Source organism: Megalobrama amblycephala, linkage group LG12 (assembly GCF_018812025.1).
Source record: "Megalobrama amblycephala isolate DHTTF-2021 linkage group LG12, ASM1881202v1, whole genome shotgun sequence".
NCBI lineage: Eukaryota > Metazoa > Chordata > Actinopteri > Cypriniformes > Xenocyprididae > Megalobrama > Megalobrama amblycephala.
In genome coordinates this window covers 28,950,383-29,094,561 of record NC_063055.1, presented here as the reverse complement: position 1 = coordinate 29,094,561, position 144,179 = coordinate 28,950,383, and the positions used below count along the sequence as shown (strand labels likewise).

Sequence of the window (144,179 nt, the reverse complement as noted above, 5' to 3'; positions counted from 1 at the left end):
CAGCTAATATAACCCCCAAAATGGATCTTTACAAAGTGTTCGTCATGCAGCATGTCTAATCGGGTAAGTATGGTATTTATTTGGATGTTTACATTTGATTCTGAATGAGTTTGAGGCTATGCTCTGTGGCTAACGGCTAATGCTACACTGTTGGAGAGATTTATAAAGAATGAAGATTTTTAAGCAATATACAGACTGCAAGTGTTTAAAAAATGAAAATGACGACAGTCTTGTCTCCGTGAATACAGTAAGAAACGATGGTAACTGTAACCACGTTTAACAGTACATTAGCAACATGCAAACGAAACATTTAGAAAGACAATTTACAAATATCACTAAAAATATCATGATATCATGGATCATGTCAGTTATTATTGCTCCATCTGCCATTTTTCGCTATTGTCCTTGCTTGCTTACCTAGTCTGATGATTCAGCTGTGCACATCCAAATGTCCTGCCCTTGTGTAATGCCTTGAACATGAGCTGGCATATGTAAATTTTGGAGGCGTACATATTAATGATCCCGACTGTTACGTAACAGTTGGTATGTTGAGATTCGCCTGTTCTTCGGAGGTCTTTTAAACAAATGAGATTTATATAAGAAGGAGGAAAAAATGGTGTTTGAGACTCACTGTATGTCATTTCCATGTACTGAACTCTTGTTATTTAACTATGCCAAGGTAAATTCAATTTTTAATTCTAGGGCACCTTTAAAGGGTAGATTTTTATGAATATTTTAAATGAAAGACTAATGGAAGTTTCAAAGTCAGTTTTGCTAATATTTACCAAGGATGGCAATATTTATGGCAAATTTATTCCTGTGTTGACAAAGCAATCATTATTCCTGTCTTCAGTGTCACATGATCCCTCAGAAATCATTCTAATATGCTAATTTGCTGCTAAAAAAACACTTATCAAAAACGTTGCTGCTTAACACTCTTGTGAAAACTGTGGAACATTTCTTTTCAGAACTCTTTTCAGAAGCCCTGAATAAATTATGTATCTCTTAGTCACAGGCAACATTATATGATGAGGCCTTTCATACTTGAGTATTATCGCAAGTTTATGATTTTCCTTTGAATGTTCATATTGAGACACTCCAAACTCATCAGTCTTTTGGGTATGTATAGTCATTTATTCATGTATCTCTTTGGATCGCATCCCTCATTCTGTCACAGTCACCAGCTCAATGTTTTCTCCATCCTCCCCCTCTCCTTCTCTCCTGCTGTCTCTCTCCTCCTTCTGGCGCTTCATGGTCACTCTGTCAGAGGGACACAAAGCAAGATGACAGAATGGTTGAAAACAAAGTGTGCTTCCTTCCTAATGTTGTCTCTCTGAACAAAATCAGCAGGATGCTGTGACAGATCACCCACTGTTATTCTTTCTTCCTCCCCATTCTCTCTCTCCCTGCATGTGCCAACCCTCGTACAGTTCAGCTCATCCATGTCCCTTGCAGAATCTGCAAGATTTTTATCAGTTTTTTTTTTTTTTTACACTACCATTCAAAAGTTTGGGGTCAGTAGGTTTTTATTATTATTATTATTATTATTATTATTATTATTATTATTATTCAGCAAGGATGCTTTAAATTTATCAGTGACAATAAAAATACATTTGAAAATATATTACAATTTTTGATCACATAAATGCAGTCTTGGTGAGCATGAGAGAATTTAATCAAAAACATTAACAAATCTTAGAGAACCCAAAGTTTTGAATGGTAGTATATTTTATATATCTTATATTTAAAAAAAAAAATGTTCTACAGCAATATCTTACAGATTCTGCAAGGGTGAGCAAAGCTTGGATGTCATATACACTAAAAACAGGAATTCAAAGAATCAAAATCAAAAAAATCTAATCAAAGAGGAAATAGTAAAAATATGTTTTATAGGAAATTTGATGAAAAACCTGTGGAATTCTGCAGAATGTGTTTAAATGTCAAAATAAGTACATACAACACTATCATTGATAGCAGAAAACATAATCAAATCCACAATCATATATATATATATATACACACACACACACACACACACACACACACTATTATTAATATAGTATTTATTCATATTTTGAATTAGCATTTATTTTTATATTTTCAGTTTTAGCTATTTTAAGTGCTTTTGTCATTTATATTAGTTTTTAAATATTTCTTTTGAGCTTTTACTAATATTTTAGTTTAAGTTTTAGTAGTTTTAGTAGCCTACTTCAACTTAAACTTATTTCATTTCAGCTATTTGCCAAGGCAACATTTGTAATTTTCATTAGTTTTTCCACCTTTTCTTTATTTCATATTTTAATTCAGCTTTATTTAAATAATTTGTAATAGTTTTAGTTAGGTTTTAGTTAACAGTAACAACACTGCCCACAATATTTTATAAACAAACAATGACAGGAAATCTTCTGATTTGTGTGGGTGCAGATTCCATGTGGGCCTGATTATATCTAACTTACGTTTTCCAAAATACGAAAGTTTAATGCAAACATAAACTAATATCACTTAATCTAAGCATATATGAAATGAAATTTGACTGCTTCTATAGTCAAATACTGCTTAATACTGCTACTATATATACAGTAATAGCAACATACATAAAGAAATATGCAAAGCAAGTAGACACTTATTATTAACAATCTGTGAGGTCATCCAAATGTGTTTTGTAACCATCCTGTTATGACATACCTGAGGTACACTATGATGACAAGGCTGCCTGTGATGCTGAGTACCATCAGTAAAATCAGTATAATGATGAAACTGCTCTTATGAGGGCGAGGTGTGGCATCATAACCCGGGGGCAGTGACGGCAACATCGCAATCAGTCTAGGGGTTGTGGATGGTGGTTGGTTGACTGAGGGAAAGAGATGAGAGGAGGGTAAAACTAAAGTATACTAGACCACAATGAGTTGCACATTCAAAAATAAGCAATATAAACCCTTCCTACCTTTCAGTTTGAAATACATGCGTGACAGCACAGTACCCTTTTGATCCTGTAGGAGGCAGCGGTAGGTGCCTTCCTCATTGATTGTCAGCTGATTGAGTACAATTTTAGATTCCTCAGTCACCACCAGCACTTCATACTCCCCACCATGTGGCAGCTTGCAATGAATAATAAACTCATTTTAGTACATTTGAATTAAAAATTCAAGTCACAATCAGTATAATCTGGTCTGTAGATCACTACTAAAACTGTAACATATTAACCTAAAAGATAAACATTTAAAGTAGGCTAGTTGCTACACTACAACCTGTATTGAAGCTACTTAAGGGGTCATTACCTTCTTAAACATTACTGTAAAATTATATATAATATAACCAGTACTGGAAAAAAATAAGCTTCTACCAGACCGCCTTCCTTATTCAATGTACGAAGAAGGTGTAGAACTCTTGCAGTTCAAAAAGCTTACGCTACGTCCTATGCCTTCCCTATTCAACTTACGGAAAAAGTGTAACTGACGAGACGCCAGTCTGGCACAAGCTAGATATTTTACTTCATAACTTGTTAAATAACTTGCTTCAGAAGACCTTTATTAACCCCCCGGAGTCGTGTGGAGTACACGTTTATGATGGATGGAAGTGGATGGAAGCACTTTCTTCAGCTCATACTCGTGACCCCTGTTCACTTCCATTATAAAGCTCGGATGTGTCAGGATATTTATTAATATACCTCAGATTGTGTTAATCAGAAAGAAGAAAGTCATATACACGTATGGCTTGAGGGTGAGTAAAGCTTGGGCTAATTTTTAAATTTGAAAGTGAACTAATCCTTTAAATCCAAACTTGGATGGTGTTTAAGTGTCCAAAAGCATTACATTCAGTTTGCATATGCTTTTTAAAGTCTTATTTCCATAAAATAAGTACTAAAAAGTATGTTAAGTGTACTTATTTTTTACAAGAGTTGTCTGAAACAGTTTTCAAAATGGCTTATTTTTGAAACCTGCAAATGAATTTAAATGTGTCTGTCTGTGTGAATGTACATTCTTTTCTTCAGGATGCCAGGAGTAATGGTACTCAGTCTGTCCAATTACAAGAGCATGCCAAGGCAGGAAACAGTCCAGCACCACCTCCTCTCCTTCATCCGCCTCAAGATGATGCTCTGATAGAAAAAAAAAAGAGATAAAGGCAAAAGAGAAGTGTGATGTGTTAATATAGACCGTTAAAGCCATTGGGGTGTATATATCCGTGGGTGTTTGTCTCACCTCCACAGTCTAGTGGAGGAGTGGCTGACAGACATGTATAAAGCCCATACTGACAGGAAGTGCAGTTCATCACTCTCTGATACAATAGCCCTGTAAAAAACAATCATCCACACACCCAGTGAGCAATATAACATGTATCATCATAATCCATATACTCAGTGTCCCGTGACACATACAGTACACGATCGTCAGTCAAAGATTTGAACACACTTGACTGAATTTACGTCTCTCAGGAAAATCCTGTTGATTAAAAGCTTAAAGAGGACCAATTATACCCTTTTATAAAGTCTTGATTTTGTTATTGGGGTCTACTAGAATTGGTTTTCAAGGTTGAATGTTCAAAAAGCACATTATTTTGTCACATATTGTACATTGTAGCAGCACCTCTCTTCCCAGTCTGGCAGTAACGCTCTGGGGTGTGTTTCCCATACAACGACATAACTCACTGCTTAAAGGTGCAGTATGTAATATTTTCTGTCTACTAGAGGTCGCTAGAGGCCTATTCAAAACAAATGCGTAGCTTGATGATGCCAAGTTTGAGCGAAGAATCTTGGGGCATGTGGTCTTTACCTCAACGGACGGTGGAAAAGAATTGGGATCGTACTCGGGAAGAAATCATGTTCATGGATGTGATTATTAGCATTGCTGTAGTATGAAGCAAAGCAGGACCGAGTGTTGTGGGAGCTGAACTTTTACACAGTCGCCGGCGCCGCTTCCGCTTTTCCGGTCATGAGTCTGAGGTAACACAGCTCTGTTTATCATATTAGATACATTTATGTGTGCTGAAAATGATGTTATAGCGTTACTCTGTGTGTTCGCTTGGTGGCTGTTGTGAGACACTTGTTTGAGACACACTGCAGTAAGATCGATTTTAGAATATCATATTAAATGCTGGATGGTTTGTGTTGATAAATAAATTAATTTTAAAATGTATTGTATGATGGAGAAAATGATGTATTACTGTTACTAAAAATAAAGCTGCATCTGATTATGCTATGTTAACTGATTGACAAAATAGTGTTTTTCTCTGAGGCATGGTAAGCATGGTACTCGCAAAAAAAAATCAAGAAAATTAGATTTAAACAATAAGACTAAACGGTGTTGAGCTATATAACAATAATTAGTTTTATGTCTATAAATATATCAAAACAGTTGTTCACTTGTCCATTAAAAAGTGTAATATATGGAAGCATCTTTGGTGTTTCCATGGTTTCTACAAAATAAAACTGGAAACTGAGAGTAACGTGGTTATGACGCAATTGACAGGCGACTCCTCACACGTCCCGGAGCCTTTGCAGTTTTGTCACGATTTACAAATAGTTGGAAACATTTGGGTTATTGTAAGTACTCAAGTGAACAAAATATATAAAACTGGCCTAGTGGTTTTTGGATATTTTACTGCAAAATTCTCACATATTGCACCTTTAACCACCATAGTACAATGTATCTTTGAAAAAAAATCAACTAGCTAGTCATGACTGTTTCCCAAAACCGCAAATGTTGCAAATTTGTCGTTCAACTACGTTGGTTAGTGATGTCACGCATGTGGTGGAGTTATAATTTATTTTAATTCATCAGTTTGGAACCGAATAATGCTAGACTGGCATCTGAGGACTAATTATCATTTTTCTAATTATTTTGCTTTATTTCCAGATTCAATCATAGGCTTATTCTTTCATACCAGAGCATGTACACACATGCGCACTCTTCAAAAACGGTGCTTAAAATCTCTTGACAAACTAAAAGACGTAAATATGTATATATTCAAAATGAAAGTTAAAGATTTACTGAATGTCATCTTGCTTATTTTGCTCCAGATAAGGATTTAAGTCCATGTGTCACACAAACAAGAAACTATGCTTCAAACCACAGCTCGAGAGCTGTCGTTCCAACCACACAAGTTTGCGATGCTGTTTGCGAATGCTTGTTGGAACTATGGTTTCAGGAAACACAGACTTGTTGAACTGTGCTGATAACAACGGAACTTGCGACCATAGTTGGCTAACGATGCTTTCAGAAAACACACCCCTGTTTAGTTCCGGTCTCAGTGAATCCCCTCCTTCCCTCTGATTGGTCGGCTGGACCAGTGTGTTGTGATTGGTCAACCACTTCAAGCGTGATTCAGAAATGTCACGCTCCTTACAATAATCGCAAATTTCAACGAAGCGTGCCGCACAAGTCCTGCAAAGTGAAGCCAAAGCGTCTCGATCGCCCCCAGGTGGCTAGGTGCAGTACAGGTCATAAACCCCGTCCTCTCCATTTAATGTAATGGGACGAGACAAACTAAACAGTCAAAATACACATCAATTTTTTTATTTATTTTTTTTACCAAAGATGATTTCTGTCATTTTAGGTAGTTTTTTTATCATGATGTTAAAGTGTAAGGGGCCGTTCACACAGAACACGTTTTTCTATTCCAATGCGCTACTTTCCCATTGTTTTTCTATGTAAACACGCGCTTGACGGACGTGCATGACCGTTACGCTCGCGACTCAACTTTTACACGCAGCGCCGCTCATCAATGTCAGTTCCAAAACAGTGGACCAATCAGAAGAACTTGGAGGCGGGGCAAGCGTTGTGAGTTGGCATGACAACTGTATTATATAATGGCAACATGGCGGAGGAGGCGCTCATTATTTTGTTTTTTTCTTTTTTTTCATGTCAAAACTTGTATCTGTAAATTCTGCAGTTTGCCTATTTCTATTATTTCTGTTATTGTCGTTATTGCATCACGTCTCAAAGGCACGTCTCGAGACTCTCGCGTTCTATACTGCGCTTTTTTTAAAACCACTCCTGAGCGCTGTGTCTCGCGTTTTTAGACGCAAAGACGCGTTCTGTGTGAACGGCCCCTAAGTTTGTTTTTAGTTAGTTATTTGATGCTATAAAAATGCGGGTTTTGATGTAATGATTGACAGCTGAGATTGACAGCTTCTCTGAGCGAAGTAGTCCCTGAAGCACCAACAGACTTTTTTTCTGAATCTTCAAGAGGAGATTGGAGCTTTAAAGCTGCTGTCCGTATAATGTTTTATAATTCAGGTGGTACTGGTGGGTTTTCGTGGGAAATTCGAGCATGTCGCCATTTGTCTTTGCGTCATTACGTCACGTCTGTTTACATAAAGAACAAGTCCCAGCTAACTAGGCTATGTCACATATGAGGCAGATCATTTATAGACTTTTCTCACAGCAGCTGCAATAATTAAACTTATCATTTGGATGGTGGACTGTGTGGTATGACAAATTAACATTAGAGTTTAGACTGTACAGAAATTGATCTACAGATAACACTAATACACACTAAATACACAGTCACGTAATGCTGATGTTATTAACATTAACAATTTGAGAACAAAGCATTACAACAATTTGCATGGTTTGACATGATATGAACTAAGCGATCGTTAGATTTAATCACCAATGGTAGCGCGATTTATTGTAATGTTTTTTTCCCCCTCAGTTGGTCAGAACAAAAGTGGCAGACATGTTACTTACCTGTTCAGATGACATTTTCCGGTGAAAATTCTTATATTATACAGTATCAACACCGGTGCGGTGACTGACAGCAAACATTAGATTCATCCGCGCTGAGTCATCGTGCCGAGGCACAACCCACATAAAGATGATAATTCCGCAAATAACTGCAATTGCCAGTTTCAAACAGATGGCGACAAAGAGGCAAAACATACGGACTGCAGCTTTAACTTTAATTTCTACAATTCCAGAACTGTTTATTTCACAGTGACATGATGAGTTGTTCTGCTTTATTAACCAATTCTGTGGGAGTGTGGACGGGACCTTGATATCATGGCTCCACTTTGTGCTCACTACTGCGCAGACTAAGTTCATGTGCAGACTGGAGACTCGAGATGTCAGCACCATATTAGCACACTGGCGGCTTCACTTACTACAATGGAAGAGAGTGAAGGTGCGTTGTCTGTCTTTTTTTACAGTCTGTGGTTTCAACACAATACTAACACAACTCAACCAGACATTGCCCTTTTTTGCGTATGCCTTGGGTGGGAATTATTTAAATGAGGAATATTGTAAAGTGTGTTCCTTAAGACTACAATTGAGGCTTTTTAGGAGTTTAGAAACAGTGCTTACTGATATAGAGATTAACTCCCTTTGGAGTGACTTTGAAAGACTTAGACAGTCAAAAATGTATAAAAGAAAGTGTAAAGATCTGTAATCCAGGCGGAAGCTGACTATATAGAACCAGGAGATTCTGTTTTTGGTCACCACATAATTTCTGTTCTTTCATTTCTGTTACATCTTAGTTTTGATGACTTTATTATTAGTATTAGTATTATAAAATTTGCAAAATAGTGAAAAAGAATGTGTGAGTGTGTACAAAATTTTGACTGATTACGTTTTGATTTTCAGAACAATAAGTACAGGTACCTCAAATTTGTACTTACCACATTTATTTGGACACAGACCTTTAAAAAAATAATGAAAAATAAATAAATAGTGAGAACATGTTCTGACATATTATATTGCTATATAGAAACATTTACTGAATGCCCATTGCCCACCTATCCTACCTTGGGCAATGAAAATCTCCAAATGTTTCTGAAGGATTCTCTTTCCTTTCTCCACTATAGTAATCATATCCCACTGAACAGAACCTACACAAGAATAACACAGAATTATTTATTTATTTATTTTTTTAATTTTTTCATGGTTTCAGATATAAAGCATCTTCATTTTTTTTCATCTAACATGAAAACGTTGATATTTCCTCCTTATAAAATGGATGGCTGCTCTTTTGGAAGTACATAATCTGCATCCACAAGCTCTCACCTGTGCTGTCTTCTTTCCAGTGCCTCTTGAATTCACTCTGATATTCTGTTCGTGCACGATAGAGTGTTGTAGGATCTAAAGCAAACATCACACAGCACTCAACATCATCATTTATTTACTAATAGGCCTATAATTTGAAGACAACAGAAATTTGGCAAATTTTGCATGTATTACCAGTCAAAGGTTTCGACAAACCTAAGTTTTATAATTAAAACGTATGCAGATATGAATGCTTATCTAACATAAAAGGGGGCTGAACGGTCCAGGAACGGTTCCATTTGTGTTTCCACTTGAGCCTGATACGGCACGGCACGATTACACCGTTCTCGGCCCGGTTTGTAGCCTAGTTACGTTAATCGTGCTGGTAGAATTCGTGAAGTCGCCACTCAGGATTGGTCACTTGTCTGTTGCCTGGCAGTTGTTCTGCTGGCTAAAAACACTCTATTTAAGCGACGTAAACAAAAATTAATAATAAAATGAAAAGAAATATCTGATAATCATCCATAACGCGGTCACTATTTACATATCATATCAAAAGAAAACCGTTGCGTTACCAAGGCAACGACTGTAGCTTTTGTATTTCATGACAAACAGCGGCCATTACCAGCTGGCCCGGATCGGCACGGAATGAACGGAAATGATATGAGTAGTAGTACCTATGACACCACGAAATGATGTGCGGCTGGTCTCCCGATAGTTGACGTAAGCGTGCTCAATGATTTGCTTCAGTTCAATTTGATCACGGACAGTGATTCCTTTAACTGAAGACAGGAAATCTTCATGCACATAACGAAACACCGGGTCACACTGCAGACAGGACCTTACCCTGGGGAATGAACCCAGAATCAAAAGCCAGCCGAAGAGAAACGCAAAAGCCATTTTGGAAAGCTATAGTGAGCTGTAGGCCTTCAAAATATAAAAGTGAATCTTTGGAATTCTTTAATTAATGTCACTTCAGAGCCAAACACATGATGTCATCATCATTCTGACTTAAATAGCAAAAATGCTTTTACTATATGAATAAGACAAAGGGAGTTCAAATGCCAAATAAACATTTTTATTAAATATTATTGATTTTGCCATTGAATTAGCAATTTTGTAATTACATTTGGTTTCATTTTGTCACTGTTTTTTTTTTACATTGGTTAACTACATTTGTTAACATGAACTAATTAACAATACTTCTAGGTAAATGTTAATCTAAACATTTACTAAAACATATTTAAAATCAAAGGTAGTGAACTAACATGAACATTTTTAACTAAAATTAACAAAGTGTAATAAATGCTGCAAAATATATTGCTCATCATGCAAGTTATTGCATAGTTAACAAATGAAAAAGAAAAAGAAAAAAAAAGTACAAAAGCTGTCACTGCGGTACCCTTAAAGGTGCCCTAGAATTGAAAATTGAATTTACCTTGGCATAGATAAATAATTAGAGTTTGGTACATGGAAATGACATACAATGAGTCTCAAACACCATTGTTTCCTCCTTCTTATGTAAATTTGATTTATGAAAAAGACCTCTGAAGAACAGGCGAATCTCAACATAACACCGACTGTGACGCAACAGTCAGGATCATTAATATGTACGCAGTAGATATAGTTTAATATATATATATATATATATATATATATATATATATATATATATACACTGCTGTATATACAGTAGGGGGAGTACGGGGAGACCGGGGGCAATTGTAACATCTCAAATTACACCAATCAGAAACTAGACAGAACCATGAAACTCATTGTGCATGTGCTCTGTGGAGATCCCTCTCTGCATGCCAAAGGACAAACTTCTAAATTATACTTGGTAAAGTTTTTCTACAAGTTTTTTTTTTTTTTCATCTACAGTATTTTTCTCATACTGTCTTAAACATTAATGTCTAAGAATTTAAATCTGTCTTGTTTTGTTGACCATTCTGTTGTCTAACATTTGATATCTTTGTCAAACATTAGCTTTGTTGTTTCTAACTAGCAGGGTAACTTGTCACGGGGTGGTACAGTCGGGGGCAATTGTAACACTGCATTACAATTACCCAGGACACCATCAAAATAGTGTCCAGATTAGTAAGGACAGCAAACTAGATTGATAGACTCCAATAATTTAAGAAAAGTGTCTCTCAATCTGGGGATCCATTTTACTGAGTAGGCCCTGTACACTCTGTTCACAGCATGCCAAGGTTCAGACCAAGGAAAACAGCAAGGGGAGTTAATTAATTGTTCTAGATAATATGGATGTAATGGATATTGAACATATATATATATATATATATATATATACACAATATCTAATTATATCTAATTATTGCCTCTCAAGTACTGAGAATGAATTATAAACAGGTGGTAATGGCTGTTAGCTGTTTAAGCTGGAGATAACATGGTGAAAACAAAACTGTTTTTGTGCCTAGTTGTTCTAGTGCACAGAGATCTGTAATGTCTGCCTGACGCAGAAGTGGAAACAGGTTGTGGCCAGGGTGAGAGATTTCTGTGATGATGTTACCTGCTCGTTTTTTCACTCTGGAGTTGTTCAAGTCCTGAAGGTTGGGCAGATGCACACCAATTATCCTTTCAGCTGTTCTAGCAGTCTTTTGCAGTCTTTTTTTATCTGATTTGCTGGCTGAACCAAACCAGTATAGGAAGTGCACAGAACCGACTCAATAACAGCTGAGTAAAACTGTGTCATCTGCGCCTGTGGCAGGTTGAACTTTTTCAGTTGATGAAGAAAGTACTTAACCTCTGTTGGGCCTTTTTCACAATGTGATTGTCCCACTTCAGGTCCTGAGAGATGTTAGTGCCCAGGAACCTGAATGATTGGTAGATTAAAGTTAGGGTTAGTAGAATAAGTTGACATACTTGCAAAGTCACTTATAGTCAGTAGAATGTCTGTTGGGGGAGCATCAACATCAAGTGTTAGCAAACATTGAAGGGTTGGTTGATTATGATTTCTCTTTTTTAACTTTAGTTAGTGTGTAATGTAGCTGTTTGAGCATAAACAACATCTGCAAATGTTACATTCACGCCTGTCCTGGACTCCAGTTCCCATGAGCCTCCTTGTTTGCACACCTGTTCTCACTTCCCTCATCAGCTTCCCACCTTTCCTGGATCAACGGCACCTGTTCCTCGTCATCAACACACCCTTTAAGTTGGACTCACTCCCTGCACTCCCTGTCCGTTCTTGTTGTTATGTAATCTTAGTTGGTATTGTGTGTTTATGTAGTTTGACTCGCTTGATTATTGAACCCGTCTTTGTATAAGTTCTGATTCTGCTTCATCCCTACTGCACTACACCAACTCTGTAACAGCAAAGTTATGATGCTCAAAGTTCAATGCAAAGAGAATTTTATTTTAAAGAACTCTCTGTTTAAGGACTTAAGGCCATGTTGGGCTGCTTTAGAGAAGAGGAAGAGTTGTTGTAGTAGAGTGTTGTTGCCATGCTGTCACTTTATGCGGGACTGCTTCACAAACAAGGGTCAATTAAACGCTGGATTTGCACAAAAGATTAACATGACGGCACATGCTAGTCGATAAGTTGAATCAACTCCACAGCAACTACATAAATTTATCATCTAACCATTCAGAAACATCCAGATGCATTCTGAAAGTTGTAACTTCCTGAGTTTCTCCATCAGTGTCTGACTCCGGTTTGAACAATGTAAGACTGAACACCGTTACTGACAATTGTCATTTTGGCTGCGTGAGATTCTCCAGCTTTGTTGTTATTTTGCAACCGAAGCACGAACTGTTAAAGCAGCTCATTTGCATTTAAAGGAACGCACACAAAAATTGTGTTTTTGCTCACAGCCAAATAGGGGCAAATTTGATAAGCTATAATAAATGATCTGTGGGGTATTTTGAGCTGAAACTTCACAGACAAATTCTGGAGACACCAGAGACTTATATTACATCTTGTAAAAGGGGCATTATAGGTCCCCTTTAAACAGACAGTCTATACTCTAACAAGAATTAGTTTACATGATGCAAAATTTCAAGACAAAAATGTTTCAGGACAAATTTAATGCAGAGGGTTCTTGCAGGCTACTTCCTCTAGATCAGAGATTTGATGTCAGAGTACATCATCACAGTAAGTTAGCCCACTCAGTGGTTAACCATGACAGTGGCGGGCCGTCCCACCCCGGCACAGGCCTGCTGTAGGTGACAGCTGCAAGATCCGTTTGCTTCGTTCATGACGTGTGATGACTACGTAGGTGTGATGAGAATGAACATGAGCACATCGGAAAGTTTCCATATACCTAAACCATCGAATTACACAGTAAAAAACACAAAACACACACTAGTCACGCAAGTGTATTCGCAAAGACAATTAACTCAGGCATATGCACATTGAACATCTATGCAAAATATAATTCAAACCTGGAAATAATTTAGGATTTTGAAAAATGTAAAACACAGAAACTTTGAAGAAGACATATTAAAGTATCTATGCCAAGTAATACAAAAATAAGAGTCAACGTCAGTCTATATCAATATAATATTGCCACCCACTGGCACATATATATATATATATATATATATATATATATATATATATATATATATATATATATATATATATATATATATATATATATATAAATCTTTTTTTTTTTTTTTTCACTGCAATCAAGAAATTCATATTTTTTAGTTAATCAAAGGTAAAGTTATATAAAGGTAAAATGCACCATTTTAACCAAGAAGATTTATAAAAGTATAAAAGGTTATAAGCAGGAAAAGACCTGAATACCCTGGGTATAAGTTCATCATAGACTGTCTTGCCATATATGTTCAGAAGATAATTTGTGTGTGCATTTAAATAAGTGCATAATTTGTGCAAATCTTCATCTGTGCACATTTACTTAAATGGACCCCTTTCACATTCATGAAATACACAAAACTAAAAAGTTACTCATAGTGAGTAAAATGTCTAAAGTGGACTATCGAAATAAAGTATTACCGTTGCTAGAACTAATGCATAAACCAAAACAACAGTTTATGGCGTTTTTACAGTCTTTACAACCGTTTTACAACGTTTACAGTGAAAACAATATGAGACAGACTCAAGAACAAACAATGACACTGAAGAAAAAACATTCTCACACACCCTTCGAGAAACCATAATCATTGTGGCACCACACTAAAATAATAAAATTATTGTGCCCAGTCTTCAGTGCCCAGCCAAGTGTTTTCAGAAGAACTCTGCTCTCTGATGGCAGGATGTATCACGCTTTTGATGATCCAAACAAGTGTTAAAGGTACACTCACCTTTTAAAGGTTAAAAAAAGCAGAACAACTGGAAAGCCCCTCTCAGTGGTTGCATTTAAGTGGGATGACTGGAATGAAATGTGACTCTAATTCACTTTTACTTACTCAGATCCCTTTTTGCTTTGTAAAACCATCTCGTTATTCAACATTTGCAAGATTTATACCATTAAAATAGCATTTCAACATTTCTTGAAGTATTGTATAGTTTGATAAACTAATAAATAATATATCTCAATTTTGAAATAATTAGGATTTTTAATGCTTGTGATAGTAACAGTCCATGACAATTCTGGTGGTTTGAGATTCATAAAGTCATGTGAGAATTTCATCTCTGAACTGAAATGAATCAACATTGAACTGACTCAAAGTAAACAACAATACTATTGTTTTCTGTAGAGCTGCTAATAATTGAAATCGAACACATTTAATAATTGATGAACTTTACACAGTTTTTGAACTGAACTGAATCAACACCAAACTGACTTTACAGCAGAATTTGAATGTAATAATGAAGTTTGCATCATTTATCAGTTTATCACTGTGAAACTGCTTTAACACAATCTGTATTGCATAAAGCACTATATAATAGGTGACTTGACTCTAAAAATAGTTATTTGGTACCTGATGTATGTTCATCTATTCATCAGCTGACATACTGTATAAGTTCAGTGAGTTTATGCATTTATACAACAAGCCCAGTAAAAATAACCCCTTTCATAAGATTTTCAGAATGATCATGTATTAGCTTATGTTTCCTGTTCCTATGGCAACAGGCACTCTGTCCTGAGTATCCGTATTATCAGTCATACACCACAAACTGATAACACTAATCTTAATTAATTGGATTCTCAAGGACAGGGCAGGTAATCATTCACAAGTATATGGGATTATATGTCTTACATTAAGAGACAAGATACTGTACATATAAAGATAATAGGAAACATGTTTAGTTAGTTTGAGATTTTTCATAGCTGACAATAAAATCGTTTCAAAATATGAGGGAAAAATGTTTTCAACGCATCAAAATGAAAAGAAAATTTGATTTCCAAAGGTTTATTATAAAAACAGATTATTTTTTCCCCAAAATGCAATAAATCTATGACACGTTTTTTTTTTTTTTTTTTTTTTTTTTCTCCAAAATGCAATTAATCCATCAATATAAAATTTATTTTTCATTTTGAAAATACACAACAAAGTAACTTGATTCACATATATGACATCCTCTGAACTTTGTCATATATATATATATATATATATCTGGTGCCACCGCATGGTTAAAATAAACACATTTACCGAGTACATTGGTATTAAAATCGGCTTTTAAAAACTGTTCTTGATTCAGTTTTGGGGACCGTGACAGATGTTTAATGCTGTCGTGGAACAACAGCGAGTGCCTCATCTTCTTAATCTCCTCACGTAAATTATTACATTTCGATGACTTACGTTTCTTCCCCACCGCAGAAACCACCACAGGTTCATCAATGCTGTCAAAATTCTAAAATTTTTCTGTTTTTGTTGATCACAAAGTACAAAGCAGATAAGAAAAACTAGGATGTCGGGTGTATTCAGAGCGCCGCCATTACTGTTTACAGTGGGTGGAATGGTGCGCTGTGATTGGTTGAGCGGATATATCGCGTTCTGCAGATAAAGGAGACTGGCGTTTGTCGCGTTTTGGAAAGAATATATATGAGCAATATCACACTCGTAGCCGTGCGATATGGCTGTATATCAGCACGCTGTGATTCGTCCGTAGGTAATCACAGCGTGCTGATATACAGCCATATCGCACGGCTACGAGTGTGATATTGCGTTTATACAACAGTTCGACGGCACGAGTGTGTAAATAAATAAGAACAACAATGGAGTGTCTTTAAAACCCTCTTTTGTGCAGCACTACTTCCTTCCGCCACGGATTCAAATCTCAATTTGACAGTTGGACCAAGCCTCTACTAATTCTAAAACCTCACTTCAGAACTAGTAATGAAGGAACGTTTCAAAACTCAAGTTGTCAGTTGAACCAAGCCTCCGTTATTAACTCTAAAACGTCACTTTAGAACTAGTAACGAAGGAACGTTGAGTCGCTTCATTGAAACACATTGGATTTTGTACAGTATTAGAGAGAGCGAGAGCGAGAGCGAGAGAGAGAGAGTAGGCTATTACCTGTGTATATTGCATTACATTCATTCTTCAAGTCGATGTCCATAATATTATATCTTTTATACAAGTCCGTTTGAATGTCCGCTGAGGAAAGCGATCTTTGTATTTGTCCTTTTTTACATCCATTACACCACAGCGCTAAAACAACTTCCTTTTGCAAAAGTTCCTTTCAATTTAAAAGTCTCTTGTGCTTCACTGACTCATTCTCCTGTAAAGTGTTGCTGCCATCTAATGGCGTATTAATGTAATGTTCACTCAATCCATATTACTTAATGGACATATTTATATAAAATAATATTTATTGAACAACAAATAAGCACAATTGTACAGTTCTGTCAAACATAAAGCACTAACGTTAGTTATTTAAAAAAAAAAATAGGTCACCATTTACGCTTGTATGTGGGTTTTACAAATATTTAATGAATGAAAAGGATTTTAAAGAGCTTGTGACAAAACCTCCTAACTCCATTGGATCCTCAAACTGTCAATCAAGCCTCATTAATATGCCTCACCTCCTGAATGAAGTGCGCACGCAGTTTGGACATCTCCTCTGTGCAATGCAATGGTAAATAAAGATCTGATGTTTGAAAAAAATTGTAAAGCGTTTTCTTTACCCAAAAAACCATATGTTTATAAAGTTTAATGTTTTACGTATTTGAAGAGCGGAGAAGAGTCTGATATGTCCCGTCTAGTTGTAGCCAATATGCTATATAAAGATGTAACGTAACGTTTTATTATTATCAAATTTAATATAGCACATTTCGACTTGCTCTGGAACAAATAATAGATTAATAAAACCAAAGATTGCCCGTTCTATGTACTCAAATTGAATTATGTCTCATGTTTAACCACTATAAGAGCCAGCAGCAAATCCCCGAGGCACTGGCCGAGATGAAGCTGTTCTCGGCGGTTACAGAAGCACTGAACGGCCGCTGACGCACTCGAGCTCGCATCTCCGAAAACGTCAAAACAAATTGTAAAATAGGCGCTGTTATTAAATATGAGTCACATATTTCAGGTCTCAACAACTACATTCTCGCCTAAAAAACTATTAAAACTACAGTTCGTGGTACAAGAAGTAGTATTTGTAAAAATTACGGTTGATTTGATCGGCCACCATAACGGTCACTTCAAGCGGAGTGATACAAACGGTGAAAAGGCAGTAGGAGTGCTGTATTCACTGAAATATCGCATGGCTATCAGCCAATCAGATTCGAGAACCAGACAGAACTGTTGTATAAATATATATATATATATATATATATATATATATATATATATATATATTTATTTGGAATTTTGCATAAATCCGACTCCCATCATTTTGGATCATCAGTCATGCTCCTTAAACACCGTCTGACACAGACAGCTGATTGCACTAAAAACCCCACAATCATCATGCTTTCAGTCCATTTCAAGTTTGATTTTGATGTGACATAAAGCGGTGACTAACTGTGATCTGTTTACTTACTTTTCAATTAGTCTTCCGATTGATGCCATAATTTGTTCATTCAATAAATTGAATTCAATTGAATTCACAAATAAATAAAATCACAACAAAATAAAATATTCACAAATATGTTTTTATGTCACAAGCACAACTCTGCCTGCATTTATTTGTGAATCACCACCTGTACATTTGTGAATTGCTTTCTGTGCATTTGTGGATCGCTGCGCGCATTTGTGGATTCTGAAACAATTCTAGCGTCAAGACCTCAGACAAATCCACAAATAAGTCGACTCCACCCACCGACTACTCAAACCAATCAGATAACGACCATGTGGCGCTGACCAATCACAGCACACTTTCGCTACAACCAGTCACGTTTTGCTTTACAATTGGGGCGGGAACAGACTCTTAAAGGAGCTCCATATACACAAATCCGCCGCGAACTCTATGGGCGCCGCCATCTTGCCTGCCGCCATTACTGCGTGCCTGCGAAGTGTGACGGTGTGACCAGGGTGTGACATTGCCGGTGCCCTCTAATGACATTTCAATTAAAGTTCATCCTGCTCATTAAAGAAAATGTCTGGTGAAAGGGAACATGGGTAGATGATGTCAGGCAGTGGCCAAAACTTACCGATAAAGGTAATTTATTGACAACATAATGTAATAATGTAAAAATGTAATTTTAAAAGAAGTGTATTAATTGATGACAACAATAAAATCGAACGCTGTCATTACTAGCTGTGTTGCTAATATGTTCACAAGCTTAAGTTTCAAATAATTATTAGGCCATCCTTAAAAATATTCTTGTTTGCCATAACCCGACCGACCCTGTCAATTTAGGACCGACCCAATTAATTATTTTTTCCCCTTTTAGTCCGACCGACTTGCCGATTGTAATTGCGTTAAGACCCACGGATTTTTTTTTTTTACTCTTCAAACAGCTAATACAAATGCAATAAAATGTGAGACACACGCAATTGACGCTTTTCACACGCTCTCACGCCACACATCCATTTTCTCACGCACAGAAAAATCGCGAAGTAAAGAGGACACAGACCGACAGACTAGACAGAGCAGGTTACTTATGATAGAAAAAAATCTCAGCTCTCAGATTCTGTCAATTTTATTACGAAATTCAAACAATAAATACCGTTTTGGTGCTTGTAAATGTGACATGCTAGAAAAACAGATTAAAAAATATTACAACACCAAACGACGTATAATGTTATGTTCTTGTAAACATGTTTTTCAAAATGGATTTATGTATTCACACTTACCTTCGTCTGAGGTAAATCTCTCAGAAATGACCGAACGCTGTCAGCTAGCAGCCCCTCACACAGAACCTGTTTTGGCTGATATGTGTACTGTATTACATCTTTATTATATTTTTACTTATATCATTAAATAAAGTTGTTATTATAATAAAAAATGCATTATATTTAAATTGTTATTTTTAAATAATACTGCCAGCTGATAGGGCTCTCTGTATGTTTACAGCATTAAGTTAGGTGAGTTTTTTTTTCTTGAGAAAAATTAATGCCTACCTTGTGTAGCCTAGCTAATATTTACCCAAATGAGTCAATATTAAATCAAATCACAATAATAATTAAATAATAATAATTGAATAAAAATAATAAAAAAGTGTAGCTTACCAGAAATTGTAGCCTACCATGTAAACATTGTAACATGTCACTAAACCTAATAAAATTCAGCTTAGTTACTAAAATGTTTTGACAATCACAATACACTTAATGTGATGCAATAAAAAAAAATTCTTTTTTTTTTTTTTTTTTTTTACATTTTTTACGACCTATACCGACCATTTTTTATTTTTTTGGCTGTTATGGCAAACCAAAATATTTTTAAGGATGGCCTTAGCCACGACCAGTTGTAGCAATAAAATACATGTTCTTACAGGTATTCAAGATTATTTTATTAATCATCTGGCATGCGATGAGCCATCTCGGTTACGTGTTTCATCCACTTTTGACGCACATCTTGGTCCTCCGCTCGACCAGGAACTCTGTGCAATCCGTATGGCCGTAAACATGGGCAGTCAATGTGCAACAAAGCTTCGTGGATAACACAAACGGTTTTATTCCAGGCCTGTAGTTTTGTGCTGTTGTTAAAACAACCAACCACACAACACGCTCTGCCCGGCATCACTGGACAGCATAGGTACTAAAAAAACTATATACGGTAGCTAACATCTGCTACAGCCTACGGGACCAACACGCTACTTCTGCTACTTCCTTAGCAGCAAGGCACGCAGTAATGGCGGCGCTGCTTTACTTCCGTGTTTCGCCGGATTTGTCTATACAGTGCCCCAGGGATGACGCGTTTTTGTAGGCAAAACCCGGAAGCGAGTTAGCATTTTAGGACTTCCGGTTCCAACGCCGTAAAGTCTATGGGTTTTTTGAATGGGTTTTTGCTAAATCGCCTGAAATAAGGTCTGTGGTAAACAAAGCCTCTAAATACTTTCACATTTTGATCTATGACATAAAACACACCAGTTATAACCCACTTGTGATTTTTTAAACTTTTACTGTGTCTTAAATTCGGCGGTTGCTAACAAATTGCTAAAAGGGACTACTTCCTTTGGCGGGGACTTTAGACGTCATCATTAAAAACGGGACATTTGGACAGCATTTCTCATGAAAAAGTGGATAAGTATTCATACACAGCGCAGATCATCAAGTGAGCATGTTTTTAAATAGAGTTGTTTTCTAAATAAAGATTGAGGACGCTTGGTGGTGACGATGTTGATCCGCAACCATGGTGTGCTGTAGTCCGTTTATAGCCTACTGTTAGCCTTTTATATCTGACGACTTTATTTGGGCTTCAAAATCTATAAATGTTGTGTTAACTTGTAAAGATTATCTTGATAGACAAAACGTGTAAGTGTCATAACCCTTTGTTAAACACAGAGCTTATTTTCTGCGATTTTCCAAAAGTCTATGGGAAAAATGAATAGGCATTCAGTCGAGGGAACCCGTGCGCTGCTAACTTCCGGGTTGGCCTACAAAAACGCGTCATCCCTGGGGCACTCTATTTCACCATGGGTGCTTGTTCGAATTGAGTTGAAGCTGTTTGAATTTTCAGAATTTCAGAATCCACAAATGCGTGAGGTGATTCACAAATAAACGCAGGCAGAGTTGTGCTTGTGACATAAAAACATATTTGTGAATGTGTTTTTTATTAACAAATCTCATTTTATTTATTTGTGAATTCAATTATTTTTTGTGAAACTCCTAACATAGTTGTGGATCTCATTCTATTCATTTGTGGATACGATTATTTTTTGTGAATATCTTTACATTTATTTGTGGATCATAATTTATTTGTTTGGAATTTTGCTACAATCCTATCTCCATACAAAATATCCTAGGTTGACAATTAAAAAGAAAAACCGCAATACACAAATAATGCCTTTAGCTATTATTTTGGAATGAATGTAGAAATACTTAAAACACTAACTTGATGACATTGACTTGGTTTTGATAAATAGAACATTACATTGTTAATGTAAAATTACAAAATAGAATTGTATTTGGTTTTATTTCTGTTTTGATGTACTATAAAGTAATGTTCATTTAACAAGGAAGATGTGTCAACTTTAAGAGTAATGCACATGAATTTACATTGATTCATAAAAAAAATGTGCCTCCTCATTTCAGAACACCACTGCATGCCACTGATATATATATATATATATTCTTTAAAAATATTTTAAAAATAAAATTATTCAGACACTTTGACCTGACCACGTGTTATCTGACATAATTAAGATTAATATTTTTCTGACACAGTTTAACTTTGAGATCTTGTCATATTTTAATGACTTTTTTTTTTTTTTTTCAACTGAATAAACTGTATTAATGAATGAAATGTTCAAGGTGTCTGAATACATTTTGGTTTGACTGTGTATATATTCCTAGCAGAAGACTTAAAAATTAAGTTTCTTGAAGTGATTTTCCACTCAGATAATTTAATACTCATGCTGAAATTAATCTCTCCTTTAAAAAACAGGCAAAACAGGCATTTCTATTTCATTCTATTATCCCCACTGCGTGTTTTTGTACTAGATTTAATCAATGCAAAACATTTTTGTGTTTAAGTAAATTATAAGCTTAATTCAGCACATTGAGAGATTACTGTCTTATTCAAACTATTACTACATAAACACAGAGGCTCAAATTCATTGGCAAGCTTTAAAATACTTCAAATATTTCTGTACAAAAATGCACGTGGTTGTGTCTAATCAGCTTAGAAACACAATAGAGTGGAAGCCACAAGTCTGCCAATGTTCTAGTTCAAATTTAAACAAGTGTTTTGGGAGCAAAAGTGTGCAGACATTTTTGTGATTTTTTTATTTTGTTGAGCACTATTGCATTAACTGATATTTAGATGTGCTCTTTAAGGATCAAGTCTACTCTATTTACATTCACATATTCTGAAATGCATTCATGTTTCTCAGCTTCAAAACCCACTTAATCTGTAATTCTGCTCAATTACATCTGTCATTTTCTGCCACTTAAATAATATAAACAAACCATATATTGTCATTATAGTCTAATTATTGGTTATATGACTCATTTGTCATTACCTATAAGCCGGTTGGTTGTTTGCATATAGAAAAATGTGGATATTTAGACTTCATAGAATGTCTATAGACCTTGAGCAAGCTATTAAGTGTCAAATGATAGCATATCTATTAAACTATTTAAGTTATTTAAAAGGTATAAGCTGCCAAAGAAGCACACAAAATCTGAAGGTTTCAACTTTTAACCAGGATTACTACTAGGTACAAAGGTAAAAGGTAGCACTCACTGAGGTTATGTCACTCTGTATTTTTCTCTGGAAGCTTTATTAATCCTGCCATTCATACTGTGGCAAAATAACACTATCCTATTGTAACATAACAGCAACATTGTAATTTAATTGTATTATAATAGATACATGTTATATAAATAAACAGTAATATACCGTAAATATGTTGTATTTAGATCACCTGTAAGTGATGGAGTATTTTATCTATCCTATAGAAAACAATTGTAGAATTAGTTTGTTTACTATAAAAGCTAGAAATGTTTTGAGGCCTCTTGGTCGTAACTGTAAGGGTCAGATGTGTCTGAGAAGTTAACTTGGCCACAGAGCATATTTTGTTGGTAATTTTCCACCAGACAACAGGTGGCTGTGAAACAAATAAGACCATTGTTAAGTGCGTCATATGAAGGCTTCTTGCCTCTGGGAAGTGTTGACTGGTTTGATACAATGTTTCATTTGGCCCATAGGAAAAGGGTTGACCATTAAAGTGGCAGACGGCCCATGAGAGATAAAGTCAAAAGATGTACAGTGGTTGGAAGTTGGCCCCCCTTACTAAGAAAATGATCTCTTACATAAGCAACACCTGCAATTTTATTGGTGAAATGACTGTGGTGGAAAGGTTAGGGAGTACATGGGATAGAAAGTGAGAATATGGGAAAATGTAAGGGTGGATATTACCAGCCAATGATATTACTTTGGTGTGTTTTATGAGATAAGAAATAATTATAAAAAATGTGCCCCGGCTAAGAGAGCCTCAGATGTGGAGCTGGCATCTCACCTTTTTTTTTGCTTGACAATAAAGTTAAATACCTAACCCAGACCTTTGTTCATGTTTGGAACACTAATTAAGATATTTTTGATGAAATCCAAGAGTTTTTTTATTTACCATAGAAAGCAACAAAATTACCACTTTCAGGTCCCAGAGAAGTAGTAAAGACTTTGTTAAAATATAGGGCTACTCGATTATGGCAAAATCATAATCACGATTATTTTGGTTGATATTGAAATCATGAGTATTTAATGATTTTGGGTGGCTGATATGATCAAAGTCTTATTTCATGAAATGAGTCATTTTAAATGTCAGTGAAATTTCACAATTATCCATACTTTATCAATAACTAATACTATGTTAATTCATGTAAGTAAAAGTTATCAAAACAGCTACAGAAAACAAGTAAACGGTCAACAATAAAATAATAATAACTAATTACAAACAAAACCAACTAAAAACACAACACAACAGAAATACAAATGAAATAAACAGTGCTTTAGGTTTTTTTCAGATAGCTGTACTAACAGTGGTATTCAGATAAGTAGCCTAATATAAAACAGAAATTGAATAAAGTAATCAAAAGTAGACTATTTTTTTATTTAAAACTAGTTATTCATCCAAGAGCAGTGAGTGATTTTATCTTTGTCTTTTCTTGTTAGATTAACAATGACTGCAGCAGTGAATAAAGGGTTAGTTCACCCAAAAATGAAATTTCAGTCATTAATTACTCAACCTCATGCCGTTCCATACCCGTAAGACCTTTGTTCGTCTTCAGAATGCAAATTAAGATATTTTTGTTGAAATCCGATGACTCAGTGAGGCGTAATCGGTGACAGGAAATATAATATATAAAACTGACATTTGGATATTTGACTTAACAGTGACAAAATGTTTACTGCACATGTAGGCTTACTGAGGCATACTGAGAATCAAGATCTCAAAATTTACCCATTCTTCCTGCTGATGCTTCATGTCTTATTGCCTGTATTTGTCTCCTTAAATACTGGCTTTTATGGTTGAGTAGCTTCTAAAAACTTAGTTCAGTGTTTCTTTTTAGCTTGTTTGCTGTACACCCAGTCACACAGCAGCTTTTAGACATTGTTCTGTTTTCTGTTAGAAGTCAGAAATGACAAGGAGGCAGTTTTACGCAATACAAAGTCAATGGAGAGGGCTGGATTGTTACCCCCCCCCCCCCCCACCAGTGTGGGCGTGGCCTAAATGTGCCCTGTCTCTATTCTCATCGGTTCATAAAATTAAGGTTGAACCGCTGTAATCGCACTGACCATTTTAACCTTTCGGGGCCTTGAAAGTGGTAGTTGAGTTGCTGTCTATGGAGGGACAGAAAGCTTACAGATTTCATCAAAAATATCTTAAAGATGCCCTAGAATCAAAAAATGAATTTACCTCAGCATAGTTAAATAACAAGAGTTCAGTACATGGAAAAGACATACAGTGAGTCTCAAACTCCATTGTTTCCTCCTTCTTATATAAATCTCATTTGTTTAAAAGACCTCCGGAAAACAGGCGAATCTCAACATAACACCGACTGTTACGCAACAGTCAGGATCATTAATATGTATGACCCCAATATTTGCATATGCCAGCCCATGTTCAAGGCATTAGACAAGGGCAGCGTATTAACGTCTGGATCTGTGCACAGCTGAATCATCAGACTAGGTAAGCAAGCAAGAACAATAGCGAAAAATGGCAGATGGAGCGATAATAACTGACATGATCCATGATAACATGATATTTTTCGTGATATTTGTAAACTGTCTTTCTAAATGTTTCGTTAGCATGTTGCTAATGTACTGGTAATGTGGTTAAAGTTACTATCGTTTATTACTGTATTCGCGGAGACAAGAGCCGTCGCTATTTTCATTTTTAAACACTTGCAGTCTGTATAATTCATAAACACAACTTCATTCTTTGTAAATCTCTCCAACAGTGTAGCATTAGCCCGTTAGCCACAGAGCATAGCCTCAAACTCATTCAGAATCAAATGTAAACATCCAAGTAAATACTATACTCACAGGAATCGATGCATGCATGCAGCATGAATGACGAACATCTTGTAAAGATCCATTTGAGGGTTATATTAGCTGTGTGAACTTTGTTTATGCAAAACTATGCAAGTTATGTTTTATAGTCGAGAGCTCGGGAGGGTAGGGAGTGAGAGATTTAAAGGGGCCGCAGCCTGAATCGGTGCATAGTTAATGATGCCCCAAAATAGGCAGTTTAAAAAATTTATTAAAAAAAATCTATGGGGTATTTTGAGCTGAAACTTCACAGACACATTCAGGGGACACCTTAGACTTATATTACATCTTTTGAAAAGACGTTCTACGGCACCTTTAATTTGTGTTCCGAAGATGAATAAAAGTCTTACAGGTGTGGAACGACATGAGTGTGAGTAATTAATGACAGAAATTTCAATTTTGGGTGAATTAACCCTTTAAGGGTAAGTTTATGGTTGGCGACAATTTTCATGTGAAAACCATCCCAACAGGTCTAAAATATAAACACTTATAGCCTAATAGGCTATCAGGGTAAGACAAAAACACATTTTGGAAGAAGTGTATTGACTCATTATTTAAATTTTGAACCAAAAAGTTACTTAAATAGTCTAATGTTAAAGGTGGGGTATCCATTTTTTCAACTACACTGTTTGGAAGTTAGTCAGGCCGATACCAACAACAAACGTGTAACCAATCAGCATTAGGGGGCGTATGATGGTCATGGAGACAGAACGAGCAAGAGGGAGAGAGGGAGATTTGAAAAGGAAAAAAAAAATGCAGAAAGAGAAACGATGAGACACAATACAAAAGAGCTCAAAAGAACATCACGGTTTATGATTGGGCAAGTGCTTCAGGATCTGCGTTAATATTAGAAAAGCTTTCCAGCGCTGGAGAGAGCTAAGTGGGAAGGCCTGAAAACAGACGTGGAGGCTGCTTTGAACCCGCTTCACATGTGAGTAAAACTGGGTTTGAGTGTCATGATTGTCATGGAGCTGCTGTGCTGTTGCCGATTAACAACAAACTCCTGTTTGGATTTACCCTTGTGTACTGCACATTCTTTTTTTGTTTTTCCTTATCGTTCGTTCATCAACTGCTCTTTATTTATTGTGAAGCATTTTGTTACGCGTCAGTTGTGATACACAGACATCCACTCTCGTATTGCAAGTGTATCAGTGGCCAGATAGTGAGAGTTGTGCAGGTAAACTACTGCACACTGATGACTGCTAGAGAATGAAGTGTTTAGCGTCATTGTCAGTGCGCTCGCCTCGCATGCCAGCAATGAAGGGGCGGGGTCGAGACTGACTCTGAGCAGTGTGGTAAGGATTGAAGAATGAGTTTTGGAGTTGGAGCAATGAAGAGAGGGGTGGGTTTGTTTGGGTTGAATTCAAATATCAACAGTGTCCAACAGTGTTATTGAAAAAATGTATACAGCTTTAAAAAATGGAGCCTTAGTGTAAAATGTTAACGTTGCTTCTGTTATGTTTCACTTTACTGCTCTGTACTACAGGTCTACAAATCACATGACACGACAGCGCTCACACATGTGTGTCATGCGTGTAAGTCTCCATAATGACAATGTCTGTGCAAAATGCTGAGGCGTGGTGCAAGATAATGGATTCATAATGCAATTTCAGTCTTTTCTCTGGCCATACCTTAGGCATACAAGGTAACAATGGACCCTTTTCACAGGCTGTGATAATGCATTTCCAGTTACAACATTGCAAATCTATACATTTATAAATATTATACTCAGTGTTATATTACCTTGGCAGTAAATAAATAATAATAATTATAATAAACACTGCTGCAAGGGTGTTTCTAATATGATGGCTAAGGAAGCCTCAATCACTCTATATTTTTCTCTCTTTTGGAAAGTCGTGGAAATGCTATCATGTTTTGCTTTTGTTTTTTGTTTTCTTTGTTATTGGAGCAAATGGGAATACAAAAATTACATTTGCTGCCATTTCCCATTCACTGCTAGAAGTTTACCCAACTATGATGACTTCTGCTTCCATGGAAATTTGAAAAGGTCCCATAGTTTTCAGTTATTACAATAGAAGTAGATTAGGCAGATTTTAAATATTTATGAATTACACGTGAGCTTTTCCTTTTTTATATTAATACTCGCTCATAAAATGCAGTTTAAAATCTTTCTGCATTATAATTATTATGAAGTAATATTTTTCTTTAATAAAACACCTCCCTAGTTTTTAGTACAAAAATGAAATGTTGGATATGTGTTAATACTGTCAAAATACACCTCTTTTTTCAAATTTTTTAAAAATAAAATTTTTAGTAACTAGATTGTTACACCTTTTGCTTTCAGGTCTGTTTTGACGTAGGGTGACCAGATTTCTTATGGTGGAATACGGGACGGGTGGGCAATTTGACCATGATATTATAAATTTAATTTCTCTCTCTCTCATATATGTATATATATGCTCCTCCTATCGGAGCAAGGTGCAGAGGCGGCTGGACTCTAGGACGAAGAAGCAGGTTTTAGAGGAGGTGATCGATCACATACACCAGCAGCATCTGTAATCGATTCCCTCTCATTGCGAGGGCGACTTTGCATTTGCCCTTGCCCCTTCTTCCTCTGCCTCCTGAGTTTTTGGTTTCAATTTACATGCTCAGGTGCTTCTTTAACAGTAAGGCTGACGGCTGGGCCTTTGATAATATTTTTCTGAGGCCGCCTTCTGGCTTGATAGTGAAAAGTGCTTTTAGACTTAAAAGAACTTTTGATTTCATCCTTCATCATGCAAGAAAATAAGGAGGAGAAATCTTCGTTCTACGAGTCGCAGGAAGGTAAGCTGGGTCTATATTTTTATGTTTCTAAAAAGTGTAGACCTTGTTTTTCCTGTATAGCGTTCCTGAGCATGTAGTCAGTAAAGTTAGAAGGGTTTTTTTTGGGCAAAATAACTGAATCATTAGGTTGGCTAGTTTTCACATGCAGGCCGCATTATGGCCGCTATTTTGTAGCCTGTGTAGCATGTGACCCATGGATGGGTCGTGATTGTCACTAGCTGACGCCACATGTTTACAAGTCGTAGGCCTTTTTTAGGCCTCCTGTGTATCATGCTGGAGTTCGGCTGTGTACTCCTCTCGCTTTGAGAGTAAAGGGTGCTTTTACTGAGTATGGTTTCTAAGTAGCTTGCCTCTCAGGGTGAGTTCTTGTGTTAAACAGCTCTGTTGTTCGGTTTTTATGCATTTACTGCCTTGAGCATGGTCTCCTTTAGCTCTAGTTGAGCTAAGCAGTTACCTTGTTTAGAAATGGTTCTATTTTGCTCCTAGAACTTTAGTGGCCGCTAGCTGGCGCTGCGTATGACAGGTAGGCCTTCTGGGCCTCCTTTGGGAACATGCTCGCATGTACCATTTACACTTCTTTATTAGGCTGAGTAAAGGGAATTTTGTGCCACTGGCTGGACAGGGCTCCAGGTGAATATTAACCTCCTTTGCAGTTCGGTTATTTGTCCCGCCTGGAGCTTGATAACACTGCCGCGAGCTGATACCACGTGTCTGCTGAGGTTATAGGCCCCATGGGGCCTTCTTTAGCACGTTATGCCGTATGTTGTACTCCTCTTGCTTTAAAGAGTAAAAAGGTTCTTTTACCAAGTACACTGCTTGTTGGATTGTGTTGGATGGACTGTTTTGTGGGCACTCACAGTTACTTAATCACATGGTCGGTCTTGCGTCAGCATGTTAGGTTTCAGCATGTTAGGTTCCTTATAGGCCACGCTTGAATACCACCATGTGGTTTGAGATTTCTGGTGTGATATGCAGTTCATCTAGAACTTTAGTTATGTTGAAGGCCCCTTTCTGGCCTCCATGACTATGTGCCTACAGTATGGTCTATCTGTTAGGTTGAGCTTCGTACTTCCCTTTGGGTTGTCCGTGTAATTGTGCTTAGCTTCCTAAGCTGGTCATTGGTCGAAGACTTCTATGAAGTCTCCTGTTGAGATCATCCCCAGGCTGGTTTGTGCTCCCCTGTATCAGGGTTTCTAGCGCACAGCCTCCTCAGTGCATTAGTCAGACACTGAGTAGATCCTAGGATGAGCGGATTATACTCCCCTCAATACGAGGGTTTATAGCATTCAGCTGAGTTCTGCTCTCCAGGATGCCCATCTCTACGCATGGGTTTGAGTTGCTTACTGTTCAATCACAGTCGCTCTTACCTGCTCTCTTCTCTGAAGAATGCGTTACGGAGATTCTGTGTAACAAACAGGGTTGGCCTAGATTAGGTTTGTCCTTCGTCAGACTAGGTCGGCCTCCCTGGTGGCAATGAGGGTTGACTTCGTTCCCCCTAGTGACAGGGCTCCTTTGGTTCCCTGGCCACATTCCCTTTAACCCTCTGGAGTCTGAGGCTGATTTGGGGCCCTGGAGAAGTTTTGACATGCCCTGACATTTGTGCTTTTTTCAGTTGTTCATAAACATATTAATGGAAAAAGTGTCATTACACTGTATTCAGCACAAACTAGGCTACCATAACATGTGAGAAACATGTATGTACATGTTTGTATTTTTGAAGTAATAACGTTTATGCGTGGTTATTGAAAAAACAAAAAACTTAAGTCACTGAAATAAGGCCAAAAAAATAATATTATATATGTGTTCACAAGACTTCTGGGTATTGGAGGTTGTAGACTAGAGTTTTTGCTTGAAAATGATGTAAAAATTATGCTGCCTACTCGTTCATATAAAACAATAGAGAGATTTAAATTTTGTAAGACACTTTTTGTCAAGAAACACAATATGCGTGGAGGCATGAATCGTCATGAATAATCCTGTGATTCACACCTGAGAAGACAAAATATTCACATAATGAGCTGTAATGACCTGTATAATGATGAGCTCTTTCAGTCAGGTAGGCTGTTAAAAAACCCTCTGTGATCAAGTGTCAAGCTCATCATGGTGTATATCAAACATACAGAAAAAAACAGCAATACTGTGAAATATTATTACAATTTAAAATAATGATTTTCTATTATATACTTTAAAATATAATGTATTTCTGTGATGCAAAGTGTCTGAACAATTATGTTACCTCTATGGCATTTCATATAGCCTTTAGCTTAAAAGCATGCACATTTGGAGAAATATTGATGGATTCTCATATGTTTATGTCAATTTTCTATACAGAGGTGTAATATTTATTCAATATTTATTGTCATCACTTTGAACGCTGGATACTGTGTTTTCAATTCATACTTGCAGCCGGAGGGCGCTCTGTGTACCTTTAGTCCACAAACGCCTCCTAAAGAAGAACAGGCCATGCGACAATCCAGGAACTAACAGAGGCTTCCAGAGATCACCTAACTATGGCTATGCAAAACACTTTTGAAGACAATAAATACATGATTGAGAAGATGTATACATGTATTGCCTCAGAATTTGCATCTGAATAGCACTCCATCCATGGGCATGGCCGCATTAACGGATAATGAGCTGAATTACGGACTTCTGACATGGCTATTTTTTCATACAGATTACATAAAAAGAGAATATTTGTTTTTGATTTGACTTACACAATTTAAAACCTGACATTTCAATGTTTTTTTAGACATAAGTCTCATTTTTGTGTCATTAGTATTCACTAAGTTACAGTTAATTTTCTGAGAACTATCAGATTGGACTTCGTTCAGAGGGAGACGACAGATCACGCATCATGTTAGTTTTCTTTATTTTGCAAAAAGCACAACATTTAGGTTTTACTCTGAGTGAAGATATTCTCTAGTTTCAACTGATATATTACTTATGTCTCTATGACAAAAAATGACAGAGTATTTTAAGTCTTATTTGCTGCAGTGTGAAAAAAATCCTGCAAAACGCTCCGGCGCGTTTCCCAACTCCAGAGAGTTAAGGAACCACTTTTCCTCGGAAATGTTGGTTCCAGAAGCTCTGAGCAGCCTTTGTAGGCTTTCTGCGGGAAGCCTCTTTTAGGCTTAGCTTGGGCTGTTGGCCGTAGGGAATGTTGTCACTGACAACCTTGCATGACCCGAGGGTGAGTTGCTTATGGCATTTCTTTCGAAACTGCCGGACGTTTGTCTAGCCATCTTTGGCATGCACTCTCCTCGAGCATGGCGGCGTGGGTATATCATTCCCAAAGCGGTGAACGCAGAGTTGAGTTCCCTTTCGAAAGGGAACGTCTCAGGTTACGTATGTAACCATGGTTCCCTGAGAACAGGGAACGAGACTCTGCGTTGCCATGCCATGCCTCGGGCTGCCTGCTGAACAGTCCCTCAAGACGATAAGATACTGACTGATTCTCTAGGCGATCCTTATATACTTCTGGGTCACACCATATTACGTCGTAGACTGTCGCCGGCCAATAGAGATTGGAGTTGTTGGATAGTTGGCTTTCAGACACCGGGTCACGTGTGATGTTCTCCAAAGCGGTAAACGCAGAGTCTCGTTCCCTGTTCTCAGGGAACCATGGTTACATACATAACCAGAGACTTCCATTTCCATTCCAACCAGAGATTTCCATTCATGAGGATATGAGGCAATAAAGACATGGGCTATCTTCCAACCAGAGATTTCCATTCATGAGGATGTGAGGCTATAAAGACATGGGCTATTGGTTTGACATACTACTGCAACAAACCTCAAACCTCTACATATTAATCATTTTTAATTTTGTCTTTGAAAAATAACAGATTTGATAGTTAGATCCACTTCCTTTGAACCAACACCAGGTAGGACAAAGGTTTACATAGTCATCCTTCAGGAATATCAGTTAAAGCAATCCAATAAGGTTCAGATGGATGATAAGATTAAACACGCAACTCAATGAACTGATAATGAATATGGAAAAATTGCAAACGCATTTGGAATTAATTACCCCTTATAAATATATTTAAAAAAACTGTAAGTTTCCTAGGTCTGTTTGGACCCTGTGGAATGGAAGCTTAATATTTTTCAACTAAAACCAAATTGTATCTGATCAGTAACTTCTTATTAATGAGTAAATGCACATTTAAATGTTACTACATTACTTCATTTACCCCCTTTTTATTAATTTAAAAATTGAGAAATTCTTTGAAATGTAAAATGTTACAAGAACTAGCAAAAAACAGTGTGATGCAAGAAAACTGATAGATTACAAAACATGCACAATTCTGCTGATTCTTACAAACACCTGCGGTACAGATCACGTTGCACACCATAGTGAACTATTGCTAACTTGTTCTGCTGCTAAATAACTCTCTGTTTCTCTAAACCCTTCCAATTTTTCTTGATTGTTCTGCCTGTTTCTGCCTTCTCTCTTTGTTGTTGTCATTTGTTGGCTTTGGAAATCTATTTGGTTTATTTTGTGATAAAGACCAAATCTGCATTGTCCCCTTAATACTTTTTACATTTACATTTATTCCTTTCATTTGAAGGCCACTTACAAATGAGGAATGCTACAACAAACGCAATTATTTTAAGCTTTTTATCAAATAAATAACTGAACTATTCTTAAAACAATTATCTTAGCTTACTTTTAGATTATATTAAAGCTTCTGCCAAGGAAATGCTAAAAATGATCAGCATCAAGAGACATGTCATATCATTAATTACAAAATGACTGTCCATTTAAAAGTTTGGGGTCAGTAAGATAAATATTTTTTTAAAGAAATTAATACATTTTTGTTCAGCAAGGATGCATTAAATTGATAAAAAAAAAAAAAAAAGTGGCAGTAATTACATTTATAATGTTACAGAATATTTCTTTTTGAAATCAATGCTGTTCTTTTCACCTTTATATTCATCAAAGAATCCTGAAAAAACAAAATGTATAATGGTTTCCACAAAAGAGCAAATCAGCATATTAGAATGATTTCAGAAGGTTCATGTGACACTGAAGACTTGAGTAATGATGCCGAAAACTTAAGCTTTGACATAAAATTAATCTTAAAATATATTAAACTAGAAAACAGTTGTTTTTGATTAAATAAATGCATAAATTGGTGAGCATAAGAGACTTTAAAAAAGACCCCAAACTTTTGAATGGTAGTGTAGTGTACAATATGATATGATGTAAGCGACTCATTTGTCTCTTGGTTTCATGGCCAAACAAAACCTACAAGTTTATTTGGTCTTGTATCATAAATCTTACCTGTTTGGTTGTTTTTCAGCAATGATGAAACTCCTCCAGAGGTCTTTATTGAATGTCTTTCAATAGACTTTCTACCAATAAACGGTTAATTGATTTCACTGCAAGAAAAAAAAAAAAAAAAAAAAGAATTTTAAATCACTTTAGCGAATTATTATTATTATTATTGTTTTTTGGGTTTTTTTTTTTACAAAAAAAGAGCAAGCACTGGAGGAACAGAATTTTGTTGTGTACAAATATGAATCACACCACTGGAAAAAAAGGAAAATAAAATTGCAGTTGTTTTGCAGTTGTGTAGACCATAGTTTAATGCACATTTTATTAATGAGAGTCATCGGGTGGTTATCAGGTTTTGGTGGGTGTGTTTTGATCTTTCAAAGTTCCATAGCATCTACACAGACACCTTTGGTTTAGTCTGCCCATCTAGTTAATGATCAGTGAGCTGGATTGGCTTTTGTCCATTCTGGTTGGTTGGTGGAAACATCAGGCCAGATAAGACTCTGGTCATCATCAGTATCACTTATGTTCATCCAATGAGAGTGAGAAAGCCTTTCATTTCCTCCTGTCTTTCTCTACTGTATCAGCACAGATAGAGATAGAGCAGGGATCGCTCTGCTACCTGAAGCTCCTGACGTCCACCTGCCTTCATCTCTCAGCTGGAACTAACACTCCACATGCACAGAAGAGTAAATGCTTAGGAAGAGAAATGCATTTCCAAAGAACGAGCTGGGGACGGTCCGTTACATTGTTGTCACTTGCTGTTTGCGTGGTAAGTTTTCACCATCCTACAAAATATCTGAAATGGGCTGTTTTAAATGTTTAAATAACAAAGTTTGGCTTCCACAAGTCTCTTTTATATGCGGGATAGGGATCAATAATATGAGTTGAGGTGATACTTGTTTCATTTTCACAAATAGAAAATTGATCCACAAATAAATGTAACGCATTTCATAATAATGAGATATTGAAATGTGTATGGATTTTTGACCATACAATATCTTCTGTCAGCATGTGCAAAATGAATATTGTCTATAAATAAAAAATAATAATTTCATGGATACACATTTATGCCTATGGTCTTTGCCAATGGATTTTGGTTGTCCTTAAATTCAGAATCATTTCAGCAAAATCGGTTGATGTTATGCTTTTTCCAATATACCCATCCAGACTTGGCTTTATTAAAAAATTTCTGGCTATGGTATGATTGGTTGATTAGTCAGAGGCATTAGCAAAAGACTAAAATCTGTTACTAAACTAAATACATTTATCAATGTATGTTTGCTAATCTCATTTTTTTTATTATTTGTGTATTTGTTTGTGATTTTGGTGAATCATTTTAGATTTATTTGTAGTTTTAATTTTGTGAATATGAAACAAATATCACCTCATTTGATCACATCCACACTTTTTTCTCACTGTGAAATGTGTGTGAGTCAGAGTGTGATACTTCTGAACATTATTCGTTACAAGTTATAAAGAAAACATTTAATTTCCTTCATTTTATTTTATTTTTTAATGAAAAAAAGAATAATATATACCATTCAAAGTTTAGGGTTAGTAGTTAATACTTTTATTCAGCAAGTATGTATTAAATTCAACTGAAAGTATATTTTATATTTCAAATAAATGTGGTTTTTATGATATCAAAGAATCCTAAAAAAAAAAAAAAAAAAAATTTCACAAAAAATAAATTCTTGAGCAGAAATATTAGAATAATACATTTCTGAAGGATCATGTGACACTGGAATAAATTATTTGCCATCACAGGAATAAATTATATTTTAAAATATATTAAAATAGAACACAGTTATAGGCCTAATCCTGATTTAGGCTAAGCCCTGTCTGTGAAACCAGCCCAAGATCTTTTTTTTTTTTTAATTTATTGTACTAAAAGACTTAATAGGAAGCCTAATATCTACTTCTACTTTATTACTTATTAATAACTACTTTATTACATAATAATATTTCACAGTAGTATTGTTTTACTGTAATTTTGATCAAATAATTGCAGCCTTGGTGAGCATAAGAGATGTTTTTTTCAAAAACATTGCAATCAAATGCTGGCAAGACCCTTATTGTTGAGTTCTGAGCGCTAAAGATCCAGTGATACAGATCTACTGTTGACTAAACTACAGATTGTTACATCCTTATCTATGTTTTATCTTTGTCTTTTGCAGGTTCTCACTGGTGCTCAGCATGAACCAGGCTACTGCTCATTTTATGAGGACTGTGGCCTAAACCCAGCTGTGGAGGGGGCTCTTATTCCCCCTAGGGTACCATGTAAGGACTACAGAAAAGCTGTGAATGTGACAGGAGACCACTATGAACTTTTCAAATCTGTGTGCCCAATGTTCGCCAACGGTGATGGTGAAACACTCGGCTGCTGCTCCATCAGGCAGCTCACAGCTCTACAGAGCAGCCTGACATTGTCCAAAGCCGTGCTGATCCGCTGCCCATCCTGCGCAGACAACTTTGCACATCTCCACTGTGCCACCACCTGCAGTCCCAACCAAAGTCAGCTGTTAACAATCACCAAAACCGCAAACATCACGCAACCCTCTGGCATTGTCAAGGAAGCTGTGGTAGGTTACGAGGCTTACATATCCACCAACTTCTCAGATGCATCATTTAGATCCTGCAAAAACGTACGAATCCCAGCCACTGGAGGGTTCGCTATTGCCACTATGTGCGGCCGCTATGGTTCGACTCTGTGTACGCCGCAACGCTGGTATGATTTCCAGGGTGACTCCAGCAATGGACTGGCTCCTCTGGATATTAATTTCAGGCTCTTGCCAGAAGGTCAGACCGCTGGACTCCCACCAGGAGCATTTCCATTTGCAGGAAGAGCATTGAATTGCAACGAGATGACACCTACAGGTGGTGAGGCCTGTTCCTGTCAGGATTGTGAGCAATCCTGTCCAGCTGTACCACCGCCAGCACCTTTACCAAAACCATTCTTGATTGGTAGACTAGATGGCATCCTTGTCATCTGCATCACAATCTTTGCCTGCGTCTTTTTTCTTTTTATGTGTTACGTAGTTTTAGAGTCCGTTTCCTATTTCCAAAAGTCAAGGAGGGCTCAGAAAGGCAAGAGGACCAAGGACCAAAACGAAAATGAGATTGAACATAAAATCACTCCTAAAGATGTTACGTGCTCTGACAAAGCCAGTCTTGCCACTCAGGACTTCCTAGGGTCTCTTTTCCAGACCTGGGGAACCATAATGGCACGATATCCTCTGACTGTGCTTCTGGTCTGTCTTGTGGTTGTGATGGTATTCGCAGTGGGAATAAAAGACATAGAACTGACCACAGATCCTGTCCAGCTATGGTCAGCACCTCAAAGTCGTGCCATGCGTGAGAAGGATTTCCATGATGCGCATTTTGATCCATTTTATCGCACCAATCAGCTGATCTTGATAGCTCCAGACCGGCCCAGCCACTCCTATGACTCTTTACTCTTTGGCAAACAGAACTTCAGTGGCATCATCTCTAAAGGTAAAACTTCCTATTGTTTCACATGTTGGTCAAATAATTAGTTTGATGGCTACACAATCAATCAAAAAAATAATTGTGATTACAAATATGGTTGTCACAACAAATAATCGTGAAACATGTACAAAAGAAGGCATACTATTTACATCTAATCCCGCTGCGTTAAAGTTGCATCATTTAGATCCTGCAAAAACGTACGAATCCCAGCCACTGGAGGGTTCGCTAACAGAAGTACAGAAGTAGCAACAGATCTTTTCTTCCATATTGTAATGTACCATGCATGGATTATTGAAAAGGAAAAAAATGGGTTCGATCTTGATCCTATCCATCAGTTGTTGATTAAATGGAGATGAATGTGAGCTTGCAGTCCATTGTAAGAAAGGTTTTAAGTAGACTACATGTAAGGCTTTGACACCAGAGGAACCTTTTCATAATTCCTAGAACTATTGGCTGAAGTACCCGGATTTTGGCGTGTTCGCACCGCAGAAACTAGGAATTTTTTTTTACTTCAGAATAGGGTCTAAACCAGCACTATAGTGTATGTTGACTGGTCAAACGCATGTCAAACACCGGCACCCAGCATTTTTAAAAAGCAGAGTAAACATATTACTTCACGAACATGGAAAACAGCGCTAACGGCATTTACCTGTTGTCTGCAGGGTTGTGTTTTTTTCTCTGCCTCGATGATATGTAATACTGAAAGTTATCATAGGAGATTTCATCTCTTAGCCCCACTTTTTGCTCTTTGAGTCACATAAATTCTGCATTTACATTCCTTCTCCTTTATCATGAAACCCACGGCACACAACAAACACAGCCTACGGCATCCTCCATCCACCGTTTTTTTAGCATTTGTAAATGCTGCACTAAAAGACGCCGTTGTCGGCTGCTTCAGAGTTCCTATTGCCTGTGCAAAAGCAATCAGGAACATGGTCCTGGGGAGAAATTAGTTCTTGGGGAACTAAGGGCTAGTTCTTATAACTGTGTTCCTAGAACTATTCAGTCCGAATGCCCCTTACGTGACTGCCAAAGTTCAGCATACTGTGAGAAGTCTATCGTTTCACCGGAAAATGTTTTTGCTCATAGCTTTCTATAATATTATCCATTCACAATTTGAATAACCACTGTGAAGTATGGATGTGTACCTTTAGCCTCATGCAGTCCTAATCAGTGTTTTATTTTTGAGAATTTTCTGTTCCACTGAATCTCATGTTTCAGTCAATAAAATATAGGCCTACTGAGTATGTTCTCTTTCTCACAGATTTGATCATAGAGCTGTTGGAGCTTCAGCAGAGAATCCAGGCAATTGAATTCTGGTCAGATGAACTAAACCGAACTGCAAGCTTAAAGGATGTTTGCTATGCGCCACTCAATCCAGACAACCCCTCTTTAACAGACTGTGCTGTCAACAGTCTACCACAGTACTTTCAAAATAGCATTGACAACCTAAATGCCAAAGCAAACATGACAGAACTCGGTGTGACTAAGGAGGTCGATTGGAGGGACCATTTCATCTACTGTGTAAAGTAAGTCACATGGCCATATCTGTAGTTCTTACATCACCTTATCTTACATTTCCAGCTATTTGGAGTTCCACTGAACAAGTTTTTGTTCCAAGCACTGGGACTTTTCACTGTTTGTATCACTTCAGACAGTGTTTTACAGTGTTTCAGGTGATTCTTTATGAGTCAGTCATTGAATCATTTGCTCACTGATTGATTAAATACATGATTCATTCAGGACAAAATAAGAACTAGTTCAATTCAGAATTCTGTAGCATACTCTTCTCTTAAGCTAGTATATGTACTACTACTACAATACAATATAACTATTAACATATGCTAGTATGCTATTTCAAATTCAGTCACAGTCTTTATGGCTACTCGCATACTCTGGGTAGGTACTTCTTTTTAATAAGTACTTTGAAACTGTTAAAAATATATGTTTAGTATGAGTGTCATTGTCATCTGACTTACCAGCATTAGCTGCATCACTGCATAACCATTCACAAATCCTCTTCCATGGCCTCATGGCATGTAAAGTATCCGTAGGACATGCACTTCCAGAGCAGAAGGTCTTCTGGGTACTTTGTGCATACTGTTTTATGAATACTGTGAATTTGATCATACTACTCTTTCATATACTGTTTTTGCCTACTATATAGTGCAGGAATCATGCATATTTGGGTTGAAGCCAGTGACTAGCTCCTATATAGCATTCTAAGATACTGCTACTATAATATAAAAGAAAGAGTAGTTTGCTATTTCGAATTAAGTCTTTATGAGAGTCATTGAATTAGTCACTCAACCAATTTCATTCAGGAATAAAACAGCACCTATTGAGCTTCGTTTAGAACAATTTTTGTTGTTGATGCAAAAATAGACTATATAAACCGTGCCTAAAATATAAGCTACTCAAATGAGTCTTGTTTATTGAACTGTTTAATAAAAACAATATCACACATAACATAATTATATTCTGCTTGCCCACAGCTCTCCATTATCATTTAAAGACATCACAGCTCTTGGCATGAGTTGCATGGCAGACTACGGAGGCCCCGTCTTTCCCTTCCTGGCTGTAGGAGGATATGAGGGTAAGGCTCAAAACTAGCTGCTAGCATCTCATCATTGTCTTAAAGTTTTACCGAGCTGACTTTCATCTTTCCATTATAATTTCAGATGAGGAATACACCACTGCTGAGGCCCTGATCCTTACTTTCTCCCTGAACAATTATGCACGATCCGACGTTAAATTTAAGTTGGTTCAAAAGTGGGAAAGCATGTTTCTTGAAATTGTCCAGGAATATCAGAAAAACCCAAACACAAGTTTCACATTTGCCTACATGGCTGAGGTGAGATTCTGGTTGAACACATGCTGTAGAGATCAATGATGTCAGTGTTTAACAGTCTCATAATCAAACGGTCTGGTGCTTTCCAGAGGTCTTTGGAGGATGAGATTAACAGAACGACTGCAGAGGATATCCCCATATTCATGATAAGTTATGCTGTCATCTTCCTCTACATAGCCGTGGCTCTTGGGGAATATTCATCCTGCAAGCGTATCCTGGTGAGTGAGTAACGGAGTGGTTAATGGCTTACTGGGAATTTCCTCATTTCTGATAACAAGGAATAAAGGAAGAAGCATTTCTTTCCTCAAAATAAATGGAAACTCCAGCATGTTTTAACTATTCTAGGGTGCGTTTCCCGACAGCATCGTTAGTCAACTATGGTTGCAAGTCCCATTGAACTCTATTGGTAACGACGGAACTTGCGACCATAGTTCGCTTTGGGAAACGCACCCCTGAGCAATTCAAATGATACATTCTGGATATCAAAAAGAAGATACATATAGATGTATTTTTTTTATAAATATATATTATATAATATTTTATTTTTGTACAATAGATAATAGTCTTAGAATTACATATGAATATATATCCCAAGCCTCATTTTTTTAAATGTTTTCCATTTTTTAATTGATCTTTTTCTCAAAATTGTAACTATTCCACATTTGTTTCTTAGTTGACAGAGTATGGAGATCTTTGTATGGAGAAAAAATAAAGAGTAATAATTGTAAAAGCTTATGTTTATAATAGTTTTAGATTGAGTATACATTAGCAGGTCAAACATCAGGACATTTCCAAATTTCTAAAAGTATTTTCGGATGAACTATCCATTGGTTTAGTTTGACAAGTAAATATATTTTAATGCTGCTTTAACAAACCATGGTTGTATGATTGTTTTCTTAGGTAGACTCAAAGTTCTTGGTAGGACTGGGTGGTATTCTGGTCGTCGGCTGCTCTGTCATAGCCTCAATGGGTTTCTATGCCTGGATTGGGATTTCGTCCTCACTGGTCATTCTTCAGGTGGTGCCCTTCCTCGTGCTTGCTGTGGGAGCTGATAACATCTTCATTTTTGTTCTAGAATATCAGGTATGTTGAGTTACTTGAGTAATTCTTGTTTCTTAATTTTGTTTTTCTTTGTAGCTTATCTTTCTGACATACTTTCTAGGGCCAGCTTTAAATTTAAAATAACTTTTTTTTTCACTTACAGACTTATTTCTCAGCTCTGTACAGTATTGTTCAAAAATTTGGGGTCTTTTTTTTTTTTGTAGAAATGTATACTTTTATTCTGCAAAGATGCATTGAATTAATCAAAAATCACAGTAAATACTTTTTGTTACAAACAAAAATATGTTACAGAAAAAATGTTTCTTGAGCATCAAATCATCGTATTAGAATGATTTCTGAAGATCATGTGACACTGAAGACTGGAGTAATGATGCTGAACATTCAGCTTTGCCAATACAGAAATAATTACATTTTAAAATGCATTCAAATAGAAAAGTTATTTTTAATTTTAATAATATTTCACAATATTTCTGTTTTACTGTACCAACCCTAAACTTTTGAATGGTAGTGTATATCCATCCATGTCTATATCCATACATATCCATATCCACACATACACAAACACATACGCATATATATATATATATATATATATATATATATATATATATACACATACACATATACATACATACACATATACATACATACATATATGTGACCCTGGACCACAAAAACAGTCATAAGGTTAATTTTTTTGAAATTGAGATTTATACATCATATGAAAGCTGAATAAATAGCTTTCCATTGATGTATGGTTTTTTTAGGATAGGACAATATTTGGCTGAGATACAACAATTCGAAAATCTGGAAACTGAGGGTGCAAAAAAATCTAAATATTGAGAAAATCGCCTTTAAAGTCCTTAGCAATGCATATCCACTCACAAAAATGAATGTTTGATATATTTACAGTAGGAAATTTACAAAATATCTTCATGGAACATGATCTTTACTTAATATCCTAATGATTTTTGGGATAAAAGAAAAAACTATAATTTTGACTGTGTTTTATTGTTACAAATATACCAGTGTGACTTTTGATTGGTTTTGTGGTCCAGGGTCACATTGAATTTGAAAATATTAATTTAAGTCTCCACTACTATGACTATAACTTCATAAAACGGTTTCTTTCTGTCTTTTCCATGTTTAATCTCAATCAGAGAGATATGCGCAGACCAGGAGAGCAGAGGGAGGAACATATCGGGAGAGTTCTTGGAAATGTGGCTCCCAGCATGCTGCTTTGCAGTTTGTCTGAATCTGTTTGTTTCTTCCTGGGTAAGAATCTCCCACTGATCTTAAACTCTGTTTCACCCCATAAAACACAAGTACAAGAGAAAAAAACAAAAAATTCGATACAATTATGGATAGAAATGAGAAACATTTATTATATTGCTTGACCTTTACTCACTTGTGCATGTCAGCGAAGCATAAAGCATCAGATATGTACCAACCTAATTAAAGAGTGATATGATTCATGTATAGTGGCAATAATGTACTTTCGGCTCCTGAATGAGTCATATATAATACAGTCAATGGGTTCAGATTAATTCCATCTAAACACGTACGAGTGACTAAACACTCCCTCGTCGTCTCTTTGCAGGTGCTTTGAGCACTATGCCGGCTGTGAAGTCGTTTGCCCTGTACGCAGCTTTGGCTGTGCTCATGGACTTCGTTCTACAGATGACTGCCTTTGTGGCTCTTCTCTCACTTGATGCTCGACGACAAGATGCAAACCGTTGTGAGATAGCTTGCTGCGTTACTGTGTCAACTCCACACCCATCCGAACCCAACCAGGGCGTCCTGCTCCCTTTAATGAAAAAATACTACGCCCCTGCACTGCTCAACCCTGTCAGCAGGGTAATAGTGGTACGTTCCTACTTTACAGTATTATGGTTTCTTCAACTACAGGCATTTTATGATTTTAATTACAATTGCTACTTTTCAAATGTCTTTTATTCATAGATTTTACATGTTTTTACATGCACTTAAATAAAAAAAAAATACCTGCATGTAATTACATCTGTAATTAATTTCTGTAATTACATTTATATTTACACTGTTGACCCATCCCTTACACCTTAACCCACCCTTAAATCTACCCAGACCACCAAACCTGTCCCTAACTTTACCCGTATCCCACCTCAATAGCAGCAAAAGTGTTTTGCAATACACTATAAACACAATAAGTACATTGTACTAATTTTTTGATGCAAGTAACCAATAATACATTTTAAAAGCTATAATAATAACAGAAACAATAGTGAAAAGAAAAGCATTTCAATTTTTTATTGTGTTAACCTTTAACACTTTACTTAAAGCCTTAATTTATAAGGAATCATAAAGATATCCATAATGCATTATATCTTTTCATAAAAAAAAATAAATAAATGCATTATAATTGTAATATTTTCAGATTCCTTGTTACATCTGAAATTGGTTGTTTGTCAAGTGTTTTAATGCATTATACTTTCTAAAGGTACAACAATGAATAGACATGTATTATAACTGTTGTTACAATTATTCATGAGACCATACAAGGCATAAATAATGCATTAAAATACTTTTATAATGAATTATATATAAAGGCTTTAAAGGGACAGTTCACCCAAAAATGAAAATTTGATGTTTATCTGCTTACCCCCAGGGCATCCAAGATGTAGGTGACTTTGTTTCTTCGGTAGAACACAAATGATGATTTTTAACTCCAACCGTTGCCGTCTGTCAGTCGTATAATGCATGTCAATGGTAACAAAATCTATGAGAGTCAAAAAACATGCACAGACAAATCCAAATTAAACCCTGCGGCTCGTGACGACACATTGATGTCCTAAGACACGAAACAATCGGTTTGTGCGAGAAACTGAACAGTATTTATATAATTTTTTTCCTCTAATACACCACTATGTCCAACTGCCTTGAACGCGCGCACAGAATCCAGTGCGTGAGGTGTGTATGCGCTCTGGCTCTGGCTTTAAACATGGTGCCTGTAGTACAACAGTTGATATACAAATGGAAGTAAACCATTAAAAAACATTTTATTTTGTTATTTTTCGTGAGGGCAGCTTTACAAATAAAAAAGACACATACAAAGATTTTGTTCACATACCTCAGTTGGATGTGGAAAAACCATAGGCACAGCTGATGGTTTAAGTCATACGTGATCATCTCCTGGGTATGTAAAATCATCAGGGGAAAAATGATCGCTGCAGACCCTCAACAAATTTAGCACGTTAATGGGTGTGTTGATATCCAGCTGAAGAGCAGTCAACCATAACTTCAGGCGAGCAGGCTCAGAAGTTGAGAATACGTGGAAAGTCAACACTCCTGAATGAGTTCACGCGAGAGAACTTAATCTTTTAGTTTCAAGTCGTTTTGAACAATCCGGATAAGCACATAAGTACCATTTTGATTAGTCGTCGTACCTACAATGTTTGCGCACTGTGTAAACAATGAGTGACGTATATATGCGTGAGAGATCACTTCTGGCGCTTGCGTACACTATACCAGAGCGCGTACACACCTCACGCACCGGATGCTGTGTGCGCACTCAAGGTAGTTGGACATAGTGGTGTATTAGAGGTAAAAAATTATATAAAAAAACATTCTCGCACAAACCGATCGTTTCGTGTCTTAGGACATCAATGCATCGTCACGAGCCGCAGGCTTTAATTTGGATTTGTCTGTGCATGCTTTTTTACTCTCATAGATTGTTACCATTGCCATGCATTATACGACTGACAGACTGCAATGGTTGGAGTTAAAAATCATCATTTGTGTTCTACTGAAGAAACAAAGGAGGTTGGAGATTTTCTGTCCTTTACATGCTTTTATATAATAAAATGTGTAATACAAACCCGATGCCAAAAGAGTTGGGACACTGTACAAATTGTGAATAAAAACAGAATGCAATGATGTGGAAGTTTCAAATTTCAATATTTTATTCAGAATACAACATAGATGACATATCAAATGTTTAAACTGAGAAAATGTATCATTTTAAGGGAAAAATAAGTTGATTTTAAATTTCATGGCATCAACACATCTCAAAAAAGTTGGGACAAGGCCATGTTTACCAATGTGTGGCATCCCCTCTTCTTTTTATAACAGTCTGCAAACGTCTGGGGACTGAGGAGACAAGTTGCTCAAGTTTAGGAATAGGAATGTTGTCCCATTCTTGTCTAATACAGGCTTCTAGTTGCTCAACTGTCTTAGGTCTTCTTTGTCGCATCTTCCTCTTTACGATGCGCCAAATGTTTTCTATGGGTGAAAGATCTGGACTGCAGTCTGGCCATTTCAGTACCCGGATCCTTCTTCTACGCAGCCATGATGTTGTAATTGATGCAGTATGTGGTCTGGCATTGTCATGTTGGAAAATGCAAGGTCTTCCCTGAAAGAGACGACATCTGGATGGGAGCATATGTTGTTCTAGAACTTGGATATACCTTTCAGCATTGATGGTGCCTTTCCAGATGTGTAAGCTGCCCATGCCACACACACTCATGCAACCCTATACCATCAGAGATGCAGGCTTCTGAACTGAGCGCTGATAACATCTTGGGTTGTCCTTGTCCTCTTTAGTCTGGATGACATGGCGGCCCAGTTTTCCAAAAAGAACTTCAAATTTTGATTCGTCTGACCACAGAACAGTTTTCCACTTTGTCACAGTCCATTTTAAATGAGCCTTGGCCCAGAGAAAACGTCTGTGCTTCTGGATCATGTTTAGATATGGCTTCTTTTTTGACCTAAAGAGTTTTAGCCGGCAACTGCGAATGGCACAGTGGATTGTGTTCACCGACAATGTTTTCTGGAAGTTGTGATTTCCATTACAGTAGCATTCCTGTATGTGATGAAGTGCCGTCTAAGGGCCCGAAGATCACGGGCATCCAGTATGGTTTTCCGGCCTTTACCCTTACGCACAGAGATTGTTCCAGATTCTCTGAATCTTTGGATGATATTATGCACTGTAGATGATGATAACTTCAAACTCTTTGCAATTTTTCTCTGAGAAACTCCTTTCTAATATTGCTCCACTATTTTTCACCGCAGCATTGGGGGAATTGGTGATCCTCTGCCCATCTTGACTTCTGAGAGACACTGCCACTCTGAGAGACTCTTTTTATACCCAATCATGTTGCCAATTGACCTTATAAGTTCCAAATTGGTCCTCCAGCTGTTCCTTATATGTACATTTAACTTTTCCAGCCTCTTATTGCTACCTGTCCCAACTTTTTTGGAATGTGTAGCTCTCATGAAATCCAAAATGAGCCAATATTTGGCATGACATTTCAAAATGTCTCACTTTCAACATTTGATATGTTATCTATATTCTATTGTGAATAAAATATAAGTTAATGAGATTTGTAAATTATTGCATTCCTTTTTTATTCACAATTTGTACAGTGTCCTAACCTTTTTTGGAATCGGGTTTGTAGTTTAATATCATGATGTCTTGTTCTCTTAGATGGTGGTGTTCCTTGTGATGTTCTGTGCCTCTGTGTTCCTCTTGTTCAATGTAAAAGTGGGGTTAGATCAGGAACTGGCCATGCCAACTGTAAGTACAGAAGTTTATTTAACACCGTACTAGCCTGCCAACAATAATACATGACAAAATGCCAATTAAGAAAAAATAAATAAATAAATCAGTTATTCAATAATATGTGTTGTCTCTAACTTCCTCTGTGTCTAAATATTACCAGGACTCCTACATGTTGGAATACTTTGCATTCCTTAATAAGTATTTCGAGGTTGGTGTGCCAACGTATTTCATCACGACCAAAGGATTCAATTTCACCAGTGAAGAGGGCATGAATGCAGTGTGTTCCAGTGTGGGATGTGACCAGTTCTCTTTTATGCAGAAGATCCGATACGCCACAGAGTTCCCTGAGCGGTGAGCACTATATATCTCCCCTAGACATGTCCTTCTGAATAAACTAAAAATGTAATGTGGTGCTCTGGTAGCACTCCTCTACTCTTTACCTCGTTTTGCATCACATCAGACCTTGAACTTTCAGATTTGTGTTATCGATCTTGAAAGTTCACAGTGACACGGTCCTGTCAAGATACCAGCATTAATGTTTGAGAATTATACAATGAAATGACAGTGACAAAATAGCTTTTATTACTTCTGCCTCTTAGTATTCTTAGAATACTGCCTCTGCAGTCATTCTATAATGGTAGAATAGTGACAAAGAACTTTATATTGGTAAAGAGACAGATTTTTATTAAATATGGTGTCATTATGAACTACCAACTTGTTTGCAGACACCACTTGATTGGATTTAAATCAAAGAAATTCATAAATTTTTACAAAATACAAGGAGATCAAAATCACAGTCTTGCTTATTGCTCTAGATCTTATTTGGCTATCCCAGCATCCTCCTGGGTGGATGACTATATTGACTGGTTGAACCCTGGATCTAAATGTTGTCGTCTCTATACGACTGGCTCAAACATAGGATCATTTTGTCCTGCCAATGAGAGTAAGTGTTTATATATGTATAAATTATCAGTTAACTTTTAAAGCCTTGTTCTTTGTTATGCATATGGTTCAATGCAACATTTTCAGACAACTAAATATAAACTTTTTTTGACAGCGGGTATTTTTACGTGTACCCAGAAGTGTATGAAAACCCCCGCAGATGGGGTTCTGCGGCCTAGTGTTGAAGAGTTTTACAGATTCCTGCCAGACTTTCTGAGCAACAGACCTGACCTACAGTGTCCAAAGGGGTAAGAAAAGCTACTGCATCTGGTCATCTGAAGGACTGAAGAGAAGCTTTGAATATTTAGAATATTTGCTGTCCATTATTATGGTCAGCAAAATAGTGTATTGACTAAAAATGTTTCATTTCATTTCCAGTGGTTTGGGAGCTTATGATAAAGCTGTGATTAGAGACAATGAAACTGGGGAAGTAATAGGTAAGATACATGAATTTGTATGTGTAACATTTTGCATTCACATTCTATAGCAGTGGTTCTTAACCAAGGGGCCGGGGTCCACTAGGGGGTGTCAGCAAACTTCCAATAGGACTTCAAAATGACATTACATAATTTAAAATAAGATAAAACAGCTAAAAAAACAAGTTATTTCCTATTTTAATTCACCCCCTCAACAACTGTATTTCTATACGGTTTTCGAAAACCTGGACGTATGAAGTCACGTGATTTTAATAGTTTGATTTATAGACCTAGAAAATGGCTATGGTAATTGATAAAATATTAAAACGAAATGGGCATTTTTATAATGAATAAACATTTTCCTACCTAGACAGCAACATAGTCTGGCCCAGATCCGGCCCTCATCTGGTACATGTGGTTTATACGCGGAACAGATGTGGGCCGGATCTGTGCCGTCACTATGTTGCTGTCAGGATAATTATGCCAAGCTCAAAAAAATTTTATCAGGTAGAAATTGTGAATAAAAATATTATGTGCCCTTAATTTTTATCCGGTAATCACAAACAACTGGAAATGGTCATGGGGACACTGGGGGCCTTGGAGTCAAAAATATTGAGAATCCCTGTTCTATAGAGCTGTTCAGTCATAACATCAGTTTGTAGATTAATTCACATCCCTCAGAATTTAGCAGTTTCCGATTTATGAGTAAAATGTATTACTAATATTACTGTAAGAGACTTTAACATTTTGTTCTACAACATAAATTACTCACTTTCATACAGTACCTCAAACGTGATTATTGAAGTCGCTAAGCTACAATGGCTACAACAGTTGTCTCAATTCGTTAAGCACATCAACTCACATCTTTATGGTAGTTTTAGTCCTTATTTGGTGGATTGTTCACAATGTTTGATGTCTAAGTGTAATTTATGTTATAGAATAAAATGTGAAAAGGCCACTGTTTTACTCACAAGCTGAAAACCGCTAATCGCTAAAATGCTAATTCTCTTTCAGATTCCCTGTTGAAAAAAAATAGCATATGCTGGTTAGGTATGTTTTGAAGCAATGGAAGATGATTTGAGCTGCTTAATGCTGGTCCTGAGCTGGAGCTATTTGCTTAGGACCAGCACTTGACTAGCTTAAACTAGCTCAAACCAGCTTCCATGCTTCAAAACATACCTAACCAGCAAATGCTGTTTTTTTCAACAGGGATTTAAGGCCTACAGACAGCTCATTTAAGACACATTTAAGTTTCGGTCGACTCACTTCATCATGGCATCTCTATATTTTCAGCTTCTCGGTTTATGGCCTACCACACTCCTCTGGTCAACTCGCAGGAGTTCACGGCTGCGCTGCAGAAGGCCAGAGAACTGGCGCATAATATCACACTGGCCATGAGGCAAATCCCAGGCACTTCTCCTGACTTTGAGGTCTTCCCTTACACGTAGGTGTCATCTTCTAATCCTTCCTTATCTTTCTGTATTTACCATCCTTACCCTTGCTGTTTCTTCTCTGGGATAAGATAAGAAGGGATAATCAGTAAATGTAATATTATTGAATGATAACACGTCCTTGAGCTACTTCATAAATTGCAAAACTACATCACAGATCCTTGAGCTACTTCATACATTTCTTGCAATTACAGGATAGAATATTGTGTGTAGTAGGGATGTCATGAAACCATTAAAAACATTTTTAAAGATGTTAATAGATATTTATTATTAAGGAGAAAGTGGTTATTTTTTTCGCTTTTCTGAGCCATTTCATTCTTCCTGTTTAAAAAGCAAAGTTGAACCAAAATCTTGAAAAGTGAGGTATATGTGTTAATTCTGAGTGGTAATTGGTGGCTCACTTGGTGAAGAATGTGCACTTGTAGAGTACTTCAGATCTCTCTAGTATATTTTTGAGTACTGTCTGTTTTTAATGTATTATTAACTAAATAAAAGGCCTCTTAAGTGTATTTAAGGAGAATACACTTCCATGAATGTTTCTTAACACACTTAAGTACACTTAAAAAGGGCACTTTGTAATAATGACAAATTAAAAGCTTTACTTTAAAGTACATTTTAAATATTTTTTTTAATATTCTTTATGCTTTAAAGAAGTACAGTACACTTATTTTGATATGTTTACAAACATAAAGCTCACGGAACGTAAAGTGCTTGAAATTTTAACTTTAAATGTAATATTGAATAACACACTAAAGTTATTATATTTTAAATAAAAAGTTCTGCCATGAAACACTAGATGGCGCAGGCTCAAAAATCCTTAACCAAATCTGCTTGCAATTACATCATTCCCTATAGGGCACAGCTGATCGGAAATCCTTGCCTATTGTTTGTGGTAGCAGTTTGCAGCGCGCTTTCAGAAACCCTCCACCTTCCCCAGCTCCACCTGTATAGATCTGCTATGGGGATGATTCATGTATACTTGTACAGCAGTGTATTTAATTGCAGCTTCGTTATTACAAATGTATTTTTAATAATACATTTAAATACATGAAACTTTAGTGTATATACAATATCTATTCTAATAAATCGATATCTAATAGACTAAAATGTCTTGTAGACATACTATAACGGTAAAGTTTCCATTAAGTTCTCAAGCTGGCCCAGGTTTAAAGATCTCTGTGCACTGACTCTGTGATCTTTCATTTTGCAGTATTACATATGTGTATTACGAACAGTATCTGACCATCGTGAATGAGGGTCTGTTCAACATCGCCGTGTGTCTTCTCCCCACATTCGTTGTGTGTTGTATCCTGCTCGGCATGGACTTGAGATCGGGCTTTCTGAACCTGCTCACTATAGTGATGATCACTGTGGATACGGTTGGCGTCATGGCGTTGTGGGGCATCGATTTTAATGCCGTCTCGCTTATTAACCTTGTGACGGTGAGTGTGTTGGAGATACTCATCTGCAAGTTTGCATTTCATAAAACTAATGACTGTGTCATGAGCAATCCCTGACATTATTTGTGGTCGATTTGTTTTGCAGGCTGTTGGAATATCAGTGGAGTTTGTATCTCATATAACACGCTCATTTGCTCTCAGCATTTGCCACACAAAAGTGGAAAGAGCAAAGGAAGCCACAGCAAACATGGGCAGTGCTGTGAGTACCAGAATAACAAAGATGCTAGACTTTAAGACCTGCTTAGCTATGCTATTCCAGTCTAGTTGTGATGCCATTACATATTTCCATGTTCTCTTTCCCAGGTGTTTGCAGGAGTTGCAATGACCAACCTACCTGGAATCATTGTTTTGGCATTTGCTAAAGCCCAGCTCATCCAGATCTTCTTCTTCAGACTCAATCTGGTCATCACTCTACTCGGCATGGCCCACGGCCTCATATTTCTGCCTGTGCTGCTCAGTTACTTTGGTATGTTCCAGACATGAATGCAAGCACATAACCACACACTCAGTCTTTATGTCAGTGGTACTCAATTAAAGGGTTAGTTCACCAAACAATGAAAAATCTGTCATTAATTACTCACCCTCATGTCATTCCAGACCTTCGTTCATCTTCGCAACACAAATTAAGATAATCATTGATAAAATCTAATAGATCAGTGAGGCCTGCATCGCCAGCAATAACACTTTTTCAATGTGCAGAAAGCTACTAAAAACATATTTGTAACACAGTTCGTATATACGGGAAGAAGGAGGCAGGAACCGGCCAACGTTCAAACAAAGTTTTAATACCAAAATAAACAAATACAAAACTAACGTAATGCCGGCAGACCCTTGCGGACGTCTGCCGGCCACACAAACATAATAAAACATAAAATAATATCCAGGCCTGGTCCTCTCTCGTCATTCACTGTCGTCGCTCCTCCTTTTATGCTTCCGGAGCTCCTCCGTGAGAGACTCAAGGCCGGTGTGCCTCGCAGGTGGAGCTCATTATCTCTCGCGTCACCGGCTTCGCGCCGTTCCCTCGCGGCTCTCACCCGCTCTGCTTGTCACATACCCCCATCGCCCCTCGCAGCCCGAGGGGTACTCCCGAGACTGCGTTCTACTCCCCCCTGGGGCCTGTCTCGGCGGCTGCAGCACCTTGGGGTAAGGACAGACGAGACGAGAGAAAGGAGATGGAAGCACAGGGAGCAACAGAACGAGAGAGAGAGAAGGGAGGAAAAAAAATTCTTGGTCCGGTTCCCAGACACACTGCCGCTTGGTCCTCAGCCAGCCGAGAGGCTCTTTCTCGCGGTGCCATGCGATGGTACTCGACGCTCAGTGGACGGCCCGATCCTCGACCGCCTCCTGGCGGCCGGCGATGGCTCCTCCGGCTGAGGGCAGCCGGCAGCGAGTCCGCCGTCCCCTGCTCCTCCCCTTCATGGCGGACGGTAGCAGGCTCCGGCCCACGGCGGACGGTGACGACTCCTCCGCTCCCTCCTGGACGGCAGCCACCCCACCTCATCCCAGGAGCACGGCAGTGAGCTCTCCATCCCACCTGTCACTAGGCTCCAGCACCAATGCCTCGGGCAGCCTCTCGCGGTCTTCACTCCCGCGCTGCCCGACCTCCGCAGCACCACGATCCCCCTCAGCAACGAGGGCTCTCCGACAGCATGTCCCTCCTTCCTCCCGGGTTTCGGCACCAATGTAACATGTAGTATGGGAAGAAGGAGGCGGGAACCAGCGAACGTTCAAACAAAGTTTTAATACCAAAATAAACAAATACAAAACTAAAGTAATGCCGGCAGACCCTTGCGGACGTCTGCCGGCCATACAAACATAATAAAATAATATCCAGGCCTCTCTCGTCCTTCACTGTCATCGCTCCTCCTTTTATACTTCCGGAGCTCCTCCGTGAGAGACTCAAGGCCGGTGCGCCTCGCAGGTGGAGCTCATTATCTCTCGCATCACCGGCCTCCCGCCGTTCCCTCACGGCTCTCGCCCGCCCTGCTCGTCACAATATTTAAAACAGCAACAAGAATACTTTTTGTGCATCAAAAATAACAAAATAGCAACTTTATTCCACAATATCTTTTGATGGGCGATTTCAAAACACTGCTTCATGAAGCTTCGAAGATTTACGAATCATTTGTTTCGAATCAGTGGTTCAGAGCAGGTATCAAACTGCCAAAGTCACGTGAACTATTGAAGTTTCAAAACACTTACGACGTAATGAAGCCTCGTTTACTGAAATCATGTGATTTTGGTGCTCTGAACCACTGATTTGAAACAAATGATTTGTAAAACTTCGAAGCTTCATGAAGCAGTGTTTTGAAATCACCCATCACTAGATATTGTGGAATAAAGTCGCTATTTTGTTATTTTTAGTGAACAAAACAATTGTAAACAATTATAAACAAACAAAAAAAGAAAAAAACAACAACATCAACAACAACGAACAAAATACAGAGTTGGAACAGGTTTGGATTGAGCAAAATTGAATGGTTTTATTAACTCATAAAATTGACTGTCTGTGTTTCTCAGGTCCTGGTGTGAACAACGCAATTCTACTAAAGATTCAAGAGAAAAAAGCCAAGGAGATGGAGCTCAAAGACCAAGCCACATATGACAACGTTAGCTTTGAAAACTACGAAAAGTCGAACGGCGAAATCCCCGTAGAGACTTCGTGTCCGGTAAAGGCCGACATTATCTCCAACACCACCCAGGCACCCACCCAATGGGAAATTGCCATTTTGTAGCCCAAGACCTCTCACAAACTGCTCTTCTACCTATTACACTGAATTTGCAGTCATCAAAAGAAAGACATAAGACTGCCATTACATACACTACTGCATGTGAGCATTTGAGAGAAAAACAACCAACCGCACTGAAATGTTCTAAACAGAATCTCATCATGCTCTGTCAGCTCTTTGCCTCCTTATGTGGACCTCTCGATAGCATTGCATTACTGCTGTCAAACTGTCTAACACCTTCTGAAGATGTTCACGAGGATACTCTTTCGCCATCATCTTGCCCAGGTCACACCTGAGACAAAGTGATATCGGATATAAATGAGGAGCTCAAATCCACTGTTTTAGAAATAAGGAAATGACAACAATAGTTTAGAATTATTTTACTTTTATATTGTGTAATATTTGTTGAATGTTATAATTTTGTTGTTTAGGTTTTATATTTGTCATTTTTGCATGATAGTAATTGTCTTGTTCATGACAGAAACTCTGAAACTCTGAACTCTGGAAAATGGAAAATGTTGCACAAATAACACTCCAGTTTAAAGAGCGTCTGGTCTTGTATTACAAATAAGCATTACTGTAGTAATATTAAATGCACTGTGTGTATTTCTACATTCTGCAAAATCTCATTGAATGTTCAATATATTTTAACTTTGCATTCAAAGTTTACATTTACTGTTAAGTATCTATAAAGCACTTTTATGGCAGTTTATTGACTTTATGATTGTAGGCAAATTTCAGAGGCAATAGAGGAAACAATTTAAGGATAAAAACTGATTTATAAGGATATTACAGAATAAATATTTAAAAACATGATTGTAATACTTTAAAAAAAAAAACAGTCAAATGATATGAAACGAAAATAGTATTTTATTTCTATTGCAGGAAATTACATGATTGAAATAATAAACTACACTGTAACACTGCCTTCTCACATGAATACTAGATTATCTAGCAAGTATTAAAATGTTGAAGTCTTTCATTAAATAAAGCAATAATTCCCATGAAGCCATGGTTTACAGTGAATTTAGAATGTTGTTAGGCACAACGTGGAGTGGTTAGTCCATAAAAATAATTATTTGGTGTAGGTTTGTAGACTAATTTACAACGGCGACTCAACCGATCAGAATGAAGTACCAGAATTATCCATTTTATAAACGTCTTTTAATGTGATTGTACAAAGTCATCATATATCAAAGTTCACATTTACAGGTACATATCAATCATAACATTCTATATTAAACATTTGTGCAGTGAAAAATTAGTCTTATACAGCCACACTGAGTCTAAATTATACTGCATCGACTAGAAGGAATTTAACACATTCTAATCCAAAATAAAAGGCAAAATCAAACCTTAATGAAAACCACTGTAATTAATGACAATAAAATAAAATACATAACAACTGTAAATACAGCAACTGTGCAAACAAAGCACCTGCAATAAAAATGTGCAATCTGCAACTCCCTATTCTTATGTTCATACACACAAACTCGCACGTACCCAGACTTTAACCCAGAAATGTGCTGCTCTCTGGCCAATACTGCTGCATAAGGGAAATCTCTCTCACTCACACACACACACACACACGCACTCATTCACTGGTGCAGAGTTCACTATGGTCAAAGGGGATATTTGGAAGAAAAAAAAGGGCTTAGTCTCCCAACATTTATTATATCTTCCATGTATTAATTAGCATAGCTATCAGCAATAAAATAAACGTCCTAAACATGTAAGTCTATAAAGATAAAGCTGTAAAGACTGAAAGACTTTATGGGATATGGTGATTTCCTTGTTTCATCAAGTGAAAAAACATAGAGCCCACTGCCATCTAGTGGACATTTGACATGTTGTGCCATGGCATCGCTACACCTACATTATGCTCTCTGGAAATATCTTATACTCAAGTAAACTATTCATATACCACAAGAGCTGTTATTTTCTATATACACACAAAATTATTCAGTTTTATGACTGAATTCCACATTATCAAGACAATTTTCCAAAATGTAACCCCCTGTCCAATTGGATAATGTCTGGTGATCAGCCAAACAGATCGATGAAGAACCTGATGGATGATTTATGAAAGACAGCAGACATTGATCTGATGATGACTAAGTAGAACTGTAAAACAGAAGCATCTACTTCCCTCAAAATGTTCCCAAAATTAGTGTGCGTTAAGACATAAACACAGTTCATAAGGGTGCTGATACATAGCAGGAGAAGATCTGACCCAAGATCAGTAACTCGGAATCTCTGGTAGACCGGAGGACGTCTCGTCCAGAGGTCAGCACGTAAGAGATCTCTGTTCACGAGCCTTCAAACTTTTCTTTTTTTCCTCCTAACAGACATTGAGACAAAACAAACATCTTATATAAACATTATCTTATTTGTATTTACAGTGGATCCAAACTTGCTTTAGTTTAATACAATTCTTTTTTTTTTTTCTTTTTTAAAATGATAAAATGATAAATGAAAAGTTGAACTGAAAATTATAATGAATTTCATAATGTCATAAATTTTGATTTGTCCCCCTTTTTTAATGAGAACACAGTTTTTGAATGAATTTGTCAAATTCATTTTATGTTATAATGTTTATTTGTTTCACTTTTGAACCCCACAAATTGCAAAACAAAAAACTAAATAAAATGCTAAACAAAATGCAACAAACACAGCATTGCACTTGCACCTTGTGAAGGGTTTGTTTGGTTCATTCCTTTTTCGTTTGCAAAAAATATGTAAACAATATGCAAAACAAAGCAAAAAAGTAAAATGCTAAACAAAAACAAAACGCTAAAAAAAGTTCAACTAAAAAAAAACAAATTAAAACAAAAAGTAAAAAGCTAAACAAAAAGCAAAAAAACAAAACAGCATTTTACTTGCACCTTGTGTAAGGTTTGTTTGATTCATACCTTTTCGTTGCAAAACAATATGCAAATGCTAAACAAGAAGCAACAAAAACACAAAACAAAAGTAAAATGCTAAACAAAATGCAACAAAACAAAAAGTAAAATGCTAAACAAAACACATCAAAACAGCACTGCACTTGCACCTTGTGAAGGGTTTGTTTGGTTCATTCATTTTTTGGTTGCAAACAATATGCAAAACAAAACAAAAAAGTAAAATGTTAAACAAAACGAAACAAAAACAAAAAGCTAAACAAAGTTCAACTAAACAAAAACAAATTAAAATAAAAAGTAAAAAGCTAAACAAAAAACAAAACAGCATTTCACTTGTACCTCGTGTAAGGTTTGTCTGATTCATACCTTTTCGTTGCAAAACAATATGAAACAATATGCAAAACAAAACAAAAGTAAAATGCTTAAAATGCAACAAAACACACACAAAAAAAAAAAAAAAAAAAAACACACAGCATTGCACTTGCACCTTGTGAAAGGTTTGTCTGGTTCATACCTTTTTGGTTGTGTAACCATGCATTTCCAAAGAACAGCATAGAGGGCTAACAGAAAGCCTATGAACACTGCTGCAGCAATCGCACCTGCAAACACACCAAACACCTGTTACACCGCTGTCTGTATTCTTGAAAACATTTGTCTAAAGAGGCACATAATATGTATCTTCTATGCAGAGATAATATAACACTGATACACAGCGTGACAGAATGAGAGGTCGCAGTTTCATTGTCTGCAGTCCAAAATCAATGGTCTTTCTAGTGAAAAATGCAACTTGTACACGTTGGTACTGTTAGTAAAAAATCACATAGTTAGTTTATGAAACATCACAGCTGCTTTATATACTGATCTTGGGCCTGTAAATGGTCAAAGGTCTCACTAAATGGGAAAGAACAATCAGTTAGTGTTTTTTAATTTCAAAATCAAGACATATGAAGACATAAATACTGTGTGAGAGAAGAGGAAGCGGGGGGGGGGAGGAAAATTCCAGTGATGACATGGAAACCTGTTCGAGCCTGTGAGCGGAGAAGCTAAAAAAGGAAAATCAGCCCTGAGCAATGATTTAACACTCCATATTCACTTTCTACCCAACACCCTAATTTTTAAATTTGAAAAGTATTTCTTGAAAACAAAGAAAATCTATTTTTATAATATATATATTATAATATATCTTGACTTTTTTTTTTCCAGGCAGTGTATAACTACATATGTTGTTACTCTACTAGGTCACCAGCCCCATTGACACCAGCTGGTAAACAGAAGACTCAAAAGTCATATTAGTTCTGAGAAAAGCCCTGGGCAACATTTCTTTCCAGCTTGTTTGTATTAATATATTTTATGTAATGCAATGAAATATAGAAATGTTTAAAGGGATAGTTCACCCAAAAATGAAAATTTGATGTTTATCTGCTTACCCCCAGCACATCCAAGATGTAGGTCACTTTTTTTCTTCAGTAGAACACAAATGATGATTTTTAACTCCAACCGCTGCCATCTGTCAGTCAAATAATGGGAGTGGATGGGGACTTCTGCTATAAGAGTAAATAAAACTTGCATAGTCAAATCCAAATTAAACCCTGCGGCTCGTGACGACACAGTGATGTCCTAAGACACAAAACGATCGGTTTGTGCGAGAAACCGAACAGTATTTATATCATTTTTTACCTCTAATACACCACTATGTCCAACAGTGTTCAGCAATCGCTTAGTGATGTCTGATCGCGCTCTGACAACGGAAGTGATGTCTAGCGCTCATTAAAGTATATGCGCAAGACATCACTGCTGTTGTCAGAGCGCAATCAGACATCACTAAGCGAGTGCTGAACGCAGTTGGACATAGTGGTGTATTAGAGGTAAAAAATGATATAAATACTGTTCGGTTTCTCGCACAAACCGATCGTTTCGTGTCTTAGGACATCAATGTGTCGTCACGATCCGCAGAGTTTAATTTGGATTTGTTTAAGCAAGTTTTATTTACTCTTATAGCAGAAGTCCCCATCCACTCCCATTATTTGAGTGACAGATGGCAGCGGTTGGAGTTAAAAATCATCATTTGTGTTCTACTGAAGAAAAAAAGTCACCTACATCTTGGATGCGCTGGGGGTAAGCAGATAAACATTAAATTTTCATTTTTGGGTGAACTATCCCTTTAAGTCAAAATTAGGAGTCCAAATACTTTTTGGGCCACCCTATGTGTAATCAATGAATGATATTTTCATAAACATTTTGCAAACAAATGAGGTTATATCCTAATGTTCGAATGATCAGCTTAACCTCTGAAAATCTGCGCTTGTCCAGAAATTCCAAGTGCTCAGTATGCATTTAGTATGATGTTTTTGAGAACTCATTGAGTTTGATATTTCTACACTAAAATAACCGCTTGTTATATCTTCCAGGCAAAAGGTCATACAAGTTGTGAAATCAAATAATTAATTTCATACTTGATTTCCACTATTCTCAGAACATACTGAGAAAAACAAAAACGTCATCTACAGGAAAAACAGCACTTAGAAAGGCGAGATCGCAGGTAAATCATGTTCACAAAGTTTTCGTTTTGACAGGACTTGTTTTGGAAGCATAAGTCATATGATATTCACACACAAAACACAGTTCTGTCATGACAACTCTCGGAGTGTTTGGCATGGTAATGGATATGACAGTGTTGATATGTTTGGTCTTGGTGGAATAGATCTGCTACGCTGCTGCTGCTTTTATTCCTGCTGCTGATGATGATTATTGCTGCTGCGGAGCAAGTACGGGATTTGGTACTGCCAATACACACGTGACACACTGCTGTGAGCAAGTAAGACATGCTGCTGCTGTACAATATAGCATACATTAATTACCCGTAGCAGATCTATACAGGTGGAGCTGGGGAAGGTGGAGGGTTTCTGAAACACGCTGCACTGCTAAGGCACATGCTACTCATGTATTTGAAGATTGAGCATGCAAGCTCAATGGCTACTAATACAGCAGGAACCAATCATCTGTGTCCTATAGATAATGATCTGATTATGAGCAGTTTGAGTTAAAGGACCTGTTAGCCTCCCCATTAGAGTTTCATGCCACAAATTTGTATTTTTAAGTCATAAAAAACAGAGTTTCATCAGACTGATTAATGTCTAATTTATAAGAAAGACATTACAAAATTCATAAATGTAGTACTTAAATTTGAAAACAAATAGGTAATGAACAAGGGAGGACTGATGAGAATTGGCTGAAGACTGACTGAATGAGAGTAAGGAAAACAACATCCATAAAAGAGGAAAGACAGGTCAGATCACTGACAGGTGAAGGAATTTCAACTGGACAAGATTTCAGCATGTCGTTTCTGTATGGTGCTCAGCCATACCATTCACATGTTGTGGTTCATCTCAGAGCTGGCTAGTTTGGTTCATAGCATAAAACGTTTCATTAAGCATTTTTGAAATGCCAAGGGAGAAAATGAATGGAGCAAACAAATCAAAGGGTTAGTTCACAAAACAGAAAAGGACTGAAAACTCTCAGATTTCATTAAAAATATCTTAATGTGTCCTGAATTAAAAGGAATACATAAGCGTCATCACATTTCTCCTACACTGGCCTCCCTTCACTGGCTTCCAGGCGTTTTAGGATTGATTTTTAAAGTTTTAGTGTTTCTTTATAAATCCCTAAATGGTCTAGCCCCGATCTTCCTTTCTGACCATACAACAGAGGTGTAAAGAGTATCTAAAAACCATACTTGAGTAAAAGTACTGATACCTTGCATCGAAAATGACTCCACTACAAGTTACAAGTAACCAATTCCAATGTGACTTGAGTTAAAGTCTTAAAGTATCTGATTTTAACAGTACTTAAGTATGAATGTGGGCTCAGAGATGCACTAATCCTGAGAGACTGCCAGTGAAAATAAGAAACAATTGATTTGTAAGATGAGAAATCAAGTTTATTTTCTAAAATCAAAATAAAACTGAACACCTCAATATTGCAATAAATCAAGGTTGACTCAACAACCTTTTAAACGTCTACAAACTCTCAAGTCTCAGTCTCAAGTCTCTCAAGTGGCCATAAGTAAACCAATATCCTTCAAAACGGTCTTGTCAATATAGTGGATAAATAAAACAATGTTAAGTAAAATTAAATAGTCAAAGTCTACTGTATGTGCTGGTTTGAGCCTCATCACCAGCTGCAGTCATTTCCTCATCTAATAAATCAAACACCTGCGATCAGAAACTACCTGCTAATGCACTCACATTCACATAAAGTAGCCTTGTTGACAAGTTTTGGGGGAGTAAAGGCAAAATGCACAAGATATAGTACCTTCAATGCCCTTAGATGGCAATATCGCTTCTTTATATCAGAAACAAACTGCTGCAGAAAAAGTTAGGTGCCATGAAAAATGTAATTTGTAATTGCATTACTCATCACAAATGTAGTGGAGTAAAAAAGTACATTTACTTGCTCAAAAACGTAGTCAAGTAAAGAGTAAAAGTTGCCAATATCTTTGATAACCAGTACAACTACAAAGTAGTCAAAAAGATACTTAAGTACAGTAACTAATTACATTTACTCAAGTACTTTACACCTCTGCCATACAACCATATGTCCCATCGAGGTCCCTTAGGTCGGCAGACTACACGCTCCAGGCTGTACCTAGAGCAAGGCTGAAGCATAGGGGAGACCGGGACTTTCCAGTTGCTGGCCCTAAACTATGGAATAATTTAGCATTGTCGGTGAGGCTGGCCCCAACACTGTCTGCTTTTAAATCTAGTCTTAAAACATACTTTTATTCTGTGGCATTTAATTCAGTTTGAGAGCTGTATATTTTGTTTTTGTCTCTTAGTTGTTTATTTTATGAAATACACTTGACTTTGACAGTCTTCAGTGTAACAATATCCTTTAGAAATGCTGATTTGATGCTCAAGAAACATTTCTTCTGATTTTCAAGGTTGAAAAAAGTGTGCCGCTTAATATTTTTGTTGAAACATTGATATTTTTTTCCTAGGACTTTTTTCAATGTATCAAAAAAAAAGAACAGCATTCATTTAAAATGGATTTTATTGTAACATGAAAAATGTCTTTTGATCAATTTGATGCATCCTTGCAGAATGTAGCTGAAAAGGCGGTCACTTTTGCACTCTATTGTGACCGAAGAAAATCAGAGAGTGAAACTGTACCTGGTATGATTCCACTCTCTCTGTTCATGGGGGTCTCAGCAAGAGGGGGTGGACTGGCAGTTACTGAGCCTTTAGAGACAATGAAGATTATGTTAAAGCATGAATGTACTAACCATCATTAGCATGATCCAACTAAGCCTGTTTAATGTATTACCATTTCTATCAGACTTGGATGGGAGCCATGAAGACACTGGGGAAACTATCTGGAGAGAGAAAACAGCAGGTAATTCAGTGAGAAAATAATGGGTGGGGCTTGATTTTATCTTTCAAGAATCGACTGAATTGGGAAAAGTGGTGTTAAATACCATAATAGAAGAGGGAGGGGTTAAATAAATAAGCATAAGGTGACATTACTTTGTTTTGACACCTATATGTGGATGCAGCAAGTTTTCAGATAAAGATGTCATTGTCTATATTACCTACTCACAAGTATATTTCTCAGCCATAATTAATTTATGCTGTAAGAGAAAGTGTCTTGTATAAGTGTGTAGTATCATGTGATTCCACAATGGCAGCTCTCATAAGAGGGGACTTGCCCTATGTAGAATAAAACAGCTTTTTCTAGGCCACTGCTATAGCTTCATCATATACAATTGTACATAATTTTAAACATATTTGTCAAAAGTAACTACAGAGCCTATCCAAGCAATGACGTGTGCTTAAAGATGCAATATGTAAGATTTTTGCAGTAAAATATCCAAAAACCACTAGACCAGTGTTATATATTTTGTTCACTTGAGTACTTACAATATCCCAAATGTTTCCAACTATTTGTAAATCGTGAGAAAATTGCAATTTTAACCAAGGCTCCGGGACGTGTGAGGAGTCGCCTTTCAATTATGTCATACACGCGTTACTCTCAGGTTCCGGTTTTATTTAGTAGAAACCATGGAAACACCAAAGACGCTTTAATATATTAAATGTTTTATTAGACAAGGGAACAACTGTTTTGATATATTTATAGACAGAAAACAAATTGTTGTTATATAGCTCAACACGTTTAGTCTTATTGTTTAAATCGAATTTTCTTGATTTTTTTTGCGAGTACCATGCTTTACTAGCCTGAGAGAAAAACACTATTTTGTCAAGTAGCTAACATAGCATAATCAGATGCAGCTTTATTTTTAGTAACAGTAATACAGAATTTTCTCCATCATACAATACGTTTTAAAATTAAATGCAAGCTATTTATCAACACAAGCCATCCAATATTTAATATGATATTCTAAAATCGATCTATCTTACTGCAGTGTGCAACAGTGTCTCACAGCAGCCGCCGAGCGAACGCACAGAGTAACGTTATAACATAATTTTCAACACTCTCAAATGTATCTAATATGATAAACAGAGCTGCGTTACCTCAAACTCACGACCGGAAAAGCGGAAGCGGCGCCGGCGACTGTGGCATAATAAAAGTTCCGCTGCTCGTGAGGCATGTGTTGCGCAATCGCTTCAGCGGCCTCGTTCACCTCCCACAACCCTCTGCTTCATACTACAGTAACGTTAATAATCGCATCCATGAACATGATTTCTTCCCGACTCCAATCCCTATTCTTTTGCACCATCCGCTGAGGTGGAGACCACATGTCCCAAGATTCCAATCTCAAACTTGGCATCATCAAGCTACGCCTTTGTTTTGAATAGGCTTCTAGCGACCTCTAGCAGACAAAATTATTACATACTGCACCTTTAAAGTCAGCATGAAACAGAAGTTAGGATAGTCTTTTCTTCCCTATTGCAACATATCCGAGTGAAACAGCTTTTCGAACAAGAAAAAAAATGTAGGGTGTGACTTGATTTTGTCCATCAGGAATTGATTTGATTGTCATTTGCTATTAAAAAAAAAAAAGGTACACAGACAAATTACTTATAATAAATACTGCAAAATTACAAAAAAGAGAAGATTTTTCCATTTTGATTTCATGGTGACTTTAAGGGACAAGGGGAAAGGGGGCATGTCCCAGCACTGTTTAACAAAGATAAGAACTATGCCATGACTGAAAGTTTCCAAAACATGCTGGAAGACAGGAAATGAGAGAGAGAGAGAGGGAGCAAGAGAGACTTACTGTTTCCCAAGAAGTAGTCTTGCACCTCAAAACAACAGTTGATCTGTGCTGTAAATGCAGACAGTCTCTGCCTTGCAAAATGTAACATTTTTATTTCACTGAAAACTAACATAAAACACAAAGTGCTATTCTGATACACTGACCTATTTTGTAGGCTGTATTTGCAATAAAACAGTAGCCTATACTTTCCTGATCTTAAAAAGCCTTTAAAACAGGTGGAGCATTTATAACAGAGGTACTGCAGAAGAGAGTTTAGTATTGCATAGCATTGTTTCTCATGCGTTTGCTTGTACCTGTGTGAGATTGTGTTCCTGTGGTTCTTCATGAAGAGAGCTGTTGTTGTTTCTCACTTTCGTCCACATGTTTCAGGGTGTGTTTGTGTGTCTTCCTGTGATCATCACGAGGCGTGCAGTGTGAAGAAGAGAGCGATTGAGACTCAAACAAAACAATGTAAAATCCCCCTTAGTTTGCTCTTAAAGTGGCCGGGGTATGTTATTCTAGTGGGCGGGGCAACAATCCGCCTCTACAGTTAAACTTTTCTAGTGTCCACCTTATTTTGCAACGCGAAGCGATTATCTGAGACTTCAGATTCATCACTGTAGGCAACTAAAACAATAACAAATTGCAGTAAACTGTAAGACTGTTTGCTCTACAAACCAGTGTGTTTATGATTACGATAATATTTTTTTATACAGATAAAATAACTGGAAGCGAATGACACCGGAAGCCTCGCACATTCAAGTTACAAATGGCCGAACCCGCTGTTACTTTGAAAAATATGGTGGTTTTTTTTCATAATGCTTTTCAGAATATGTTGACACTGACAGATGTAAGCTGTAGAGAAATAGGCTAAATAAATACATTTGATAAACGAATATGTGGAACAAAAACGACATTTGAAATGTGTGAGAAAGATTTTCCTGCAATAGCGGTCTGTTCATCATTATAAATCAATCTTGTGGTTTTCTTATGACTTTTTTAAACTTGTTTTGGGCTTGACAGACATCTCTGAACTAATTGAGCTGCATGAAAAGTCTTCATTTCCTCTTTTGTGTTCTAAAGAATGACATGAGGGTGAGTAAATAATGGCAGACTTTTCATTTTGGGTGGAATATTCCCTAAAGCACTGTAAATACAATTATAATAGTTTATATTGTGTTACACTGCCATCTAGTAGCAGGAACCCTCTGTTGCATATTGTTGTACTTAGCTCTAATAATAATAATAAAACAATAGTCATTACTAACATTAAATGCTACAGTTATTTGCAAAATATTGATATAGCCTATTAAATAAATATATTTGCTATAAATAATTTATGATAGATTACAAAGCCATTTGATGTACAGAGGCATATTACATTTTGTTTCATTTTATATAGGCTATTATAATGTGAGAGGGACAATGAAACAATTACCTGAAATTTAGCTTACATTTTTGTTTAATACTTTTTCCCCATAATAGTTTGAGATCAAACAATAATTAACCCCCTTCAGTATGATCATGAACCCCCTGTTGAAGTCTTTTGGGTTTTTGTTTGTTTGTTTGGTTTTTCTTGACACTATAACATCATTTTGATTCTGCAATTTGATACAAAAATGATTCATAGGGACATCAAACAAATTATTATGACACACTGTCTGCACCATCATGCAGAGGGTGATTTATTTTTGCAAGTGGCCCATTACATCAATTTACTTCATAATCACAGTTCTGCTTTTGATGGTCTGACATCAGAGAAAAGCAGAAATGGAAGAGCGAGCAACGGCCCATGGCCACAGGCTTTCACTTTCAGTGGTGTAATCATGCACAAATAGCAATATATGTAAAGTCAAAATTACCGGTTCTCCCTGCTAAAGATTGCATTTTGCATTGCTAAATGAAGAGCAGCTTGCCTGCACTTGTATGTCTTGGGCAACAAGCATGTTAACATGGAAGCTTCTTTTTCCATTTGTTCAGATGTTAAACAATCATAAAAATGAAAGAAGGGTTTAAAGCTCACACAGAGTAATGTTAGCACAGTGAGTTGGTCAGTGTATGGGCCAGAGAAATGTTTCTGAATGGGTTGATATATTTTAAAATCTGAAACAACTAATTTGAAGCTTGAACAGGCGTCCATCAATCACATCTATTGATTGTGTCCCTTCTCTAGCAAAAGAAGTGCAGTGGAATAGTGTTTTTTTGTTTTGTTTTGTTTTTTTGTTTTTTTTTTTCACGGCTGATATGATTTTCATAATATAGTTCTGTCTTTTCAGCAGTAGATGACAACCTAGAATAAAATTAAATTATTTAGCTTCACTTGTTCCAAAACGTCTTAAGTTATTACAACACATTCACAAGATGTGAAGCAATACCACCAACAACACTGCCTTTGTCTCATTGCTTGCTTTATCTTTTGGTAGGTCATAGCCACATCCTCTATGAGCAGTTGCCTGCTGTGACCACAAAAGCAAGCCTACCATCTTATACATATTTCAATATTATAAAAAGATTGTTACTTGAGAAACACAGTTGTGTAAGACAAGATTTTGTCAAACTTGAATTTTTTTTAAGCAAATACTTATTTATTGTTTTAGGCATAAAATGTAAACAAAATTATATTAACATTTAAACAAGAACAATAAATCATAATTTATACATATTTGGCCCATTTGACCCTTGGCACTGTATGAAAACAAATATTTACATGTAAGAAGCACCAGGTGGCAGTAACGCATCACTTCTCATGTCATCCACCTGGATGTTCAAAACTTTTATCAAACTTTTTATGCTGCTTTTATGACAGTGTAACGTGTTTGATTTGTTTTGGTTTAGTTTAGTTTAGTTTTAACTGTTTCCTGTTCTGGTTTGCCTGTGTTCATTGTTCCCTTTGCTAACTAGTTTCTATGGTTCTAAATTAGTAAACACTTGTTTCTTCTCCTGTTAATGTCTGTGTATTTAAACACAGTTCTCTCTGTCCATGGTTCAATGTCATCAGTGTTTAACATGGTTGAGTTTGATTATTCTCCTGTGTTTTTATGCTGTTTCTAAAGAATATTATTAAAGACTGTTGTTTGATTATTTCCTTCATCGTGCACATCATATAGCCACAATGATTTGTGACATAACACGGAGCCCTCAATACGAGTAAAGTATTAAAAATATAGACTTGCCGGCCGTTCAGCTACTCTGCCTCGAGCAGAAGGACCGTTCACTGGAAGACCACACTAAGGACTTTTTAGATCTGGTGTGCCTAACCCAATATCTTGACCACTTTCTCTGTGTTTTTTTACGACTAAGGCACGCCTACCAGTGAATGGTCCTCTAGGAGGCAGTCACCAGCCCCACTCCAGCCCCAGAGCCCAGCCAGCCACCTCCCCCACTCTGCACGGAGCGAACGCCTGAGCCCAAAGCAGACGGAGCTGCAGCTGGCCTCTGCAGAACTTTATTATGAATTGGAAGAGGATCCTCTGCTGGTTCCCTTCATCTCCTCTTTTGTCTACTCCAATATGCTGCATGGATGCGCCTCGGATCATCCGGTCACCACCTTTGCCTAGTCTATAGGATCCCCTGGCTCCGCCTCCAGCCACCAAGCCCATCACTCCACCTCGGCTTGTCAACCAGTCGGCTTCGTCTTGGCTCCTCCCTCTGCTACACTGGGACATCATCCTTATGGCTCCACCAGGCTCCCTCGGCCCTTCGGCTCCACCTTGGTCAGATGTTGCTCTGCCTGCGCCACAGACTTACAGGCCTTCAGATACAGTGCTCAGCGTAAATGTGTACACCCCTTTGAAAAGTAACATTTTAAACAATATCTCAATGAACACAAAAACAATTTCCAAAATGTTGACAAGACTAAGTTTGATATAATATCTATTTAACTTATAACTTGAAAGTATGGTTAATGATATAACTTAGATTACACATTTTTAGGTTTTACTCAAATTAGGGTGATGCAAAAATGAGTACACTCCACAACGAAAACTACTACATCTAGTACTTTGTATGGCCTCCATGATTTTTAATTACAGCACCAAGTCTTCTAGGCATGGAATGAACAAGTTGGTGACATTTTGTAACATCTATCTTTTTCCATTCTTCAAGAATGACCTCTTTTAGAGACCGGATGCTGGATGGAGAGTGATGCCTCTTCAGAATTCCCCATATGTGTTCAATTGGGTTCAGATCAGGAGCCACTGAATCACTTTCACCCTGTTCTTCTTCAGAAATCCAACAGTGGCCTTAGATGTGTGTTTAGGATCATTGTCATGTTGGAAAAGTGCACAACGACCAAGGGCACGAAGTGATGGTAGCATCTTCTCTTTCAGTATAGAGCAGTACATCTGTAAATTCATGATGCCATCAATGAAATGCAGCTCCCCGACACCAGCAGCACTCATGCATCCCCACATAAGGACACTGACACCACCATGTTTCACTGTAGGCACCATGCATGTTTCTTTGTATTCCTCACCTTTGTGACGCCATACAGTTTTGAAGCCATCAGTTCCAACAACATTTATCTTGGTCTCATCACTCCAGAGTATAGAGTCCCAGTAGTCTTCATCTTTGTCAGCATGGGCCCTGGCAAACTCTAGGCATGCTTTTTTGTGCCTGGGCTTTAGGAGAGGCTTCTTTCGTGGACGGCACCCATGCATGCCATTCCTTTGCAGTGTACGCCGTATTGTGTCACAGGAAATAGTCACCCCAGTTTGGCTTTCTACTTCTTTAGATAACTGCAGTGAACTTGCATGCCAATTTTCTTTAACCCTTCTCATCAGAAGACGCTCCTGTCGAGTTGTTAATTTACGTGGACGACCTGGACATCTCTGTGAGATGGTTGCATTTCTTTTTTAAATTTTTGTACCACTTTTGCTACATATTCTGACTGATAAAGTAAAGCTTTGCTGATCTTCTTGTAGCCTTCACCTTTCTGATGTAAAGAAATTATTTTCTTTCTCAGGTCTTGTGACATGTCTCTTCCATGTGGTGCCATTGCTGACAGCATGAAATGGGAAGGGGTTTTAACACCCTTTTATAGTCAACTGTCTGCTGGACACCTGTAGAATGAATAATTAGACTCACTTGTGGTTGAATTCTTGTTAAATTAGACATTTGTTGTCTAAAATTTAGCTTTGCTCCAGAGACTTTCAGTGGGGTGTACTCATTTTTATATCACCCTAATTTGAGTAAAACTGAAAATTTTGTTCTCTAAATATATTATTAACCTTACTTTCATGTTATAAGTTAAACAGATGTTATATAAAACTTAGTCTTGTCAGCATTTTGGAAATTGTTTTTGTGTTCATTGAGATGTTGTTTAAAATGTTACTTTTCAAAGGGGGTGTACTATTTACGCTGAGCACTGTATACGCTTTGTCTCCATTGGCTCCATCAAGCTCGGCCTTCCCTCTGGCTCCTCTTGGTCCTCAATCACACCAGCTGTGCCTCAGTCAACTGGCACCCTAGCTCCACCTCGGACGCTCGGCACTACAACTTCACCTAGGTCTCCAGAGCCATCGGTGTCGCTTGGTCCCAACGGCTCTTCGACTCCGCTTGGGTCTCCACCTCCATCAGCTCCATCTCCATTAAAGAGGTTAAACCTGCCAAGTTTCCACCATGGCTCCTCACTCCACCAACTCCTCTGCCTTGGTACTGGCTCCTCCCACCATCATCGCCACCTTGGTTTCTCCCACCTTCATCATACTGTTTGTCACCCTTCATCAGCCCATCATCCTCCACCAGAGCCCCCTCCCTCTCTCTTTGGTTGGACTTTGTTACGGCTCGGGGATGCGCCATCTGGGAGGGGGGACTAATGTTCTGTTTTGGTTTAGTTTTCACTGTTTCCTGTTTTGGTTTGCCTGTTTTCATTGTTCCCTTTGCTCATTGGTTTCCATGGTTCTAAATGAGTAAACACCTGTTTCGGTTCCTGTTAATTATACAGTCTGTGTATTTAAACCCTGTGTTCTTCTGTTATTTCTAAATAGTGTTATTAAAGACAGTTGCTAGATTATCTCCTTCGTCTTGAGCATCATTACAGCCACAGCAATGTGTGACAGACAGCAGTTTTATCAAACACAATCGGCCAGCAGATGTTATGATTAGTGTAACTTAATTAACTATTTTTAAATAGTTAACAAATATGGCTTGCCTTATAAGGGGTGAAAGTTTCCCTATGGTAGTTTTTACACCTCCACAACACTTACCTAAACATTTGTCACTGAAAAAGTTTCTTGATCCATAATGTGATTGATAAAAACTAATTTAATCTTATATATATATATTTAATTAAACCTTGTGAGAATCACTGAAATTATCTCATGAAGACACAGAAGTACATTTTATTTTAATCCAAAGGCCCCTTCATATTATAATTTTTCAACAAAAATGTATTGCTCCATCAATGACAAGAGATACATTTAATTTTCACACACTCAAGATGGGGCTTTAAGATTGTTGTACCCTATAAAGGGCTGGACCGGGCTGTATAATTGTTTTCACTGAGATAAATATTTTCATTTATTTTTGTCTTTGAGTGTAATGTTCATGTAAGCTTCAGTGGGATTACAGACCCTTTAAAAAAACGACAATTCGAGTGTATGAGTCAATAGTACAGCAACTTTATTTACAATAATTAATAATTTTCACATGTACAGAGTATATTCAAGTCCTTCATTAAATAATTTAACAGTTTTGATTACAACTGAATATAAACATAATTTAAAAGTTAATAAATAAAACAAGCAATAAACAGTGCACAATTACCTTGCTGAACCTGAACAGTTCATTTATATACAATCACATCTAGTTCCCTCCACTTCTCTACTAACCTCCAAACAGCCATGAAGGTGCAAGTATATGTAACATTACCTGAATGTGCTCAGGACAATAGCAATAATAAATGATATATGTTGTGTCTAAAAGCACATTAAACTGGAAATATCTGACTTAAAATGATACATAGCCTATGTTAAATATTTCAGTGGCCTGTATGCATGTGGTTAATAGATGTTGCCAAACAACCCTGTAGCCGCCCACAAACGCAATGCAATGTTCAAAAGAAGAAAAGCACTTTCACCATAAGGAAGGCTTTCCAAGACCGCTCTAACATTGTGGGTCAGTGGTGATTCTACAGTTCCAGCTCACAAAGATGATTCATGTGGTTTATCATGGTGTCAGCATGCAGGCGGCCATCTTGCACGCCACAGCAGAAATGAGAGCCGCACCCCGACCGCTCCCTTCTTCTGATTGGATGAAGGTAATTTCGCAGTGAGGAGTCATTTCCCACACAAGCTTATGGAACCTCTCCTTGAAACTGAATGAGAGAATTTGAAGGTCAAAGCAGGAAACACATTTTAATTGTGTTTATATCACATTGTGTTATATACCTTGCTCATCTATCAAACACTATCTTCTGTTTCCTCTTAATTTACCCCCTCATTTCTCTTTGTTTGCCTTGCCTCTCTCTCCTCTTGTATACTCACCGAGGGTGTAGTTTGTAGACAGAGCCATCGACTCCCACAGTGATCTTCAGTTCCTCTTGACAACGGCGCTCCCTCATTTGGTTGATGACGCCAGCGAGTCCAGCCCCGCACATGTGAGCGGCTCGCGTAGACACACTCTCACATGCCAGACGCACAATGTCACAGTCCAGCTCGGACGGCAAGATTCCCAGTGAACTTAAGATGTTATAGATCTGCTTTCTGTCCCCTGTGTCACTGAAATAAAGAAAAAAAAAAGCATTTGTTTTAAGGTACAAACATAAGTTTTTATATAAATTCTCTTATCTTTGCACACATACTTAATACACAGCAAAATCCCCAGAGTTAAATCAACTCTGCTCAGATTGCATATGGTCCCTCTCTATATAGTGTTGAAGTAACACTGAAGTAGAGTTTAAGTTAAAGAGATTAATTAAGTTATGATTGAGCATTAGTGATAAACACCTGCTGTTAACAAGCATAATCACTTAAGAGAAACACAATAACTACAAATGACTTCCAGCTACAGCCTTAGATGAAATCAACTGAAGATAAAAGACATTAAATCTCTCAAGATCTGAAGATCTTAACTTTAACTCTGCTTCAGTGTTATTTAACTCTATGTAGAGAGGGACCATATGTTCTCTGAGCAGAGTTGATTTAACTCTGGGGATTTTGCTGTTTATGATCTTTTCATTTTCTTTCACATTTCCCCATGTGAAAGAGAAGTATCTTTTACCAGTTATAATAAATTTGTATACTTAAGTGTGAACTTAATATCATTTTGTTTCTCAGCTAAATGTATCTTGATTAGGGAATGTTTAAATATAAAAATCTCTCTTTTATAATCAGCAATTTAGTCCTACCTCTCAATCTGGGAGACAAAGCGAGTTTCAAAAGCTCCACGTGTTTTCAGCAGGTCTGAGGCTTCGCCGTTAAACAGCAGATCTTCATTCACCAGTTTTAGCAGCACAAGACGCACAAGCTCCCCCATATACTTCCCACCAATCAGCTTCTCATACCTAGAGTCGTGAGAGAAGAATATGTACATATTAGATTAAAGTCTTTCTTGACCAATATCAATATAAAGTGGCTCAATTTCAGCAGCAAAAAGAAAAACATGAATGATAGTTGAAGCCTGAGGATAATTATGAAATACAAATGGCCTAAAGTGACATGGACAGAGGAGCGGCCCATTGAGCTCTTCTGTATCTTCTAGCATACACTGTAAATACCCATTAAGCAGGCAGCTTCACTAATGATCTCCTTTCCTGGCCATTAATCCAGCCGTGTGTATTCCAGCACTGACGTGGCTACCATCAGTATCTCCACATGTACAGAAAAACAACCCTGGTCACCTGGAGACCACATAAGAGCTCCAGGCTGCTGATCTAACTAACCTCCTCTTGAACTTGGAAGCATGTAAGGACATCTGCGTTTCAGATTCAGCCACTGATCAAACTGCTGCTCAAAAAGTGTGTCTACTCTATGATATTTGAGGAAATTTTGCATGTATCTTTAAATATAAAAGAGTTGTTTGATAGATATGTGAAATCATAACATAGACTGATGTCTTGTCAAAATATCATGCATTAAATATTTCTTTCATAGATTGGTCGAAATAACATGTTCCTGTGATTGTTTTAGATCAAAATTGCATCAGAATATCCTAAAATATCAAACAAAGCAATCTATTTTTGTGAAAACTATTTTAAAGTATGTTTAAATGAAACTTAATTGTTAGTTGTGCTCTGAACTTAAAGACGTTTTAGTTTACTGAAGTTAGAGTGGGATCCAAAAATCTGAGATCACTAAAATGCTTCTATTTTATCATTATATCATGTTCTAAAGAGCAGCTTGTGCTTCAATGGAAGATTTGTTTTAAATATTTACCTAAAAAAAAAAGTGCTAGTGTATATAGCACTAAAAGTGGTTCTTGGCTCGTAATCATAGGGGAACCACTTTTGGTGTTATGTAGAACCATATCTTTAAAGGTGCTCCACAGCACCTTTGTCAAATGGTGCTATGTAGAACCCATAAGTGCCATATCGCATTTTATTTCTTCAACAAAAATGGTGCTAAACAGCACCAACAGTGGTTCTTTGGCTCTTAAAGAACCTTTAAAAGAGCTTAACAGGTGCTGTATACAGTGGCGGTGCTATATAGCACCTTAACCACCCCAAAGAACCACTGAAGAACCGCTGAAGAACCATACATGGGCTTAACCGGTTCTGTATATGGTAGCGGTGCTATATAGCACCTCAGTCATCCCAAAGAACCAGTGAAGAACCACCGAAGCACCAAGATTTGGTTCTATACAGCACTTAAAGTGGTTCCCCTATGATTACAAGCCAAAGAACCTATTAGTACTATATAGAACCTTTTATTTTTTAAGATTATAGTTACTTAAAACTTAAAAAAAAACATAGAACTTTGTTTATTTCCAGATTTAAATAGGACTTTGAATCCCAGATTATCAAAGTGGTTTCAGTGGCTTCTATTTTACATATTTATAAATTTTTATGACATATTATATCATTATATCATGTTCTAAAGAGCATCTTCTGCTTCAAATTGTTCAGAAATGTTTTAGGAAATATTTTACCTCATAACTTTGTTTTTATTTATATATATATATATATATATATATATATATATATATATAAATTGTAAAATTTTGCTTATTTCAAGATTTTTAATATGAATCCCAGAATATCAAAGTGCTCTCAGTGACTTTTATTTTACATTTTTATAATAGAGTAAAAAAAAAAATTACATCATTATCTCATGTTCTAAAGAACATTTTGTGCTTCAATGAAATCAACCAATAGTGCAGAAATATTAAAGAAATTTTAAGAAATATTTAATTTAGAAGAATATCAAAGTGCTCTCAGTGGCTAGTACAGAAATATTTAAGAATTTATTTAAAGATTTAAATATGAATTTAAACCCCAAATTATCAAAGTGCTCTCAGTGGCTTCTATTTTACATTTTTATAGTTTATTATTTTCAATGATATATTATCATTATATCATGTTCAACAGAACATATTGTGCTTCAAAGGAAATAAGAAATAGTACAGAAATATTAAAGGAATTCTAAGAAATATTTAATTTAGAAGAAATTTATTTCCAGATTTAAATATGAATTTAAGCCCCAAATTATCAAAGTGCTCTCAGTGGCTTCTATTTTACATTTTTATAGTTTATTATTTTCAATGATATATTATCATTATATCATGTTCAAAAGAAGATATTGTGCTTCAAAGGAAATAAGAAATAGTACAGAAATATTTAAGAATTTATTTCCAGATTTAAATATGAATTTAAACCCCAAATTATCAAAGTGCTCTCAGTGGCTTCTATTTTACAGTTTTACATTTATAATATAGTAAATTGTTTATGACATATTATGTCATTATATCATGTTCTAAAGAACATCTTGTGCTTCAATGGAAGCAATAAATAGTGCATAAATATTTAAGAAATATTTCTTATTAATTTACCTCATGACCTTCCTTTCTTTTTATTTATTTGTTTTAAAATAACTTAGTTAATTTCTAGATTTCAATATGAATTTGACCAGAACTGTTCAAGATCACTCACAGCTGATGTCCAGGGTTTAGTGACGTCTCATCAACAACACGATCGTATTCCAGGCGGAAGTCCTCCAGTTCACCGTTGTCCCCAAACGCTCCCCACTCCGTGTTCACACACATCCTCCCCTCCTCTCCTTCAACCAGCTCCACCTTACGCATCTCCTCCATATAACACGCATTACACCCTGTACCTGAGAAAAGATGAAAAAATGAAAGAGAAATAGAGAGAGAGAGTGAGAGAGACAACAAAAACATTCAACTAAAAGCTTCAGGCATATTGCTTTATAGCCATGATGTTTCTTACTGAATGGTTGATAAAATATTCCATCTTCCTGTTATAAAGTTTATGTCCGAGCTCTAATTATATTTACATGGGTCTAAGTGTGTGCGGTCACCCTCTTACCTACTATCATGCCAACTTCACAGCTGCGGTCTTCATAGTAGCATGAGATCATGGTGGCTACTGTGTCATTCACCATGGCAACCACATCCATTTCAAAGTCCTAAAAAAAGAATTATTCAATCGCTTTTATAGGACAGCCGTTTAAACCTTTTATTATAAGCTTTTAAGATGTATAATGTACTTTTAGTTTGAAAGCAGCTTTCCATTACCAGTTAGACAAGATCCCAGAACAGAATTTGTGCTTGAAATTTTTAGTACGAAAGGTAACTCATGCATACTAACCCCTCTCCTTTTAATGGCATCTCTCAGAAGACCCACGACGTTATTGCCTTCAGCGCCAGAGGCCTTGAAGCCTTTAGTCCAGTTAAGCAGAATGCCCTATCACAATTTAAACATAAAACAATCTGTTAGACAACACTGAAAAAAATATGACCCACATCTGCCACAGCATCAATGTGACCATTAAACCTTAAAGTCACCATGAAATCAAAATGGACGATTCATGAATATAATTCATGCGCAGTTTAATTAAAATAACTCCCCTCCCTCATCTATCTCTTCTCTGATGACGTGTTCATCAGCTCGAGGGCGGGGCAGCCTGTCACTCACATGACATCATAGCAATAGCAAACCACAACCATCCAATCAGTTCCCAATGGACAAAATCAAGCCCTGCCCTTCTTGTTCGAGAAGCCATTTCACGTTGCAAAAAAGACTATTGCAACTCCAATTTCATGCTGACTTTAAGTGGCCCATGTTTACTTGAATGCAAACACTAACCTTATCCAAATCTTCATGACGGACTGGAAAAGAGAAGGTGAATCCCAGTGGAAGCTTCTTATGTTTCAGATTATGTTTGTCCAGGAAGTCAGATATGCACCCGGCAATGTAGTCAAACAACTATATGGAGAGAAAAGGGGGTACAATGAGATGGAGAAGACTAGAATATGTGCATGTATATATTGCATATAGGCTACATAATGTTTGACCTTTTTAATATCTCACCATTTCAGCTGTGCCGGTCATTGCGTCTTCAGGGATGGAGTACATGTGATGCTTCGTCTCCACCTTCCAGCCTCGCTCTTCATCCTCACCCACTTTCACCAGCATCACTCGGAAGTTCGTCCCTCCAAGATCCAGTGCCAGGAAATCACCCACCTCTGAGATGAGTCACATGAATCAACATCAGCATACGAATAAACATCAGGTTCCAGGAAGAGACAACCTATTTAGACTTTTTGTCAATGTACCCATTCTGTTATTACATAAACTAACCTGCAATAATTAAACACATAGCAAATTGCAATTTATTTACTTTATGCACCTTACAGGGATAGTTCACCCAAAAATGAAAGTTCTGTGATCATTTGTTCATCCTTATGTGGCCCAAACCTATATATTGATGGGCCCCATTGACTTCCGTAGTACTTTTTTATTATTCCTTACAATGGAAGTCAATGGGGCCCTCAACTGTTTGGTTACCAATAATAAAGAAATTCATACAGGTTTGGAATAACTTGAGGATGAGTAAATGATGACAGAATTTTTTTTTTTTGGGTGAACTATCCCTTTAAAGGGATAGTTCACCAAAAAAAAAAAATTCTGTCATCATTTACTCATCCTTCATGTCCAAACCTAAATATCTGCATAACCAAAAGAAGATGTTTTGAAAAATGTCTGCTTTTTGTCAAAGTCAATGGGGTCCAATGTTTATTTGGCTTTCATTTTGGACAAAAAAAAAAGATTTGGAAATGAGGACGAGTAAATGATGACAGAATTAATAGATGACAAACTGTCCCTTTACAGATGAATATGTGCTGGATAACAGCATCAGATGCAACATAAAAAAAAAAAAAATCACATAAAATATGAAAATCCCAAACAAAACTTTTTTTTATTTTAATTATATTGATAAAATATATATTTTTAAATACAGTAGTCAACATTTGAAGTGGATCAAAACCTTTCATCAAAGTTGTCCTAAAACCTAAAACCTTTTTTGATCCACTTCAAATGTTGACTACTATATTAAATTATAAAATGCAGCATATAAAGCACTTTTTCATTTTTATTTAAGTATTTTGTATTTTCCCAGTATGAGAAATCTTACCAGATCCTTCAGGAGTGGAGCGCACATAAGTGGGCAGCATTTTGACGCTGGCTTCATCGTGGGTCTCCACACGCAGTCCTCTCTCCATCTCTCTCCGCATTCTCCTCATCACTTCCTCTAGCTCTTCTTTACTCAGCAGAAACTCAGACAGAATTTGGTCCACCTGTAGAATATGTCAGAAAGAGATTCAAATAATAAACATTTGATTAAGATGCAATCACAGTGTTGCCAATGCACCAAAATTACCAAAAAAATTATGTATAATGATTCCCATTATATGGGCACCCTTAAAGTCAGTAGATATAACTAATTGAATTGCTTTGTCTCTTACCACGAGAAGTTTCTCCAGTACTGACTCAAAGTCACTCGGTATCCTCTGTCTATGAGCTAAGGTAAGGCACGGCATCTTTGCAAGTCTTTCCAAACAAGTGTATGATGAGCGTTGATTAGCTAAAGTTTGAATGTGTGTGAGGTGCATGGAGATGCTCAGCTGTTTTTATGCTCCAGTGAAGGAGGTGGAGAGGTGTGGTCAAAGAGATCATTGCCCTCTGTGTACACACACACACACCCCCACACTCCTGATCAAACACACACATACACATTTAATCTCACCCATCACTTTGGTAACCAGCTGTCAAGGCCATTGAGTGTGATCACGCGCTTCACAGTGAACATGACCTGACCTTTGCCTCCCTGAGAAATTCAACTTGTGATTGACACAATTAATGTGATGTCTACAATTTAAATAATATAACATAAAAATGATGATATTATATTAATATTTATTATTTTATTATAATTTTCTGTATTGTTTTTTTTTCAGGGGTATGAGAGACAATCAAAGAAAATGATATACTGGAATGCAAAGCAGGCTTGTGGGTTTCTTCTTTGTATGTGTGATATAACAGATGTTTGTGCTTGCTACTAATATTTTGTCTTATTATATTATATTATATTATATTATATTATATATATATATTATATTATATTATATTATATTATATTATATATATATTATATATATTATATTATATTATATTATATTATATTATATTATATTATATTATTTTGATTTATCATATGTGTACTTTCAGGAATTTGATGGGTTATTTTATGGCATTTAGGTTCAATTCAAAATTAGCTACTGAACTTAAACCCTTGCTAAATATAGATGACTTAGTTTGCAAAGGGCAAACATTTTTCCTGAAATAGCTCTGCAGGAATGTGATGTGGCCGAAAGTCCAAAATCTAAAAGTTTATTGTACTCTGATGAGTTACCTAAGTGGTCAGACAGGTAAGTGCAAAAAAAAAAAAAAGGTAAGTGCATTTCAGAAATTTCAGAAAGAACCTAAATTACTCTGAAAGCCTAAAACATTTAAAATATAACATTAAAAAAATAATAATAATAAAAACATTTTGACATTTAATCAATGCTATACGGAAGAGGATTAGAGCCAAGCTATAATAAAAAAATAAAACCATCTCGAGATTAAAGTTGTTAAATTTCGAGAAAAAAGTCGAAATAAAATGTTGAGAATAAACTCATTAAATTACAAGAAAAAACTCGTTAAATTTCAAGAAAAAAGTTGAGATAAAATGTTGAGAATAAACTCGTTAAATTTCAAGAAAAAAGTCTAAATAAAATGTTGAGAATAAACTCATTAAATTACAAGAAAAAACTCGTTAAATTTCAAGAAAAAAGTCGAGATAAAATGTTGAGAATAAACTCGTTAAATTACAAGAAAAAAGTCGAAATAAAATGTTGAGAATAAACTCATTAAATTACAAGAAAAAACTCGTTACATTTCAAGAAAAAAGTCGAGATAAAATGTTGAGAATAAACTCGTTAAATTTCAAGAAAAAAGTCTAAATAAAATGTTGAGAATAAACTCATTAAATTACCAGAAAAAACTTGTTAAATTTCAAGAAAAAAGTCGAAATAAAATGTTGAGAATAAAGTCATTAAATTACGAGAAAAAACTCGTTAAATTTCAAGAAAAAAGTCGAAATAAAATGTTGAGAATAAACTCGTTAAATTACGAGAAAAAACGTGTTAAATTTCAAGAAAAAAGTCGAGATAAAATGTTGAGAATAAACTCCTTAAATTACGAGAAAAAACGTTAAATTTCAAGAAAAAAGTCGAGATAAAATGTCGAGAATAAACTCGTTAAATTACGAGAAAAAACGTGTTAAATTTCAAGAAAAAAGTCGAAATAAAATGTCGAGAATAAACTCATTAAATTACGAGAAAAAAACTTGTTAAATTTCAAGAAAAAAGTCGAGATAAAATGTAGATAATAAAGTCATTAAATTACGAGAAAAATGTCGTTAAATTTCGAGAAAAAAGTTTAGTTAAAATGTTGAGAATAAACTCATTAAATTATGAGAAAAAAGTCATTAAATTACGAGAACAAATTCGTAATTTAACTTCCATCAAGTTTATTTTGAACTTGATGGAAGTTTAAAAAAGCCAAGAGAAAGATATAATTTTAGTGCAGAGGTTTCAATATCAAGCATAAGTTTGTTTTTATAGAATTACAGTTTAGAAAATTTGGCTCTGCAGCCCTGGTGAGTCTTGTGCTGAATGCTGATAACATGAGGGTGTTGATTGTGTACACTACATAACCCACATTTCTTATTCCCTGGTTTGACTAGACCCTCGACAAATCCAAATGTTACATCATACAATTGCATTATGTGCATACTTCCATGTTTCAACTTTGTTGTCACAGTTTGAGGAAAGCCCAGTGTGACAAAACAAGATCCATATTAAAAGCCACTTGCCTTTGGCTTTGAAGTGTATGTTAGATAACGTTCTCATATTTGGATTAGTTACATAATGTAACAAAAACTCATATAACCAATTTCCTTAGGGCCATTTTCAATATATAATGTATGAATGCATTTGTGAATGTATGTATGTATGGATGTATGTGTGCATATAGTTTAAATATGTAGCACAATAGCACATTTTTATATAATATAAAATTTAGGTTTGTATATATACACACACACACAAACAAAAATTGTATAATATATAAAAAATGTGCTTTACATATTTAAACAATTATGTGTGTCAAGACCTTAAAAGACATGTGTGCTCTGCGGTCAGTAAGGTGGTCAAACACCCCCTGAACTCCCACACCAAGTTACGGTCACAATATTCTAACATTGCGAAAGGTGCTTATCAGCGCAAACAAAACTTTATTTTTGGACACATTTATCAACTATTCTTGGGTTCAAATGCTTTAAATAGCTTAGCTAAAGGACTTTGAATCATGTTACCATAGAAATACCCCACACAATAATCTTTATAATAATAATCGTATGCATTTGAATCACAACATAAAATAACACTACAGTTGCACAACTGATTGCAAGGCAAATAATTAAATAATCATAATAGGAGCAGGATTTGTGTTGTTAAATGCACATTGCAAGTCTGCATTACTATAAGCAAACCTGTCCTGATTAAAGACAGACAGCTATCAGCATAATAATATTTTTACAGCCGTGGCTTCTGTATGTTGTCTAGGCTTATTCCAGAAAAAAAAAAAAAAAAAAAATGTATGTTCAATTTTAATCATTTTATGAGAGAGTGATAACTGTAGTTAGAGTTAATCATTAATCAGTTTTTGTATGGTTTATGTTTGGTTGGCATTTCATTTTATGACATAATAATGCATTGAATAAAACCCGGTGAGTTAAGGTAACTCAAAGCATTTGAGGAAACAAATTGCCTTAACCATTTAAGTTTAAATGCTAATGCTAAGTACTGTGAACTTGTACTATTTGAGGCCTCATAATATTAAATTAAACTACAATTCCTCTTTGTGTAGCTGAAACTAAGGAGCTATTTACACAACTAAAAACTGAAAACCTTTTAGGTTTTGGTCATTCATTTACACAACAACGGCATTTTGGGGGCATGAAGATGCAAACTTTTGAAAACATGTTTCAAAGTGCAACTTTTTGAAAATTATACCATTATTGTCTCTGTGTAAACTACAAAAGCGACGTCATGCACATACATTTTACGTGTTCAGTCTATAGGCTTGTATTATTTCATTACAAAACGATATCGCCAACTACTGGCCTGGCATGCAGAATACAGCGTTTTTAGTCTCTTTTTGTGTGAACGGGGATTGTTTTGACAATGTTGTTGTCTGTCCGTGAAAAACACAAAGGAAAAACTTTTCAGTTTTTTTTTTCATTGTTGTTGTGTAAATGTACCCATAAATTGTATTAAACCATTAAAATCTTTTACAGTTAACTGCTAGTTAGCAATAGCACAGGCACACATGCATGTACTAAAATAGTTAGCAAAGAGACTATCACTGTGCTGAAGTGCTCATAGCCATTGCTTTTAAATAAAGCAACATGTAGTCTTAAAGGATTAGTTCACTTTCAAATGATAATTACCCCAAGCTTTACTACCCTCAAGCCATCCTAGGTGTATATGACTTACTTTCTGATGAACACAATCAGAGTTATATTAATAAATATCCTGACGCATCCAAGCTTTATAATGGCAGTGAGCGGATCAGCAAGTATGAGCTGAAGAAAGTGTCTCCATCCACATCCATCCATCATAAACATGTACTCCACATGGCTCCGGGGGGGTAATAAAGGCCTTCTGAAGCAAAGCGATGCGTTTGTGTAAAAAAAAAAAAAAATCCATATTTAACAAGTTAAAAAGTAAAATATCTAGCTTCCGCCAGACATAAGCATAAGCTTTTTGAACTGCAAGAGTTTTACACTTTCTTCGTAAGTAGAATATGGAAGGCGGTCTGGTGGAAGCTAGATATTTTACTTCATAAATTGTTAAATATGGATATAATTTTTACACAAACGCATCGATTCACTTCATAAGGACTTTTTTAACCCTGCCAGCGCTGTGTGGAATATGTTTATGATGGATGGATGTGGATGGAAGCACTTTCTTCAGCTCACACTCGTTGATCTGTTACTGCCATTATAAAGCTCGGATGCATCAGGATATTTATTAATATATCTCCAATTGTGTTCATCAGAAAGAAGAAAGTCATATACACCTAGGATGGCTTGAGGTAATTTTCATTTGAAAGTGAACTAATCCTTTACTGTTACATAGCCAGTTCTCAACCTGACCACTTACTCTACTCAACCCCTGAAAAACAGACAGAAACCATAACAGAACATTAAACACTGATTACAGATTACAGATGAAACAGATTACCCCCTATATTAATCTTAAACAAAAACACATAAAATAACAGTTAATTTTAACATTCAAGGTACGTTTACACAACAACGATGTACTAAAAATGGAAAAGTTTTCCTTTTGCGTTTTTCACATTTAGACTACAACGTTGGCAAAATGATCCTCGTTCACATGGATCTGCGAAAACGACTAAATAGCTGTATTGTTCATGCCAGGCCAGTAGTTGGCGATGTCAGTTTGTAATGAAACACTACACACCTGTAGACTGAACACGTAATACGTATGCGCATAACGTCACCATTTTCACAAATTTGCATTTTTGTAGTTTACATGGAAACATAATGGTATCATTTTCAAAGAGTTACACTTTGAAACCAGTTTGCAACAGTTTGCATTTTCACACCACCAAAAAGCTGTTATGAGCGGCCAAAATGCATGAAAAGTTTTCTGTTTTTATCTGAAAATGATGTTGTGTAAACAACCCCTTACTTTTCTTTAACAGTCAGAAACAAAGAATGCTGGGAAATAGACATCTGAGTTCTGTATAATATAATTAGTTGAGTTCACATTTTAATTAAAGGGATAGTTCACCCAAAAATGAAAATTTGATGTTTATCTGCTTACCCCCCAGCGCATCCAAGATGAGGGTGACTTTGTTTCTTCAGTAGAACACAAATGATGATTTTTAACTCCAACCGTTACCGTCAGTCAGTCAAATAATGGGAGTGGATGGGAACTTCTACTATAAGAGTAAATAAAACTTGCATAGACAAGTCCAAATTAAACCCTGCGGATCGTGACGACACATTGATGTCCTAAGACATGAAACGATCGGTTTGTGTGAGAAACCGAACAGTATTTTTATATATTTTTTTACCTCTAATACACCATGTCCAACTGCATTCAGCAATCGCTTAGTGAGGTCTGATCGCGCTCTGACAGCGGCAGTGATGTCTAGCACTCATTGAAGTATATGCGCGAGACATCACTGCCGTTGTCAGAGCACGATCAGACCTCACTAAGCGAGTGCTGAATGCAGTTGGACATAGTGGTGTTTTACAGGTAAAAAATAATATAAATATTGTTCGGTTTCTCGCACAAACAGATCGTTTCGTGTCTTCGGAGCTGCAGGGTTTAATTTGGATTTGTCTATGCAAGTTTTATTTACTCTTATAGTAGAAGTTCCCATCCACTCCCATTATTTGACTGACTGACGGTAACGGTTGGAGTTAAAAATCATCATTTGTGTTCTACTGAAGAAACAAAGTCACCCTCATCTTGGATGCGCTGGGGGTAAGCAGATAAACATCAAATTTTCATTTTTGGGTGAACTATCCCTTTAAGTTTGGTGGATCCAAAATAATCAATATTCATATTCATGCATTTTATTCATATTTCATGTTAATCATTTATGGCTTATTATTTTTCAATAGTCCTTTTGATTTCATATATTCATGTACTCCTACTCAATATATTAATCCTCATCATATTTTCAAGTATTTATTCTTTATTGTACCCTTTATAGTTATTCTTCTTTTATATTTAAGAGTATGTATGCTTACTATATTCAAGTGTTCCAATGAGACAGGTCATGTTGACACATTTGTGGTTAGATATTGGACGCCTGCCAAGTACTGAAGCAATGATGTTTTCAGAATTAGTTGCTCATTTAAACTTGGTGTACGTTTTATATCAAAATATGTTTGTTTCCATTTCTTCAGACATGTGATAATGCCAGATCTGCAAAATTCCCTTAAGGGTGTCAAAACAACCCCTTTTGTATCTATGTTCATCTATTTTTGACATTTGACCAGTCTATGACATAATGGATAAATCAATTTGACCTTTTCTTATTAAACCAAAACCAAAACAAGTTTGAGTGGGATGTAAGTTTTCCTATGCTTATGGTATAAAAATTTTCTTTGCTCTTTTTGCTTCTCGCATCTCTTCTGCATCTCTCTACCTCTCATTTCATTCTGCAAATCTTCATCTTCTTCTGTTAGATACAGTACTCTGGATTTTATTATTAACTATTAACTAAGTCTTATTAATTTTTTAATTAATAAATGTATTAATTACTTTTTCAAATTTAATCTCTGACATAATCATTGCTGGACTGCCTGGATCTACGTTTCTCAAGTTTTTGCATCAAAGTGCACTTGAACTTTAACTAATATCTGAATGAAATTAACTTGTTTCATTTAGTAAATATGACTGAAAGGTTTTACAGGGATGGACTTAAACACACAATTGTGCAACTGTGCCATCTCTGTACTGAAGATGCAGCCAGATGACACAAATCACACACATGGAGTTCGTCCAAGGTCATGAGCCATTGACAGTCATATGAGCAATCTCGCAACAAAGAAATCTACTGTGGCGTGAGGGGGAGGATCAATGAAAGGTGAGCAGATATGTACAGGACATTGCAGCATGTGTTGATAAACGTTGCATTCCAGGCAATGTCTGGACAGAAACCAAGTGCAATTACAGTAAGTGTAGATAAAATGTAAGATTTAATCTGATTTTAATCTGATTTAAGAAAGTACTCTTGATACTACTTTGTATATAAATAAATATCCACCTAATGATGGTGAAAATTCACTGCATCTGCATATATAGATATAAAAATATACACCTACTTGTATGATTTATTTTTTGGTTAAGGGCATTTTGAGTAAAGCATAATAACTATATAAATGATAAGTCCAATTAGACAAAAAGAGAGAGAAAGAGAGAATAAAACATTTTTAAAAATGCTTTTTAAGAAGATACTTTACCTTGTCCATGGTATGAAGGTCCATGGTGTGTCTTCCTCATGGGTGCATCATTTCATAGAGAAATGTGTGTATGGTGCAGGTTTTCCTCAGTTCTTCCCAGCTCAATGCAAATGGCTCAAAAGAAATTAAAAAAATATATATATGTAAACCGTCGATCAGCTTATCCAACATTCTTCATGGTCAACTGTTGATATTCCAATAGTCAGTCACACTGGATGTGGTCCTTTGTGTGGTCCATTTTTAATCATCTGAGTGTCCCAACACCAAAATCCAAATATTTTTGTAGGCTAGATATGTTGTTCAGTATTTTCATTCCAGTTTACTAATTCCTTGTCCGGCGTTAGAGGTGTGCCATGAAAATAATGCTCAACCAGCTTACCTTGTACCACTGACCCAATGATAAAAACAAAACAAAAGAGTAGACTTACAGTATCATGACTGCATTATGCCTTTTAACTTAAATAATCGGAGTATTGCGATCCTTTGGAACACTCTATTGAGGAAAAGGGGTTTCATTCATAACTTCCCCCTCCCAACTCACTGTAACTAAGGCAATAAAAGGACTGTTTCCTCCTGTTTTGTAGAAAAATACCCACACCTGTCTCCTTCTACGCCAATTCAGACCGCAGGCCCTTCTCGTTGCCGTGGCAAACTCGTCACCTTGGATATCTGTGAAGACCACACACTACTGATATGGAAAATACTTTGCTTGCCCTGGGTTAAGTGCCCAAAGGAAATTGTTAAATGAGGCAAAATTACTTAGGAAAACATTGGAGGAGTATGAGTGTTGTTTGGTGAAAATGAGTGAGAGTCTATCTAGTCTTCGCTTAACGCTAACCTTCATAGACAGTAGGATATTTTATATTGTAATTTGGAATTAAAGAGAAATGCTTGTTGCTGTTGGTGCAATACTATATCGGCCAAAGATAATAAAAACAAAAGATATGCAGTCTGATATTTAATGTTGAACAGTGGGCCAAGCATGTGAGCTCCTTTTATAGTCAAGAACAAAAGGATTCATAGTTCACTGCAGCAACTTCTTATCCAATTTCTTATCAAATCAACTTTTAAAGATAATACAGACAGTAAAAGACAGAATCTCTCTCTTATATAAGGCCTGTACGTGACAACTTGCCCCATATTTCCCCCGTATAGGCAAACATTACTAAGTACTGTTGTGTAGCGTTAATGTAAATGTACATTAATTTGACATTAAAGTTACATAATTGGGCTTCAATCATCCCTAAAATATTTAATGTAAACAGTAATTTACAATGACAGTGACTCTACTCTGTATCGAAATATTATACTTATGCCATATGTTCCATAAAAGTCTTGTGTTTTTGTAAAATGCTTTTTTAATAAATCGTTTGTTTACATAAAAGAGTCCCAGCTAGTAGGCTATATGGCATGTGAAGATAAACTTATCATTTTGATGTCGAATTATGATCCAGAAAGGTCCAAATGACAATCATCAGACTGCGGACTGTGGAGTAGCTACAGAAATTGAAATCTACAGGTAACGCTAATACATACTAAATACGCAGTCACGCAATGCTGATGTTGTTAACATTAACAATTTGAGAACAAAGTATAACAACAATTTGCACGGTTTGACATGGTATGAACTAAGTGATTGTTAGATTTAATCACCATTGGTCAGAATAAAAGTGGCAGACATGTTACTTACTTGTTCAGATGACATTTTCCAGTGAAAATTCTTACTTTGGTCATACTTCAAGACTTCAATTTGTGATTCCGAAGTACAGTATCAACACCGGTGCAGTAATTGACAGCAAACATTAGATTAATCCGCGCTGAGGATCTGTGCCGAGGCACATCCCACGTAAAGATGGTAATTCCACAAATAACTGCAATTGCAAATTTCAAACAGAGATGGTGGCAAAGTGGCTTACGGACTACAGCTTTAAGTAATACTTTAAGGTGTGGTCACATTGGCAAAATTTTGGAGAAATTTCCCAGGAAATGTTGTGTGGGGAAATGTGTGTGGGGAAATGTTTTGCCCTAAAACCAAATTTGTGATCATGTCGATTCCTATTGAAATGGCTGGATTTTGCCTGTGAAAATTTTGCAGAACAATGGTATATACAGTGGGTACGGAAAGTATTCAGACCCCCTTAAATTTTTCACTCTTTGTTATATTGCAGCCATTTGCAAAAAAAAAAAAAAAATTAAGTTCATTTTTTTTCCTCATTAATGTACACACAGCACCCCATATTGACAGATAAACACAGAATTGTTTACATTTTTGCAGATTTATTAAAAAAGAAAAACTGAAATATCACATGGTCCTAAGTATTCAGACCCTTTGCTCAGTATTTAGTAGAAGCACCCTTTTGATCTAATACAGCCATGAGTCTTTTTGGGAAAGATGCAACAAGTTTTTCACACCTGGATTTGGGGATCCTCTGCCATTCCTCCTTGCAGATCCTTTCCAGTTCTGTCAGGGTGGATGGTAAACATTGGTGGACAGCCATTTTTAGGTCTCTCCAGAGATGCTCAATTGGGTTTAAGTCAGGGCTCTGGCTGGGCCATTCAAGAACAGTCACGGAGTTGTTGTGAAGTCACTCCTTCGGCCCAGTCTGAGGTCCTGAGCACTCTGGAGAAGGTTTTCGTCCAGGATATCCCTGTACTTGGCCGCATTCATCTTTCCCTTGATTGCAACCAGTCGTCCTGTCCCTGCAGCTGAAAAACACCCCCACAGCATGATGCTGCCACCACCATGCTTCACTGATGGGACTGTTTTGGACAGGTGGATGAGCAGTGCCTGGTTTTCTCCACACATACCGCTTAGAATTAAGGCCAAAAAGTTCTATCTTGGTCTCATCAGACCAGAGAATCTTATTTCTCACCATCTTGGAGTCCTTCAGGTGTTTTTTAGCAAACTCCATGTGGGCTTTCATGTGTCTTGCACTGAGGAGAGGCTTCCGTCGGGCCACTCTGCCATAAAGCCCCGACTGGTGGAGGGCTGCAGTGATGGTTGACTTTCTACAACTTTCTCCCATCTCCCGACTGCATCCCTGGAGCTCAGCCACAGTGATCTTTGGATTCTTCTTTACCTCTCTCACCAAGGCTCTTCTCCCCCAATAGCTCAGTTTGGCCGGACGACCAGCTCTAGGAAGGGTTCTGGTCGTCCCAAACATCTTCCATCTAAGGATTATGGAGGCCACTGTGCTCTTAGGAACCTTAAGTGCAGCAGAGGTTTTTTTTGTAACCTTGGCCAGATCTGTGCCTTGCCACAATTCTGTCTCTGAGCTCTTCAGGCATTTCCTTTGACCTCATGATTCTCATTTGCTCTGACATGCACTGTGAGCTGTAGGGTCTTATATAGACAGGTGTGTGGCTTTCCTAATCAAGTCCAATCAGTATAATCAAACACAGCTGGACTCAAATGAAGGTGTAGAACCATCTCAAGGATGATCAGAAGAAATGGACAGCACCTGAGTTAAATATATGAGTGTCACAGCAAAGGGTCTGAATACTTAGGACCATGTGATATTTCAGGTTTTCTTTTTTAATAAATCTGCAAAAATGTCAACAATTCTGTGTTTTTCTGTCAATATGGGGTGCTGTGTGTACATTAATGAGGAAAAAAAAAGAACTTGAACAAATGGCTGCAATATAACAAAGACTGAAAAATTTAAGGGAGTCTGAATACTTTCCGTACCCACTGTATATATATACACCGATCAGGCATAACATTTTGACCACTGACAGGTGAAGAGAATAACACTGCTGATTTTCTCTTCATCACAGCACCTGTTAGTAGGTTGGGATATATTAGGCAGCAAGTGAACATTTTGTCAAAGTGATGTGTTAGAGGAAAAACGGGCAAGCGTAAGGATTTGAGCGAGTTTAACAAGGGCTAAATTGTGATGACTAGATGACTGGGTCAGAGCATTTCCAAAACTGCAGCTCTTGTGGAGTGTTCCTGGTCTGCAGTGGTCAGTATTTATCAAAAGTGGTTCAAGGAAGGAACAGTGGTGAACCAGTGACAGGGTCATAGGCCGGGGCTCATTGATGCACGAAGGCTGGCCCGTGTGGTCCGATCCAACAGACGAGCAACTATAGCTCAAGTTGCTCAAGAAGTTAATGCTGGTTCTGATAGAAAGGTGTCAGAATACACAGTGCATCACAGTTAGTTGTGTATGGGGCTGCATAGCCACAGAAAAGTGAGGGTGCACATGCTGACCCCTATCCACCGCTGAAAGTGCCAACAGTGGGCACGTGAGCATCAGAACTGGACCATGGATCAATGGAAGAAGGTGGCCTGTTCTCATGAATCATGTTTTCTTTTACATCACGTGGATGGCCGGGTGCGTGTGTCGTTTACCTGGGGAACACATGGCACAAGGATGCACTATGGGAAGAAGGCAAGCTGGCAGAGGCAGTGTGATGCTTTGAGCAAAGTTCTGCTGGAAAACCTTGGGTCCTGCCATCCATGTGGATGTTACTTTGACACGTACCACCTACCTAAGCATTGTTGCAAAACATGTACAGCCATGGAAACAGTATTCCCTGGTGGCTGTGGCCTCTTTCAGCAGGATAATGCACCCTGCCACAAAGCAAAAATGGTTCAGGAATGGTTTGAGGAGCACAACAACAAGTTTGAGTAGACGTTTCCTAATGCGCGCATTTGCAGCTGTGCTTCGGGCAACATGGTCTCCAAATTCCCCAGATCTCAATCCAATCGTTAGATAGATAGACTTGTTTGACTGTCACATTTCATGTGTTTTACAGCATCTTATGGGCTTAAGGTATTGACCCTACATGAGTTTATACATGGGTTCCATTGCGGCCCTATCTGAATTAACCCCATATGGGCTATTGGAACCAAAAATGAAGTTCTCCAGTTAAAAGAAGTTCATCTTTTAAAAACAAATCTCTATTATTATTTTTTTTTCCACCACCATATGTTTGGTGTATTTTAAGGCAAAAACGTGTTCTGTGTGAATGGACCAAGAGCTGTCCAAATGATTCATTCTGAATCAAGAACCATATTGCTAACCCATTTGACCCAAATCATAAAAAGAACCAACTTCCAAGACTGATTCATTTACTATTCAGGCATCGCTAGCTCTAATTCTAATGGGACTTTATAAAAGATAGTATAACAAAAATGGTACAGTTTTTAAAAATGACATGCACAGTGCTGTGTCAAATAATCTATAAAAAGTTTTCCTTACACACTATCCAATTCAACATTTCACAGTCACAGGGACTGCGTTTCCCAGAGCTTTGCTCAAGGACACTATGTTGATATGAGACTTTTGTAGTTCTCAGGGTCATGGGCTGCCCTATTTTGGTCTGAATATTTAACATTTGTGCTGCCATTCAGACTCACATACTGCCACGGTCTCAGGCCCTTGATCCTTCCATTCACATTCACTCAGTTTCATTGCATCCATCCGTCCATCATTTTCATCCCTTAAAATCTCTCCCCTCCCCATCCACACACTTTATCTCATTTTCCAGCCAGCTGGAATCCAAGTACTTGTGCAGTTATCAGGGCTCCTGTATTTAGGAGGCTCTGGGTGCCCATGTAGGGGACTAACAGAAGCACTGCAGACCTTTATAGAGGGACGAGTGATAAGAGTCCTCATACATAAAGACTCCATGAACAACACCACTGACCCAGGAGCACATACACAGAGCAAAGCAGACAGTGAACATGGTGAGTGGACACGGCTTCTTATTTATGTTTAAATTAAAATAGGAATGATTTATAGTGCATATAGAAGCACTACAACTAATTCTTCTTGTAATATTGTTAGTTAATATGAGGAAACTTACCTAATAAAAGTGGAAAAATTTTCTTAAACATTTTTTTCTGTGACATTAGTCAAAAAAAAAGAAAAAAAAAAAAAAGCAATTTTAATGAGCCACATTGTATGTATTGCTGTGGATTAAATGATATAGGCTGCCTACCGGGTGCTTCCGATTGTTATTTTTCTTATATTTTTCTGTCTTTCTTACTGACAGGCTAGTAAGAAAGCTGCATCTAAGAGGGGGAAAACTGCTCAAAGGGGCTCTTCCAATGTCTTCTCCATGTTTGAGCAATCACAAATACAGGAGTTTAAAGAGGTCAGTCTTTATATTATATGAAACCCAAACTGAACAAAACCTTACAGGTTTCATAACTCTCAACGTCACACCAACTTTACTAAAATCACGTAAAGCAATATGTGACGCTGGACCACAAAACCAGTCATAAGGGTCAATTTTTGTTAGGATAGGACAATATTTGGCCGAGATACAACTATTTGAAAATCTGGAATCTGAGGGTGCAAAAAAAATCTAAATATTGAGAAAATCGCCTTTAAAGTTGTCCAAATGAAGTCCTTAGCAATGCATATCCACTCACAAAAATACATTTTTTATATATTTACGGTAGGAAATTTACAAAATATCTTCATGGAACATGATCTTTACTTAAAGGATTAGTTCACTTTCAAATAAAAATTTCCTGATAATTTGTTCACCCCCTTGTCATCCAAGATGTCCATGTCCTTCTTTCTTCAGTCGAAAAGAAAATGGTTGAAGGTCAAAATTACAGTTTCAGTGCAGCTTCAAAGGGCTTTAAACGATACCAGACGAGGAATAAGGGTATCATCTAGCGAAACGATTATATATGTTAATTATATACGTTTGAACTAAATTTTCATATACAATATATGACAATTTAGTTCAAACTTTGACCTGTGGAGGGCAGTAATACACTTAGCAGCGTCTACACTGCTGGAATTCTAATAGAGAAGAAGAAGAAGAGAACTAAGGTGCGTCCCAATTCGCGTACTTATGCACTGTTCTATGACGATTTTAAGTATAAATAGTGCGAGTAGTGCGTTCACACTGAAAATTCCAAAGAGAAAAAGTACACTTGAAATACCCAGATGATGCACTAAATTAACGGAAAAAACGGTGTGTGGAACACTGTCGCAGCTTTAATTACGTAGTGGAGGGGAAGGGCCTGTCAGACTCCGAAGTTAAATGACAAAATAACCTTATACAATTGACGCACTACATGGATGAGTACATAGTGCATAAGTACATTGTGTATAAGTGCATAGTGTATAGTGCGTCAAGTGGGACGCAACTCTAGTTCACGACGAGCGTCTATGGTTAAAATGTATATAATTTTTATTTTATTTTTTTGAAAATGACCGATTGTTTCGCTAGATAAGACCTTTATTCCTCGTCTGGGATGGTTTAAAGCCCTTTGAAGCTGCACTGAAACTGTAATTTTGACCTTCAACCATTTGGTGCCCATTGAAGTCCACTATAAGGAGAATAATCCTGGAATGTTTTCATCAAAAACCTTAATTTCTTTTCGACTGAAGAAAGAAGGACATGGACATCTTGGATGACAAATTATGAGTAAATTATCAGGAAATTTTTATTTGAAAGTGAACTAATCCTTTAATATCCTAATGATTTTTGGCATAAAAGAAAAATCTATCATTTTGACCCATACATTGTATTGTTGGCTATTGCTACAAATATACCAGTGCAACTTGTTTTGTGGTCCAGGGTCACATATATATCAAACCTCTGCTCCGTGATTGTTTATATTGTCACAAAATGTAAACTATATACTTATATATCCAACTTACAAGCTTTGCATAATTAGTTAACATCCTTGCGACAATACATTTTCATGTACTTAGTCATAAATTTACATGTAAAATTATATATTCTACAACAAATCTCAACTGCTTGATTGTTTATATCATTGCTAAATGTAATTATATTATTCCCAGCTCTAAATGTAACTATAAGGCATGAAAGTATTAAGATATTATAAATATTAACATCATGATTTTTCTGTAAAGTTGCTTTGAAACAATGTGTAAAAAAATGCGATACAATAAAAAGCTACATAAGGCACAAGCAGAAGTTGATATCAGGAGGATTGCTTCAATATAATAAGTAATCTAGTACAAATGTGACTTACATCATGTGCTTCTTTTAGGCATTTGGCTGCATAGATCAGAACCGGGATGGAGTTATAAACAAATCTGACCTGAAGGAAACTTATGGACAACTGGGTATAAAATGCATTTGCTGTGGAGTTTCAGAACACCTTCATCATACATGTGACATACAAAACATCATATAAGTTTATCTTTTTAGATAAACATTGAGTTCTGTGTTTGCGCAGGGAAGCTGAATGTGAGTGATGAAGAGCTGGAGTCTATGTTAGCAGAGGGAAAAGGGCCCATCAACTTCACTGTCTTTCTTACTCTCTTCGGAGAAAAGCTCAATGGTATGACAGCTAAACTTTCAAGATCTTTCAAGGCCTTAAAATATAAGTTTTAAAGAATGGAGGATTTATTATAATTTTGTAATATTCTTATCTCGAAACAGGCACAGACCCAGAGGAAACCATCCTTGCTGCGTTTAAACTCTTCGACCCAAATGCTACAGGAGTTGTCAATAAGGATGAGTAAGTGTACAAAACAATATCACAGAAACATTACTGTATTGTTTTTTTTTAAAAAGAGCAATTGATGTATTTGATGTCATTGTGTTTCAGGTTTAAGAGGCTGCTAATGAACCAAGCTGATAAATTCACAGCAGAAGAGGTTAATATTTGCATTTTAAAATACTAATGGCATCTAAAACAAATATTTAGTCACATAAAATGCATAAAAAATCAATAGATACCAATGTTTCCCATATTCTGCTATCACAAACAGCAGGCTTTTAGCCTATATTATCAGATACTGTGATAAAAAAGCATGTTCTTTTAAAATAATTTCTTCTAATCTACTTGATTCTGTTTCAGGTTGACCAGGCTTTTGCAGTCGCTCCAATAGATGTGGCTGGGAATATTGACTATAAATCACTTTGCTACATTATCACGCATGGTGATGAAAAAGAGGAGTCTTGAATAAAGACGAGACTTACATTTCATTTAAACGTTGTCATTTCGGTTCTGTCTGCTACTGTGTTCATGTCAACCCTCTGGTATATCAGCTTTCATTATTAAAACATTTGTTTTGCATTTTAAAACAAGATTTATAGTTCTGATAATAAAGGCAGTGCGTACTTCAAATCTATTGCTTGTTTTCACTTGTAATGCGCAGTACACTGCAAATAACATAGTAGGCTAATGCATTCATAACACAAAACAGCATCTTGCATGTATTTAACTAAAAAAAAGATAGCCTATGACATGAAGGCTAGCTCATTTATTTCAGTTTTATAAAATTACATACACTAAATATGCAGAATAGATACATATTATTATCATATATTATTGCTGAACAACTGAACATTAGAAAAGACCACAAGGGTAGAATATTTTCTCACTCGTAAATTGTGTCTGTAATTGCTGCCCCCCACAGACAGTTAGTCGAACTGCATTTAGTAACTGGAACTTTTCTTGGACTAATGACGCATTTTCGTAAACCTCTAATAAACTTCTCAGTTGCTATGCTTTAATTCTTTTAGTTTCAGAATAATGCATTATGGGCTAAATAAACTATATTTAGGATAAAGAAATAGAGAATCCAGCTTTTTCAGAAATGTTAAAGAAAATTACAATTTTGTAATTTTTTCCCTCATGCCATTCTAAACCAGTATGACTTATATCACAATAGCAATAGTAATAGCAATAATAATAATAATAATAATAATAATAATAATAATAATAAACTCAATTAATCAGAAATGACAAATAGTAATAATAGTATTAGTAATAGTAATGATATAACCATATTAACAAATAAACTCATTTCATCCGGAATGAGGATGAGGTTAAAGGATCAAGAAGAAGACAAATAAAAAATAATAGTAGTAGTAATAGCAGTGATAATAATAATAATAATAATAATAATAATGGTAATATTGATACAGCTATTAATGATAAGGTATTATAAAGCTGTATGACTTTTTTGAACAAAAGATACCTTGAAGAAATGTCTGTTTTAGTGGAGTTCAATGTTGATTGACCCGAATGTTCTTCAAAATATCCGCTTTTGTGTTCAGAAAGAAATGCACAAAGGCATGAACGACATGAATTAATAATAAATAATGAATGCCTACTAAAATTAATTCTTTAAAAGACTGACAATTTGTAAAAACAGCCTGGTAGACTGTGTATAACTACCAATATAATATATGTCATATAATAGAATAGATATATATTTATATCATTATTATTATTATAAACGTCTTATAGCCTATTTCCATTGATTTTCCCGCGTCTGTCACATAAACTTACACTGATTCAAATTAAACCTCGAGAAAGGTTTTTTTTTTTCTTCTTCTTCTTCTTCTTTCAGTTCCTTTGGTTATTCGCATCTTAGAGACGAACATATTCTAAAATATAAAGGTTTTAATATAAACAGTTAATTTATTATTAGTAGTGCCTATTTTTATTAACTACTATGAAACATTAAACAGACTTCTATTCATTTTCCCTCGTCTCTCACATAAAGATAACTTTTCCATACATGCAAATAACCTGTGGATTCCGGAAGTGACACAGACGCGCATGTGCAGAACTGTCAAACGCAACAGCAAAAGAATGGAAACTCAGCGCTAATGTCATCATCGCCACCCTAACACTAAAAATACGGGTCGACTGATGTGACATTTACTTTATTATTTACCTCTCAACCATGGGACCTCGACTTAAACTAAGAAAACAACTTTGTTGGAGCATCTTGACTGGGAATCTGCTCTCTTTTCACCCTCAAACATCGGCTTGCTGAATGAAAACAGTCCGCTGGACTCTTTGAGCGCGAGACCTGACGATCCGTGGACTGGAAAAATGTGATTCAGGAAATTCATGCGTAGTTTCGTTCGTCCGGTTGTTTACACGTTTTTCGGGCGGTTTTTCTGCATATGTAAAATACGTTTTCAATCGTCCTTGTTTTGGGATGAAACTAACTGTGGGTTAGATAGTGACACGTCGCGCGCTAAGCTAATTTAGCATTTAACTCGGGCGATTTAAACGCACAGTAATCCGTTTAGAAGGCGTTGTAGCTTTAATAGACGCACAAAATCTACAAACAACTTGGGAAATAAAGTTAATGTCAACTTGAGTGATTCACCAAAGTCTTGGTGGGTCTGTGTAGTTTTTATTGGCCTGATTTAGAAAGACTTAAAGGTGAAGCATCACATTAATTTGACTTTTTCTCGTGGGATGCCTACAGATGAGTGCAGGTGATGTCCTTTAAGTGAACTTCTCAGCAGGGTGTGTTTGTAGAGGATCATGATGGCTCAGCTGGAGAATGGACGTCTGTCTGATGACACTATGAGTGTGAGGACTCTGGGCAGTCAGTTTGACGAGGAGAGCTCCTTCGGGTCCGACTCTGAAATCAACGGATTCACCAGCTCGAGACAAATTGACAAGTATGGATTCATCGGTGGAGCCCAGAAGTATTCAGAGGAATCGTAAGTACACTGCTTTACAAGGCGGTTTAGCTGATCCCATCAAATCCTGTTTGTGTTTGTTGAGCTGGGTAAGGCAAGGTCACGTGGTTAAGCATGATACAGAAAATATCGCATGCTTGGACTTCAGTGGGTGTGTGAGTAGTAGGAAAGCGTTTGAAAGTAACGCATAGTTTGCATTCTTGACACAGTTAAACAGAAGCAAAGGAATCTGTGTGAATGAATTACTGTTGCTTAACTTAATTGCCATTTGTGTGTGTGTGTGTGTGTGTGTGTGTGTGTCTATTAATAATTGTGTAGCCCAGTGAGGGGGAAAATAAACGCATGCCTTTTCTAAAAGTTAGTTTAAAATGTTTTATTTCAAATTTAGCCTGTCAGTTAAACCATTTGAAGTTATAATAATACATGAATTTAAATTTTATAAATATATATATATATATATATATATATATATATATATATATATGTATATATGTATATATATATACACACTACAGGTCAAATTTTGAATGATTTTTTTTTTTTTTTATGTTTTTAAAAGAAGCCAGTTATGCTCCCTAAGGCAATACAATCATAACAATATTATTTGTGTGTGTATGTATGTACAGTCAAACCAAAAGTTATTCAGATATTTTTACTAGTGGGTGCAGGACACTATAGTTCATTTATGTAAATGAGGATAGCAAAATAAAGTAAACTGTGACATTATACCCAAAAATTCTTCATACAGTGGACTACCAGTAAAATTGATAAAAAATTGGAACCAAAAATTATTCAGACACTTTGATCTGACCATGTTTTGCTTAAAGGAACACTCCATTGATCACACTTTTTTTGAAAATAGGCTAATTTTCCAACTCCCCTAGAGTTAAACAGTTGAGTTTTACCGTTTTCAAATCCATTCAGCCGATCTCCGGGTCTGGCGGTACCACTTTTAGCATAGCTTAGCATAGTTCATTGAATCTGATTAGACCGTTAGCATCTTGCTCAAAAATGACCAAAGAGTTTAAAAAAATTTTTTTCTATTTAAAACTTGACTCTTCTATAGTTACATCGTGTACTAAGACCGACGGAAAATGAAAAGTTGCGATTTTCTAGGCCGATATGGCTAGGAACTATACTCTCATTCCGGCGTAATAATCAAGGAACTTTGCTGCCGTACCATGAGTGCAGCAGGCGCAATGATATTACTCAGCGCCTCTCACAAATGTCTCCATGGTTGCAAGGCACGCTCCCTGTGCAAACGGGGTCACAGCCGCTGCGTAATATCATCGCAACTTTTCATTTTCCGTCGGTCTTAGTACACAATGTAACTACAGAAGAGTCAAGTTTTAAATAGGAAACATATCAAAACTCTTTGGTCATTTTTTAGCGAGATGCTAACGGTCTAATCAGATTCAATGAACTATGCTAAGCTATGCTAAAAGTGGTACCACCAGACCCGGAGATCGGCTGAATGGATTCAAAAATGGTAAAACTCAGGCGAGTTGGAAAATGAGCCTATTTTCAAAAAAAGTGGAGTGTTCCTTTAAGTGTTATCTGACATAAACTGTGTCAGAAAAAATTTATCTTTATTAACTCTGAGATCTTGTCATATTTTATTACCATTTTTTTTTTTTTAACTATAGTGAATAAACTGTATTAATGAATGAAATGTTCAAGGTGTCTGAATAAATTTTGGTTTGACTGTATATCATGTATCTTGAACTCATCACGATTAACCAATCTTTTTGTAGGTTTAGTGAATCTCTTTGTATAACTTGTTGAACCAGTTTTGATGATGGATGTACGAAACAAACATTCTTTTCATTGGAAATAGGCATAAAAAAGTTTCTCGTTAGTTTTCATTGATGTGGTTTGAATGTAGTGTCAGGGTGTTTTATCCTCACTTGCTTTTGCAGCCAGTTGCAAACTTGTAAAAGCTTCCTGTCTTTTATCAGCGAGACATCTGCCCCAGGTTGATGTCTTTATTAAAGACTCTGCAGTCAGCAAAGGACAACACATTCATTTCATTTAGAGAGCCGCCTGGAATTGGGATCGTCACCACTTCTTTATTAAGAATTAACGGTTTTAAACAGTAGCCTGAGACGGCGGCAGGCTACTGTATTCATTGTGGATTGTTAAATAGAATGGAATAGATGAGTAAGTGATAGTTGTCCTTCTGTACTGAGTGTACAGCCGCTTTCCGTTTCCTGTGGTTTATGGGTGTGCTGGTGCCCTGAGGTCTGCCAGCTACTGGAGAGAGACCGGCCCCAAACATAACTCTCATGAAATCTGTTCTAGGTTCCTACATCTCCATTTTTGTTTTTTTCACAATTACTCTGAAAAATGAAAAGGAAGTAAAACCGAAGTTGTAGCGTAATAGGTAAAATATTGATAGAAACATTGCTTTCAGATCAAATTTCTAGTGGTTAAGATAGGTGTCTAAGGGGAAGCTAGCTGGTGGTTGGTGTGCTGCCAAACTTATATTTAAAAGTCTAGGCCATAAGTTAAATGGTTTAAATTTGACTAGGGGAAACACAGGAGCCAATATAACAGGCCAGTGTGGCCTTAGGCAAAGTAGTTAACCACAGGTTGATCCCAGGAAATTTTGAAAATATTCAGGATATTCCATGAATATTCCTTGAAAATATTCAGGATGAAGTGTCTAGTCATCTACTGAATGGCTATTTTTAGTGCTTACGTTAGTATTGAAATTGTTTCAGCTTAATTCTGTCCTAAATTAAAGGGTTACTTCACTCAAAAATAAACATGTCATTTATTACTCTCCCTCATGTCGTTCCACACCCGTAAGACCTTTTTCATCTTCAGAACACAAATTAAGATATTTTTGATGAAATCCAATGGCTCAGTGAGGACTCTATAGACAGCAAGATAATTAACACTTTCAGTGCCCAGAAAGCTACTAAAGACATATTTAAAACAGTTCATGTGACTACAGTGGTTCAACCTTAATGTTATAAAGTGACGAGAATACTTTTTGTGCACCAAAAAAAACAAAATAACGACTTTTCAAAACAGTGCTTCATGAAGCTTTGAAGCTTTACAAATCTTTTGTTTCGAATCAGTGGTTCAGATCGTGTGTCAAACTGCCAAACTGCTGAAATCACGTGACTTTGGTGCTTCAAATCACTGATTCAAAACAAAAGATGGATGTAGAACGAAAAATTAAGGTTGTTTGCGCCACTTGTTTTTCTCATTCATAAATTTGTGGTCTGTAAGATTTTTTTTTAATGTTTTTGAAAGTCTCTTATGCTCACCATTGATCAAAATACAGTAAAAATTAAAAAATTATTAACATTTAAAATAACTGTTTGCTATTTGAATCTATTTTAAAATGTAATTTATTCCTGTGATGGCAAAGCTGGATTTTCAGCATCATTACTCCAGTCTTCAGTGTCACATGATCCTTCAGAAGTCATTCTAATATTCTGATTTGGTGCTGAAGAAATATTTCTTATTATTACTAATGTTGAAAACAGTTGTGCTGCTTAATACTTTTGTGGAAAACTTGGTAAAAAAAAAAATTGACAAATAGAAAGTTCAAAAGACCCCAAACATTTGAATGGTAATGGATAAAAACGGCTCACAATTTATGCCTCACGTATTATGACTCATAAAATTCAGGTGTAAATGGGGAACTTGTATTGAAGCTTGCATTAGATAACATGATATAAACTTCCTTGCATTGTTTGTTTTGCATACATTTTTTTATCAGCTACTGTAAAGTATACCAGTTAGTAAGAAATCTTAACTAATGTTGTCTGAATAATGTTGTTTTTAATGATATACTATTATATGAAGGAATTAAATGTGACAAGTGACATATGTTTGACGTTTTGTTGAAGAAACTATTTTAGTCATTGGTTTAGTGGTTGCATAGTTTTTCCTACGAATAGTTCAGTATTTCTGTTGAAGCCTAATATGTTTTTAGAGATTACATGAATAGTTTAGCAAAAAATACAAATTCTGTCATTATTTACTTCCCCTCATCTCATTCCAAACCCTTTATGACTTAATTTCTTTCTTTCATGGAACACTAAAAGAGAAGTTAAGCAAACTGTTTAGGCAGATAGATAGTCATCATACAATGAAATGGGAAAAATATTATAAAAATAGCAGTAATTCGTATTCATTCGCCTCTTCATTTGCACTTCCGCATTTTTAAACTTGAGGTGGTGTGATCGGTATTGAGAACTGTGAAAACCAAAATAGCGTTTGGCATTTCCTTTTGATAAGCAAATTTGGGGTTCTTATTCTTCCTTTCTGTCTCTCAAACTAATCACACAGGGCTCAAGATGTTCCTCTGGAAGTATTAAGGCACAGGGAAGTCAAATGGTTGGATATGCTGAACCACTGGGACAGATGGGTCAGTAAAAGGTTCAAGAAGGTAGGAGCTGCCATCGACATTCACTATATTCTTCAGTCAGTTGTGTTCATTTTCACTGCATGTTCCCAGTAACAGATCAATTATGTCATATGTTTGCCAGTGCCTTACATGTACACACTAGAAATAAAGAGAGAAGGGACACCAAACTGTGAAAATATGAGGAAATCATCTCTGTATGAGGGCTTGGGGCTTTAAATGATCACTGTTATCTTCTCTTTTATTTCCCTTCTTCTCGTGTTTCCCCATATTGACTTGCTCAGACAGTCCCACTGCTGCTTGGATTAATTAAAAACCTCAGCAGAATGTCACCATGACACAATCGTTTCAACAAGGTCCTGTCTGGACAAGCCTTATATCGCATCAGCTCTCCTTATATGGTCTTCAGTGATGTGTTTATCTATTAGTCTAAGTGTTCACCTCTGTTTTTCTCTCAAGCTTTATAAAGCTTTCACTGGGAGTGAGGCGTCTTCAGGTAAAGACGACGGAAGAGTTTTGCCAGAGGCCGTCCTAACAGTCTTTGTTGGCCTTTTATGTTTGCATGCCTGTTTTACTGTGTGTGCTCGTCTTTGTGTCACACAGAGATTGAAAGCAAAAAGACAATTCTAGGGTTGGGAATTGAGAACTGGTTCTACTGAAACCTGGTGAATTTCATGACATTTTCATGGCGAGTCGAGAATAACGTTACCTGTTGCGTTTCGTCAATCACGTTCCAGATTAAAGTAATTAAATATACTCTCTTACTGTATTTTTAATTTCAAAGCATTTAAATTTAAATTCACTAGATTATGGAAAAATAGACATTACTATATTATTGAATTTTATATCCTGTTACTATAATCTAAAATTCTTATTGTGAGTCATAAGATCACACTATTCTAAAAAAAAAAAAAAAAAAAACATTCTTTTTAAAATCTAAAAAGGGATGCAAGATATATCTGTATTATTTCAGTTACTGTATAAGAGGCCAGAATTTGTTTTTGTTTTTTTATTTATTGATATGTTTTCCTATTTTTACATTAACATTACTTATCTAACGCTCATAAAGTTATTCTAGAAAATGCTAGTAATTAAATAACACTATTAAATGCAATCTTTAGAAAATCTTATGTTATGTTGCTTAAAGTGCCCCATTATGCCTTTTTGCATTTTACCATTCATGCAGTATCTGTCTGTGAATGTTAAAGGTCTGCAAGGTTTTAAGGACCAAAGTGCATGACAAATAAAGTTATTTAAAAGTTATCCTAAAAGAAAGTTGTCAGCGATTCCTGTCACTTCCTTTTATAAACCTACATAACAGTGTAACAAATTTTCATAATGCCAGCCTATAGTTTTCATTGGCTGCCCATAAAAAACATCTACTTTGATCCACCCTTAAACACTGCAGTTGAAGCTGAGGCATGGAAGAGTTTGGTTGGTGTTGTCGACAGAAGATGCTGTTTTCTGTGCTTCGAAACTACTTTGCATTCAAAAGGATGAGGATTTGCACTGGAATTGATATGGTAAAACTGATATATGGTAAAATCGATACGGCCATCGGTAGGATTCGTATCACTGTGCGTACAAGTGCTGAGGAAGCTTCCGGAGCTGAAATTCAGATATGGTGTTTTGTTTCCGACAGACTTGTATTGGACAACAGGATGGGCCATCTGATTAATCAGAGCAGAGTAGCTCCCAGAAAGTGTTTTTTGACCTTTGATGCATATAAATAATCTACTGTAGGAGACCTCCAAAATAAAATTAGGAACATTTAAAGAGGTCATATAAAGCAACTTTTACAAGATGTAAAATACGTCTCTGATGTCCTGATGAGTGTGTATGTGAAGTTTTAGCTCAAAATACCCCACAGATATTTTTTTTATATATATATATATATATATATATATATATATATATATATATATATATATATATATATATATATATAATATAGCATGCTAAATTTGTCACTTTGTGAGGGTGAGCAAAAACACGCAGTTTTTGTGTGTGTCCCTTTAAATGCAAATTAGCTGCTGCTCTCAAGAAGAGGGCGGAGTTTCAAGAGCTCATGTTAGCAGCGCCGATTCACTGAAAATGTCAGTGAATGTGTTCAGCCTTTTATGTTCAAACCGGAGTCGGACAATGATGGAGAGACTCAAGAAGAAGTGACAACATTTCGAATGCAGCAGGATGTTTTAGAATGGTTAGTTTAGTTGATGAATTTTTGTAGCTGATGTGGAGTTAACTATCTTAAAGTCATTAATTAGCATAATCGCTAATGTGGGAACTGTTGTAAGATGCCTACAGAGTATATGCTGCATGAAGATAGAACAGGTAAAGTTTAGTTTAATTATGGTTAAAACTTGTCATCTTGCTTTTATGACATGCTATTGCATTTGTGTTAAGTACTGTATTGCAAAAACATGGCTTCACCCCTGTGTTGTGTGTTCTCGTAGGGCTGGGTTTATGTCAGTTTTAGGGTTAGTGACGTCACTAACCAGGGAAGAAGCTAACTGAAGTCCCTACCAGCCGTTTGTTGTAGTCCTTATTAAACAGAGAATTCAGAGAAAAGAAAATATCTCCCTTTGCTTTGAACTTTGAGTGTCGTAACTTTGCAGATGTTGTTTATGCTCTAACAGCAACATTACACACTAACTAAAGTTAAAAAAAAAAAGTGAAATCATAATCAACCACCCCTTTAAATAGCATAATATGGGCACTTTAAATTCACATGTAGCATTTAAAACAATTGATTTTATTTTTATTTTATTTCTAATTAATTTAGACAAAATAGTATACAATTTTATTGACTAATGACTAGAATTAAAATACCGGTGCATCCTCAGAAATAATACAAAGACAATAAACGGACAGTAAATTGTTCTGTTGGATTGACCTAATTGTATGCAACTACAAAACCTATATATAGTGCAGCTAGTGTTGTTTGACAAGAACCTTTAGGAAACCTGAATAATCAAGTATAATCAGTGCCAACATGGGTAAATTCTATGATTCCCATCCCTACTAAATACATAATTTATCATTGCTGTTTGCTGATGCCAGCAGAGATTGGGCTGTTCTATAATCATAAAGATTTGTCCAGTGGCTTCTGTGTTGAAGGGAGACTGATATATTTGTGTCAAATAACCTTTTTAAAATGACTTCTGATCGCAGTGTGTAATCACTGTGAACGCATGCTGGTCCCTGCTTATCTGAATATTACTGCGTCAGCGTGTGACGTTCAGACATTTGTAACCCGCAGGTGCGACTGCGATGTCAGAAAGGAATCCCGCCGTCATTGCGAGGCAGGGCCTGGCTGTACCTGTCAGGTGGAAAAGTGAAAAGAGAGCAAAACAGTGGGAAGTTCAAGGTGAGTCAGTCAGGTCTACACATACTTGATTACAGTTGATTTGTTTGATTCTAGATGTGTCATTTTGCATTTCTTACTGTAGAGCTTCTCAACCTTGGTGTTGCAACCCCACTGTTGAACATATGCAGCTTTTCTTGTCCTTAATCTGTTGTATGACATAAGGCTTCAAAATCACAAGATTATAGGTTGCAGACCAAGAAATATTGAGCTCTGATTACTGTTTATGACTGTGATTTGGTTTGTGTCGTTGGGGAGTAGGAGTTGGATAGCATGGAGGGAGACGCTAAGTGGATTGATGTGATAGAGAGAGATCTACACAGACAGTTCCCCTTCCATGAGATGTTTGTGTCCCGAGGAGGTCATGGGTTAGTCTTCATAATTTTCTATTCATATTTTTGATTTTTTATATATATATATACAGGGAGTGCAGAATTATTAGGCAAGTTGATTTTCTGATCATATTTTTTTCCCAAGCACATTTTACCAATTCCAATCCACATCAATCTTAATAACTACTATTAATATTGTTTTTAATCATTTATAAGTGATATATAATTGTTCATGAAGGCTGGAAATGAAAAATGCCTTATATTCAGGTGTGCAGAATTATTAGGCAAGTTTTCTTTTACAGGCAAAATGAGCCAAAAAAGAGATTTAACTCAGACTGAAAAGTCAAAAATTATTAAATACTCATGAGGACGCAATACTAATGCAATACTAGAAATTGCAAAGTTAAAGCATGACCAAGGGACAGCAAAATGCTCATTGGGTCAGCGGGGTCAGACAAAAACAGGTGGAAAAGAAAAGACACATGTTAACTGCAAAATAATTAAGAATTAAGGTGAAGAATTAAGTGTGAAACCATCAGGAAACCTTTAGTCTCCAGCGCCACCATTTTCCAGAACTGCAACCTACCTGGAGTCTCCAGAAGTGCAAGGTCTCAGGATCTCAGAGACTTAGGTTTAGCTAAAGAATCCTAAAAAATGACCCGCACTTGATAAGAATCACAAGCTGAAGTGTTATAAAATACATGAAGACTGGGTTTTTATAGGCCTTATAAACAGACAGCTTGAGAGTGACTCCTGAAGGACCAGCACCACATCCTCTTGTACCACTGTTTGAAGAATTTATCTTCCAGAATCTGGCAGTAAGTTTTGGAAGATCATTTTTAGTCCATCTCTGCAAGACAGACATTTCAGGATAAGAGATGGACTAAAAGTGAACTCAAACACCTTACTGCCAGATTCTGGATAAATTCTTCAAACAGTGGTACAAGAGGATGTGGTGCTGGTCCATCAGGAGTCATTCTCAAGCTGTCTGTCTATAACACTTCAGCTTGTGATTCTTATCAAGTGCAGGTCATTTTTTAGGATTCTTTAGCTAAACCTAAGTCTCTGAGATCCTGAGACCTTGCACTTCTGGAGACTCCAGGTAGGTTGCAGTTCTGGAAAATGGTGGCGCTGGAGACTAAAGGTTTCCTGATGGTTTCACACTTAATTCTTCACCTTAATTCTTAATTATTTTGCAGTTAACATGTGTCTTTTCTTTTCCACCTGTTTTTGTCTGACCCCGCTGACCCAATGAGCATTTTGCTGTCCCTTGGTCATGCTTTAACTTTGCAATTTCTAGTATTGCATTAGTATTGCGTCCTTCTCATGAGTATTTAATAATTTTTGACTTTTCAGTCTGAGTTAAATCTCTTTTTTGGCTCATTTTGCCTGTAAAAGAAAACTTGCCTAATAATTCTGCACACCTGAATATAAGGCATTTTTCATTTCCAGCCTTCATGAACAATTATATATCACTTATAAATGATTAAAAACAATATTAATAGTAGTTATTAAGATTGATGTGGATTGGAATTGGTAAAATGTGCTTGGGAAAAAAATATGATCAGAAAATCAACTTGCCTAATAATTCTGCACTCCCTGTATGTATATATATATATATATATATAATGTATGTATGTATGTATTCACACACATATTCAAACAAACAAAAAACAAATTAATATTTATTATGTGCATGTATTTATTATATTATATTTATGTATTTTTGTTTTAAATATTTTTAAGAAATTAATATTTCTATGCAGCAGGTTAATGTGTTTTATTGAAAAATTACAGTGAAGGCATTTATAATGTAAATAAAATAACATTTTGAATAAATACTGTTCTTTTGAAATTTAGATTACGACGATCAAAGTAGTACACCAGTTCCAATGTGCTTCTGTGTGTTTTTGAGCAGACAGCAGGACCTGTTCCGGGTGTTGAAGGCTTACACTCTGTACAGACCAGATGAAGGTTACTGCCAAGCTCAGGCTCCTATAGCAGCGGTGCTTCTGATGCACATGCCTGCTGAGGTAAAAATGCAGAACAATGTTTTTGCAGCGCATATTCAAGTTTACATTCTTATTAGAATCAGTTGTACTACTTAAGTAATGATTGAAATGATAAATCATGTTTGTTTAATTTGTTTGTTCAGGATGCATTTTGGGGTCTAGTTCAGATTTGTGAGAAGTACCTCCCTGGATACTACAGCGCAGGCCTGGTAAGACCTATTTCTTGATATATTAGAAATTAATATTACTAATAAAATCTAATCCATAAAGGGGATAGAAGAAGTGCTTATTGGATGAGAACAAAATTTAAACTTGATAATGAGACTAACTTTGCAACTTCAACACTTGTTATTGAACTGAACTGAATCAACATTGAACTGATTTGAGCTGAATAATTACACCTTTTTGGGTTTTTTTTTTTTTTTTTGGGTCAAAAATGGTCTTCAGTGGTGGCGGATGAACATGGTCATCTACATACACAGTACAAAGTACCCTACCCATGTGAATTGAGATCCCATTACTGACAATAAATCCAAAATAAATGCAAAGAAATAGGTTGTAATATTAACCTATTCTATTTATTCATGAAATAAAAAAATAATCACTGTCAGGTCCAGTGTTGGGGGTAACACATTACAAGTAACGTGAGTTACATAATCAGATTACTTTTCCGAGTAACCAGTAAAGTAATGCATTTTAATTGTTGTTGTAAGTTGTTATACCACATCCACATAATATTTTTATACATTTAAAAAATATATTCTTAGTATTTTTTATTTTTGTTTTTATGTTTGAGCTTACAGTGCCCTCCACAATTATTGGCATCCTTAGTAAATATGAGCAAAGGTGGATGTGAAAATAAATCTGCATTGTTTATCCTTTTGATCTTTCATTCAAAAAATTCACAAAATTCTAACCTTTCATCGAAGTAAAACAATTGAAAGTGGTGGGAAAAATCACATTACAAAATAAATGTTTTTCTCCAATACATGTTGGCCACAATTATTAGCACCCCTAGAAATTCCTATGAGTAAAATATCTCTGAAGTATATTCCCATTCATATTTACATTTTTTTTTTAGCACACCAGGGTGACTAGGAGCATGAAATTGTCCAGCCATGACTTCCTGTTCCACAGGAGTACAAATATGTGTAAACACAAAGGTCAAATTCCCTTAATCATTCGTCATAATGAGTAAAACCAAAGAATATAGTTCCGATGTGCAGCAAAAGATTGTTGAGCTTCACAAAATAGAAAGTGGCTGTAAGAAAAAAAGCTAAAGTATTGAAAATCCCCATTTCCACCATCAGAGCAATAATTAAGAGGTTCCAATCAACTAATGATGTTACAAATCTGTCTTGAGTCTCAGAAAGCCACAAAAAAAATGATCAAACAGTACGGATGGGTATCGTTAAGGTTTTAACGGTATTACTACTCTTACCGATACTGTTGATATGTGTGTATGTGTGTGTATATATATATATATATATATATAAGAGCTGAATTAACATTGCTTTATATTATATAGTGTCCGGCATTTGTTTTTTTTATATAAGATACAGTAAGAACATGAACAAAGAAACAAAGTAAACAAAAACAAAGTGTTCAGGTATGTAATATAGGTTAGCCTATAAAAGAAATCTAAGTAACCAAATGTAAAATAACATTGCATGGTTTTCACAGTATAAATTAATAGATTAATGCTTATTAAAGCTAACTCTATTTGAGCTGTGAGTGATTTTCTCTTTGCATTTTGTTGTTTGATTAACATTGATGGCATAATCATCAGAAGGTGACTGCTGTCATAAGACAATAGATATTAACACGCATCGGATTTTCTCCCAGCTGTTCATGTACACTTATGATATAAACTGCGTTTAAGTAGCTAAACACTCTCCAATCCTGACATTTTAACATATTTTTGATCGTATTTGATCGTTTGGACGTGCACCTGAAGCCCAAAGTCTAATTTGTTTGTCGATTTGCGCACACACAATTCAGCCTGAGGAACAGCGCCTCTTGCGCGGATTATTGTGCTTTCAACGTTTTAAAACGTTGATAATAATGATCAAACATTTACTGCAATTTAGCAACAGTAAAGACTGAATTTTACAACAATCACCGATTGTGCTGTTTCTGACGTTAAGTTTGGGTTTAGGGAGGAAGGAACGCGCGCAGCTGTGAAGAGAATGAAGGTGTGCCTGACGAAACGCAGCTAGTTTTTAATAGCTTTACCTCAGATATCTTCTTTCTGATCCTTGAAAGCCAAAATCGAAATCAAAAATAAAATTAGCGGAATATCGCAGGCCTAAAGTGTAAGCAGACATTTAGTTGTTTAGTTCTCTCCTCCATCGTCACCATTAAACAGGGCTTTCATGTTGTGAGCGGCTGTGCACGCTGTAGCTCCTCTGCTTGAGCATGATCTCTCTTCTCGATTGCGAAAACAAAAATGCATCATAGACAAATGTCCTAATATTATTGCATACAGGCACAGCTGGTGACTCTGGCGAGATAGAATTTACAAGATAATGTCTATATATCAATAATAAATGTATGTATATTTTCTTCATAATTTCTCCAGTACCGGTAGCAGAACCGTTAACGTCAAAGCTCATCGATACACCGGTCTTTCATAATTTAGCCCCGGTGCCAATTTAATACTGGGTTTCGGTACCCATCCCTAGTACCAACATCCCCACAAGTTGTTCGGGAGGGTTTCAAGAAAAATCCTCTGCTCTCATCCAGAAACAATCTCCAGCATATTCAGTTCAGACTGGAACTTCAAACGGGACCGGCTTCTATGGTCAGATGAAACTAAAAAAAGAGCTTTTTGGCAGCAAACCCACCAGATGGGTTTGGTGCACACATGTATAAAAAGCTCATGTTGTCATGGGAACATCCCAGCTGAAGATAACAAGGAAATTATGCCACTCCCTTTGCCAAGTGCATTCCAAACAGCTACATACGGCATGTGAGTGCCCTGCTCACATAGAGATGATCACATAGTGCATAGGGATGATCACTTCCATTTGTAATTTGCCTTGCGAACTGTTCAGTACAAATACGTGTACCGTTACACCCCTAGTGTGCAGTAAGGGGTTATTAAAAACAAGCAAACCATGGTCAGATTAGAAAAGGAAATGCAAAAGTAACATAACACATTACTATCCCTATAAAGTAACGTTATATTGTAATGCATTACTTTTAAAAGTAACTTTCCCCAACACTGCTTAGAACTATTTTATATTTTAAAATCTGTGAATTTATATGTAAAAAAAAAAGTGACTGATTTATTTATTTATTTATTTATTTTGCATTTACACTCCAAGGCATGCACAGATTATTTGCCATACAGTATCAGATCATTGTTTTTTGTTTTGTTTTTTTCTGTTCATTGTTATGGTTATCAGTGCCAAACAGATTAATTTGCGCATTTAAATGTGGTTGTCAATCCAGAAACTTTGCTCTGTGTAGTTAGCAGCATGAAAAATATATATTATATACAGAAAGCAAGCAAAGATTGCTGCCATTATAATCACTGAAGCTGTCAATCACATCATGAGGTACACAACACTGCACTCTTTAGAAAACGTCCGTTATAATCAATGAAGCTGTCTGCGCTGTGCAGTGAATCATGCGTTTACTTTGTTGGTTGTAATGAAAGGATTCGGGAGCGTCCAGAACTTGTGCAGAACCTGTTTTGAGCGGTGTCAGATTCTGACTAACTTAAACAAATCTGATTGGCCATTGCATTCACACACTCAACATATATGTCTGTGATTGACTACATTGTTCAATGCTGCAGAAACACATTGTAAATAGAAACCTTTGATGCACTTCACAGATTGCTTACACAAATACTCACAGGAGTGTTTTTAAAGCAGTCGGCTATCAGTGTGTACTGCAGAACGGCAGGTGTTGTCACATTAAATGATCAAATAAATTTTCCGTTTACCATATCTGATGTGTGTGTTGATGGGTGTTAATTTGTGAATAAAAGCCTAAATTCAATCTGGTCATCATGCGATCAAGTCTCTTCAGAAAATTTGGAAAAACCGCTCAATCCATATGGATTAGTTTTGCAATCTCTTTAAAAACTTTATGAAGCGTCAAAATAGTAGTTGCGTAGCTGTCTATGGAGGGACAGAAATGTCTGATTTCATTAAAGATCTTCATTTGAATATCAAAGATGAATGAAGTATTTACAGGTTTGGAATGGTATGAGGGTGAGTAATTAATGACATAATCAATGATACATTTTTGGGTGAATTAAAACTTTCACAGTTATTGTCCTGTGTATTAGCTGCTTTAAAACAATCTGTATTATTATATAAAGCACTATATAAATAAATGTGACTTGACTTGTGAGATCCACCTGACATTGTGTGAAAAAGTTATCTATTGCCTGTATGATAGAAGATCTAATGACATGCACATTATGAAGTTCCTACATTTTACAACCATTGACCAAAACATTTTAAACTTCATAGTTTTAGGTAATCGAAACCTTTTCTGGGTTCCTCAGACACGTTCTCTGGTTCATAGTTTGCATTCTATTCATAGCATTCATATCTAAAGTTCCTTGTTTTCAATCTGCAAACACTGAATCATGTTTCTGAGACAAAATGTGCCGTAGGTGCCTGTAAAAACATAACAAAGCTTCTTTTGTTCTTCGCTCAAAGGTGAAGTAAGCAGCACAAATGTAGAGTAGTAAATGAAATACGTGCGGTTTCCAAAGGTCAGAACTAATTTTAATATAATCTATGATCGCCCTATGCCTATAAATGTAGAATTGCTGCTGTAAATAACTGCCTGACAGACAAGTGAGTTGTATAATCTGAAAAAAAGGCACTGTTACTTCCAAGACAACAAAAGAACCTCACCGTCTTAATTCTGTTGTTTTTTGTGTTGTAGGAGGCCATACAGTTGGATGGACAGATCTTAAATGCGTTACTAAAGCGTGTGAGTCCTCCGGCGTATCGGCACCTTGAGAAACACAAGATAGAGCCCATCCTCTACATGACGGAGTGGTTCATGTGTGCGTTTTCCAGAACTCTACCCTGGGCATCTGTGCTCAGAGTGTGGGACATGTTCCTGTGTGACGGTCAGATTCACTTACACATATTACCATGCAAGCAGGTTTGTCATCACCTTTCTGACTTTATTTTTCTTTTGTCCTTTCAATAGGAGTGAAGATAATATTCCGTGTTGGGCTGGTGTTGCTGAAATGCATGCTGGGAACTCGTGAGAAACTGAAGGCTTGTCCTGGTCAGTATGAGACTATGGAGCTTCTTAGAGCCTTGGAGCCACAATACATGCAGGAGGGCTTTCTCATCCATCAGGTAGCGAATGCACACACTGTCACGCTGTTGTACTGAATTTGGGTTCTGAGTGGATATGGTCGAAATTTATAAGGGTTTTTTTTTTTTTTTTTTTTAAGATTTTAAAAAGTGATATACAGTATATAGCAATTATTGTTGCATTTATGTGTAACATTTGCCAAACCAATATTTAATAATTGTTTTATTAATGCTTTCTTTGTACATCAATAACTAAGTACAAAAAAACTAATAATCATCGCTCACTATTAATTTACACTTATTTGAAATGTTAGGGCTGCATTTATTTGATCAGATCATTGTGAAATATGTTTGCAATCTAAGATTGTAAAATAGTTTTTTGTTGTTGTTGTTTTGATTTTAAAATTTAACTTATTTCTGTGATGCAAAGCTGAATTTCCAGCAGCCATTACACCAGTCTTCAGTGTCACATGATCCTTAAAGGCAGGGTAGGCAAAAAAATGTATAAAAAACTTTTTTTCAAAATTTGTTTAAACTTTATTTATATATCAATACATAATTAAAATGTAAGTACTCTGAAAAAGAAAGTATAAAAATCGAGTGTCTGTAGACCTCTCACGACTGTTTTAAAGACAGCTCATTATTTCCATTCACTCCACCCCCTCCCTTCTGGGCTCCTTCCAAAGCCACGCCCCCAAAACGCATGAACGTGTGACTCCGACCACTGAGCTGGAAGACGCATTATTTACCTGAGACGAGCGGAGAGGAAGGAGCACAGTGCATGTAGTGACATCATGTCAGAATCACATGTAATAAAAATAACTTTAAAATTATGAAGATAAACAAACAAGATGTATTTTAGTACTCACTATCAAGCTAGCATATTGATATTGGTAAAGTTTAAAATATATATTTTTTGATTCGCTAACGAGCTAGTTATCTATAAGGCAAAGCTAAAAACAGGTTGCATGATACACGTTTTTCCATTACCATCATTTACACTGTGATGAAGATGAATTTCGTGTAAGATTCATAACATATACGTTGTTCTACAGATCAACAGAGTAACATACACTCAAATATCAACTCACAACTGCATTGCAGACACAAAATAATAACACACACATACAACAAAGTGTGTACGACACACACAGATACAAGATAAAGACATCAGTAAACATAGGTAGAGAATATAAAAACAAAACAAAGGCGAAAAAAACGTGCAGGTAAACTTGCAGGTGAACATGGTAAAAGACTTAGACAGAGGGTAAAATTATGCACAATTCAACACTATAGCTATCATTATTTATCGTCTCTACTACGGCTCGCTAAGTAATGTTATGTTAGCTATATTACGCAGCTACGTGTGCTAATGACACATGCTTCATGAAAAAATAAACAAAAAAATATGTATGATCAAAATACAAAAAGAAAGATTTACCTGTCCAGCAGAAATAAAGCCATCAAGGAGTCACTTTTCAGCCCCTTGAGTTCCCTCAGTTCTCGCCATCGCTGGAAAGCCACGCCGATATTAACTCGCGTTTTATTTCTTTGTTTATCCAAAGACTTTTTGTTCATTGCCTTTTCTTGTACTGTTACTGTCTTCCTTTTTTTGCCTGGTTTGCCTTCACTAACTGCATAGGCCGATACTGTGAATTTAGCTTGCTGTTTCTCTGCCATTGTTTTGGTATTCCTAGGATCCGTGCCTCTTGGATTCCCCAAATCAAACGTGCGCGCGCAAGTGGGCAGGTCATGTGTGGCAAAAGGTGGTTGCCATGGTTGCGAGAGAGTGACAGCCGCCTAAGCCAATCCTATGTTTCGTCCCGGATGGAAATAATGAGCTGTGTTTAATACAGATTAAACGGTCTAGAGTCACTCGATTTTTATACTCTTTTTACCAGAGTTCTTACATTTTAATTATGCATGTATATATATAGAAAGTTTAAACAAATTTGGAACAAAATTTCTTACCTACCCTGCCTTTAAGAAATCATTCTTCAAGAAATGTATTTATTATTAATGTCAATGTTGAAAACATATTTATTTTGTGGAAACTGGTACATTTTAGGATTCTATGATGAAAAGAAAGAAAGTTCAATACAACAGCAATTATTTACATAATATTTTTATTCTGCAAGAAGTACATTTATAATGTTAATTAATAAAACAAACAGTAGTGTATAATGATTTTAAATCACAAATCAATGTAACGCTTTAGTTTAGGTCCAGTTCTCACTATAAACTAGTTGCTTTTTATTAGTGGTTCAGCGGATCACAAAACTCACGGTTCGGATCATATAATGGTTATTAAGTCACAGATCGGATCATTTTTCGGATCAGCACAAAAAAAAAAAAAAAAACTGGAGGGTCGGGGATAACTTTGCATTTATTACTTAGCCCACTTTAACTACTCCAATACCACAGCAGAAACTACTAGCCTAACTAATACATTATTAAAGACAAGTGAACAGACTGTAAAAAGAACAAATACTGTACACCAATTACAAGCATAGATAAAGTTACAAATAAAGTATAAGGTCTAACTGTAGTATTAATTTTCATGTACAGAAATGTAATAATTAAATATAAAATGACACGGTTCACTGCATAAATTTAATATACAGTGCCCTCCACAATTATTGGCACCCTTAGTAATTATGAGCAAAAGCAGCTGTGAAAATAAATCTGCATTGTTTATCCTTTTGATCTTTCATTCAAAAAATTCACAAAACTATAACCTTTCATTGAAGGAAAAGAATTGAAAGTGGGGGGGGGGATCACATTATGAAATAAATGTTTTTCTCCAAAACACGTTGGCCACAATTATTGGCACCCTTTTATTCAAAACGTTTTGCAACCTCCTTTTGCCAAGATAACAGCTCTGAGTCTTCACCTACAATGCCTGATGAGTTTGGAGAACACCTGACAAGAGATCAGAGACCATTCCTTCATACAGAATCTCTCCAGATCCTTCAGATTCCAGCTCCATGCTGGTGCTTCTTCTATTCATTTCACTCCACTCATTTTCTTTAGGGTTCAGGTCAGGGGTCTGAGATGGCCGTGGCAGAAGCTTCATTTTGTGCTCAGTGACACAGTTTTGTGTTGGTTTTGATGTTTGTTTTGGATCATTGTCCTGATGGAAGATCAAACCATGGCCCATTATTGGATTTCTAGCAGAAGCGGTCAGGTTTTGATTTTTTATCTGTTAGTATTTGATATAATCCATGATACCATGTATCTGAATAAGATGTCCAGGACCTCCAGCAGAAAAATAGGCCCACAACATTAAAGATCCAGCAGCATATTTAACCGTGGGCATGGGGTACTTTTTATCCATGTGTGCACCAAACCCATCTGGTGGGTTTGCTGCCAAAAAGCTCTTTTTATAGTTTCATCTGACCATAGAAGCCGGTCCCATTTGAAGTTCCAGCCTTGTCTGACAACTTAATATACTGGAGATTGTTTCTGGATGAGAGCAGAGGATTTTTCTTGAAACCCTCCCGAACAACTTGTGGGGATGTAGGTGCTGTTTGATAATTCTTTTTAGGCTTTCTGAGACTCAGGACTCAATTAATCTCTGCAATTCTCCAGCTGTGATCCTTGGCGAGTCTTTGGCCACTCAAACTTTCCTCCTCACTTCACATTAGGACGATTTAGACACACGTCCTCTTCCATGCAGATTTGTAACATCTTTAGTTGATTGGAACTTCTTAATTATTGCCCCGATGGTGGAAATGGGGATTTTCAATGCTTTAGCTATTTTCTTAAAGCCACTTTCTATTTTGTGAAGCTCAGCAATCTTTTGCTGCACATCAGAACTATATTCTTTGGTTTTACTCGTTGTGATGAATGATTACAGGGAATTTGGCCTTTGTGTTTCCTCATGTTTATACTCCTGTGGAACAGGAAGTCATGGCTGGACAATTTCATGTTCATGATCACCCCGGTGTGCTAAAAAAATGTAAATATGAATGGGAATATACTTCAGAGATATTTTACTCATTAAGAATTTCTAGGGGTGCCAATAATTGTGGCCAACATGTATTGGAGAAAAACATTTATTTCTTAATGTGAGTTTCCCCTCACTTTCAACTGTTTTCCTTTAATGAAAGGTTATAATTTTGTGAATTTTTTTAATGAAAGATCAAAAGGATAAACAATGCAGGTTTATTTTCACATCCACCTTTGCTCATATTTACTAAGGGTGCCAATAATTGTGGAGGGCACTGTAGATGAATCTTTGTTAAAGCTGGTGTTTTGTTGTTTGATTTACATGACAAACAGCAGGTATTGTCATTTTTTTATTCTAATATTTCAGCAATATCACTGATTATCGCTAAATGAATTATGAATAGAATTTGAAGGCTATATTCAGCGCAATATAAAAGCTTGAAATTTCTCTTCTGCACATGCAGGTGTTAGAGCTGCCCATATCTGCTCGAGATGTTGAACGAGAGCACCGCGTGCAGCTGAAGCGCTGGCGGAAAACCCATGGCGAACTCAGCTACAAGTCCCCTCCCAGAATGCACGGCGCTCAGGCCATCATGTCTGCCGAGCCGCACTCCCGCCAAGACCTCCGTCAGAACCCCACCATCATCGTTGAGTATCCCCAGCTCTCAGACACTAAATCTGAATCCACACGCATCAAGAAAAGAAGCACCATCCGAAAAGCCCCCATTCCTTTGGAGGTCCCCAATCCATATGCTTTACCAACAGACCCCAGACCAGACCCTCTTAAAAATCAAGCACAAGACACATCCTCAAACAATCAGTCCAGCCATCCTCCTCCATCACTACAGCAATCCCTCCTCACTACACCTGAGAAGACACCAGCCGGGAAGGCAGAACCTTCCTCTGATCCACCAACCGCTGTCATCCCAACCCCAGATCCATCTCCAAATCTTTCTCGCATCCCGCCACCTCCCCAAACCTCACCGATCCCCATTCCCACATACCCGACCAAGCTTCCTCACTCCTCCAACCCGGCGATCGCTGCCGAACCACTTCCTATCACTAAAAACTCAGGCAACACCAACAACTCAGCCCACCTTAAAGATCCTCCACCCACTACAGACTCCACTCCACTTCTTCCAGACGACACACCTGTGAATGGCAACTCGGCCGCTGCTCCCAGAGTTCCCGGTTTACGCAACTCATGTGAGAGCGTGGGTTCAGAGGACACGTACCTGTAGCTCTCACATCAACCTTCAGGGAGAATGCAGTATTGGGAACCAGCAACCACTTTATGCATGAGAGCAAGATGCGAGGAAAAAAACTATGAATGTATTTTTGTGCAAGAGTGAAGAGTTTTGGAGGCGATCGATACAGTCCTAAGAATCTTTGCCGTCAGTATATTTACTTCAAAACTTCAGGAATATATAATGCATAGAAGGATAAAATGACATAAAGACGTCCGCGACTTCATTTTGGTGTCACCATGCACACAAACCTTTTTTTTTTTTTTTCTGTGTTAGTCCATAGTGGACTCCACAGCCTTTGTATTAAAAGCTCAAAAAGATCCGAATATTAGTTCTTCCATTATTCCTCAATCATAAGCAGAACAGACTTTATAATCAAATATGTTTGGCTAGTTATTGTGTTACTCGCTGCTTAAAAAAATATTAGGTCACATTGCAAGAAATTATAAAATGTGTGACTTTCCAGTCTAACAGTTTTACATTTATAACCGCTCTTTTGACCACTATTATGAGTTTGTATTCTTTTTCAGCCTCACTAAACCATTTTAACATGTGCAGTTATCATAATATTGAGAGCAAAGGAGCATTTCTTGTTTCAACATCATTTCTGTTACCAGTAGCTGCACACATATATAATTTACCTGAAAACTTCTTAAAAGCAATTTAAGTTAAGGTGTCCTTAAACTTATTTTTTTCTGCAAAACTTGTACCTTTATGGGTACAAAAGCTTGTCACTGGCACTGTACCTTTAAAAAAAAAAAAACACTTACCTGTACCTTATATACCCCTAAAAGATTAATATTAGTACCTTTTTAGAGTAGTAATATGTACCCTTAAGGTACTGCTATGAACCGTTTAGGGGTAAATAGGGTACAAAGTTGTCCCTGTGACAGGTTTTGGACATTTTTTTTTTTCTGAGTCGTTTTGATTTAAAAAAAAAAATTAAAAGGAAGAACATTTTGGACACTTTCTTGTGACATTCTAAAACAAATAAAGCTCAGGAAAAAATAAATAAATCCTCCTTGTGTGTTACAAATGTAATAGATGTGATGTTGAAATGATGTTGGAGTGTCTCTTTAACACATCTGATGTATTTATTTTGTTGCTAATGTGAGAGAAACTGAAGACTGTAAACCTATTTCATCTCAAGCCACCAGATGGCGCACGTTCCTTACAAATGATTTCATTTGCTGAACTGTCTGAGACATTAACCTGTTACATTGGGAATTTATTTAGATTCATAGTTACTTGTACAGTCATCATCTGTGAAGAGAGTTATGTTACAAAACAGCTAAAACGTGCTGGGTTTTTTTTGGTCACGGACATGTGATTAAACGTTATAGGGACATTTTTTATTTACGTTACATTTTAATAATAGCTGAAATTTTCACTATTCTGTTTCAGCTGCATCTTATATTTTCTTTTCTTTCTCTAAAATTATGGGAGCACTGTTTATTTTATTTTTTTTAAGCTTAATTACTCTGGCAAAAACTTTGATTTGTGTGTCTAATATTTAATCACTTCTCAACAACTGACTGTCAACTCTATGTAGATTTTGTACAAATAAAAGCACTTATAATAAGACCATGTGTTTTATGTGCAGGACGAAGGCGCCGTTTCCCACTGGGGCACAGGACGTGTCTGTTTTCTGTCACTGCTGCGCTTCAATTACCTTAAGGAAAGCCATCAAAGAGGCCGCTGTAAACTGAAACCTTAATGCTTTGGGTCATCTGCGATGGCCTGTGCTAAGTAGCAAATTAGAGAGCGCCTTTCTTTTTTTTCTGTTGGAGGTCTAAACCCATGTCTCTGGTCACAAATTACCAGTGACAACTGCCTGCCTGAGGTCAAACTGGAGCTTTACACAAACTGCTGCTTTAATTCTGATCATCATATTCACTTCCATGAGTAACTCTCTGCAGAAACCTGTTTCTTATTTCTGCTACTTATAGATATTATAGCTTTTTAGATTATTTTAAAAATTAAAATACCATTTTTTGTTAGATTTCAGCTTGATTTAAGCAATAAACTAGAACACACAAGAGAGCTGCAGTGGATATATAAAAATATCAACCATGCCTGCTTCTTCCACAAATCTTCCTCAAATTTAGAAAAAAATAAAAAACTGCAAATTGTTTTTTTTTTTTTTTTTTTGGAAATGTATATACACTACTGTTCACTCTCAGGAGGAAAAAAAAAAAGGTACAAAAGCTCTCACTGGTATAGTACCCTTTAAAAAGGTTAATTTAGGTTACTATTTAATTACAATTTAAATTAACTGTTTCCTATTTGAATCTATTTTAAAATTTGTAAATTTATAAATGTATTTTTGTGATGTCAAAGCTGAATTTTCAGCATCATTACTCCAGTCTTCACTGTCACATGATCCTTCAGAAATCATTTTAATATGCTGATTTGCTGCTCAAGAAACATTTCTTACTATTACCAATGTTTAAAACATTGCTTAACTACTTAGTAATTTTGTGTAAACCATGATACATTTTTTCAGGATTCTTTGATTAATAGACAGCATTTACTTGAAATGGAAATCTTTTGTAACATTATAAATGTCTTTAATGTAGTGTAGATGGTTTAAACGACTCGTATTATTTTCTGATTTTGTGCTCTATAACATAACCTTAATATTTGCCAGGTTATCTTGCGTGCTTCTGAGAAACAGAATTTTAAGCTATGTATCATGGTATCACTTTTACTTCACCCCAAGGTGCTACAGGTTCCTACCTGTGAAAATAGACAGACATGCCTCAGGATAAAACCACATATTTCTTAGGGACTGACTTTATCAATTGGTCCTTATTCGCAGAGGCGCCTAACAGCTCCATTCTTTATATTGGACTTTAGCCTGTAGACAGAGAAGAACAGACAAGAGCAGCTGTAGGGCACTGAGGGAACTCATTCAAAATAACACAAAAATAAAGATTTCTGGGAATCTCTGCATAAAACTACACGTCATGGAAGAATTGCAGATGTCAACATGACTAACTATGACGAATACTTCAAAGAGAGTTTCACTGGAAAACATCACTCTCAATATTCACATTTTAAGCTTGATCTCAGTTTGAGTTCCTAGTTTTTAAATACATGATCAGATTTCAGCTGGATGAATCTTTAGGCAGAGTTATTGGTTAACTGAAGTTAAAACTAAAACCATAAAAAATAGATAGATAGATAGATAGATAGATAGATAGATAGATAGATAGATAGATAGATAGATAGATAGATAGATAGATAGATAGATAGATAGATAGATAGATAGATAGATAGATAGATAGATAGATAGATAGATAAAATTAGAATGGACGCTTGGCTTTCTTAAGCCAATATAAATGAATAAAAAGTCAAATTAATAGTATCTCAATTATACAAAAATAACACTGCACAGCAAAATCCTCAGAGTTAAATCAACTCTGCTCAGAGAACATATGGTCACTCCCTATATAGAGTTAAAATAACATTGAAGCAGAGTTAAAGTTAATAAGATAATATGCTGTTTGTGGAGTTGTTTAATCAGATCTTGAGAGATTTAATGTCTTTTATCTTTAGTTAATTTCATCTAAGGCTGTGGCTGGAAGTCCTTTGTAGTTATTGTGTTTCTCTTAAGTGATTATGCTTGTTAACAGCAGGTGTTCATCACTAATGCTCAATAATAACTTAATTAATCTTAACTTTAACTCTGCTTCAGTGTTATTTTAACACTAAATAGAGAGGGACCATATGTTCTCTGAGCAGAGTTGATTTAACTCTGAGGATTTTACTAGGAAGACTATCTGATAATCCTCTGGAAATCACTGTAAAGTAACATCAAAATATAGTTTTTTTTTTTTTTTTTTTGCTGTTGTACACTGTGGCTATAAAAATCTGAAAAAGAGGCAGGATCATTCACTCGGCTCACATAAAACACTGAACTCTCCTAATAAATCCCATCAGGTGTCTGTCAATCAAAAATCAAGAGCAGTTCTGTTGGACAGAGCGGGAATCCTGAGTGACTTCGCCAGTAAACCTTTATATAAGGAGCTGGTGACTGAAGCAATTCACAGTGTAGCAATCAAAATCATTCTGGGATTGAGAAGACTGAGGAACAGATGAGGCATAGATACGAAACTGAAAAGAAAGAGATATTTCAGTTTTTTCTTTCTTGTCATGGTTGGGTTTGTTTTCTGAGATCACAAGAATTATGTAATAACTGAGATACGGTCAGAATATAAAGTTATTATCTTTATCTCTCAGAGAAGGGGTGGTCTGTCCTCTGCAGGAGGGGGGATTGGGGGGTTGCAGGTTTTGGCTTCATCCCCACACAAACACACCTGATCCAACTAATCAAACTCCTGCAGAGAAGAGGATAAGCACAATCAGATGCAAGAGAACTAAACTGATGAGTCTTCAGGAATCTATGGAATTTCTTGATTGTATTTTCTAACTACTTGCACCATGATAGTTAATGCATGAATGTTTAAGTGATTTAATCACTTAATAATTTTATGAAAGTTAATATAAATGTATTAAAGAGATAACAATACAATAATATTACTAATAATGAGGGTTAGCTAGTTTAGGGTTAGTTTCTTGTAATTATGCATAATTTACTGTCATTACTATAGTAAGTACATGTAAGATGTATAACAGGGACACTGTAAATTAGTGTTACTAAAAAAAAATGTATGATGTCAGTTATGTTGATTTGGTTTATACAACTCTAATAATAAGTGTGCACTTTTATTAAGGCCACAAATTGAAAAATATTGATTTCAGATTTTTTTTTTTTTTTTTTTTTTTTTTTTTTAGATTTGAAATCAGTGTTGGATTTTAAACTGTGTTTCGCAAGAATGTTGTTTTGAGTAGAACATCCAGAGTCTAAGGGTGCGTTCACACTTGTCATGTTTGGTTCGATTAAAACGAACCCTGGTGCGATTGCTCTGTTAGTGCGGTTCATTTGAACATAGGCTATGTGAACGCTGCCATCCGAACCCTGGTGCGCGCCAAACAAGCGGACCGAGACCGCTGAAAAGATGGGTCTCGGTCCGCTTCCAAAGGAACTCTGGTGCGGTTCGAATGATATATGAACGCAACACGGACCAAATACATGTAAACGAACCAAAAACAGGAAGTTGAGACCCTAAAATGGACAGAATCCTCACGCATGTCGGTTTTTCTTGTCATAGTCGCGAGTTTGCCCATCAGACGTGCGTCTCCACGCAGCAGATCGTTTCCGTGTGTAACGGATGGATTCCTGCCGCTGTTTTGACTACTTTACACATTTTATAAGCTCTTCACTAGTTCCCAGCTGGCCAAAATATCATCACATGCAGGCTACGCACACACAACGAGCGCATTTACCTCAGCACACAGCATTGTTTTGGATGTTCGGTAAGTTCTGTCTCAAAATAGGCAATACGTCATAAAATCCGACCAATCACGTTGTGAATGTATCCCTATGCCCTAAGGTTCGGTATCTTTTGGTTCGGTGATAAAATTGCCAATCTGAACGCTAATCGGACCAGGACTAAATGTTTTTTTTTCTTCTTTGGTCCGGACCAAATGAACCAAACGAACCGAACTACAAGTGTGAACGCACCCTTAGAGACAGTATGTTAGTTACAGGGACTTTCCTTTCAGCAGTATGTGACTTGTATGACTTTGAAACTGAAAATGAATCCCCATCATGAAAAGCAGAGCTCAAACCTTGGCAAAGGATTTTTCTAAAAACACGACTGCTTCAAATGTTAGCATGACGCTTGATGGTTGAGTTGTCACAGCATTGGCTCTGACATCATGTCTGTCTGTGCCAGATAAGAGAACTGATAAACAGAGGAAGACTCCTGGATAAATCAATTAATCAGCACCATGGGCTTTCAAACCTGCACTGACATCTGACAGAGGCCTTAGGCTACTTATTTAAGGTTATGAGTCAAAGTAATGCCTGGAAATTAATTGATTTTTGCTTCAGAGCTTCACATCCAGTTGCTTTTTAGCATGTGTGTCAGTGTGCAAGTATGCATGTGTGGGTGTGTGCTTGTATGTTCTCTATAAGGTGATGAGTAACACACATATGGTAAATATCAGTGACACGAGGAGGAGCAGACACCCCGATGTGTACTCACACACCCTGTCTCCCCATCCTGTCTCCATGGTCCCTAAAGGGACTCCATGCAGTAACTCTATCCTGTACATGTGAGTTCTCAAAGGTGCTGTGCTGGTGGGGGTGTTTGTGTGTGTTTTTCTGCAAATGTGTGTTTTCATATACAGGGCTGTAAACAGCACTAACATCTATAAGGGCCATATTAGAATAGTGGTCCTATATTTAAAATATGAACTACTGTTGAAAAGTTTGAGCTTAGAAATAAGTGTTTTTTTTTTTTTTTTTTTTTTTTTTTTTTCTCATATTTTGAAAGAAATTAATATAGGCTACTTTTATTCAGCAAGGAAACATTAAATTTATTAAAAGTGACTGTAAAGACATTTATAATGTTACAAAAAAAGTCTGTTTCAAATAAATGTTGTTCAGTCATGACAACTCTTGGGATAGTTTATAAAACATTTTATTAATGTAAATGGAATGTTCATAGGTTTGGTCTTGGTGGACTAGCTCTGCTACACTGTAAACCTGAATAAGTTGGCAAAACTCAAAAAAAATGAGGCAATCGGTTACAAACAGAAAATGCAGAACAGAATTGCTAATTTGCTAATGTTAGCAATAGCATGGTATAGCACTTGCTGAATGAGTCTAGCAATATGAAACATTTAACATACTTGCTCTCAAACCAAGCCACATGCACCACTTGTCACCATGATGGTAACTCATATTAACAGAAACTCTTCAAAATTAGCATAACACCCACTTAACATTAATCTTGCACTATAAAACATTATAAAACACTCATTTTAGCATTTACTCTCCCTATCGAGTGCCATGGGCAAAGCATGCTGGGAAACTTAAATCCCAGCCCAGTTTCAGTTAAACTTAAGTTTGTCTAAATGAAAAGAAATGAGTTCATACAACTCAAAACAATGAAACAGATCAGTTTACTTAAAATATATCAGTTCTGTGAACTCGAAAGAAAAAGAAGGTGCTAAATACTCATAAAAGTTAATTTGACTGAACTAGTTTGTTTCATTTAAGTTTGTCCTACTCAAACCAATTAATTATTTTGAGCGTTAGGGTTCACAGTGTACACTGCTGCTGCAGAGAAAGTACAACTTGCTTCTGCTAAATGCTCAGAACATAAAATTTAAGGAACATTCTGCTTTGGTTATAGAGAGGGAAACACCATGTAGCAGATCTAGGCAGGTGGTGCTGGGGAGGTGGAGGGCTAGAATAAGAGTTTGCATAGTGTGCATAGATAGTGTATTTGTTTGGATGTGTCATGGTTATAAAGGGAAGTATTAATGGATGCATGAAATTGATTGGCTGTGGAGGTTACATTGAAACAACCAATCAGAGTGTGAATAGAGTTTTGTGGCTTGTTGATAATAAGAAATGTTTTTTGAGCATCAAATCAGCATATTATAGAATGATTTCTGAAGTATCATGTGACACTGCTTTGGTGTACATAAACTTCTTTCAAAAACAAACAAATTTCATATGAGTATTTGAATAATTTCATATGAGTTTTACATTCATCAGCTTGAATATGTACACAAGGGTTATAACTTAAAATATATATATACAAATAATAGATTTCCTGTATCATAAATCAATGAACTTTTGCTTAAAAACAATGAAAAAGGCCCTACTTCTGTTTTTTAAGTTTTTTTTAAAAAAGGTCACCCCAGATAAAAAATAAATAAATAAAAAAAATGGAACAACCATGTAACAAACATTAATGCAAACTTTATAGAACAATTTTATTTTTAAGCACAAAATCATCGATTTATGATACAGGAAATCTTTTATTTGAAAAATAGCCAAAAAGTTATAACCCCAATGTACACATTTTGATCTTATATATTCCTTAATTTAAAGAAATATTCCATGTAAAAAAAAACAAAAAAAAACAAGGATTTTCCCAGAGTTCCTTTTATTCTATTTCAATTCTCCACTTTCCTATTTTTGACTACTGTTTGTCTTTTTTTTTTTTTTTTTTTGTCTTTTTTTTTTTTTATGACTTCTTACTGATTCGGAGTGAATATCCTTCAAATGGGATGTGCTATACAAATGTGTGTGCATGTATATGTGTTTGCCAGGGTGCAGTGAAAGTGCATAAGCTTTACACACAAAAGCTGTATCCTGTAGGATACAAAGCAACTGTCTTTCCTATTTTGAACTTTTACTAGTATGGCACAAATTGTGCCCCTTTATCCTGTGTGTGTTTGTGTGTGTTTTGGGGGGTGTGTGTGGGTGAAGTGTAGGAAGCTCCTAGTCTCCTGTGTGAAAACAAGCTGGCAAAGAGATGTCCTCTGGTCACATCAAAGTAAACAGACACACAACAGAGGAAGTAAGCTCAGACCCACCATGGTCAAAGGTCACCACAGTGGCATTGTTGGGAAGGAAGAGCGGATACTGAGTGGACTGTGACACGTCCAGAGAAGCTCTTTAGTGTGTGTGTGCACATGTATTAATGTATACAGTGACCCGTGAGAATAGGAAATGCACTGTACTCTAAATGCAGAAGCACTAAATCTGACTACTGCTATTGACAACCAGCCAAAGTGTCTCATCCAAACTGGCTCCTCTTCTTAAAGATGTTTTTGTTTAAAAAATGTCCCGTAAATCAATGAAACATCCTGTGATTGTGTGTTTTGGGGAAGGTGTGTTGTGCATTTGATATGGGTTGGTTTACTGTAGAGGATACTAATATCTAAATTAACATCTGAGATGCCCAAAGACAGTCATGATACATTGTTCAAAGTTCCTGTTTTTTCCAAAGAGTTTTGTTTTTTTGCAAAGTATCATCAAGTATCATATTGATGCACATGTACTATATGTGTGTTGGTGAACAACATGAAGGGAGTGTGTATATCAGGCATAACATAATGACCACCTTCCTAATATTGTGTTGGTCCTCCTTTTGCTGCCAAAACAGCCCTGACCCGTCGAGGCATGGACTCCACTAGACCCCTGAAGGTGTGCTGTGGTATCTGACACCAAGATGTTAGCAGCAGAGGTTGGGCCTCCATGGATCGGACTTGTTTGTTCAGCAGATCCCACAGATGCTCTATTGGATTGAGATCTGGGGAATTTGGAGGCCAAGTCAACACCTCAAATGTTGTTGTGCTCCTCAAACCATTCCTGAACCATTTTTGCTTTGTGGCAGAGTGCATTATCCTGCTGAAAGAGACCACAGCCACCAGGGAATACCGTTTCCATGAAAGGGTGCACATGGTTTGCAACAATGCTTAGGTAGGTGGTACATGTCAAAGTGACATCCACATGGATGGCAGGACCCAAGGTTTCCCAGCAGAACATTGCCCAAAGCATCGCACTGCCTCTGCTGGCTTGCCTTCTTCCCATAGTGCATCCTGGTGCCATGTGTTCCCCAGGTAATGATGCATACGCTCCCGGCCATCCACGTGATGTAAAAGAAACGTGATTCATCAGACCAGGCCACCTTCTTCCATTGCTCCATGGTCCAGTTCTGATGCTCACATGCCCACTGTTGGCACTTTCGGTGGTGGATAGGGGTCAGCATGTGCACCCTCACTTTTCTGCGGCTATGCAGCCCCATACGCAACAAACTGTGATGCACTGTGTATTCTGAAACATTTCTATCAGAACCAGCATTAACTTCTTGAGCAATTTGAGCTATAGTTGCTCGTCTGTTGGATCGGACCACACGGGCCAGCCTTCAATGAGCCTTGGCCGCCCATGACCCTGTCACCGGTTCACCACTGTTCCTTCCTTGGTCCACTTTTGATAGATACTGACCACTGCAGAGCAGGAACACTCCACAAGAGCTGCAGTTTTGGAGATGCTCTGACCCAGTCTTCTAGCCATCACAATTCGGCTCAAATCCTTACTCTTGCCTGTTTTTCCTGCTTCTAACACATCAACTTTGAGGATAAAATGTTCACTTGCACGTGTCATGATGAAGAGATAATAAGTGTTATTCACTTCACCTGTCACTGCTCATAATGTAATGCCTGATCGGTGTATATCTATACATTATGAAGGCAGTTGCCAAAATAGCCAATAGACATCGGAGCAGCTTGCAGCTCACTCCAGCTGGAACAGCTTGTGTTGCTAATATAACAACAATAGAAGTCAATGGGAAGTTTCCACCATAATTTAAAACCAAATGTCTATGTGCAAATGAGTACTTTAGAGTATTGCAAGGTTTAATGGTGAAAAGGTGAAGGTGTTTCCTGCTAGCATCCTTCCCACATGCTCATAACAATTTTTTTTGGCAGATGTGCTGATCCGGTTAGTCGTTTTGTTTCATAATTTTATGGTGATTCAAGATGTGTCCACAGGTGCACTCTGCCTCTCTTATACTCTTTCCTTCCGTTATAATCAGATTGTCTATAAAACATGATACTCTTTTTTCCCCACTAATTATAGGCATATGCCACTGAAAACCTTGATTGAGCATATTGGTCCAGTGCGTGCATATTTAACTACTTTGAGGTCAATTGCACATAAGATTTCATCACACAGAGAGATTGTAAGCACACATGACTATATTGAGACACATACCATCCAATCCCCAAATTGCAATCAGCAGAAAAATGTCTTTGATGTCAATCAGTAGAGTGCAATTTCCTCTTTTTTAACAAAATTAATTGTGCTACATGTATTCACACAAGCACACACTCACACAAGCACACACTTACACATTTGTGTGTTATGTGATCCTGGAGGGTTTCATCTCAGTTGTTGGAGGTTTCCCTCATGCTGCTCTTATCCCCAGAGGAAAACTCCCATCACACACTTCAGCCTGCAGCCTAAACTATGAGCAAAACCGTGGCAAGATAACTTACACACCTATGTGTGTGTGTGAAAACTAGATGTCAGGTTTCGTGTAGTTCAGGTTTGCACAGATGTCGCTATGGCAGTGAGCCAGTTGTGTGATGTCATGAGAGAGGCCCCCACACCTCCTCTAGAAAGATAAAACAGAGATTGAGAGGAAATGGAGGTTAAGGACAAAAAAGGAGAAAATAGTTGATAACAGACATAAATTGAACATAAAATATTGTTATATATAGTTATAATATATATTATATGTGTATAGTTATACAAATGTTATATTATAAATGTTATACATATATTTGCTTTTTTTGCACTTGCTACGATGTTTTAGTCTGTTGCTAGTACAGGCTGCCACTTAATAGTCGACTAATCTTTACCAAGTAACCAAACGTTCGCTTATCATCCATCAACCTCAACTATAGCTTATCATTTGAAACATGTAACTTTACATGACTGCTCGCTCTAACACTAACCTAGATAAATGTGCACTATTATTATATCGCAATAGGAGTAAAGTCATGTAAGATTAATCGGGGGCTGCATGATTAACCAATGTTAAGCTAAAATCACGAATTGGCTCAGCCTTATGAAATCGCTAAGTTCAATTAAATATGCTGAATATGGCTCAGCATGTTTTTAAGTACAGCACTGACATCAGTGCATCGATCTGTCGCATTAAATACTGCTCGATTCATCTTTGCAAGCGCTGTGAGTTTATCGCTTATAACGTGCATTTGAAAGTAAAACACGACCTATTCAAGCTTAGAAGTGTTTACGGGCCTGTTGTCCAGCAGTAGTGAGTGCTTTGCTCTATCTTACAGGGCATCCAGTGTTGAGAACTTCTTTTTGTGATCTGACGTGGCTTCTTATCATATACATTATATGTATCTTTCTGTGTGGTCATAAAGGCTCGTTGGTCCATGCTGGTCCTGGACCAGCTTAGGACCAGCATGGACCAGCATGGACCGTCTCCTTAGCTTTACATTGTCATTGTTTATCACAATTTATGATAAATATTTACTATGTCACATTTGTCACAAAATTGAATACTGTGTAATTTTCATGCAAATACTGGTGGTGGTGTTATGTTTTTTTCTCAATTATTACTACTCATCGATCTTTTAGTTAGTCTCTGTGGCCTTACATGGCCTATGTCTCTATGTGGCCTAACATGGCCTATGTCTCTATGTGGCCTAATGTGGCCTTCATGTCTCTATGTGGCCGAACGTGGCCTATGTCTCTATGTGGCCGAACGTGGCCTATGTTTCTATGTGGCCGAACGTGGCCTATGTCTCTATGTGGCCGAACGTGGCCTTCGTCTCTATGTGGCTGAACGTGGCCTCTGTCTCTATGTGGCCAAACGTGGCCTATGTCTCTATGTGGCCGAACGTGGCCTATGTCTCTATGTGGCCGAACGTGGCCTATGTCTCTATGTGGCCGAACGTGGCCTTCGTCTCTATGTGGCCGAACGTGGCCTCTGTCTCTATGTGGCCGAACATGGCCTATGTCTCTATGTGGCCTAACGTGGCCTATGTCTCTATGTGGCCGAACGTGGCCTATGTCTCTATGTGGCCTAACGTGGCCTTCGTCTCTGTGTAGCCTAACATGGCCTTCGTCTCTATGTAGCCTAACATGGCTCTGTCTCTATGTGGGCTAACGGGGCTTTGTCTTCATGTCGCCGATCAAGGCTTTCGTGTCTGTGTGGCCTAACGTGGCCTTTGACGCCGATCAAGGCTTTCGTATCTGTGTGGCCTAACATGGCCTTTTTCTTCATGTTGCCGATCAAGGCTTTCGTGTTTATGTGGCCTAAAGTAGGCTTTGTCTCTATGTGGCCGAACAAGGCCTATGTCTCTATGTGGCCGAACGTGGCCTATGTCTCTATGTGGCCGAACGTGGCCTATGTCTCTATGTGGCCGAACGTGGCCTATGTCTCTATGTGGCCAAACGTGGCCTTCGTCTCTATGTGGCCGAACAAGGCCTATGTCTCTATGTGGCCGAACGTGGCCTATGTCTCTATGTGGCCTAATGTAGGCTTTGTCTCTATGTGGCCGAACGTGGCCTATGTCTCTATGTGGCCTAATGTAGGCTTTGTCTCTATGTGGCCGAACAAGGCCTATGTCTCTATGTGGCCGAACGTGGCCTATGTCTCTATGTGGCCTAATGTAGGCTTTGTCTCTATGTGGCCGAACAAGGCCTATGTCTCTATGTGGCCGAACGTGGCCTATGTCTCTATGTGGCCGAACGTGGCCTATGTCTCTATGTGGCCGAACGTGGCCTATGTCTCTATGTGGCCTAATGTAGGCTTTGTCTCTATGTGGCCGAACGTGGCCTATGTCTCTATGTGGCCTAATGTAGGCTTTGTCTCTATGTGGCCGAACAAGGCCTATGTCTCTATGTGGCCGAACGTGGCCTTCATCTCTATGTGGCCGAACGTGGCCTATGTCTCTATGTGGCCGAACGTGGCCTATGTTTCTATGTGGCCGAACGTGGCCTATGTCTCTATGTGGCCGAACGTGGCCTTCGTCTCTATGTGGCTGAACGTGGCCTCTGTCTCTATGTGGCCAAACGTGGCCTATGTCTCTATGTGGCCGAACGTGGCCTATGTCTCTATGTGGCCGAACGTGGCCTATGTCTCTATGTGGCCGAACGTGGCCTTCGTCTCTATGTGGCCGAACGTGGCCTCTGTCTCTATGTGGCCGAACATGGCCTATGTCTCTATGTGGCCTAACGTGGCCTATGTCTCTATGTGGCCGAACGTGGCCTATGTCTCTATGTGGCCTAACGTGGCCTTCGTCTCTGTGTAGCCTAACATGGCCTTCGTCTCTATGTAGCCTAACATGGCTCTGTCTCTATGTGGGCTAACGGGGCTTTGTCTTCATGTCGCCGATCAAGGCTTTCGTGTCTGTGTGGCCTAACGTGGCCTTTGACGCCGATCAAGGCTTTCGTATCTGTGTGGCCTAACATGGCCTTTTTCTTCATGTTGCCGATCAAGGCTTTCGTGTTTATGTGGCCTAAAGTAGGCTTTGTCTCTATGTGGCCGAACAAGGCCTATGTCTCTATGTGGCCGAACGTGGCCTATGTCTCTATGTGGCCGAACGTGGCCTATGTCTCTATGTGGCCGAACGTGGCCTATGTCTCTATGTGGCCAAACGTGGCCTTCGTCTCTATGTGGCCGAACAAGGCCTATGTCTCTATGTGGCCGAACGTGGCCTATGTCTCTATGTGGCCTAATGTAGGCTTTGTCTCTATGTGGCCGAACGTGGCCTATGTCTCTATGTGGCCTAATGTAGGCTTTGTCTCTATGTGGCCGAACAAGGCCTATGTCTCTATGTGGCCGAACGTGGCCTATGTCTCTATGTGGCCGAACGTGGCCTATGTCTCTATGTGGCCGAACATGGCCTATGTCTCTATGTGGCCGAACGTGGCCTTCGTCTCTATGTGGCCGAACAAGGCCTATGTCTCTATGTGGCCGAACGTGGCCTATGTCTCTATGTGGCCAAACGTGGCCTATGTCTCTATGTGGCCTAACGTGGCCTTCGTCTCTATGTGGCCTAACGTGGCCTATGTCTCTATGTGGCCGAACATGGCCTATGTCTCTATGTGGCCAAACGTGGCCTATGTCTCTATGTGGCCTAACGTGGCCTATGTCTCTATGTGGCCGAACATGGCCTATGTCTCTATGTGGCCAAACGTGGCCTATGTCTCTGTGTGGCCTAACATGGCCTTCGTCTCTATGTAGCCTAACATGGCTCTGTCTCTATGTGGGCTAACGGGGCTTTGTCTTCATGTCGCCGATCAAGGCTTTCGTGTAAATGTGGCCTAACGTGGCCTTTGTCGCCGATCAAGGCTTTCGTATCTATGTGGCATAACATGGCCTTTTTCTTCATGTTGCCGATCAAGGCTTTCGTGTCTATGTGGCCTAATGTAGGCTTTGTCTTTATGTTGCAGATCAAGGCTCTCGTCTTTATGTGGCGTATCGTGGCCTTTGTCTCTATGTAGGTATTGTTGCCTTCCTCTCTTGGTCTTTTCTCTTTTTTCTTGCTTTTCTCTCATCATGTTTTCTATTGCGTTCTTACTGCTTTCGCCATTTTCTCACACCATGGTGAAGTGGCCCTCTTCCATTGATAAGCATTATGGTCTCCGAGTCCTTTTCATGTTAATTAAAATTTTATTTATCTCTGTTTCAGGAACCGCAAGATTCACTACTGGTGGGTATATATATCCTCTTACAGTTCTTGGGGGGTAGGCTTCGTCCCTGCGGGATAATTCTCCACCATTTTGGGGGGTTGGCTATGCCCCTGTCTTCATCTTCAGGCAGGAAATGCAGAGTCCGCAACCCTCAGGATGTGAGCTATGGATGGGGCCTATGTCAAAGAACTTTACCTTACCATATTTTGCTCCCCTCCCATAGTTATCTTGCCTCCCGAGTCTTTCTGGTAGATCTGGAGCGCATCACAAAAAAATGAAGCGAAACTTTGCATGTAGGCTACTTGCCTCACAGACGTGAGAAATGTATCTAGGCTATAGAAAGCTTGAAATGTCTACTTTTAAACGAACCAAAATATCAAAATCAAATCGAAAATAAATACATCCCTAGTTGCTAGGGTAGTTGCTGAGGTGTTTTTAAGGTGTTGCTGTGCGGATGCTAGGGTGTTCTGAGTCTTTTTAAAATATTCTTAGAAAACGTATGTCATATATTATATTGATGTATCTTAGTGGTTGTGTATAGTAATTTAAAGTCCCTGTAAAGTCAATTCTGAGAATTCTTTCTAAACACTTTATAAATGTTACAAATGTATTGCTGAAACACATTACAAAGTCTGTGAATTGAGTAATGCTTAATTGTGAAGTTAGAGCGTTAAACAGTTTTTCACCAAGTCTCTGCTCAGGATTTTTTGGGCGGAGCTAAAACGGGGGTCTAATGACGCACATCGTCCCCCGAGCATAGCCCCTCCCCTAACACTATATAACTGTCGATGACGCACCGAGCGTGGCGCCGCCTCTAACGCTACAGCGGTTCACTCGCTCAATCTCGAGTGTCATTACAGTCATACAGCCCTTTGTACATTTAGCTAGTAATGCCTTCTCACGCAAATGCATATTACATGGTTGTTAAAATATACAATATGCTCGGTCTCCTTATTTAAATTTCCTAAAACGATGATATGAAGGATTCTAAAGTGATCGTTCTACACCGGATAATTTTACAAACTTTCATCAGACAGCTGGGATTCACAGATAATCCTTTGTTTTTGGTGAATGTGACTGAACAGACCTCGTCCCCCCCTCCCGCCTCGGCTGTCTTACCGTCCCGACCATAACCGATGATATATGGGGCCGGACAGAGTCTCTCCCGTCCCGGCCTTCATCCTCCCGTCTCGCGGCACCGTCATTTGTCGACTCGACAACAGTCCGGCAGTACGTGCCCAATGAGTGTAAGTTGTCGTGTGTGCTTATGTTATAATTAGTAGGTAGTCCACAGTAACTCTACTAAAATGTGCAACCCTCTAACGTGATTCATCAGTATGTTTGACTCATTAGACAAGAAAGTTGAGGCTGCCTGCAGCTCTCGCGAGTGGGTGTGGTTTCAGCGCCGACAGCGGACACGCCCCCAGCGTTTGAGAGCAGAGAGCAGCGCTGCCTATTTTTTCGAGATTTTGATAATTTATTTCATTTACTTTCAGATTTTTTTAATGATTCAGATTTGGCTGGGTGGTTAATAACACATTTTTCTGTGGTGTGCAAAGCTCAAAACACATACTTTAAAATGACTTTACAGGGACTTTAAAGACATTTCCTTGAGGAAGAAAAAGTTAATATTGATCAGGATTATACAACAGGCTTTGTAGTGTATAATCTCAAACATGCCTGAAGGGCTCAACTACAGACTTCCAGGAGGGTAATTTGTAGTGTAATTGTAATACTAGTAAGCGGTTAGTGTGCTTTTGAGTGTGCATTTCCTATAATTAGAGTCTACGGACTGTGTAATAGAAGAGTATTGGAGCGTACTGGGTGTGTACTTTGAGTGTAATGGTTCTCCTAAAGGAAGTCAAGGGTTGAGTTATGGGCACGGGAAAAAGAGATGAACGACACTGGAGTGGGAGCAACAAGGGTTCTTCCCATTCTCAATATATCTGGTTTACAAATAGTACAATACTTGACTGGAATCTATTTACATTAAAGTACAGTGAGTGAATTGAAGGTCTCTGCATAGATTTGTCTTATGTGGTCTTTATTTTTACTTCATTGCACATTATTTTGATTCCAGCAGATGAAGGAATGTTTGTATTTCAATACTTCTTTTTAGTTAATGAACTTTGAAACTTTTCTGGTTTACGTCACTTCTGTAAATCACACTAATTACCTAAGTATATAAAATGTGATATATAGATAAATCATAAAAGAACAGGAGATGTAATTTGGAAACGACACACAAATCTGACCCATTTATTATTTAATTTCAATTTACTATCTCAATACTATTCTGTTCATTCCAGCTCTGCTCATTTCTCTCTCTCATACACACACATTTTTTTGTGTTCTTTCTGGACTTGTGCCAAACATAAATTGGTCCCTTATGCACAGGGTAGGGGGCAGACTTGGAAGAGATGGTAGCTCATGTTATGTGTGCAAGTGTGTGAAAAAAGAGACACACGTGGTGTTGTGTGTTGACAGCCCTGTTCATTTTTGACTGGCTCTGTGTGTGGTCATACAGCAACTGCAGAGTTCTGTAATGTATGAGTGCAGAATTTTCTTAATCAGTATTTTTCATTTTGTTTTCCAGTTAAAACATAGAAACAACTCTAAAACAGCATCAGTTTACTTGAGAAGCAAGATTGCACAAGATGGTTCTTGTTTCCTTCGCATTATTTTATATGAGATCATTAACACATCATCAGCACCATCATCGTCACCATTCCATCTAATAAGTCACTTTTGTCAGGTTATTTCCATACAAACACACACACACGAAGGTTAGTCAGGAGGAAAGCAGCAGAGGGTTAGCAGGTGTGTTGGGGCTTGTCTATGGGGCCCCATTTTCTGACCTCCTGTTACAAATTACCATACAGGTGAGGGGTCAAATACAACAGAAAAGAATTCAGATTAGTGTGTGTGTGTGTGTGTGTTGTGGTGTTGTGATGAGCCCATAAGCTGCAGGCATTGTGCCGTACACCAAACTTAAAACTGTGACAGAGTCGAGGCCAATCTGCCCCCCAGCTCTCTGCCTCACTGAAAACTTTCATTAACCTGCGTCAAAAAATGAAGTAGGGGGGAGAGTACAGGTCATAGCATGTCTGTCCCACAACCTATACCGGATTTCGTTCTCACTCTGAGAATTGGGGTCAATGAAGAAAAAAACAGTGTCAGTTCTTATTGTTTAGACACTGTGTTAGGGAGACGATCGTCTATTCATATGACTCTGTCTTCTAGAAAAATTGCCTTAGTCTAAATGGAAAACTTGAGCTACTTGTTTGCAACTTCATGGGAGGACAGAGAGGAAATGAGAGTAAAGAAGTGATAAATTGCAATGAGTTAAAATATTTCATCGTGAGAGTGATTTATTGAATTAAAGTGAGCTGTGAGACACTTTCCCACACTCTCACGCATATCTACACAACCAGCAAAAACAGCACAGCTTACACATACAGAGCTATGAAAAACGATGTACTCCCCAACATATTAGGTTTATTTGATTGGCATTTCACTAATTTTATGTTATTAATCACTAATATAATTTAACGGATTTCACTTGGAATCAACATTCTGTAATGATTCTTATAGCATAAATAAACAGAAAAGTCCTTTTTCCCAGTGGATAAAGTTAGTAAAACCCTAATGCCTAAAATTATAAAGTATACCAATTAGTTGTCGTGTGGCTTTATAACATGCACACCACAGGCAGTGTTGCCAAGTCTGCGGTTTTCCTGCGGAATTGGGCTACTTTTACACTGTTGCTGCGAGTTGTTTTTCATGTCCGCGGGCTGAAGCGACCCCAAATAACATGATATTTAGCCCCTAGAATGCAACCTTTACCTGGGGAGCCCTGCCAAAAACGTGGATTTCACCCCCCAAAACGTGATTTTTACTGTGTGGGACCCCCCGTGAAACACGATTGGGCTAGTTTTGAGTAGCAATTGGGCGGGATTTGTTGTGAAAACCTGGCAACCCTGACCACAGGAGATTCAGGGAACAATATTCAATAGAAGCAGGAGAAAAAACAAAGCTTAAACATTGATGAGACCAAACAATGAACTGAATTCAATTCAATTTAAACTTTATTAAAAATTGTTTTTAGACAAAGGCTCAACAAACAATATAAAAAAACAAGTCAAGTCATGTCACCTTTATTTATATAGCGCTTTTTACAATGTAGATTGTGTCAAAGCAGCTTTACATTGATAACTGGTACATTATTTTGGCTGCACAGCAGCTCTTAAAGAATAGTGTCAATGCAGGCAGATCAAAGCACTGTTGAATATCAAATGTCAAGTCAAATGTCAAGTGTCCCCAACTAAGCAAGCCAAAGGCGACAGCGGCAAGGAACCCAAACTCCAACAGGTGACATCAGGTGGCAAACAAGTGGCAAATAGGTGTTAAAATGGAGAAAAAAACCTTGGGAAAAAACACAACACATAACACCAGTTTAAAAACCTACTACCTACTACCTACTACTGCTCAATACTTATAAGATTCATCTTAAAATCCCATTTAGAACACCAATAGCAGTTGGAATAAAAGTCTTATATTTGGCCTTTTTCACCAAAGGTACTTTGTACCATCTTCCAGAAGGGGGTAACTGAAATGCACTATACATAGGATGGGAAGAATCTGTCATAATGACAGAGGCTTTCCTTTTTAATTAATTAATAGATAATTTGTGACCTTGATTAATGCATTTTCAGTGCTGTGGAATTTACGGAAACCAGATTGAAAAGGCTCAAACTAATTGTTTGCAATAAGGTGAGAGTGCAACTGAGAAGCAACAATTCACTCTAAAAGTTTACAAGGAAGGGAAAATTAGAAATGGGACGGAAATTATTAAGATTATCAAAGTCCAAGTTAGCTTTTTTAGACACCAGTGCACAGGGAGTCATTTATAATATTCAAAACAACAGGACATAAAGAAGCAAAACATGACTAAAACAGACAAGTCAGTATAGGATCAACAATGGAAGTGGCAGCTTTCATTTGTGAAACCACATTGCTGAGAGAATGACAGTTTAGTGTAGAGAAATTTGAGAAAGAGGTACCAGAAAAAAGTATTTAAAGGAGAAACAGATGAAGGAGTAGTAGTGATGATGCATTCACGAATACACTCAATCTTCGAGCTGAAGAAATCAAGAAATGTACTACAAAGGTAAGTTGAAGCAGGGACATTTGAGAGATTGTCACATTTGAGGAGTTTGTTAATGGATTGAAACAATTGTCGAGAGTTTCTTTGATTATTTACAATTATTTGTGAAAAATAATCAGACCTGGGCAGTATTTCCCAAAGGCATTGTAAGCCTAGGTTGATTGTAGCTCCATTGGTGGCAATGGAGCTACGATCAACTTAGGCTTGCGATGCTTTTGGGAAATGCTACCCTGGCCGATATAATCTCAGAATTATATTCTAGTAAGCAATCTTTCCAGGCCTGGTGATGAACAGTGAGGCCAGACGTACGCCACACGCTCCATTTTACGACAAGATGCTTTCATTGCACACAGATCTACATTATACCAGGGAGCAGATCATACAAAGGAAACAGATCGTGATTTTAAGGGAGCAAATGAGTTCAGGCTTGTCAAGAGAACCGAATTTAACAAAGAAACTCTGTGCTCCAGTGCATCAGATGCAGAAAAACAACTTAAACAAGAGTCAATAAAATCAGTGAAATCAATAAATCTCCATTTACGATAATTAATGGTGCGAGAAGAGGAAATGTTTAATGTTAAGATGGCCAGATCATCAGACAGCCCTAAATCAGAGGTGGACAACTGAGACACAAATGAACCATTAGAAATCACAAGGTCTTTGGTGTGGCCTTTGTTATGTGGACAATCCACAAACTGGTTCAAATCAAAGCACTCCAATACAGACAAAAGTCTTTTGCTATTGTAGATATTGTCCATATAGATATTAAAATTATTCAGGATAAAAGTTCTCTCAAATTTGAGGCACAGAAACGGCATATCTGCAAATTTCTTTATTTGTCTTTGGAGGCCTGTAAACTGTGGCTATGGCAGTAATGAGGGGCGCAGAGACATTCAGAACAAGACATTCGAATGAGTTAATCTGAGGAACAGCCACATATTGCATTGTTGGTTATGCAACACAATAATACCCCCACCTCTACAAGAAGGTCATGGAAGATCAAATAATCCATAGCCAACAGGAGTAAGTTCATTAAAAAGAATACCATTGGACTCTTTGTGCCATGTTTCAGTAAGGCACAGTTTTTGTTCTGTAATAATATCAGATAAAATCACAGTCTTGTTGTTAACAGAGCGCGCATTGAACAGCACCGCTTTCAACAGATGCGAGGGCTCAGATGAGACCGGAGGGAACTCCTCACATTTAAGTGCTGACAAGTTGCTAAAATTAACCCCAGTAGGCCTACACAACAGCTTTTGAGGTTTGCGCAAGAATGTAGCATAAGCGCCTTGAAGAGCGCAATAGTCCAACTTGTCTGCACAGTGCCTGTATCCTTCACCAGATAAAAGTTTCCCTTTAGGTTCAACAGTTGGCAGGCGGTGTACCTTAAAGCCATGCACGAGGTATCCACAGCAACCTCGCAGTGGTAGTGTAAGTCCTGGACAAGGCGACAGGAGAGTTGATTCCAGCAAATGATGCTCAAAGATAAAGCAATAATCCAGCTGGTGAAGTGTGATTCCGCGTCACAGTGAAATAACATAAACTTGTCTTCACACACTCCAAAACTCTCACAGCAACTCAATTAAAGGTGCTCTAAGTGAAGTCACGCGTTTTTAGGCCAAAACATTTTTTGTCACATACAGCAAACATCTCCTCACTATCCGCTAGCTGCCTGTCCCCTGAACACACTGTAAAAAAACGCGGTCTCTGTAGTCACCACAAGCTCCGAAAACGGCAATAAAAACAAACTGGTACAGCCTGGACCACGAATCATAATAAACATGCTCCAGCCAATAACCGACAAGAATGATTTTAAATGCGCGTTGACTGTTTCAGGAAGCACGGAGGGGAAGGGGAGGAGGAGGAGGAGAGAGGGTCTAGCTAGCCTCTGTTTTGTTTGACAACACTTCGAACGTCAACAGGAAGTTACTCCACCCAGGATCACTTAGAGCACCTTTAATCAATAATTAAAACAAATGGCAGCCAAACATGCCAGCGCACCCTTTCAGCTGAAACCAGCTTTAAAAGATTTAAAAGATCCTACTTGCTCAACTTCCTCTCAATTAATTAACAGAGGCTTATAAAAAGTATACCTGCATAATTAGTCTCACAGCACATTTCTTTAAAGGTGCCCAAGAATGCTTTTTCACAAGATGTAATATAAGTCTAAGGTGTCCCCTGAATGTGTCTGTGAATTTTCAGCTCAAAATACCCCAAAGATTTTTTAAAAATTATTTTTTTTAACTGCCTATTTTGGGGCATCATTAACTATGCACTGATTTTTTCAGCGCCGCCCCTTTAATTCGCGTGCTCCCTGCCACACGAGCTCTCGATTATATTACAGCACATTTACAAAGTTCACACAGCTAATATAACCCTCAAATGGATCTTTACAAGATGTTCGTCATGCATGCTGCATGTATGCATGCTTCGAATTATGTGAGTACAGTGTTTATTTTGATGTTTATATTTGATTCTCTATGAGTTTGAGGCTATATACTCTGTGGCTAACGGCTAATGCTACACTGTTGGAGAGATTTAAAAAGAATGAAGTTGTGTTTATGAATTATACAGACTGCAAGTGTTTAAAAATGAAAATAGCGATGGCTCTTGTCTCTGTGAATTCAGTAAGAAACGATGGTAACTTTAACCTCATTTAACAGTACATTAGCAACATGCTAACGAAACATTTAGATAGACAATTTACAAATATCAATAAAAATATCATGCTATCATGGATTATGTCAGTTATTATTGCTCCATCTGCCATTTTCGCTGTTGTTATTGCTTGCTTACCTAGTCTGTTGATTCACCTGTGCAGAACCAGACGTTACTGGCTGCCCTTGTCTAATGCCTTTCATAATGTTGGGAACATGGGCTGGCATATGCAAATATTGGGGCGTACACCCCAACTGTTACGTAACAGTCTGTGTTATGTTGAGATCTGCGTGTTTTACGGAAGTCTTTTAAACAAATGAGATTTACATAAGAAAGACAAAGCAATGGAGTTTGAAACTCAATGTATGTCTTTTCCATGTACTGAACTCTTGTTATTCAACTATGCCAAGGTAAATTCAAATTTTGAATCTAGGGCACCTTTAATTTTACTATTAAGCTGCAAATAACTCGCCTTCTCTCAAAGAACTGAGGGGCTTAAATACACAGCGAGAGTAATCAACATAAAACAGAACAGGTGCAGGAACTAATTAACAACCAGGGAAACTAACAATATTCAGGCAAAACAGAGGAAACACAGTGAAAACAGAACCAAAGCAGAACATACCTAATGTTAGTAGAATTTTCAAGCTATTAAAATCCACCTCTACACTGTACATCAAATAAAGTAGAAGTGGTGAAAGCTTTAGACCACTGATATGAACAAATATGTTGAAAACTATTTAAAAAATAAATAAATAAATAAATAATTTTGCACCTTTATTCACTTTTATGTACATATGAACATCAACACAGAGTCACGTACACAAATCCATCACAGCATATTCTAATCACCTCTCTAGACAAAACAAACTGATTCTGACTCTCTCTCTCTCTCTCTCTCTCTCTCTGCTACATACACACACTGTATCTCACTCATGCTGTTACTTCAATCAATTCTCCCATCCTGCTATTGTTCCCACAATGTCTAGAGGTGGGGTTCTGTCCTGTTTTCAGCCCACTGACCCCACAACTATATTTCTTTGTGGCCCATTATGAGAATGTGCCCGTCACAAAGTGTGTCAGTTGCTGTGTAAGAGATGTTTGTGTTTATGGGATTCTTCAAGCAGTTCATTTTAAGGAAAGTATTCATCTTTTTCTCACCCTCCTTTCATTTCAAACCTGTATGACTTTCTCTCTTCTGCGGAACACAAAAGAAGATATTTTGAAGAATGTGGCTAGCCAAACAGTTTTGGTGACCTTTGACATTAATTGTGTGGATGAAAAACATAGAAATTTCTCAAAATATCTTCTTTTTTGTTCTGCAGAAGAAAGAAGGACATGATGGTTTGGAATGACATGATGGTGAGAAAATGACAGACTTTTCATTTTTTGCGTGAAGTATCCTTTTCAGTCATCCTCTTCATTCCCTTCCATTCAAGAAGTGTGTGCGTGCTTTTTTGTGTACTGATTTGTGAACAATAGTTGTGTTAGTAAGGACACTATTAGTTAGGGTGAGATCACTTTGGCTGATAAATTTAGCTAACAACTCATGGACAGATAAACAATACATCATTGTTCTTGTTTAAATATGTCAGTCTCCTATTGTTTATTTTCCCATATCTTGTCTAAAATGAGCCCTAAAACCACAAGATCTTCTGACTGATGCTGACAAAATATCTGTGCATGAGTGTGTGTTTGTGTGGTTACGGTATGAACGGAAAGGCATCGTGGTCAGGGAGGGGAGTGGTTGACCTTGTCCAGCAGACTCCCCCTCCCTGTCTGTCTCTCTCCTGCTCTTTCTTTCAGATGGAAGATGTATGATGCCTAATCAGCAACAGACAGAACTAGCACAGGAAACACCTTCCATCTTAAGATGCAGGAAAATAACATCTCAGAGAGAGAGAGAGAGATCCTGTAATCATCTGCACATCTGCCTCTCTTCTAGGTTCAAATGGAAACCCATCATGAAGGTCAGAGTGCAGTCAAAACACATGGTAAGTTTGTCTGTATGAGCAAATGGGATCATAAAAGAAGCAGCTCATATACTCTTAAAGGGTTAGTTCACCCAAAAAATTAAATCTGTCATTAAAGGATTAGTCCACTTTCAAATAAACTTTTCCTGATAATTTACTCACCCCCATGTCATCCAAGATGTTCATGTCTTTCTTTCTTCAGTCGAAAAGAAATTAAGGTTTTTGATGAAAACATTCCAAGATTATTCTCCTTATAGTGGACTTCAATGGCCTCCAAACGGTTGAAGGTCAAAATTACAGTTTCAGTGCAGCTTCAAAGGGCTTTAAATGATACCAGACGAGGAATAAGGGTCTTATCTAGCAAAATGATCGGTCATTTTCAAAAAAATACAACTCTATATGCTTTATAAAACACAAATGATTGCCTTGCACATGCTTCCGCTTTCTGTATTCTTCAAAAAGCTTACGCTGTATGTCCTACGCCTTCCCTATTCTACTTAGGGAAAAAAAACAGAACTGCCGCCGCGTTCGTTTATCAGAAAAAAAATTATCAGGAAAATTTTATTTGAAAGTGGACTAATCCTTTAATTACTCACCCTCGTGTCGTTCCACACCCGTAAGACCTTCGCTCATCTTCAGAACACAAATGAAGATATTTTTGATGAAATTTCGCAAGGTATCGGACTCGTTCATAGACAGCAATATAACCACCACTTTCAAGGTCCAGAAAGGTACTAAAGACATTGTTAAAACAGTCGACATGACTGCAGTGGTTCAACCTTAATTTTATGAAGTGACGAGAATACTTTTTGTGCACAAAAACAAAACAAAAATAACTTTATTAAACACTTCTGATGTTGTTGAGGTGGGATACGGCTAAGGTTAGGGACAGGTTTCATGATATGATTAGGTTTAAGGGTGGGTTAAAGTGGAAGGGAAGGATCTACAGTGTAATTTTAGATTTAATTACACCAATTAATTACAGCTGTAAGTTCATGCAGGCAATTTTTGAAGATAAGTATAATGTAAAAACTTTACACAATAATTGCATTGTATCAAATGATTCATTTAAATGTAAGTACATAGTAGTTTATCACAGCATGGTCTGATAAAGTCAAGAGAGGGATCCAAATACAGCAAACAATGTTTGGATAAAGAAAAACTCTACACTCGGAAACACAGAGAAACACAGGTAACAGTGACAAGAACGGACAAAGAACTGAACTAAACTGGGGATATAAATACACAGGATAAAATAAGGAATCCAAACAAGACACAGGTGAAAATAATCAATGAGGGAAACCAAATCAGTGGAAACTAATGGAAACTAAATGAGGACACTACAAATCCATAGTAACAAATGATATGAGAACAAAACACAGGAACATAACTAAACACAGACTAAGGGTACATTTACACGACAACAATGTACTAAATACAGAAATGTTTTTCCCTTTGCATTTTTCGCATATAGACGACAACATTGTCAAAACATTCCCCATTCACACGGATCCGCGAAAACAACTAAAGGCACTGTATTATTTATTCCAGGCCAGTAGTTGGCAATGTCACTTTGTAAAGAAACACTACACGCCTATAGACCATTTTCACAAATTCGCGTTTTTGCACAGAGATGATACTGGTATCATTTTAAAAAAACTTGCCCTTTGAATCCGTTTTCAAAAGTTTGTGTTTTCAGGCTGCCAAACACCGTTGTCATGTAAATGAATGGCCAAAACGCATAAAAAGTTTTCAGTTTATAGTTGAAAATGGTGTCGTGTTCCTAAATGTGGTTCCTAAATGTGACATAGTTAAAAACACTAAAGATAAAGTGGGACCAAAGTGTCTTTACCCTATTAATCAGGGTTCTTTTTTAAGTACTAATTGGAACGTTTATAAATAGAAATAAAATAGAAATAGAATACAATATAGAATTATAGAAATAAAATAGTAGAATGTATCTCCTATCAACACACACACACACACACACACACACACACACACAAATAAGACCTCTTTAATATCCCATTTCTCCAGCAATGATATTAGATATTAAGCAGATGTTT

At 37.0% G+C, this 144,179-nt stretch overlaps 6 protein-coding genes across 7 annotated transcripts; 3 read left to right on the top strand and 3 right to left on the bottom strand.

Annotated features, from left to right (window-relative positions):
• Nucleotides 1–1,113: 1,113 nt before the first annotated feature.
• Nucleotides 1,114–9,926, bottom strand: LOC125279828 (izumo sperm-egg fusion protein 1). Its single transcript, XM_048209900.1, has 9 exons — nt 9,656–9,926; nt 9,000–9,074; nt 8,741–8,824; nt 8,615–8,635; nt 4,200–4,289; nt 3,978–4,096; nt 2,945–3,098; nt 2,686–2,851; nt 1,114–1,260 (listed from the first exon to the last, which is right to left on the bottom strand). Exons 1-9 carry the CDS (start codon nt 9,876–9,878, stop codon nt 1,164–1,166), a joined length of 1,029 nt encoding a protein of 342 aa, XP_048065857.1. The 5' UTR covers nt 9,879–9,926; the 3' UTR covers nt 1,114–1,163.
• A 24,176-nt stretch (nt 9,927–34,102) lies between these two features.
• On the top strand, nt 34,103–54,369 carry npc1l1 (NPC1-like 1). Its single transcript, XM_048210422.1, has 19 exons — nt 34,103–34,352; nt 35,761–37,078; nt 38,337–38,601; nt 39,568–39,668; nt 39,754–39,926; nt 40,013–40,141; nt 40,824–41,006; nt 42,146–42,260; nt 42,586–42,851; nt 46,447–46,536; nt 46,682–46,872; nt 47,337–47,464; nt 47,579–47,711; nt 47,842–47,900; nt 49,173–49,323; nt 50,541–50,772; nt 50,876–50,989; nt 51,094–51,256; nt 53,311–54,369. The coding sequence occupies exons 1-19, from the start codon at nt 34,290–34,292 to the stop codon at nt 53,523–53,525; spliced, it is 4,089 nt and encodes a 1,362-aa protein (XP_048066379.1). The 5' UTR covers nt 34,103–34,289; the 3' UTR covers nt 53,526–54,369.
• A 295-nt stretch (nt 54,370–54,664) lies between these two features.
• Nucleotides 54,665–64,168, bottom strand: sb:cb288. The gene is made up of 5 exons (XM_048210423.1): nt 63,947–64,168; nt 61,742–61,790; nt 61,588–61,656; nt 56,934–57,018; nt 54,665–55,860 (listed from the first exon to the last, which is right to left on the bottom strand). Exons 1-5 carry the CDS (start codon nt 64,013–64,015, stop codon nt 55,839–55,841), a joined length of 294 nt encoding a protein of 97 aa, XP_048066380.1. The 5' UTR covers nt 64,016–64,168; the 3' UTR covers nt 54,665–55,838.
• A 6,062-nt stretch (nt 64,169–70,230) lies between these two features.
• On the bottom strand, nt 70,231–77,714 carry gck (glucokinase (hexokinase 4)). The gene is made up of 10 exons (XM_048210889.1): nt 77,556–77,714; nt 77,225–77,387; nt 76,120–76,274; nt 75,895–76,014; nt 75,397–75,492; nt 75,115–75,214; nt 74,719–74,902; nt 71,980–72,135; nt 71,117–71,350; nt 70,231–70,947 (listed from the first exon to the last, which is right to left on the bottom strand). Exons 1-10 carry the CDS (start codon nt 77,700–77,702, stop codon nt 70,800–70,802), a joined length of 1,503 nt encoding a protein of 500 aa, XP_048066846.1. The 5' UTR covers nt 77,703–77,714; the 3' UTR covers nt 70,231–70,799.
• Nucleotides 77,715–90,742: 13,028 nt separating this feature from the next.
• Nucleotides 90,743–94,286, top strand: myl7 (myosin, light chain 7, regulatory). The gene is made up of 7 exons (XM_048210420.1): nt 90,743–90,902; nt 91,211–91,312; nt 93,201–93,276; nt 93,390–93,494; nt 93,596–93,674; nt 93,765–93,813; nt 94,017–94,286. The coding sequence occupies exons 1-7, from the start codon at nt 90,900–90,902 to the stop codon at nt 94,119–94,121; spliced, it is 519 nt and encodes a 172-aa protein (XP_048066377.1). The 5' UTR covers nt 90,743–90,899; the 3' UTR covers nt 94,122–94,286.
• A 1,427-nt stretch (nt 94,287–95,713) lies between these two features.
• tbc1d10aa (TBC1 domain family, member 10Aa) lies at nt 95,714–118,788 on the top strand. Of its 2 annotated transcripts, XM_048210419.1 has the most exons (10): nt 95,714–96,301; nt 96,394–96,634; nt 100,922–101,021; nt 104,260–104,367; nt 104,626–104,732; nt 106,615–106,729; nt 106,852–106,917; nt 111,623–111,812; nt 111,896–112,050; nt 116,424–118,788. In XM_048210419.1, the coding sequence occupies exons 2-10, from the start codon at nt 96,453–96,455 to the stop codon at nt 117,198–117,200; spliced, it is 1,800 nt and encodes a 599-aa protein (XP_048066376.1). In that variant the 5' UTR covers nt 95,714–96,301; nt 96,394–96,452; the 3' UTR covers nt 117,201–118,788. The 2 variants fall into 2 exon arrangements, with proteins under 2 accessions (XP_048066376.1, XP_048066375.1); XM_048210418.1 differs by having other exon boundaries at nt 95,714–96,634.
• Nucleotides 118,789–144,179: the final 25,391 nt, after the last annotated feature.

Bases quoted from the DNA above. Each gene is read 5' to 3' on its own strand.
- sb:cb288 (XM_048210423.1), bottom strand. From the start codon at position 64,015: ATGTGGACGAAAGTGAGAAACAACAACAGCTCTCTTCATGAAGAACCA. The intron at 61,791-63,946 runs GTACAAGCAAAC...TTCTCTCTCCAG, and splicing joins AGGAACACAATCTCACACAG to ATAGTTTCCCCAGTGTCTTC. The intron at 55,861-56,933 runs GTATGAACCAGA...AATGTCTGTTAG, and splicing joins ATGGTTACACAACCAAAAAG to GAGGAAAAAAAGAAAAGTTT.
- npc1l1 (XM_048210422.1), top strand. From the start codon at position 34,290: ATGCATTTCCAAAGAACGAGCTGGGGACGGTCCGTTACATTGTTGTCA. The intron at 38,602-39,567 runs GTAAGTCACATG...GCTTGCCCACAG, and splicing joins CATTTCATCTACTGTGTAAA to CTCTCCATTATCATTTAAAG. The intron at 51,257-53,310 runs GTATGTTCCAGA...TGTGTTTCTCAG, and splicing joins TGTGCTGCTCAGTTACTTTG to GTCCTGGTGTGAACAACGCA.
- myl7 (XM_048210420.1), top strand. The intron at 91,313-93,200 runs GTCAGTCTTTAT...TGCTTCTTTTAG, and splicing joins AAATACAGGAGTTTAAAGAG to GCATTTGGCTGCATAGATCA. The intron at 93,277-93,389 runs GTATAAAATGCA...GTGTTTGCGCAG, and splicing joins GGAAACTTATGGACAACTGG to GGAAGCTGAATGTGAGTGAT.
- LOC125279828 (XM_048209900.1), bottom strand. From the start codon at position 9,878: ATGGCTTTTGCGTTTCTCTTCGGCTGGCTTTTGATTCTGGGTTCATTC. The intron at 2,852-2,944 runs GTAGGAAGGGTT...TCTTTCCCTCAG, and splicing joins CATGTATTTCAAACTGAAAG to TCAACCAACCACCATCCACA. The intron at 1,261-2,685 runs GTATGTCATAAC...TCCCTCTGACAG, and splicing joins GTCATCATAGTGTACCTCAG to AGTGACCATGAAGCGCCAGA.
- tbc1d10aa (XM_048210419.1), top strand. From the start codon at position 96,453: ATGATGGCTCAGCTGGAGAATGGACGTCTGTCTGATGACACTATGAGT. The intron at 96,635-100,921 runs GTAAGTACACTG...CTAATCACACAG, and splicing joins CAGAAGTATTCAGAGGAATC to GGCTCAAGATGTTCCTCTGG. The intron at 106,730-106,851 runs GTAAAAATGCAG...TTGTTTGTTCAG, and splicing joins TGATGCACATGCCTGCTGAG to GATGCATTTTGGGGTCTAGT.
- gck (XM_048210889.1), bottom strand. From the start codon at position 77,702: ATGCACCTCACACACATTCAAACTTTAGCTAATCAACGCTCATCATAC. The intron at 77,388-77,555 runs GTAAGAGACAAA...CATATTCTACAG, and splicing joins TACTGGAGAAACTTCTCGTG to GTGGACCAAATTCTGTCTGA. The intron at 76,275-77,224 runs GTAAGATTTCTC...GACTCATCTCAG, and splicing joins CTCCACTCCTGAAGGATCTG to AGGTGGGTGATTTCCTGGCA.